The sequence below is a fragment of the Plectropomus leopardus genome, chromosome 6 (assembly GCF_026936395.1).
Source record: "Plectropomus leopardus strain MGB_pleo_1.0 chromosome 6, ASM2693639v1, whole genome shotgun sequence".
In the NCBI taxonomy this organism is placed as follows: Eukaryota; Metazoa; Chordata; class Actinopteri; order Perciformes; family Serranidae; genus Plectropomus; species Plectropomus leopardus.
In genome coordinates, this window is record NC_142181.1 from 32,730,399 (window position 1) to 32,874,577 (window position 144,179).

The window sequence follows — 144,179 nt, forward strand, 5'->3', positions numbered from 1 at the left end:
TTAAATAAAAACAGAATACAATGATTTGCAAATCCTTTTCAACCTATATACAATTAAATACACTACAAAGACAAGATATTTAATGTTCAAACTGATAAACTTTATTGTTTAATTGCAAATATTCGCTCATTTTGAATTTGATGCTTGCAACACATCCCAAAAAAGCTGGGACGGGGGCATGTTTACCACTGTGTTACATCTCCTTGCCTTTTAACAACACTCAATAAGCGTTTGGGAACTGAGGAAACTAATTGTTGAAGCTTTGTAGGTGGAATTCTTTCCCATTCTTACTTGATGTACAACTTCAGTTGCTCAACAGCCCGGGGTCTCCATTGTCATATTTTGGGCTTCATAATGCTCCACACATTTTTAATGGGAGACAGGTCTGGACTGCAGGCAGGCCAGTCTAGTACCCGCACTCTTTTACTACGAAGCCACGCTGTTGTAACACGTGCAGAATGTGGCTTGGCATTGTCTTGCTGAAATAAGCAGGGATGAAAAAGACATTGCATGGATGGCAGCATATGTTGCTCCAAAACCTGTATGTGCCTTTCAGCATTAATGGTGCCTTCACAGATGTGCAAGTTACCCATGCCATGGGCACTAACACACCCCCATACCATCACAGATGCTGGCTTTTGAACTTTGCTCTGATCCCAGTCTGGATGGTTCTTTTCCGCTTTGCCCCATAGGAAACAACGTCCATGATTTCCAAAGACAACTTGAAATTTGGACTGATTAGACCACAGCACACTTTTCCATTTTGGGTCAGTCCATCTCAGATGAGCGCGGGCCAAGAGAAGCCGTCGGCGTTTCTGGGTGTTGCTGATACATGGCTTTCGCTTTGCATGGTAGAGTTTTAACCCGTGACCAACTGTGTTAACTAACAGTGGTTTTCCAAAGTGTTCCTGAGCCCACGTGAGAATATCCTTTACAGAATGATGATGGTTTTTAATGCAGTGCCACCTGAGGGATCGAAGGTCACGGGCATTCAGTTAAGGTTTTTGGCCTTGCTGCTTAAGTGCAGAGATTTCTCCAGATTCTCAGAATCTTTTGATGATATTATCGACTGTAAATGATAAAACCCCTAAATTCTTTGCAATTGTACATTGAGAAAACATTGTTCTTAAACTGTTGGACTATTTGCTCATGCACTTGTTCACAAAGTGGTGATTCTGTTTTTATTTGTGTTTTACACAACATCCCAACTTCACTGGAATTGGGGTTTGTAGAGTATGCTGTCGAAATACATGGAAAAATTGTCATACTATAGTATGTCGTCAAAAATCACAATAAACAAGCCATAGTGTGGTATATCACAAGAAATTATGGAAAAAAAGTCATACTATAGTATGAAGTCAAATGCCATGAAAAAATAGTAATAATAATAATAAGTATGGCATGTCATCAAAAATCATGAAAAAAGTCATAGTATAATAATGTCATCTGAAATCATGAAATAAAGCCATAATATGTTATGTTGTCAAAAACTGTGATAAAGTCATAGTATAGTATGTCGTCAAAAATCATGAAAAAAGTAATGATATAGCATGTCGCCAGAAAACTTGAAAAAAGTCATAGCAAAGTATATCTTCAAAAAACATTTTAAAAAATGTCTCTGTATAGCATGTTGGCAAAAATCATAAAAAAGCCATAGTGTGGTATATCATCAGAAATCAAAAAAAAAAAAAAGCCATAGTGTGGTATATCATCAGAAATCATGAAAAAAAATCATACTATAGTATGTCTTCATATTTAATGAAAAAAGTAATAGTATAGTGTGCCATCAAAAATCATGAATAAAAGTCATAGTATTATATATCACCAGAAAATTGTGATGAAAGTCATTGTATACTATGTTGTCCAAATTGAAAAAAAAATGTCATTATGGTATGTCGTCAGAAATCTTGGGAAAAAAAGTCATAGTAAAGTTCATTGCCAAAAAACGTTTTAAAAAAAATATCATAGTAAAGCGTCTCATCAAAAATCATGAATAAAAGTTAAAAAAAGCCATAGACTGGTATGTTGTCAGATATCATGAAAGAAGTTTTAGTATAGTATGTCTTCAAATGTCATGAAAAAAGTAATAGTATAGTGTGTGGTCAAAAATCATAAAAAAAAACATGTTACAGTATATTGTGTCATCAGAAATCATGAAGAAAAGTCATGGTATATTATGTTGTCAAAAAATCCTGACAAAAGTAATACTGTGTCGTCTAAAATGTCATGTAATAGTATGTCATCAAAAATAATTTTGAAAAAAAGTTGTAGATTGTTGTAAGAAATGAAAAAAAAATTATCGTATAGGTTATCTTCAGAATTCATGAAAAAAGACATATAGTATAGTATTTCTTCAAAAATCATGAAAAAACAGTTTAGTTTGTGGTCCAAAATCATGAAAAGAAGTCATAGTATAATATGTCTTTAGAAATCATGAAAAAACTAATAGTACTGTATTGAATGTGTATGAATAGTATAGCATGTGGTCAAAAATCATAAAAAATGTCAGAAATCATTAAATATGTCATAGTATAATATGTTGTCAAAAATCGAGACAAAAGTCATGGTATAGTATGTCGTTAAAAATGTCATAGTATGTTGTCGGGAATCAAGAATAAACATGGTATAGTATGTCCTCCGAAATCATGAAAAAAAGTCATTGTATATTATATTGTCCAAAATCACGAAAAAAAACATCTTTGTAAAGTATGTTGTCAGAAAACATGAAACAAAAGTCATCATATACTATATCACCTGAAGTAAAAAAAAAAAAAAAGATTTCATAGTAGTGTGTTGTCCAAAATCAAGAAAAAAGAAGTCATAGTATAGTATGTCATCTGAAATCACGATAAAAAGTCATAGTATAGTATTTGATTCAATTCAATTCAATTTTATTTATAAAGAACATTATTTAAAAAAATCACACTTTGCCTTTACAGCATACAGCATGCCTCTGTCATTTGACCCTCTCATTGACTAAGTTAAAACTCCCCCCCAAAAATGGGTAAAAAAAATCAGAAGAGTATAGGGTCTATAAAGGGTCTCAGTATAGTATGTCATCCAAAATCCTGAAAAAAATTCATAGTATTATGTTGAAAATCACGAAAAAAAGTCATAGTGTAGTATGCCCTTCAAAATCATGAAAAAAATGTCATAGTATATCATACAACAGTTAGTTCCGACTGAGCAATTTGATTGGTCGAGAGGCATTTCATGAGTGCTGATATAGGAGTATCACTGGGACTGTTAACTTTTAACTCTGCATGTATCGCTCCGCTTCACAGCCGCTCAAAATCCGTTAATTAGTGTAAGAGTGTAAGTGGGATATGTTTATAGCATGGTGTAAGCTCAGGTTCAAACAGCTAGTTGGCGCTGTTCACGTAGCATTAGAGTTACTAAAAGTTATGAGGAAGCCCAGGAGGGGGCAGCTGTGACGTACAGGTTTTGGTGAAGTGGGAGTAAACCAGCTGTCACAGATGTTACAAGGATGTGCAGAGAGACAGGGACACACTTGTCTCACACAGCCTGAGAGACACAGACACACACACGCTGTCTGATACGAGACTCGATGAGACGGAGATCACAGCAGTGAGTGAAAGTTTACTGAAAACACAGAAATAAATGTTCATGATACTTAACATCTGCTCTGTGCATAACATGAAGACCGAACTAACACTGATTAGCAAGCTGCGCGCAGGAAAATGTTTAGGTGTTGCTAGGCAATAGCTGTCACGTCCAGCGGTTGTAGAACTATTTGTGTCGGCGGAGTAAAAAAAAATCATTAGATGAACAAACAAATCATAATATGTTGTCGCTTGTTACTATTAACAAATAAAAGACGCTGGTAGAACTGTTGTATAATAGCAATATCACACTCAAGGTCGTGTGTTTTGCTGTGTATCATCACGGCTGTGATTATCTTCGACCGAATCACAGCCGTGATGATATATGAGCACATCACTCCCTCTTGTGTGATATTGCTTAAGTATGTTGTCCAAAATCATGAAAAAACCTCATATTAAACTATATCGTCCAAAATCATGAAAAATCTCATAATATAGGATGTCGTCCAAAGTCATGATAAAACGGAATAGTATAGTATTACCAAAAGTCTGAAAAAAAACATACAGTATGTCATCCAAAAGTCTGAAAAAACGTCATACTGTAGTCTATCATCAAAAGTTGTGAAAAACATCATAGTATAGTATGTCGTCCAGAATTGTAAAAAAAACAAAAACAAAAAAACAAACAAGAACGTCATATTATAGTATGTTGTCCAAAACAATGTAAAAAAGGTATAGTATAGTATAGTATGTAATCCAAAATCATGAAAAAAGTCATAGTATAGTATGTCGTCCAAAATTCTGAAAAAGTGTCATATTATAGTGTGCTGTCCAAAATCATGAAAAAACGTCAAAGTATTGTATGTCGTTCAAAAACATGAAACACCATCATAGTAGAGTATGTCGTCCACAATCATGAAAAAACCTCATAGTATAGTATGTTGTTCAAAATCGTGAAAAAACTTTGTATAGTATGATGTCCAAAATCGATATTTATTTCAACATTGTATAATATGATGTGTCTCTACAAGCTATAGTATGTTGTATTCAGCCATTTTTTTGACTTGTCAATATTTTCATGTTTTTTCACGTACTATACTGTGGCATTTCACCCATTTTTTCAACATGCTAAGTTATGACAGTCTTGACCTTTATTTCGGCATTTATACTATGACGTGTCTCTACAAGGTATAATATGTTGTTTTCAGCCATTTTTTGACATGTCAAAATTTGACGTTTTTTGACATGTTTTCGGGCATTTTTTTGACCTGCTAAATTATGATGTTTTTAGCCTTTATTTCGACATTTACGTGTCTGTAATCATGTGTTTTGGACATATTTAATTATGACTTGGCGTCTATTTTGACATTTACACCATGGTTTGTGTCTACAAGCTATAATATGTTGTTTTCAGCCTTTATTTTGACAGTTCAAAATTTTACATTTTTTGACATACTATGCAATGGCGGTTTCTGCCATTTTTCAACATGCTAAATTATGATGTTTTTGGCCTTTTTTCCGACATTGTATAATATGACGTGTTTCTACAAGCTATAATATGTCATTTTCAGCCATTTTTTTGACATGTCAAACTTTGATGTTTTTTGACATACTATACTATGGCATTTTTGGCCACTTTTTCGACATGCTGAATTATGACATTTTTGGGTTTTTTTTCGACATGTATAATATAACGTGTCTCTATAAGCTTTAATATGTCCATTTCAGCCAATTCTTTGACATGTCAAAATTTGACATTTTTCGACATACTATAGTATGACGTTTTCTGCCATTTTTTAATGCTACATTATGATGTTTTTTTCGACATTGTAATATGACGTGTTTCTACAAGATATAATATGTCGTTTTCAGCCATTTTTTTGACATTTTAAAATTTGACTTTTTCGACATACTATACTACAGCATTTTTGTTAATTTTTTTGACATGCTAAGTTATAATGTTTTTGGCCTTTTTTTCGACATTGTATACTATGACGTGTTGCTACAAGCTATAATATGTCATTTTCAGGAATTTTTTGACGTGTTATAATTTGCCGTTTTTTGACATACTATGGCATTTTCTGCCACTTTTCGACATGCTAAATTATGACGTTTTTGGCCTTTTTTTGGGCATTGTATAATATGACGTGTTTCTACAAGCTATAATATGTCATTTTCAGCCATTTTTTTGACATGTCAAAATATGATGTTTTGCGGCACATATAGTATGACGTTTTCGGCCTTTATTTTATGCTAAGTAATGACATTTTGGCCTTTTTTTCGACAATGTATACTAAAACGTGTCTCAGTAAGCTATAATTGTGTCCATTTCATACTATGACTTGTCTGTACAAGCTATAATATGTTGTTTTCAGCAATTTTTCGGTCCATGTTGACTTTTGAGATTTTTCGACATACTATGCAATGGCATTTTCAGCCATCTTTTCAACGTGCAAAATTATGACTTATTTGGCCTTTTTTTTGACATTGTATACTCTGAGGTGTCTCTATGAGCTATACTTTGTCTGTTTGAGCCATTTTTTGACATGTCAAAATTTGACGTTTTTTGATACTATACTATACTATGGCATTTTCAGCCATTTTTTTGACATTGTAAATTATGATGTTTTTGTCCTTTATTTTGACATTGTATACTATGATGTGAATCTACAAGCTATAATATGTCATTTTCAGCCATGTTCTTGATAAGTCAAAATTTGCACTTTTAGACAAACTATACCATGGCGTTTTCGGACATTTTTTTGACAAGCTAAATTATAACTTTTTTGTCCTTTATTTTGACATTTTATACTATGATGTGTCTCTGCAAGCGATAATATGTTGTTTTCAGTCTTTTTTTTGACAATTTAACATCAATTTGACATGTCACTATAGGCTATAATAAGTCATTTTTTGACATGCCAAATTATGTCGGCCTTTTTTTGACTTTGTATACTGTAAAGTTTCACTATAAGCTATAATATGTCAGTTTCAGCCATTTTTTGGACATGTCAAAATTTGACTTTTTTCGTCATATGCTAAATTAAGACGTTTTTGGCCTTTTTTTCGACATTGTATGTTACATGTCTCTATGAGCTATACAATGTTGTTTTCAGCCATTTTTTTACTATTTAAAAATTGTGAAAAAACGTCATATAGAATGACGTCAAAAGTCGTGGAAAAACATCATGTCGTATAGAATGACGTCAAAAGTCGTGGAAAAACATCATGTCGTATGTCGTCAAAAATCGGAAAAAAAAACCCGTCATAGTACAGTATGGTATCCAAAATCATGAAAAAATGTCATATAGTATGATGTCCAAAATTGTGAAAAACATCGTAGTATAGTTTGTTTTCCAAAATTGTGAAACTACGTCAAAGTATAGTATGTCATCCAAAATCATGAAAAAAAGTCATAGTACAGTATGTTGTAAATAATCGGGAAAAAACGTCATAATATAGTATGTCGTCAAAAATCATCAAAAAAATGTCATATCATAGTATGTCATAAAAAAACCCAAAAAACGTAGTGTTGCATGTGAATCAAAACGTGAATCAAAATCGTCCAAAATCGTGGAAAAAGGTTATGGTAAAGAATGTCATCAAAAATCATGAATAAACGTCATAGTGTAGTATGCTATCAAAAATTGTGAAATACATCATGGTATAGTATGTCGTCCAGAATTGAAAAAAAAAGTCATAGTATAGTATATCATCCAAAATTGCAAAAAAACAAAAAAAACAACAACAAAAAAAAACAAAACGTCATAGTATAGTATGTCTTCAAAAGTTTTGAAAAAACGTCATAATCTAGTATGTCGTCCAAAATCCTGATAAAAGGTTATGGTATAATATGTCATCCAAAATTGGAAAAGAAAATGTCATAATAGTATGTCATCCAAAAATCATGAAAAAAGGTCATAGTATAGTATATCGTCCAAAATCGTAAAAAAAAAAAAAAGTCAAAGTATAGTATGTCTTCAAAAGTTGTGAAAAAAACGTTATAGTATAGTATTTCGTCAAAAATCATGAAAAAAGCCATAGTATAGTATGTTGTCAAAAATCATCACAAAAACGTCATTGTATAGTATGTTGTTCAAAATAACCAATAAACGTCATAGTTAAGTATGTTGTCCAAAATCAGGAAACTACATCATAGCATTGTATGTTGTCCAAAATTGTGAAATGTCATAGTAAAGTATGTGGTCCAAAATCGTGAAACTACGTTATAGTATATCGTCCAAAATCATTAAAACAATGTCATAGTATAGTATGTCGTCAAAAATCCGCACGAAAAATGTCATAGCATAGTATGTTATCAAAAATCATCACAAAAACGCTACAATAAAGTATGTCATACAAAATCACCAAAATACGTCATAGTAAAGTATATCGTCCAAAATCCTGATACTTCATAGTATTTCGTCCAAAATAATGAAAAAACGCCTAGTATAGGATGTAGTCCGAAATCATGAAAAAATGCCCTAGTACAGTATGTTGTCCAAAATTGTGAAAAAATGTCATAGTCAAGTATGTCGTCCGAAATTGTGAAACAACGTAATAGTATAGTATGTCGTCGAAAAATTATGAAAAAATGTTATAGTGTAGTATGTCGTCCAAAATCATGGAAAATGTCATAGCATAGTATGTTGGACAAAATCATGAAAAAACGTCATAGTATAGTATTTCTTCAGAAATCTTGAAAGAATGTCATAGTAAAGTATATCGTACAAAATCACAAAAACATCGTAGTATAGTATGTTGTCAAAAGTTGTGAAAAAACGTCATAGTCTAACATGTTGTCTAAAATCATGAAAAACCATTGTAGTATAGTCTGCCATCCAAAACTGTAAAATGTCATAGTATTGTATGTGGTCCAAAATCGTGAAACTTCGTTACAGTAAATTGTCCAAAATCATGAAAAACGTCATAGTATAATATGTCGTCAAAAATCACCACAAAAAACGTCATAGTATAGTATGTCGTCAAAAATCATCACAAAAATGTCATAATAAAGTATGTTGTCCAAAATCACCAAAATACGTCATAGTAAAGTATGTCGTCCAAAATCCTGAAACTACTTCATAATATAGTATGTCGTCCAAAATCATGAAAAAACGTAGTATAGGATTTAGTCCAAAATCATATAAATGTCATTTTATAGTATGTATGGTATACTATGTCATCCACAATTGTGAAAAACGTCATGGTATAGTATGTGGTCAAAAATCATAAAAAAAAACGTCATAGTATGTTGTCCAAAATCCTGAAACTACGTAATAGTATAGTATGTCATCTAAAATCATGAAAAAACATCATAGTATAGTATGCTGTTAAAAATCGTGAAAAAAAAATGTTACATAATGTCGTTGTAAATCATGAGAAAACATCATATAGTATGTCGTCCAAAATCATAAAGAAACTTCAAAGTATGGTATGTGGCCAGAAATCACTTTGAAAACGTCATTGTATAGTATGTTGTCAAAAATCATGAAAATCCCTCATAGTATAAAATATCGTCAAAAATCATCACGAAAAAAAACATCATAGTATAGTATGTCTTCCAAAATCACCAAAAAACATTATAGTAAAGTATGTCGTTTAAAACCGCGAAAAAATGTCATAGTATAATATGTCGTAAAAAATCAGGAAAAAACGTCATAGAACAGTATGTCTTTCAAAACTGTAAAAAAACATCATATGATATCCAAAATTATGAAAAACCTCATGGTGTTGCATGTGATCCAAAACAGTGAAAAAACGTCATAGTATAGTATGTCATCGAAAAATCCTGAATAAACATCATAGTACATTATTTTGTTCAAAATCATGAAAGGATGTAATGTAGTATTGTATGAAGTACAAAATCATGAAAAATCGGCATAATAAAGTATGTCGTCAAAAATCATAAACAAACGTCATAATATAGTATGTCATCCAAAATCGTGAAAAAGCGTTATATGACGTCCAAAATTATGAAAAACGTCATTGTGTTGCATGTGATCCAAAATAGTGAAAAAGTATAGTATAGTATTTCATCCAAAATTGTGAAAGAATGTCATAGTATAGTATGATGTCCAAAGTCATAAAAAAAGTATCACCAAAAAGCGTCATAGTAAAGTATGTCATCCAAAATCGTGAAACCACGTCATAGTTTAGTATGTAGTCTGAAATCATAAAAAAAGTCATTGTATAGTATGTCGTCAAAAATCATGAAAAAACGTCATAGTACAGTTTGTCTTTCAAAATTGTGAAAATACGTCATATATCAAATGTCATCATGTGAAAAAAGTGAAAAAAAGTGAAAAAAGTGGAAAAAAGTGAGAAAAAAGTGATAAAACGTCATAGCATAGTGTTTCGTCCAAAATAGTGAAAAAACGTCATGGTATAGTATGTCAAACAAAATCATGAAAAAACGTCATAGTATAGTATGTCATCAAAATATGTGAAAAAGTGTCATAGTATTGTAGGTTGTCCAAAATCACCAAAAAAATCATAGTATAGTATGTCGTCAAAAATCTTGAAAAAAAAACGCTGTCATACAGTATGTCGTCGAAAATCATGAAAAAAACGTCATATAGTATGTCATCCAAAATTCTGAAAAAATGTCATAAAGTATGTCATCCAAAATCATTAAAAAAATGTCATTGTATTGTATGTGGTCAAAAATCACCACAAAAACGTCATTGTGTAGTATGTCGTCAAAAATTATGAAAAAACGTCATAGTATATTGTGTCCTCCAAAATCACCAAAAAAGGTCATAGTATATTGTGTCCTCCAAAATCACAAAACATCATAGTATAGTATAGTATAGTATAGTTCAAAATAGTGAAAAAACGTCATATGATGTCCAAAATTATGAAAAAATGTCATAGTATAGTATGTCGTCAAAATATGTGAAAAAATGTCATAGTATTGTACGTCGTCCAGAATCACCAAAAAACGTCATAGTATAGTATGTTGTCAAAAATCTTGAAAAAACGTCATAAAGTATATCGTCAAAAATCGTGAAAACATGTCATAGTAAAGTATGTCATCCAAAATCATGAAAAACGTCATAGTATAATATGTCGTCAAAAATCACCACAAAAACGTCATTGTATAGTATGTCGTCAAAAATCACCACAAAAACGTCATAGTATAGTATGTCTTCCAAAATCAGCAAAAAGTGTCATAGTAAAGCATGTCGTCCAAAATCGTGAAACCATGTCATAGTATAGTATGTAGTCCGAAATCATAAAAAAAGTCATTGTAAAGTATGTCGTCAAAAATCATGAAAAAATTTCATAGTATAGTATGTCGTCAAAAATCATCACAAAAACGTCATAGTATAGTATGTCCTCCAAAATCATACAAAAATGTCATAGTATAGTATGTCATCAAAAATCGTCACAAAAATGTCATAGTATAGTATGTCTTTCAAAATCACAAACAAACGTCAAAGTAAAGTATGTCGTCCAAAATCGTGAAACTATGTCATAGCATAGTATGTCATCCAAAATCATGAAAAAACATCGTAGTATAGTATGTCGTCAAAAATAATCACATATACGTCATGTTATAGTATGGCGTCCAAAATCACCAAAAAAAACATCATAGTAAAGTATGTCATCCAAAATCACCAAAAAATGTCATAGTAAAGTATGTCGTCCAAAATCGTGAAACTACATCGTAGCATAGTATGTCGTCCAAAATCATGAAAAACCATCATAATATAGTATGTCGTCAAAAATCATGAAAAAACGTCATAGTACAGTATGTCGTCCAAAATCATGAAAAAAAACTCATTGTATTGTACGTTGTCCAAAATCACAAGTCATGAAAAAAAGTCATAGTATAGTATGTCATACTATAGTATGGCATTTTGTCATGATTTTGTACGTCGTCAAAAATCACCACAAAATCGTCATAGTATAGTATGTTGTCAAAAATCATGAAAAAACTTCACAGTATAGTATGTCTACCAAAACAATGAAAAAACATCATTGTATTGTACGTCGCCCAAAATCATCAAAAAATGTCATAGTATAGTATGTCTTCCAAAATTGTGAAAGAATGTCATAGTATAGTATGACATCCAAAGTCATTAAAAAAAAGTCATAGTGCAATATGTCGTCCAAAATCATGAATAAACGTCATAAGTCATCCAAAATAATGAAAAACATCATAGTGTTGCATGTGATCCAAAACAGTGAAACAACGTCATAGTATAGTATGTCCTCCAAAATCGTGGAAAAAACGTCATACTAAAGTATGTGATCCAAAATCATGAAAAAAACCTCATAGTATAGTATGTGGTCAAAAATCATGAAAAAACATCAAAGTATAGTATGTCATCAAAAATCATGAAATAATGTCGTAGTACAGAATAAAATATGTCATTGTATAGTATGTCGTCAAAAATAATAAAAAACATCATAGTGTAGTATGTTGTCCAAAACCACCAAAAAACGTCATTGTATAGTATGCTGTCAAAAATCATGAAAAAACGTCATAGTATGGTATGTCGTCAAAAGTCACCCAAAAGCATCATAGTAAAGTATGTCGTCCAAAATCGTGAAACTACGTTATAGTATATCGTCCAAAATCATGAAAAAAAGTCATAGTATAGTATGTCGTTAAAAATCACCACAAAAACGTCATAGTATAGTATGTTGTCAAAAGTAATGAAAAAACGTCAAAGTACAGTATGTATACCAAAATAATGAAAAAACATCATAGTATTGTATGTCGTCCAAAATCATGAAAGAATGTCATAGTATAGTATGACGTCCAAAGTTATAAGTTGAAATCATGAATAAACATCACAAGTTGTCCAAAATTATGAAAAAAGCCATAGTGTTGCATGTGATCCAAAACAGTGAAACAGTGTCATAGTACAGTATGTCGTTCATAATCGTGGAAAAATGTCATAGTATACTATGTTGTCCAAAATCATGAAAAACGTCATAGTATAGTATGTCGTCAAAATATGTTAAAAAACGTCATAGTCTAGTTTGTCATTCAAAATCCTGATAAAAGGTCATGGTATAGTATGTCCTCCAAAATTGGAAAAGAAAATTTCATAGTATTGTATGTTGTCCAAAATCATGAAACGTCCTAGTGAAGTATGTCGTCCAAAATTATGAAAAAACATCATAGTATTGTACGTCGTCCAAAATCACCAAAAAACGTCATAGTATAGTATGTTGTCCAAAATCATGAAAAATCGTCATAGTATAGTATGTCGTCAAAAATCATGAATAAACATCATTAGTATGTCGTCATAGTATAGCATGTCATCCATAATCATAAAAAATGTCATTGTATAGTATGCAATCCAAAATCACGAAAAAAAAATCATAGTATAGTTTGTCGTTAAAAATATGAAAATGCCATAGTTGAGTGTGTTGTCATATTATAGGTTGTAGTTAAAAATATCTTGAAAATGTCAAGAGTATTGTACATCAGAAAAAAAAGCATAAAAAGTTGTAATTCAGCATGTGAATAGCATAACCAACACAACATTACAGCACATAAATACACCAGTTAACAAAGATGTTTCAGTATCCTTGTAAACATATCAGTGTCAGCCACAATACTACAAATGCTTTTATATTAGTGTTTCAACTTTGTTAAATACACTGAGTACAAATGAATTATTTTTTCAATTATATTAGTAAAGTCAAAACAAATTAAGTTGTTGTTTTATACAAAAGTAAGATCACACATTTTACAGACAATGAAAACACTACAGGATGTCACAGCATTAGTTACACAGTAAGACAATAGAGCAATCAAAAAGCAACACAACAGGCAAAAACAAGTTTTTGTTAGTCCACAAAGAAAACAAACAAACTGAACAGAAATGTATCAAATGAAATGGTTGGCACTTTTAAAATACCATTGTATTTTTTGTTATACAAACAAAACAAAACCAGTGCAAGTAAATGAAAGAAGCAATTGTTACATTAATAATAACAACAAAAAACCTATTTCACACAAACAAGGCAGATTTTTACCAAAACTATGACAGAATACAACAAGAAAGAATTTCTAAATATTTGTAGTTTAGATACTGATACAAAGCAAAACACCTTATTTGCTCTGGACTTAGTTGATGCAATAGCCATGTATTGATCAGTAAAATGCTTGCTTTTCTGTGCCACAAAGGGTTAAAGCAAAAACACACTTCTTCCACATGTTAAGCCTCTTGCTCACTTGTTCAAAAATCAGATCTCTGCCACAATAGAATAAACAACTAGTCATCTGTTTTGAATGCAATCTTAGTGGAAGGAGTGCCACTGTTTATTTTAAATAATCAAAATACTTTTGTGATTTTACAGCACATATTCTGTCTTCTGAGAGGAGCAACTTGCTTTTTCCATTTAACTTAAGGTTAGTCATTTTGTGTGAAAGCTCAGAACTTTGAGAGACCAGGGCCAGTGTGTATGGAAATCATCTTCAGAATGATCCTGAACTTTGACTTATGACTTGAAACATCCTCAGGATATGCCAAGCGCAGGATCCAGAAAGCATTCAGGATAAGGAATTCAGGAAAGGATTTCATAACATTTCTCATGCACTACTGCACTTCTTAATATGGTCTCACAATTATTCTATCTATTACTATAGGTATTTTTAAGCAGATCCAGATGAATCCAGATTTACAGCTCAGCCTTGGTGTGGAGGTATGCGTTGTCTTTGTATTTCTATTCCTTTAAAATTATTTTACTTTTTTTAATGCGCTAGAATGCCAGCCTTGGGAGATCTGTGAATATTTTTTTATTTGTAATGATTTGCTAACAACTGGGCACGTCGGTCTGATAAATTAGAAAACTTTAGGCAACTGTACTGACAAATAATTGTACTTAGAATCGAAATTCTTAAGTTCTAAATACAGAATTTAGCATTTAAGACAAAATTTGTAGCCACAGGACTGTCTTCACGCACACGCATCTACTTAACCATCTTTTCCTGAGTTTTTTAATTTATCTCATAGTTTTTATTATGAGATAGTATGGAAGTCAGATGTAAATGGCCTCCTAAATGTACATCCACCTATTATCACATGACCAAATTTCCATATTTGTGTCACTGAGTCATTTCCATATCAAACTTCTGTGCTAAAACCCCTGAAAAAAAGGTTAGCAAGACAACCTTTTTTTTGTCAATTTAAGAAATATATATATATATATATATAAGGCATGAAATGTTAAACTAAACCCAAGCAGCTAATGATAATCTACAACATTAAACAAAAGAGGTGAAAAGTATTGAAAAACAAGGCCATAGATAACCACCCTATAGACTGGGACCCAAAACACATCACAGGTCTGTTTCTAGTGTCACACAGTAATAAATAAAGTAAATCCAGCCCCTAATGCCACTTCAGAAAACAGAACAAAAAAGGTATATGTTTCTTGCCTTCTTCTGCTATAAAATAAAGCCAATACTGTAACTCAGAACATAAAGTCAACTTTGTCAGAATTTCAAGGCAAGATAAGAACGAGACTACATGCTGGAACTCAAACTCCTGTTTTGTGTTTTTTTGATTTTGAATGACATACTACACTATGACATTTTTCATGTTTTTGGACATCATACTAAACTATTATATTTTTGGGATGATTTTGAACAACATGCTATACTATGACGCTTTTTCATGATTTTGGACCACATAATATATACTATGAGTTTTTTTTCATGGTTTTGGACATCATATTCATTATGACGTTTTTCTGATGGTTTTGGACTACGTACTATACTATGATGTTTTTGTGATGATTGTCGTCATACTATACTAAGGCGTTTTTTTACTTGGTCGCATACTATGCTATGGTGTTTTGTTAAGATTTCGGACGACATATTATACTATGACGTTTATTCAGGATTTTGGTCCACTTACTATACCTCAACATTTTTTCACGGTTTTGCACAACATACTGTACTATAAAGTTTTTCATGATTTTGGACATCATACTATACTATCATGTTTTTGTGATTTTGGACAACAAACTATGCAATGACATTTTTGTGGTTATTTTTGGATGAGATACTAAACTATGATGATTTTGCATGATTCTGAACAACATACTATACAATGAATTTTTTTTCATGATTTTGCATGACATACTATACTATCATGTTTTTACATGATTTTGGAGGACATACTATACTATGACATTTTTTCAGGATTAAGGACGAAATACTATACTATGACATTTTTTGATTATTCTGGACGACATACTATACTATGATGTTTTTTCATGATTTTGGATGACAAACTATGTTTTTTTTGTAATGATTTTGGAAGACAAACTATACTATGGTATTTATGTAATGATTTTGGACAACATACTATACTATGATGTTTTTGTGATGATTTTGGTCATCCTATTATACTAAGACGTCGTTTTCATGGTTTTCAGCGACATAGTATACTATGCTGTTTTTTCTTGATTTTGCATGATATACTATACTATGGTGTTTTTGTAATGATTTTGGACGACATACTATACTATGACGTCTTTTCATGATTTCGGACGACTTACTTTACCATGATTCGGACTATAGTCTACATACTATACTATGACTTTTTTCCATGATTACTTACTTATATTATGACATTTTATCGGTTTTTCATTACTAGTACTACAGTACTAAAGTCGTGGTACAATACTAATACTATGACTTTTTTTGATGCCGATTAATATTCTATGATGTTTTTGTGATGATTGTGAATAACATACTATACTATGACATTTTTTCATGATTTCGGACTCCATACTATGACTTTTTTGCTTGACTTCAGATGACATTATATACTATACCTTTTTTATGACTTAAGACTAAAATATACATTCATACATACATACATATACATATATACATACATATATACATATTCATACACACACATACACACATATATATATTTTAAGTTCTTTTGTGGTTGTGGACATATTATACTTTGACGTTTTTGTGATGATTTTGTACAATATACTATACTATGCCTTTGTTCATTTCTTCAGATGACATACTATGCCATGACGTTTTTGCATGACTTCGAATGACATGCTTTACTGTGACGTTTTTTCATGATTCTGGGTGACGTACTGTACTATGATTTTTTTTTTTTTTTTACAAGATTTCAGACAACATACTATAGCAGGCATGTCAAACTGGTCCACAGGGGGGCCGGTGTGGCTGCAGGTTTTTGTGCCAACCAACCAAGAGCACACAGTTTGACCAATCAACTGTCTGAAGACGGAGATCAGTTGATTAAATGAGTCAAGTCTGGTGTGCTGCTACTTGGTTGGAAACAAAACCTGCAGCCACACCGGCGCCCCTGTGGACCAGTTTGACATGTCTGTACTATAGTATGGCTTTTTTCATGATTTTGGACGACATACTATTCTATGATGTTTTTCATGATTTTGGACAACATGCTATTCAATGGTGTTTTTTCATGATTACAAACGACATACTATACTATGACGTCTTTTTATGATTTCTGACAACATATTTTGCTATCGCGTTTTTTCTTGATTTCGGACAACATACTTTACTATGGCTTTTTTTATGACTTTGAACAACATTCTATACTATATACTGTGACATTTTTTTGATGATTTCGGATGACATACTACACAATGCCTTTTTTTTCCCATGACATTGAATGACATACTTTACTATCATGTTTTTTCATGATTTTGGACAACACACTATAGTATACCGTTTTTCATGGCTTTGGACAACATACTATACTATGACCTTTTTGTGATGATGTTGGACGTCGTACTATCACGTGACGTTTTTGTGGTAATTTTTGTGATAATTCCAATATGCCTTTTTTTCATGATTTTAGATGATATACTATACTACAACATGTTTTCATGGTTTTGAAGAACATACTATACTATGATGTTTTGGGTTTTTTTGTCATGATATAAAAAATTGCTGGATGGATATGATATTTTTTATATATTTGTTTTTATTTTTATCACTGGTGAGACAATAAAAAGCATTTAGCCTGAGAATGGAGTCACAGGGAAGGCCATGTTGTTACCCTACGAGTTAAGACTCAGCTTGAAATGAACTTGCCCCCACAGGATGTTAGGATTGAAATAATTAATTCAATTTTTAAATCTGTGGGAAACAGTGAATGTTGATAAGAATGGGCTCTGAATCTGAGAGAGCATTGCAGCACTTTTCATTTTTCACTATTTCATTGAAAAAATAAAAGCAAACAAACAAAAAAATGCCCATGAACATATTATCTGCTGTTTTTAAAAAAATCTGCTGTCAAATCAGGAATTTCAGGACATGACAATCCCAAGGGCAGCCCATGAAATCCTGGAGGGACTGCTAGGCTTTGGGCTAAATGCTAATGTTAGTGTAGTAACATTCAAATAACTATTGGAGGTTAACCAGGGTTTCTGAGGTGTTCACCATATTAAATATGACTTTTTAATTACCAAATAGAATTAAATTAATCATACAAGGCGAAGAAAGATGGAAAACCAGTAAGGACATAAGGCCTACGTTTATTGAGGAAATCTATATCACATTTTTGCAGCTTTTTCCATCCGAAAATAACTATTTCTAGAACTGCTATCATTGATAAAAGGCATAAAATGGATAGATTCTTGCTTGTGTTGTACGTCGCTTTGGATAAAAGCGTCTGCTAAATGAAATTGTAGAATTGTAGAATTGTAGATTCATTCATCAATAAAAGATGTTTTTACTGAACTTAATTGTCCATTATGAGTTGATGAGCTTTCTAGCAACTGTAGTCCACCACTCTTACTTGTAGTTTATAGATTTATAAATCCCATACAGCTGACAAAAAAGTTGGTTTACTGATTTGGTTTAAGTTCTTAACATGTTCAATCATTCAGATCTTCCAAGACCCAACTGTCCTCTGGCTGATCTGAATGAGCCAAAGAAGGTTAATATGAGAGCAGCACTAACTGTACACTGTCTTTCTGTAACAGGCAGGTCTGACTTGTTGAATCAGGAACCAGGAAGGCTGACCAGTGCCATGGAGAGTTTGGAGGTTTCAGAGGTAGTCATCCTCACTGGACAGCTCATCCTCATCTTCATTGTAGTTGTAGTGGTGATAACTGCTGGGGCCTTCACCGGGGTCGTCGCTGCTGGCAGCCGAACTCTCCCCGGTGAGCTTTGACCCTTCCGAGCTAGCAGAAGGACTGCGACTCATCCTCCACAGCTGGTGTGCAAAGGTCCGCCCCCAGCTGCAGTGCTGGCCAATAGGGCGCAAGAGCCGGATGAGCTCAGCGGCCTCCTGCCAGTAAGAAGTTCACTTGTTGTGGCCCCGCCCGGAACGCTGCTTGTTCATGGTGGTCAGCATCTGGCTGATGTAAGAGGTCAGCAGGTCATCCATCTTGTAGCCCTGCAGGTAAGGTGGAAACACACACACATATTGAAAAGACAGATTTAGTTTCATGGTGACGTGAATGTGTTTCCAATTACTAAAAAAGACATAGTATCGTATGTCTTGAATAATGCCCAAAAAAGTCCAAGTACAGTATGTCCTGAAAAATTTCATGGAAATGTCATAGTATATTATGTCGTCAAGAATGACATAAAAACAAAATTGAATTGTATATCATGAAAACGTCAATGTGTCATTAAAAATTTAAAAAGTTCACAGAATTGTATGTCGTTAAAAAAGGCCTAGAAACACTGTAGCATAGTATGTTGTTACAAAAGTCATAAAATATCATTGACTTGTTTAAACAAGTCTAAAAAATGTCAGGGTATAGGATGTATGAAAGTCATAAAAACCTTGTATTATAGTGAGTTAAAAAAAAGTCATAAAAACATCATAGTATAGTATTTTGTCAAAAATATGAAAATGTCATCACACAAATGTCATTATATAGTATATTGTGAAAAATATCACGTCATAGAATTGTGTCAGTCATAAAAAACAGGATATAGTATGTCATTAAAAATATGTAAACATCATAGAATCGTATGTCATAGTATATGTCATTAAAAAATTAATAAAACCTGAGAGTATCACGAAAAGGTAATACAAATGTGTCAGTCATAAAAATGTCATAGTATAGTATGTTGAAAAAATATCATGAAAATGTCACAGAATTATACATCATTGAAAAAGTCATAAAAACGTTATTGTATAGTATGTCATCAAAAATATCATGAAAAGGTCAGAGTATATTTTGTTGTTAAAATCATGATAACAATGTTATTGTATAGTATGTTAAAAAAAAACCTTGAAAACATCATAATGTATTAATCCGTCCAAAAGGTCATGAAAATGTTATAATATAATAAAAACATCACAGTATGTCGTTCAAAGTCATTAAAACCTGTGAAGAATGTCATAAAAAGCCTGAGTATAGTGTGACATTTAAAAAGTAATGAAACCGTCAATGCATACTATGTCGTTAAAAATGTCATATAAAACGCCTAAGTACAGTGTGTCATAAAAAATAAAATGTAAAAGTCACAGTATCTCATGTCAAAAATTATGCCCTATAAAGTCATAGTATAGTATGTCATCAAAAATATCATGACAATGTAATTGCAATCAAAATAGTCCTAAAAACATCAGAGTATATAGTATGTGTAAAAAAAATTAGAAAATATCACAAAATTGTATGTTGTTAAAAAAAGTCATGGAATAGTATATTGTTGAAAAAAACCCCATAAAACCATGGTGTAGTGTTTTTAAAAATTTCAATAACGTTACAGTATGGTACATTGTCAAAAATATACTGAAAACATCACAGTGTAGTTTGTTAAAAACATCATGGTTTATTATGTTGTTATAAAAATAAAATAAAATGTAAGTTTAGAGTGTCACTAAAAATATGATCAATGTCATAGTATGGTCTGTTGCTACTAAAAAATCATGAAAACATTATAGCATAGTATGTAGTCAGTAAAGTCATAAAAACATATTAGCATTGTAAGTCATTAAAAAGTCATAGTTTAGATTGTCATTAAAAATGTAATTAAAAAATCATAGTATTGTATGTGGGTTAAAAAGTCATAAAAAGGCTGAGTATAGTGTGTTGTTAAAAAGTCATAAGTGTCAATGTATTCTATATTGTTTATTATTGCCTTTATTTGTTCATGCTTGCTGGGCACCTAACAAACTTTTGGGGCTCAGTGATTATTTGAATACTTGCTTTGAATTTCAACATTTACAGTATCTGTAGCCAGGTTGACTCAGAGTCACAGCTCTATAGAGCCCTGTATTCCTTCAGCCCTAAGCAGTGACGACTTTATGAATTTCTTTAATAATAAAATCATAACTATTCGAGATAAAATCCATCACCTCTTACCCTCAACTGACCTGACCCCGGACTCAGATAGCCTGATTATGGCAGCAAGACCCGAAATTTATCTAGACCATTTCTCCCCCATTGACCTTCATCAACTCTATACTTTGGTTTCTGCATCTAAGCCATCAACATGCCTGCTAGACCCCATCCCAACTAAGCTCCTTAAGGAAGTTTTACCTTTATTAGACAACTTTTTATTAGATATAATCAACTCGTCTTTATTGACAGGTTATGTACCCCAGTCTTTTAAAGTAGCTGTCATTAAACCTCTTCTAAAGAAGCCCACTCTCGATCCTGAGATTTTAGCTAACTATAGACCGATATCTAATCTCCCCTTTATTTCTAAAATCCTTGAGAGAGTGGTTGCTCATCAGCTCTGTGACTTTCTCCGAGACAACAGTTTATTCGAGGACTTTCAGTCAGGCTTTAGAGTTCATCATAGCACAGAGACGGCACTAGTAAAAATTAATAACGACTTATTTATCGCTTCTGACACAGGTCTGGTCTCTGTTTTAATCCTATTAGATCTCAGTGCTGCATTTGACACCATTGACCATCAAATCTTACTGCACAGACTTGAATCCTCAATTGGCCTTAAAGGAACGTCACTAGCCTGGTTTAGGTCATACTTATCAGATCGTTCCCAATTTGTTCACATCAATGATCAACCCTCCGCACATACAAAGGTCTGCTTTGGAGTGCCACAAGGTTCGGTGCTCGGACCAATCCTTTTCACTTTATATATGCTTCCTCTAGGCAACATAATTAGAAAACATTCCTTAAATTTCCATTGTTATGCTGATGATACGCAATTATATCTATCTATGAAACCAGATGAAACTGATCAGCTATCTAGACTTCAAACATGTCTTAAGGATGTAAAAGCCTGGATGAGCCGTAATTTCCTGATGTTGAATTCAGACAAAACTGAAGTTATTGTTCTTGGCCCAAAACACCTCAGAAGCTCCTTTTCCAACAATTTAATTTCTCTAGATGGCATTACCCTGGCCTCTAGCACAACTGTAAGGAACCTCGGAGTTTTATTTGACCAGGATTTATCCTTTGTCTCCCATATAAAACAAACTTCAAGGACGGCTTTCTTTCACTTCATGCGTAACATCGCAAAAATTAGACATATCCTATCACAAACAGATGCTGAAAAATTAGTACATGCATTTGTCACCTCTAGGCTGGATTACTGTAATTCCCTATTATTTGGTTGCCCAAACAAATCTCTTAGGTCTCTCCAACTGGTGCAGAACGCTGCTGCTCGTGTTTTAACGGGAAGCAAGAAAAGGGATCATATTTCTCCTGTTTTAGCTTCTTTGCACTGGCTCCCTGTGAAATCCAGGATTGAATTTAAAATCCTCCTCCTTACTTATAAAGCTCTAAATGGTCAGGCTCCATCCTATCTGTCACAGCTCATAGTTCCTTACCAACCCTCAAGATCACTGCGCTCTGAAAACGCAGGGTTACTTGTGATTCCCAAAATTTCCAAAAGTAGGTTAGGAACCAGAGCCTTCAGCTACCATGCTCCTCTCCTATGGAACCATCTTCCATTTTCGGTCAGGGAGGCAGACACCGTTTCAACTTTTAAGGGTAGACTTAAGACCTTCCTCTTTGATAAAGCTTATAATTAGGGCTGGCTCAGGTTGCCTGGTCCAGCCCATAGTTAAACTGACATAGGTTTAACCTGCCGGGGACTTCCTCTGATATGCTGAGCTCCTTTCCTTCTCTCAATGCTGCCATCAGAAATCATGCATGTCTGTTTACTGCATTGCCATGTGCAAGCTTAACTTAGCTCTGTGATAGCCATGTGGTACTCTCACCACCTGGGGCTCGCGATTACAGAGCCTGGGTCTGTTGAACTGCACTACGCTAATCCCATTGCCTCTCGGGAGCGTTCCTGCTCCCTTGTTTCCTAGTTTCCCTGGATCCTGGCCGTAACCTTGACTGTGCCTGACCGTGGTGATAGCTGTGCTGATGCTGCGACCCTGCCTTTGGTTGTGCTCGTGCTGTGGCTGTACTGATTCTGTGCCCCCCGCTCGCCCTGATCGTGGTCTGGTCCTGGTTGCGCCGATGCTGTGATCTTGCCTTTGGACAACTCCCTTTCACATATGCATGAGACTGTTATCATCTCTATCAACATCATCATAGAGAGCAATTACTAATTTCACACCTACCATTATTGTAATTTGACATGCATCTGTTTCTATTGTTCTGTGCCCCCCCCCCCTCTCCCCCCCTCTCTTTCTCTTTCCTTTTTTGCCATGATTGTATTTCACTTGCTATTTACGGCATCTATTGCTCGTCTGTCCGTCCTGGAAGAGGGATCCCTCACTATCCTCTACCGCTCTTCCTGAGGTTTCTTCCTCTTTTTTTTTTCCCCGTTACAGGGGTTCTTTTTGGGGAGTTTTTCCTTGGGTGATGTGAGGGTCTAAGGGCAGAGGGATGTCGTACACTGTAAAGCCCTCTGAGGCAAACCTTGTTTTGTGATAATGGGCTATATAAATAAAACTGACTTGACTTGACTTGTGTGTGTGTTGCTGCCACCCACCAGTGAGGTCTCACACAGCAGTTTGCTTCCTCTGACCAGGTTGCCGATGGTGATGTGGAAGTAGGTGTTCCCGCTGCTCCAGTTGGAGATCTTGGTGAAGGGGTGAGTGATGAGGATGTCCTGCACAAACACACAGGGAGGACGCAGGTTACCTTCAGGGACTCTGACGATGATACGTAAGTGGTAAATTACAGAAACACAATACAGGTAAATAAAAAGTCTGAACTGAACATAAAAAAATCTGACAGATGGGGAGGGGAGACAAACACAAACCTTTGTCTTTGGGTCGATGAGACTGACTCCATGCTTGTTTATGGCGATCAGCAGGATCTCTGGGTAGTTGGGCTCTGTGGTTTGCTAAAGACAAAAACAAATTTATGTTGTCATAACATTAAACATTTTTACATACAGCAGGAAAGTTTCCCTGCAAAGTTTGTGTTAAATATAGGACATCTTATTTGAATAGTGAGGAGCTTCCAAACATTTTCCCTGGATTTCTCCCTCTTAGGTGGGAACGACTACAGGCTCATTTATACTCCCTTCACTTATGAAAATAGATTTATCTGTTTCAAACTTTGTAAAAGTCACTGCCTACCATGTGTCCCTTATGATGACAATGATATCTCCAAGAGATGGCACTAGAGGGCAGAGTCATAAGTTTCACACAACAAATGAGGCGACGGTGAGTAGTTCATAATAATGTACCTTTGAACAGAGGCAACGTTATAAACAGTGGTGGTCTTTGAGCTCATAAAATACATCGTGACATGCGGACAGAGGTTTCTTTTCACTATGTTACCAATTTGTTCCATGACTTGGTTCCCATAGTCTCCAAAAGTAGGATGGGAGCCAGAGCCTTCCGTTACCACGCTCCTCTTTTATGGAACCATCTTCCATTTTTGTTCAAGGAGGCAGACATCTTTTCCACTATTAAGGGTAGAATTAAGACCTTCCTCTTTGATAAAGCTTATAATTAGGGCTGGCTCAGAAGATCTCCAGTGGTACTGCTTCATTTTATCTATAACCATAAGCTTTCAAAAAAAGTGCACAAATACAATAATGAACACAGAGTACAAACGGAAGGATCCATCCGTGTCCATGTACATATCTAGCTGAGCATATCTGAGCACTTACTGACATGAGTGACGGTGACGAAACGTCCAGTCAGTTCAATTTGGCCTTAAATATGTTAACTGTGTATTTACCTTGACCTCAAAGAAAGCGGACCCAAAGGTTGGCCACTTGTAGATGATCTTGAGGAACATCAGTTTGGCCTCCTCCCTTGATTTACCGGCCTGCTTGTTGAAGTATGCAACCACCGACTGTAACAACACACACACACCTTAATTTTTAAACTCAGCTCAATATGTAAATACTTAAGTATCTCAAAAACAACACATTTTCTAGCATAAACATCCAGTTGGACAAAATGAACATTAACAAATAGCATTACGTTTTAGTTTCCAGACAGTATATGAAGCATATCGAACATCGGACGTTTACCCTCTGAAAAGTCCAGTAGCAGTAATTTATCAAAGTGCTTGTTCAACAAGCATAAAGTTGCAAGAAAGCTTTGTTTTCAGCTGCTTTACCTACAGCCTCTTTTCCACCATCACTGGTGTCTGTAATCAGCCTACAAGATTGTTTATGCTATGAAAGAAGCATCACTCCGTCACATCACTGTACAATTGTGTGTTTTGCAGGTTTACCCTTTTCCAGTCATCTGGTGACATCTGACGAATGAGATCCTGGGGAACCAGCTCCCGAAGCATCTTGGGAATTGTTGGAAAGTGGGACTTGTCATCCTCAAACTTGACGCGGTAGATGAGTGCTGCAAGTTGGAAAACCTCCTCTCGTGAACACTTATGGTATCCACGCAAGTATTTAGGCAGCTCCTGATTAAGAGAAAAGAATCCTTAAATGAAGAAGTGTTGACATTATTTACACAAAGGTTCAGCTCTAGTATGAATTAAATATATTGTTGGAGGCAGTACTGGAAAATGATAGCGTCAAATTTAAATTAAAAAAAAAATACCAACCTGGTAGTAGTGAAAGATGGAGTCGGCAAAGGAGTCCTTCCCTGGAACTGTGTTGGTCCACAACTTCTTCATGAAGAACACCTGATACGTCAGAGAGGGAACGATTCCTGCAAGGTGGGATGGGAGGAGGGTGAAATATAAGTATGATCAACCTGAAAACTGTGGTGTAATATTAGTTTTATTCAAGTTTTTTTTTCAGCACCTATTAAAAAAGTTGTGATGTTTCAGAAATCCTGCAAGTTTGCATTTTTACTTCCTGCATATGAAGCAAATAAGAATAAACAGTAAGAGCCTCTGACTGTAACTAATTGTTGTCCTTGTGCTGCTGCAACACAGGAATTCCCCTCTGGGGATCAATAAAAGCTTATCTTATCATACACCTGTGCTGGTGTGACATGATTTAACATTTCTGATTTGAAATTTGCGACCAAATGTCCTGAGGGAACTTCTGTTCTGTCCCAACGGAGGTACAAACCGTCTTTAGCTGGTCGAGATTTCTTGATCCAGTCTGTCAAATGTCTGACAAAGTCAAAGAAGAAATCTCCCTCTGGCACACTGATCACCTGCAAACACACACACACACACACACACACACACACACACACACACACACACACACACACGGTATGTCATACATATAAGTTTGGTGCAAGCTAACATTAAAGTAAAATCAAACATAGTTCACTTTAGATTCTGTAAAAATGTGTAAATTGTTATTTGACAAAAAGTTCTTGGGCCTCGTGAAATTATGGTAATGCTTAATATTTGCTTAATCCTACAAAATTTGCAGTAAATCTGTCTACTGTCATTAAAGTTTCCAAAGTCTGCAATTTCTAACATAAATGCATGGGTAGAAATTAATACATCAGGAAGATGTAACCCTATACCCTGCATATTTTTTTAAATAGAAATAATATTTGAAAGCTTCATATTGTTCCTTACTGGGTCGAGAAAACATTTTATAAAAAGAAGTTAAAGGACACTAGTGAGCAAAAAATGACACAAAACACCTGCAAAAACATGTAAGGTTAGGAGAGACAATAACAAATAAATAACAAACTAATAATGCCACATTTCTATTAAAGGAGTAAAAAAACTGTACGTTCCAATACCCATACTACAATACTATATAGTATGCCAGAAAAAGATTTAGTATGTCCCAATACATAGTATGTCAAATGCTGTACGCCAAAAATACCAGGATGTTCTAATACATCCAATCAGATTTTGCAGTTTGCAAGTTTTTCTGCCTGTTCTTACCCACAATCCTCTGTGCACAAGAAATACATCGCTTTGACCTAGCTGCAAACAGATGAAGCTTTTTATCAGCCGATTGAAAGTTGTCAGAAGCCGCAGTGATGGATGACGGCGCATTAAAGTGACTGATGACGAGGAGTCGAATAGTAATGTATTTGTATTATATATTAATTGTTTGTGAACAAAATAATAATAGCGATTAGGCTACCAACAAAGAAAAAACAAAACAGTGCTTTAAAAAATGCATATCTAGGTTCATTTTAGTAATATAAAATGTTTGAATCCACATGGTATGCAGTTGTAACTTAAGGGTTAAACTACATATATATAGCCAAGTAACAACAGCAGAGCTCCCTGGGTTCATCTCTGACTGCCAAACTCAAAGTTCAAGGCACTGTGTTATGAAAAAGTAATATGTACCGATTGTGTGCATACTGCCTGCAACAGTATATATTATGTAAGGGCAGCCATAGCACCTACTAAAAGTATAAAGAATTAGTATGTGATTCAGAATGCACCCAAAGTGTCATTTTGTTCTGCTTCCCAAAACCACCTCTTGACCTCTGACCTTGTCTGAGATCTTGACGAAGAGGCTGAAACCTTCAGGAGATTTGAGCAGCAGTCTGGTTGAGATGTTCTGGCAGAAATCCTTCGCTTTGGTGCTGGACTCCACCTCAAATGCCTGCAGGTTTCAGACAAAAAAATCTCAATTATCAAATGAAACTTTATTGGTTTGTTTCTGTACTGTTTGTCCATGTGAGTGTGTCTTACCTCATCTGTATCATCAGGAAAGTAAACTTTGTGGAAGATCTGGGTTGTCTTGTGCTGGATCGCCTCCACTTCCACCAGATGAGGAGGGTATTTCCTGGATCCATTACTATTTCCATGACAATGAAAAAAAAAAGGCAGGGAAACAAAGAGTCAGTCTACTTGCGGTGGTGGAAAGTAACTAATTACATTTACCAAGTACCCTTTTATGTTACTTTATAAACACTGTATTCTTTTTACAACCATACATTTGATAAAGTTTTTTTACAACCATACATTTGATAAAGTTACCTTATAGACTGAGATTATTAATGCTAAATATAATCACCAAATAAATCTATTATTGTATACTGAACAACATTAAGTATATGAAGTAATTAAAATAAGTTATATATTTATCAGCTGCAACATTAAAGTGATAAACACATTAATGCATCAATGATTGTAATCTAGAATGTAATATGTATTGTCCATTGCGCATAATGATACTTTTACTTTTGCTACTTTGGTATATTTTCACGTTAAGACTTTAGTGTTGAGTCTTACCGCAGAGCTTTGTGCAGTCTCTGCATGCAGTCTCCAGAGAGGGGGTGGTGTTTCTTGGACTGGAGGAAGCGCTGGATGTGCGGCAGCAGCACATTACTGGGAGGATACAGACCAGTGCACAACCACAGCAGCTCCCAGCCTTTCTCCTCGCTGTACCTGCAGCAGCACAAAACTCATGTTCAGCTTCTGCATATAAACAGCTGACAGACTCAGTGATGATTGGATGAGTAATGGACACTGAATGCAGTTAAAGTGTTTGATGAACAAAGTATCTTCCCATAATATCAAGTAGATATTTTTCTACAAGCTTCACTGTAAATGAAATATAACCCTAAATGCAAGTGCACTGATTATACTGATTATGGCATCAGTTTACACACTTGACGTGGTTGTCAGTGAGTTGTTTGATAATTTGACAGTAGATCTCGTCTTTCAGAGGTTCGGCCTTCAGCGCTCCTTCAAAGATCTGGTCTGTCAACTCGTTGACGGAGCGCGTTCGTTTGGACGGGTAGTCACCCATGTACTTCATCATAGGTGGAACAAACGTCAAGGAATAAAACAAACTGATGAGCTTGAATATAAATAAATGTCTGGATGTGAGAAGAGAGAGTCTCTTTATAATAATTAGTATTGTTCAAACTTGAGAATCCAAGAATAGAGAGTAAATCAGTGATAAAATACGTAGGTAATTAAGACAGCAATGTGGCCTATTAGCATCTCAGAAATTGATTTTTTGTTTGAAAATCATGGGGTTAATGCCAGGATAAAGGCTTGGATCTGTGATTCTCATAGCACTGCAGTATTGTTGCATTGCAGTATTTGATGTTGCAACATCAAATACTGCAATAAAACAATCAGAGAAGTTACTGTCTCTTGCAATAAAGAATAGTTTTTATAAAGAATAACAGTTACAAACGTGCCTCTTTCATATTTACAAGCTTATATTTTAATTGGTTAATACAGCATTACAGATTAAATTTGATAACCAACTATGTTAGGTTAAGGATTAGATCCAGGACCGACAAGGTTTGATAACTCAAGGACCCTGAGTGAGTTGGACTTTCCTCGTGACACCATGCAAAAAATGTTAGTGTTTATGATAGTGAGTTTGAAAACTGCATCACAACAGTTATTTTAAGGATATCTATAAAGGACATGCAGGCGTCCTGAGCCAGCTCCTCATGGTTGACGACCTTCTTCAGCAGCGGCAGCTTCAGTGGCTCTCTGGTGCAGCTCCACATCTTGTCCTTCCCACGATTCTTAGTAACCATAACCCTGCTCAGGGTGTGTTTGGGAGGAGGCCTGGAAGAAGCAGGTTACATATGTGATATGTGGGCCTGTCAAACTTGTTTGTGTTGATAATAAACGATGCCAAGTGGTAAGATTACTGAGGTCAGATCAGAGAAATGGAAGTATGTAACGTGGCTCGTGTAAACACAGTAAAATTACACACAAATAGGTAAAACAAAAACTGCCCTTGTGCATGTGAGCGCTGGTGTACTATGTTTTGTTTGTGAGCATGCGCACATGCCTGCATATAATGTATGTACTGTTCATTTGTTATTAATCACAGTGTGTGTGTATGTGTGTTTACCTGAAGTAGTCGTAGGAGAACTCCTCCAGTGTGTAAGGTTTCATCCTGCCGTCGCTCTCTGGCATGACGAGCTGCGAAATACGGACCGACTCCTGTCGCTGGTCTGGTGTCATGGTTACCAGCGCCTGATTGGTTGGATTAAATCAGAATACATTCAGCTGATGTATGATTCTGTTTAAATTGATTTACAAGACCTGCATCTTTTCTCTCCTTTTTGTTTGACATCTTCAAACAAAAAGGAGAGCCACATAGGTCGTGTCTAGATGGTAAACCCAGATTCCCGAAAACTCCGGCAACATTTCACGTGCCAAATTTCAAGTGATCATTTAAATCCAAACCATTATCTCTTCCTGACATTAACCACACATCAACCTACATCACTAAACAGCAAGACACGAATACTTTGGAGTGGCTCTTTAGAGTTACAAAAATCTAGGGTTACCGTCTGGCCACGACAAGCCAGGTGTCATCACATTATATCAGATCAGATTAAACTGTAACAGCAACATGTTAACAGGTTTTCAATGTTAATTGGCCAAAAAAAGACTAAAACCTGCAATTGTGTTTGCTACTGGTCAAAGGCTCACAACACTAAAGCTTCCTTTAAAATGCATTTTCTTTTAAAAAGTACAATATTTTGAGTCCCTGTTGGCTCTTTGTCTCTGTTCATTGTCCTGTTCAGAGAAATTCTTGATATCTAACATCACATTTCCACATTGTTCATTGTCATCATTTACTTATTTTGTGTTTCCTTGGGTATCATTACTTTTTTTAATTTGTTATTTCTGATATGCTGAAAATAATGGAAAACAATTCTCACTAATAATCAGATATTTTTGGCTTTTTGCTGAACATCCCCTTAAAGTGTGGCACATTTATTCAAACTAAAAACCCTTTTTGAATGAAAAAAAACTGAAATGAAGTTTCAGCATCCTGCAGACTGAGCTGTGATGCCATTGACATACAACAGCTTCTCTCCATTAAAATGAGGAAATCAGTGCTGTGAAGATGAGTGTCGCTCTAACAACAGAGATCAGCAGAATATTTGTTTAAAAACAGAAGTTTATTTCATAGAACTTCTTAGATGTGTATTTTTCTTCTCACCACTATTTCTTGCTGAGGTCGGGTCATGGTGGGCAAGACATATACGCAGTCAGCTGGGAAATCTCCTCTCTGATTGGTTCGTTCGTTGACCCCGTGTGCCCAACCAGAGTTGAGGACCTGCTCGCCAGTGTCCTGGTCCAACAGGATCAGGTCTCCCTTCAGGAAGCTCAGGAAGGTGGACTCCTCCCCGGCTGTGCAAGGAAAAGTTTTAATGAGATGGAATGATTAACTTGCATTTTTTTTGTAAACCCCTTCTTTTCTGAGTGAATCTAAGGCCAAAACTACCGAAATATTTCTGATATTAAAAAAACAGAAACAAACTCTTCAATTAAAGGTCCAGTATGTAGGATTTAGGGGGATATATTGGCAGAAATGGAACATAATATAATAAGTATGTTTTCTTTATTGTAAAATCACCTGAAAATAAGAATTGTTCTTAAAATGACCTGTTTATATCTACATAGGGAGCAGGTCCTTGTCCATGGAGACCGCCATGTTTCTACAGTAGGCCAGAACAGACAAACCAGACACTAGCTATGGACAGAAGCCTCTCTATTCAGAACTTACTGGGGTTGGGGTTGTCCTGCAGTGCGACAACAAACTTCGACCTCTTCCTAAGGCCTTCCAGGAAGGTCACCACCAGGTCACGGATGTCCTCTGCGTTGTTGGAGGTGAAGGTGTACTCATCTCCTTTGATTGTTGCCAAAGTGAAACTTTGACTCTGCAACTTTCCTCCCCTGAAAGAGTTATGATGAGAAGATAATCCTTTATTCATCCCACAGCGTGGAAATTTAAAACATTACAGCAGTGAAGGGATAGTGCAAACAGGGAGCATCAGTAAAAAACATACACAGCAATATAATAGTAAGTACATATCAGTAAAAAAAGAAAACTACACAGGTCAGTGTAATAAGCAAACTGCAAAACCACAAAGTAAAATAATAAGAAAGCAGTAAAGCCACAGCAATATAATAAGTAAATATCAAAACAATTAAATATAATTAACCAGAAAGGCTGGGTGGATGATTCACATTACTGAACAATTCAACAACAAATAACATCTATAGTCATTCCTCTCCACAGCGACATAAGCATTTTTTGACTTTCTCACCAGCGGGATGACATCATCTGTGCTTTTCATCCAAAACAGTTACAAAAATAATGGCAGTTTCCTGATCTGATGTAGCTACAGTTAATGTTTGATTTGATGTAGTAGTCACAAAGAAGACTTGGGTAAAGTTATGGAAAGATCATGGTTTAAGCTAAAATAACTTCTTGGTTAAGGTTAATCAACCTTCAATGTCATGGTCAAAACAAACAAAATAAATGTTTTTGTGATGTAATGCTGTTGTTTTTCTTGGGAGGAAGAGACACCAAGAAGTGGATGAAGGACAGGCGTTTAACTGTTAAATAACTATAGCTCCCAGCATGCCTCACCTGCTGCTGGATACTGCAGTGATTTCTGGGAAGGACAGCTCTAGGAGGACCTGCTCCTGCTCGTCCACAAAATACACCCCAGTCCAGTTGACTGCGACGATCAGATCATTTTTAGGCAGACTGGGACCTGAGAGGCAGAGAGGTGGAGAGTAAACTTTCACACATGAAGGATTCATTGTCACACACCCAGGAGCGAAAGATTTCTGACAAAATCTTCAGTAATTCAGTATGTAATTGGTTCCACTGTTTCCTAGAGGACAGTTTAATTGGATACCTACAAGGAACATGAGGACAGCGATTCATTTTCCCTTTCAACTAAATCAAACTTATTGCTTATGTAAGTTTCTTCTAACAAAGTGTTGTACCAAAAAAGCTGACCGTCAGCACACCTAAGTGTCCTTTTTAGATTCTTTAATTCTGGGCCTGTGACAGCAACACAATAAACGTGTTTCAACCAACTGTCTTCATCAGCATTGTGAATAGGCAGAAACGACCCCATATATACAGGAAGTGTTGTTTCAAAATAAAACATATTCAACAATCAACACCATTACAAAAACATCTCGCAAGGTGGGGGTCACGACCAGACAGACCATACATTCAATACAAATAAATACTAAAGCAAGGTCATATTTAAAAACCTCTGATGTGTACGTTTTCGGTCACTGCAAACAATCATATACCATTAAAGTACATTTTTACAAGGGGTTCAAGGCTCCTGATAGCCTCTAGTACCGTAAAAAAAAACCCAAAAAAACATATGATGTATACTTTGTTGGTCACTGCAGAGTAAAGTGGGGTGTTGTCTCACCATAATCACAAGGGATATGACAAATTAGTGACTCTATAGGGAGTGAAAAGTTATATGAAGCTACAGTGTACATCCAGATCAAGATATCAAATTACAGCCAAAAAACAACATCTAGTGGCCACTAAATACACACCATTAGACAATATTCAATTATATAGAGCGATCATAACACAATTAGCATCTCACAAAGTTCATCAAAGTAGCCCTTATAAAGAGACTTGGAACCCTAGTTGGCCTATAACAGGTACACAATAGGGGACAAAAAATATATCAGAATAAGCACATCACAGAAAAAAGGTCACTCACAGAAAATACCCCAATAGTAGCTCCTCATTAAGTCCTTTAGGATATTCAGTCTGTAAAGCATGTATTCAAAAAGCTTCTCTGTGGAGGAGGAGTTTATCCCTGCCATACCCTGGAACCTCAAAGAGCAAACATCATGTCCCATAGCATTAAAATGCCTCGCTACCAATGATTTTTCATCCTTATTTCTAATGCTACTTTTGTGCTCAGAAATATACATTTTCAATTCTCTTTTTGTTTTTCCAAGAAAACAAAAGCTACAAGGGCATTTCAGTAGATAAACAGCATATTTTGTTTTGCATGATATCCTGTTTTTATAGACTACTTCTTGCCACAGTGGGGATGTGAAAAAGATCCTCTGATCATAGCGTTACACTGGACACAGTTCGCACATGGGAAATTACCACCAGGCAGGTTAGATAGGAAATGTTAAGATCAGAATCAATAAATTATGCTTTGCTTAACTCGCACATATAACGTAACCCTATAGGGAGGTAAATAGATATAAAGCTACAGAGAACAATCAGTTAAAGATATTATACACAGGCCCAGAATTAAAAGTACAATGCTTTTTGAAAAGTTTTTCAGTTGCGGTTTAGAGTGTGATCCTCTTTTCTGTGTCTTCTAACACTTAAGTAACCATCTTTAAATCAGTACACGCAGCATGTCACCTGCCACCATTGGTAGGTTTGCTAATCTACAGTCTACTTTTCATTTCATCTATTTTCTCTGTCGTCTTGCCTTTACGCCAAGGGCAACTGAGACCACATGTATCCATGCTATAATAATTATGATAATGATTTGGTTGCTGTAATTTGTGGGCTTAATGACCATAAAGCTTTATATTGATGTGCAAGGTTGGTTAACTACAACAATTAAGCCCCATCCCACCCTATCCAATACTTGGAATTTGTTTGTGTGTAATTGCCAGTGGTGGAGGGAGGATTCAGATCCGTTCACTGAAGTAAAAGTACCATTACCAAATTGTGAAAATACTCCACTACAAGTAAAAGTCCTGCATGCAAAACCTTATGCAAGTGAAAGTATGTTATCAGCAAAATGTACTTGCAGTATGAAAAGTACCAGTATTCTTAGTGCAGTACAACGTTCGGAGTCAGTGTTTATTAATGTTAATTATGTTTTTTGGATTAATATTAGTGCTGTATTAATGTGTTATTTTCCTGCTGTAGATGTTTACGGTTGTGCTCATTTTAGCTCCTTTATGTACTGTTGGTACTTGGTTAAATCTACAGTGACGCATCATACTCCTCAGGATCATCAATCTAGTGGAGTAAAAACTACATTTGCCTCTACGTTGTAGTGGAGTAGAAGTACAAAGTACCTCGGCTTTGCACATAAGTACAGTACTTGAGTAAAGTACTGAGTTACATTTCACTACTAGTAGTTGTCTATGTTTTGTCTGTTTTAAATTAAATGTACATGAAACTAATTAACTGAATAAGAGTTTGCGAATTTTAAAATTTTAGCATGTCCAAATGTGCCTCGAATAAGCAGATTTGGATGACTGAATATTTAGTGATTCCTCTCTGCCTCAGGTCACAAGGGAAAAAGGTCAGAGATTCTCACCTGAAAACTTGAAGGCTTCGTAGAAACGAGAGAAGAGCAGAGGCCACTTGTGACGGGAGAAGTCCACCACTTCCTCCTTCACCTTCTGAGGGTCAAACCTCTTCTGGGTGTAGATGCCCTGAGCCCACAGAGAGAAACAACGCTAACATGACATCCACTGTTAAAGCCCATCAAAAACTGCTCACAGATAAATGAAATACCACCAAGGTTCAGGGCAAGATTGATTCATTATTTGAGATTAGATTAGACTGCAATCTGAATTCATTGTATTGGTGTTAATATTGGATTTTATTTAACTGCATCATGCCACATGTTCTGGGCACATCTTTAGTTCTTTTACCAAAACCTCTCCATCTCTTACTCTGAAATTAAAAGGGGGTTTCTCCAAGTCGGCTGCTCATAATTAACTAGATTACTTGGTATTACGGAATTAATCTTCTGCTGGCATGGCATGCTATGCTTCTACCTTTCTTGCCTTTCATTTCACAAGTCTAACGTGTAGTTGAAATTTCATTACATCTTATTGTATAAAACCCAAAATGTCACCTGCTCATAGTGTTAAAGGACAAAATAAGGGATCGAAAAGTCAGTAGGATTTTTTCCTCTGAGGACCATGAATGTCTAAACAACATTCATTCTCATGACTTATTTAAGTCTAAAGTAGTGGACTGACCACCCTCCCTAGAAGCCTGGCTAAAAGCTGCAGGCTCTTCTTTGGATAATTTCACTCAGAGGATGTTGACAGACTTTGTCCCAGTGAGGAGCACCTTTTTGTGTGCAGCCATGATGAAATGAGCCCATTTCTCCACTGTCCTGGCAGTGCTGATCTCTCTGTCGGGGATGTAGGAGGGGATGAGGCTCAGCAGGCGCTCCAGAAGGATCTCTGAACCGTAGTCGACATAATACTGCTGAGAGGCCAGTTCTGCCAGGTCATCCTGGAGACACAGAGACAGAGAGAGAGAGACAGATAACGGAATGTTAGTTTGGACTTTTGTTCTTACAATGAGGGTGTTAAAAGACAGTAGAGGAAAGGGAAATGTTAACAAAGAGAGGCAGCCAAGTAGAGAATGTTTTTTTAAAAACCTTGGGCAATGGAGAATTTTTGGAAAATATAAAAATAAACTTGGGGATGTTGTTGATGTCTATGGGAAATGTTGTTCTCTAATATATATTAAAGGTGCCTGTTTTACATTTCATTATTAAAAATGATCTAAAAAAAGATTATTGTCCAAAGTTTCAAAGTGAACAAAACACTTAAATATATATGGATTCTGACACAATTTAAAAGAATAATTCAACATATGGGAGAGCTGTTCCTCTCATATCTGTAAGTGTATTTCCCAAACTGTCAAACTTTAAAATAATGGAGGAAACAACACACCCTGTCGCAGCGGTACTCTCCAAACTTGACGCCCCTGACGGTTTGTTGGTAGATGAGGTTGGTGGCGACCTGGTCGTCGGCGGGGCAGTGCCAGGGCGTGAAGATCTCCTTCCTGAAGAACAGCCTCCAGGGGGCATTCCTCTCCTGGGCTCCCTGCTCCTTCGCATACTGCTCACACTGCGACACGGCGTCCATCACATGATCATTCCCACTGCCTAAAGAGGAGACCTGCAGGAGGAGATACTTTTACTTCTACTTCTGTTGCTATAAACAATGACTAATTTACCTTCCTTCGCTAGTGCTAAATATATAAACTGCTAATTTTTTAAAATATAATATGGATTTATGAGTAGCTCATCTTTTTTCAAAAGTATTAGATTTATAAATATAATTATTTAGGATCAGTTTTACAAAGACACTTTGAAAAGTGACATTTTGTCTATTCCTCACTTCTTCAGGCTGTTTGAAGACTAAGTCTTAATTTTATGGTTAAGGTTTAAGACCCCCTCCATACATGTTTTAAGACACATAAAAACGCTTTAAATAATAATTTGTATCTGATGTTTTTCTACTAAAGAATCAATTACTTAGCTAAAAATTCTTAATTAGCATCTACTCCTTCTTTCTCAATTAAAAAAAGTCCTAGATCTATGAATATCTAAATGTGTTTTATTTCAAAAGTTTAATTGCTAAATGATGTCTCCTGCCTCTCAGTGTGTGAGCGTGCTGGAGGTTTTAAGTTTTCAGGTGTGTGCCCACCTTGTCAAACAGTGCGATGTAGAGCGAGAAGCCGAAGCGGTCCCGCAGGTTGATTTTGTCGGACAAGGCGCCGCAGAGCTCCTTGGCTGTAGTGGCAGAGTCCGTCAGTAGTGTTTTGGTCGTGCCGTCCATGAACGTCACCGGCAGCATGATGGGCTTCTTTGACTTGGTGGCCTGGATAAAGATTTAAGAATTTCATTTGACACCAACAGATCACGGACTTCTTCACAGTCCGTCACATTAAGCGTTCCTCTGTCCAGGACTAAGTCATGATTTTGAAAATGTATTTGACCTCTCTCACAGTGTTGTCATTCATTTACTGTTAATTGTATTAATTCAAAATCACTTTTAATTACTTGCTTTGTTTTTGATGCTCTATTTCTTGCATCTGCCTTTTAATGTGCATTTTTTATTCATTGTGAAGTACCATGTATTACATCTTTTAGTACGAAATATGCAATATATTAAAGTTTTATTCTTGTTTATTTGTAGTGGTCGGCATATAAGACTATATTGCATTTAATGTGCTCTTCTCTTATACTGTCATGCCCAGTGCCCATTGACTCCACTCAATTTTCCATCAACTTAAAATGAATTCTTGGTCTAATCACCCAAAATGTCTTGTGGTCAAGATGTTTTTATGTGCATGTATGAGAGAGGCACTTAGTTTATCACCAGTGAATTGAGAGTTGCACACTGGTTCACAATAATAATAAACAGGATTTAGTGATGTAATATTGACAGGTGCCTACAAACTATATGTGATTTTATTCCGGGAAAAAGACGATGTTAAGCGCCAACTGCTAACTCTGAACACAGAGAAACCTTAAAAATAAAACTTACCTTGATTATTTTTCTTAAATCAAATCAATCTGTGTGTGTTTGTACCTGCAGCTCCAGCCAGGACGGTGGTTGAGTTCTCGTCCCATTGACAAATGTTCGTCTCAGTCTCTCTTCACAGTACGGAGCGTAACCTGGCGGACCGCTGCTGATGAAGTTCCTCAGGTACTGTAAGTAAAATAAATAAATACAAGTGTCAATGCCTGAACCTGCATCAACAGGGCAACATCTGAAAACAATAATTAACAGTTGATACTGTCTCCCAGAAAAACAAAAACACTCTCTATATTCATCCTCCAGTGTCTATAAATGTATAGAATCAATTGAGGAAATAAGTGGTGGAAATGTATGATTTTTTGGCATCTTCCTTCTGTGTATTAAAGTTGAAAAGATTGTAAAAATAATGCAAGTTGACCTTGACAAACTTGTCTGAAGGAGCGAAGCAGCCGACACACAGAGAGATGAGAATCCAGCCGCGAGCGTGAGAACTCTTAGACGGGTTCTGACTCAGCTGCTTGCAGATCTGACAATAGATCTCATCTCTAACAAACACAAACAAACAGACACACACACACACACACACACACAAACACACACACACACACACACACACACACACACACACACACACACACACACACACACACAGCAGGTTAGAGAGATTAGGTAGCAGTGTTTTTCCTGCCATTAAACTGGGGAATGGCCCAACTGAGGATGTATTGATTTTAATTTAAAATATAAGTCTACATGAAAGGAAAAATACATTTTCCTAGTTTTAACCCTGTTAATTGATCATTTATCTTTTGTTATATGTGCGTTTACCTCAGTGTCGGTCTCAGGATCCCGTTGCCAATGATGAAGTGAAGTTTCTCCAGGTTGGATGTAGGCCGGTCCTCTAGCATGCTGTTGCCGTGAAGACCATACTCACCATCGTTAAGGCGCTTGGTGACCTGAAACGCATCACACTGTAACTTTTCTAGTTCTGTGACGCCACCTAGTGATTACACTACCAGGCTGTTTTTAATAATCCTCTATGTCTGTCTCCGTCTCTCACCTCCTCAGTGATTTTGGATTTCTTCTTCAGGGTGAGGGACACCAGTTTGTGCCGGACGCTGTTCTTCTTGTGGCTGTCGGTGTGAGGCATCTAGAGGCAGAACAAGACAGGAATCAGCTCATAGAGTAATCAGAGATGCTCCTCCTAGCAACACACAGAATACATAACAACTCCCACACTGTTATAAGTCTACTTATTTTAAAAATTAAAAGCATTTATAACATTTTAGAATTGGGACAAGATGTAAATGTATGAGGAATTCCTGTGGATGAAAGTAAATCCATTGATTATAGAAGGGAGGAAACATTGCTGATGAACAAACAAAGCAGCTCATGTTATTAGTTAAAAACTCAAACTTACATCTGATATTCTCCCTCCTCTCCTTTTCCTTACCTCCCCCTCCCCCTGCAGTGCCTGCAGCTCTCTCTTGTACGTCTTCTTTCCTAGAGTCTCGTAGATTTTGGTCATGACGGGGATCTTCTCGCTTCCGTCGCTGATGGCTGTGTGGTACTTGGGCTCTGGCAGATCTCCCATAAACCTTAGCACTGTGATCCACACCGCCAGAGCAGCCTGGGCACAAAAAAAAGATTTATCACTTTTATGAAATGTTATCTATAGAAATGGATGTCTGGGAATGTTTTGTTTGTTGCATCTTTACTATCAGTGGAGAGGATGGACAAAATTAAAAGATCACTGAATTGTTTTGTTACCTCATGTGTGTTTAGCACAACTAAGATCATGTTGAGGCTGTTGCTGTGTTACTAGCATCTGACTAGTGTTGCTGCAGTTTAGAAAAGATTCAGGGAGTTGAAGTGCAGCTGCATGCTGCCTGACTGATGAATCAGTGTCACAGTGAGCACAAATTAACTGGACTGCAGGTACGAATGAGAACAAAATCTGACTTTTGACATTTTACAAGACAGATGATTGATGGATTCTTTAATAAGTGATTTCATTTGAAATAAAAATTATTGTTTGTGGCAATCCTAAAAATGTCCTGATTCTTTTCTTGTTTATTTAAGCGCTTAACATATTAACCAGACCAGATGTTTGTCCTTCAGAGCAACAGCAAAAAACTTCACCGCTTTTTAGAACTGGTAAGACTGTTGTGGGGTCAGGGGTCTTAGTCGACCTACCAGTTGGTCTCCCTCATCGTCATGGAACAGCAGAGGCTGTTTGAGAGGCCGGCGGACGTAGGTGTGTGTGGTGGTGCCCTGGAAGTAGGTGGCGGCAAACTTGGCGAACTTGTATTCAGATAAATCCTCCTCTTCATCGTCCTCAGGCAGAGGAAGAGCCTCATCCAGATCCTCTTCCTCCAGCTCCTGATGGGTCCGCTCCAGGTCCTGCAGAGGAGAACCAGCTTCAGGTGAAATCCTCCAGACTGAAACTGTTTTCTAATCTTTACAGCTGTGACTCTGCTCCATGATCCGACATCTTTCGACCTCTCTAAACCCTTTCGGGTAATATCAAAAATAGTGCAGATTGCACTGTGCTGCAAATGTAATAAAATTATTCAATATATTTCATACTTTTTACTTCTATTTATGTGCCATACAGTCAAACATTTTTCACACTTTCTAATCAAATTCCCCATCATTATCAGACACCAACATCATGCATACACAATTCCTCTGTGCGTCCTCTTTTACTCACTGTTTCAAGTTATTTTGATTTTTTAACACACACACAGATATATACACACACACACATATACATATATATATATATATATATATATGTATATGTATAGTACACATACAAGTGTAAATTATAATTTATTAATGGCTGGACAAAGAAAAACTGAAATTTTAAAATGTGACATTCGATCAAAATTGTACTGCACTGTATGTATGAGATGAAAATAAGTTTTAAAAAAATATTTTTTGTTATACTATGTGGAACTGAGTGCAAAAAATACATAATAAAATATAAACAAATATTTATCTAAAAAATCATTAAAGAAATAAAAAACAATAAAAACAGTACTCATGGCTTCTGAAACTGCCCAAGGACAGAAAAAGAAATCTGTCTGTCATTAAAATTAATTTTCATCACTAAAAGAAAAACTGCCAGGCCTCTTAATGTTTTCATTTTTTAGGTAATTGAATACATTTTAAAATTGGTATCAATAATTGTGAGCTTTTTTTCAACCCACTATGTATTCAAGTGTATTGGCTGTATGATTTGTGGGTTTGGTGGATTTTGTGGCTCTGACATCTAAAGATAAAACAGTTAATTTCAACTCATGCAGTTAAGAGAAAAAAAAACTTCTGTCGACTCACCTCAAAGCCGGCGGGGGCTTGTCCCTCTTGGCCAGGAAAAGAGGCTGTTGTCCCCAGAAAGCCGAACATCTTGTCCACCATGTCAGAGTCGTTGACGGGCTCCAAACGCGCCTTCTCCATCTGCTCCACCATTTCCTTCTTCCTCCGAGCCTCCTCCTTCTCCTTCTTCTCCCGCTCGGCGTCTTCTTTGGCCAGCTGGGCCAGACGTTCCTGGAAAATAAAAATGTCGTATATGATATAACCTAACTTTTGAAGTGCATGTAAATGGAATGAGAGCAGGGCAATATTCTAGACAGGAAACCCAAGATATACTTAACTTGAATAAGTCTGATTTTGAGATGCAAAATTGAGGTTTGGAAAATGTCTTCAAATGTCTGAATTCATTGCTGAGCTCTCACCTGGTGTTTGCGTTCAGCTTCGGCCTTTGCTCTCTTTGCTGACATCTGATTTCTCAGTTTGGTCTCCTCAGCCAGGCGCATCTTCTCCGCCTCCAGCCTCCTGCGGTACTGAGGGAAGAAAGAGAAGAGTCCACTGTTAAAAAAAGAGCAACTAGTTACCAAAACAACACAGGCTCACCCCCAGTTTGTCTTGTTGACATCTTAGTCAAGAATCAGGCTTAAACTGTACTGAATCCAGGTAAACAGCAGCAAGAGTGTGAAAGGGACAGAGACAAGTGGCGTGATGGTGATAACATTCATTTTAGAAAATAAATGTAGTATTTTAAAAATAAAAACATTCAAATAATTGAATGAATTTGGGGTAAAGAAACACAAAAGTGTAGTAAAACAAATGCTTAAAGGGTAACTCCTGTATTTCCCAGCCTGCTCTTATACTTGAACAGTTTTACAACAAACTGAATTAAAATAATCTTGACAAACATCATATGTGTAATGGCACAGTTCAAACAGGATCAAAATGGTATTTGTCTTTCACCGTTCACTACTGTACATATTTTTTTTTAAATAGGGTCCCACAGAGGACACTGGAAAGGGATGGACTTCACCTCTCTACAAGTTAAGTAATGACTGCTGGAAAAAATGAAGCGGAGTAAAAGTACAATATTTCCCTCTTAAGTGTTGTGGAGCAAAAGTAGAAAGTAGCAGAAAACATTCAAACACCTTAAATTGTACATTATTAGAGTACTTGAGTAAATGTACCTGGTTACATTCCACCAGTCTGTGTGTTGTGTGTGTGTGTGTGTGTGTGTGTGTGTGTGTGTGTGTGTGTGTGTGTGTGTGTGTGTGTGTGTGTGTGTGTGTGTGTGTCTACCTCTCCCTTCAGCCTCTTGTACAGCCGGCGAGCGATCATGCCTCTGGTGTAGGCCTGGATGGTGATGACTGCCCACAGCCGGTGTCTGAATGCCCGGCGCACCAAGAAGCCCCGACAGCGAGCCTGGAAGCCTGTGATTCGCTGACGGGCCACGTGATACGAAGCACACAACTTCCTGGAACGAACTAGAGCCTGGAGGCGAGAGAAGCCCGCTCGCATCTGAGGACACGGACAAAAAAAAAAAGAAACAAGATTTATTTTTAATCTTTTCTGATAATAACATATTGCCTAAACTGAGTTGCATCCTGAATCACAATCAAGAGCACATCTTTGATCTGATTTGCACTTTTGTTTACACTTTTCTATAATTTAATTTGTGTAGAAAAACAAGCGATCCTCCTCACAGCTCCATAGTTCTTCCTACACTGATACCCTCTCCACGTCTTCTGGATCAACACAGCAGACTTCCTCATCTTCAGGAAATTTGATCTGATGACAGAAAGTTAAAATGTGAAATTACTTCTGATGGAATCTTTACGTGTCAAAACATTTAATCACCAAGAAAAAAAAAACAACAGAATTGCTCAAAATCTGATCAATGGTTTCAGTGATGAGACTAGGACTAGGTGAACCTCTTTTAGAGCTTCATCAAACAATTTCACATGACATCAGGTTTTTTTCAGGCCTACCTGTCCTTGAAACCTCGAACCACCTTCTGGATGAGGATGACCTTGTCTGTGATGGCTTTGTCTCTCTCGATCTCCAGCAGCATGTCATGGTGATCCTAAGCAGCAGGAGAGACAGGAGCAAACGCAAGTCTTTAGGCTTCACTCCTTGGGAATCATGACTGCCTGCACGAAATGTCACGGTGATACATCCAACAGTTGCTGAGATATTTCTGTCTAGACTCAAGTGTTGGACTGGCTAAACCAAACAAAAACGTGAACATCTGCCCTCTCAAAATGTCCAGTGTGAACTTGGTCTTTTGTCAGGACGCATTAAACACAAAGCTACAGTTCTTGCACTTTTCTCCCTACAAGCTTTAATCTTAAACTTTTTCTGTCTCCTCCTGCTGTGATCTGTCCATCCGTCCTGTCAGGGGAAGTGTGGGTGCTGCCCTGCCTTCACCCCCCTGCACTTTCTTCTTCCTGCTCTGCTTCCTGTCCAGCCGAGCAGTAAGGCCTGATAAAGATAAGGGTACGTTTGGTCATTTTCAACCTGGATCCTATTTTCACGTTTTTGTGTCTGTGTTCACACCATCAATCTACGTCCGATAAAAATGTTTTTGCAACTGACAGGCTCAAGTTGTTATCGTAAGTGTCTGACAACATTGTAGAAAGGATCCCTACTGAGAAAGACCTTCATTTTTTAATTTTATTTATTTATTAACAAGAAATAGCTCCAAAATTACCATTGACAAGATTTAAAGGTTTATTTCAACCAAACCAAAGTTGGTGATTGCTGGAGCAGCGGAAAGATGAAACAAAATGTTTTCTCTCTGTTATATTGTTTCTGTCGACTATAAATGAAGTGTGATTAACTATAAAAATCACTGTTTTATTGGTCCTGTCTCCACTAAATCACGAGAGATAGATGATAGATGTTAGATAGATGTTCACTCTTGACATTTAAGTTCAGGTAAAGCCGGTGGTGCGACAGATTTGCACACAAGAAGTGAAGAAAAACATGAAAAAATGAAATGTTTCTCCCAAAGCTGGAAAGATTATTGGGGGGGCAATGTTGCCTTTAGGCAAAGGCTGGCAGTGCGGAGATATGCAGCAAACGAGGGGAGAGAGAGAGAGCAATATATTGTATCACGACACCCCAAAACCTTAAACTTCATACTAATGACAACCAAAGGGACTGAGATGTTAAACTACATGTTATCAGCCAACTGGAGGCCAAAATAAAAGCAAATTACTAAAGGTAAAGCAGAAGGCCTCAAGGACACATAATCAAACTTTAGGGTAAAAGACTGTCTAAACTACTGTCTCCATGCATCTCACACTCCTGATCATTGCTGTGTAAACACATCATGTCTCCATCAGAGTATAAACAAAACAAGCGGAAAGACAATGTTTCAACAGGGGGCGCTGTACAAGAACCACACACTGTGAAAACAAACAGCTGAGCCTAAATCATCATCAGCTGATATTTTCACATAACCTCTGGGAAAAGAAGTGACAGAGTCACCTTGGCAACCAGCTACCGGATGTGCCTTACAGGTGACTTTTGACCTTTGGACAACATCTGTCCTCATTGGGCGGGAAACCAAAACACACACATATTCACACATATGCAATACAAATCCTACACAGTTTAAAAACACACACACACATACAGCTGGAAACCAAAACATTCCCATCAACAGAGAACTGGAAGCAATCACAGCAGAGTCTCACTGCTGGGATGAACTGGTTTATTCCCAGTCAGCTACAGCAAAGCAGCCTAAACGAGGTCTTTCTTTGTGTTACACACGTATAATTATGCAAAACGCTCAGCAGCAACTTTATTGAGTACACCCACACACCTGCTTATTTATGATCTACTCAGCCAATCATGAGACAACAACTCTGAGTATAAAAACCTGTGGACGCAGTGAAGAGGTTTGGATCATATCAGACACTGCTGATCTCCTGATCTCATTTTAATCATGTCTATCATTTTTCCAACCTAATACATGAAACTGGCTTCACTCCCATCGAGACCGCGCAGCCCACGGTCCAGCTCTGGGTCTAACCTGTGTGATAGCAGCAACAGAACTGCAGCAGCTGCTCCTCTAATCTGTTGATCTGAGCTGATCAGATCAGATCAGTGCCACCAACTGATCTACTGACTACAATTGTCCACCGACTCAAGCTTAACAAACGCAGCTGAAAAAAAAAAAAACTCACAAAGAGTTACACTTGCACTGCAAGACCCACAAAAAACTCAGAATTCAGAGAGCTGGACACAGAATGATCAAAAACGGCAACACACACAAAAAAAGAACTTTTGCTGATCTGGCCAAACTGCAGGAGTACCTTAAGGAAGATCTTGGTCTTTCCCATCTGCCAGTCATCGTCTCTGCCGAGCACCGCCTCAGCAATCCTCTGACAGGTTCCTCTCAGGTCCTCCTGATGGACGAGACACATAACAACATAAGGAGAGTGAAAGAGAGAAGAAGACACGTCGTAACTGTCAGTGGTTTAAAACATGCACTTGTCCAGTCAGCTCGAAGCTCTGTGAAGCTTTCACCTAAATAATGTTAAAGAATACATTTGGTGCTATTCTATAGTTTTCTTATCCTTATCAAATCCCATGAAAAGACCAACAGTTGATGCATCTGATAAGGTTGTGTCTGGTTGTGTATCAAAGCCTGATTTATCTTCTTCCTTTGTGCCATAGATCACCATCGCTGTCCAAAAACTTAAAAACACATCAGTGAGCTACACTGTTGCACTAGGTCACATGTTCCTTCATTTCCATGATCACACACAGTAGTTTATTTTGACTCTCTCACACACACACACACACACACACACACACACACACACACACACACACACACACACACACACACACACACACACACACACACACACCGTCCTGCTCACACAAGTTTTCAATAGAGCACCAAATGAGGATTAATCCACCTCTGAAAATAGTCCCCTAAAATAATGCACTTTTTCCTCTTGTTTAGAAAAAATTGCTTTTATTGCTGAGACTTTAAATAAGTTGAACTATAATTATATTTGTGAGATTTGTGATTTTTATCTTCATTAGGAACCAATGGGATTTTATCTGAGAGCCACTGACAGGAATTCAGAGTTTTAGCAGACGGATTAATGTGTTGGTTTTCATCTTTTCATGGAATTTGTTGACAATGAGAACAACATAGAATAATATTATTCTAATCCTTCAACATGCGGATGTTTAGCAGATTCAATGTTTCACCAAAATGTTTCCACTGAACACAAAGCAAAGCTGATGGAAATGTCATTACTTTTTCAGGAATTTGATAAACCACAAACAAGTTGAAATTGTGATCTGATGATGCAGAAAGGGAGGATTTACCAGCATATTGCAATGTAAACAGAAGGTAAAGTTAATAATTTGGGAAATAATAATCTAGTTTCCATTTAGTTTCTTTATGAATGTAATACTTTGGGTTTTGCCACTTTTTTGAGAGTGAAAAATAATTGTGAACAAAAATAAATACACTTTAACAATGTCCTGAAATTTAACTCAACTTAATCACACACGTACAGACACACAGAACCACACACACAAACAAATACAGACACACATACACTCAGACCCACACCCCCAAATATATATATATATATATATATATATATATATATATATCGACACACACACACACACACACACACACACACACACACACACACACACACACACAGACCCACACACACAGGGAGGAAACGTTTCAACGTCCAAGAAAAATAGTCTGCTGTTGGGACTGTGGGAAAAATCTACATGGTGACCAAACAACGTGCCACATATGTGTTGTCATCTGATTGGTCGCAGCCATCAGAAAACGCTGTATCCTGACAAACACACACACATATGCACACACCTTGTTGATCTAAGTTTGGTGTCCAGTGATTTCAACGCTATTAAATCTTTCTGGATTCTAAATTGCATTCCTGCATAAACTCGAACAGAAGACAACTCTGATTTTAAGACCTTTCCTAACACTGTCTTTCTGAGCTCCTCAACATCTGTGACTGCGCAACTTCTGGGAGATACTTTGGACTAACAAAAAACTTTTAGGTCTAATTAACTTTAAAAGACTCATTTTCAAACTGACTTAACCCTTTGGAACCCGAGAGAATTGGCTTGATTTCTTTTAAAAACATGGAAAGAAGGTAATGAGCAACTTTTGAAGAAATGGCCCAGAAATTTGCAAGGTATGAATAAAAAAATAAAAAATAAAATTACCTGGAAATTAGCAACATAAAAAAGGAAAGTAAAATTTTAAAAAAAACCAAACAAACAATGAAATGACTGGGGAAAAACAGTTTCAAAAGTAATAAGAATTCTGCAGCATCATTTTAAACAAATATTTTTGATCATTTTAAATATAGTTTTAAAGACATTTTCACCTACTGATTTCTTTCAATTTGCTGGACATTTCTGACCAATTTGCTAAGTGGCCTTTTTTTCCATGTCTTTTGAAAATGAAATCAAACCCATTTGCTTTGGGTTCAAAGGTTAAAATACTTGTAAAAAGCGTCTAAACGCAGCACAACAAAAGTGATGTCAATCCAGGTTTCAAAGGGTTAAAGAAACTTGCTAGCCTACTGGCATTAAAGATAGAAATAACCCATAATGCAACACTTTTTGTAGGCGTGAAAGCAGTACTGCCTCTATGTTGTGAACACATAATTGTCAAGTCCTTAAGTATATTATGACACCCACTTTTCCAACGGAATTTACAGGAAAAACAATCATCTTATATTCTAATTCTTATAGTTAGACTCTACCTGTTTGTACGCTGGTTTGACTCCAGGCATGAGCACTCGGTAGCGGTCGACAAACTCCACAAAGGTGTAGCGGATGGGATATCCTGCGCGGCGGATACGAATGGTCTCCATCATGCCCGAGTACCTCAGCTGACGCACACACAGCTCCCTGTCAAACAACTACAGACACAAACACTGAGTGTTTACTGACCTCCAGAATCAGAGGATGCCTCAGGTGTCGTCCCAAAACGCATGCTGACGTGTGTTGAAACTTTTTTTTTTTTTAAAAACAGCTTTGCAAAATGAAGGTTAAAGATCATCATCTCAAACTCCTTAATGTGTTTAAATCAAAAGATAGAACTTTAAATAATTAATTCATCATTTTATTATTTGCTTTAACTATGTTTTATTTCTCTATGAAGTTACTTTTTTTTTTAAGAACCAATCAAACAAGCAAATCTTTTGAATGCGCAAAAACCCTTTTGGATTTGAAAACAAAAAGTTTTTACTTGACATTAATACAATGTTAATCTCAAATTCATTTAATTGCATTATAACATTTTTTGATTGCAGTATCAACAGTTTTTCTCTCAACTGATTTTTAATTTCAGTGTGGAAATTTGTGCTCGCAATCCTTTTCTGTTTGATTGCATAATAAGGAAACAATGTGACTTCATATTTCTCATGGATCTTGGTCAGGATTGTCTTGAAACTTCTTCACGTTACACAACATGATCAACAGACTACGCATGGTGTTTCAATTCTTGTTCATATTGACTTTGTAGCTTATCTATTAGTGATGAATATTATTCAGAGAAGTTACTACTGAGAAAACACTGTTTGTGGCCCATTTGTCTTCATTCATCTGGTTAATCAACTAGAAAAGTCTGAAATGTTAATGCTTAAAACTGTACAGAAACCGGAGAGTATATATTCCAACAGTGCTTTCATTTTTCACACAGAAAAAGATTAATATCAAAAATAAGCAGCATATTAAATGTAATATGCATTTGTTTTATCCTGCAACTTCATATTAGTAATTGGAACAAAATATAATTACCAATGACCTCCACTTACCCTGTTATTTAAACATAAAACATAAAATTAATAATAAGTTCCCTTACCTTATGCAATATTTTGTGACACTGCAGCCTCAGAACAGATTAACTATCTGTCTGCTGAGCTGTGCAAAATAACAGGAAGATGTACAACATGGGGAGGAAATAATATTAACGCCTAATGAACAGCTTTAACACAAACGCTGGTCACTTGAAGTTTAATATTTTTAAAATCGTATGTTGGGGCGACTATGGCTCTCCTCTGCAGTGGAGTGTTCATGAAGTTAATAAGATATAAAACAAATACGAGGACACATAATAAATGAGGACACATTAAGTCTTATTCTAAAGTATAAGACTTAATGTGTTCTTATTTTGTCTGCACCACATAACTCATAATTATCCAAACACAAGTGAACATGCAGAGAAATATTTTGCTCGACAGCAGCTGCTGTGCAGTGTACTACTAACAGAGAAATCTTACTTCTCTTGCCCCAACTGCATGTCAACTACAATCCCTAAAAAGACAACTTATTTTATTCTATTCTGTTTCAGTACAGATTGCTAGTACTCACCATGGGTTTCTTGTATTCGTTTGGTTTGATGCAGCGAACAAAGAAAGGCTGACAGACGCTCAAAGTTCTCATCAGCAGCTCCAGAGATCTTTTAAACTGACTGCTCAGAGTGGGCGATCGCTTCCTGGTCTCTGCCCCCTGAACACACACACACACACACACACACACACACACACACACACACACACACACACAGAGTCACATGTACACAAAGTGAGAGAGTGTAGAAAGTGTCAGGTCAGAAACAATGAGTACTCCTTTTTCTCTTCCTGAGCTCTGACACTAACCTTTTTCCTCTTTCTCTGTCTCTAAATATAAAAAGCCTTTGTCTGGCTGACTTCACACTTTCAGGGGTTAAATGTTAATTAAAATGAAGCCCAGGGAAAAACTATGTCAAGATGTTGGAGCTGCAATTATTAATACACAGAAAATTTAACAGCACTATTTTTACAGCTAAAATGGCAAACTTTGCTGGTTCCAGCTTTTGAATTGTGATGATTAGACGTTTTTCTTTGTCATATTTGATAATAAGATGAATTTATTTGGGATAAAACGAGCAATCTGAATATGTCTCTCAGACTGCGTGACATTCTTAGGGACATCTTCAAATGAGTTTTCGGACATCTTATAGACAAATCAATTGATTAATCCATAAGATAATGTGAAGAATGATCGATAATGAATATAATTGTAGTTGTACTCAGAGATGGAAGAGTAATTGGATCCTTGACTTCAGTAAAGGTATTAACATTACACTTTACAAGTCCTACATTCAAAACTTTAAATAGCTAAAAGAAATTAGGCTTTATCTACAAAATCTAACTAAGTGCTCACTGAGCAGTAAATTGTTTGTTAGTGTTTTACTATTATATATGATGTTTCTGCATTAACATTGATAATACATAAAAGAACGAGTACAAAGTTACATATAACGCAAATACTTAAGAAAAGTACAAGTACCTCACATTTAAGTAAATGCTGCAGTCCAGAACAACTAAGTTAGTTCAGCTAACTTAGTTGCAGTTACATCTATCTGCTAAGTTAACATCATTTACTAAAGGACACATATTTATCTAGAATATCTGCGTTTCTCATCACAGCAGAACCACAAGGAGATTTTAGGATTTATATCAGATTGTAAGTGTGTAAAGTGTTTTAAGAAATACACTGATATTTAGCGAAATCTGTTCATTTTACCAGGAGTGACATGAGAGGATGCCACTTGTTTTCATCAGCACAGGGGGCTAATGTTAGCTTCGCATTTAGCCTAGCTAAAAACACTGTAATCAGCTAGCCTAGCTCCGTCAACAGCTGCATATTTACACCATGTATGTGTATGTTAACACTTCGAGACATAAACAAGAAGAGATTTGGTTTAGCAACCGGTTAACTTGCGTACTGAAGCTACATACTGATGAACAACAGCTGCGCAAGAAACGCCACTGGCTTCATCTTAAACATCCTCTCTTCAAAGTTCAAGGTGTAACACCGGATTCTGTTACCGGCTAATTCTCTGACCGGATTGCTATTTCCACTTACCTCAGCTATAGGGACGTTTGCTAACCAGCTACCTAACTGACATTTTTGTAAACAAACATCAAACCAACACAAAGTTCACAAACATTTGTTATTGTGTTGATGTTTTCGAAAAAAAAAACCGCAGTGTTGTTGTTGTCCGTTGTTTTGGCCGGAACTACTGTGATATTGTTTCTGTCTTCACAATATTGATTCATCTATTGACTGGCCTCTTGTGGTAACACACAGGAACTGTAATCCAACAAATTTGTGGTTTTATCAATAATTGTTATTAATCAGACTGTGCAAAAGTTACTGTTGGAGTATTTATTAAAAATAACACCAGTAATGTACTTATTATTAAAAGATTTTTTTAAAAAGACATTCATTTAATAAAGTTTTACGGTCTGGTAATTATGCCATATGGAGTTGATTATGGACTCATGGGTAACATTGCCCTCTTGTGGGCCCATAACAGAACTGCAAAACAATCAACTCATTGTTTTATCAATAACTATTACTAATAATAGTGTGTACAAGTCACTATTCGTGTAATGATCATAATTCGCATCAGCACCTTACGTATTTTTTTAAGATTGTGTTTTAATACAGTTTTACGGTCAGGTGGTCAGTTATCACTGCCCCCTTGTGGTCACTGTGGGGAACTGCAATGAAAAAAATCATAGTTTTATTAATAATTGTTATTGATATAGATGTGTATAAGTCACTGTTTTTTTGATCATTACAAATATCACCAGGAAAAGTTTGTATAAGTAAAGGATTTCATCATCTAAATAATTTATTTCTATGGTTTTAATCTAGTTTTCCTGTCCTGATGATTATGTTACAGAGACGAGTTTCATTGCCCTTCTGTGGTCACAGTGAGGAAAATTTACCATAAATTTAAAGGTCTTTCAAATATTGTTATTAACAATAATTTGAAGATAACAGAAAGCATAAGTAAAATCAATACGAATAAAAGATTTATTAAAAATATTATGTTTAAATCATATGAATCATTTATTTTATGGTTTTAATAAAGTTTCATGGTCTGGAGAAAATGCTGCCCTCTTGTGGTCATAATGAATAAGTACATGAGGGTGATTCGTCCAAGGATTCATCAAGTTAGACACAAAAATGAGCACAAATTACACTTCCGGTCAAAGTTAATGCTTATGCTTTCAGAATAAAATGGGCAGAAATGATCACGTAATACTTATCTAGTAGCGAAAGACTCATCATTTTCATATCGTTATTTATTTTGTACTAGCAATTTAAAAGAGTACACTTTTAAAATCATAAGACCAGCAATTGAGTCCGGCCAACATATGTGTTTGCATTAATTCATTTTAATAAAGCGTGGCACTTTAATTATAGATTGATTTATTTTGAAATGGTAAGTAGAAAATGCTCTTCTGGTAAAATAGGGATGTAAAGTCGTGATAAAGTTAGATACAATAATTGTATGTAACTTTACATTAGAGACAGATTTATTTACTGCCCTCTTGTGGTCACACAAAGAAACTGCAATGTAGTAACTTATAATGTATTCAAAAGTCACTGTTCGCATAATTAATAAAAATAAAATCAGTAACATATGCATTACTGGAAAAATATGTTTAAAACGATTGTGTTTCAATTGTGTTTTACGGTGTGGAGATTATCCTACACAGACTTGACTGTGCAGTCACGAGTTCTCACGGCCCTCTTGTGGTCACACATAGGAACTGCAATACAATAAATTCATAGTCTCGTCCATAATTGTTGTTAATATGAACATATACGAGTCGCTGTTCGTGTAATTATTACAAATAGCATCAGTTACATATGTTAAAAATACATTAAAAAAAAAAAAGATAAGTGTTTTAAAAGTTTTACAGCTGGAGATTATGCAAGATTGAGTTGACTGTTGAGTCACGAGTTCTCACTGCCCTCTTGTGGTCAAACAGATGAACTGCAGTACAATAAAATCCTAAATTTGATCAGTAATTGTTATTAACATAAATGTGCACGTCACTATTCGCATAATTATAATAGATAGCGTATGTATCAATAACCATATGATTTTTAAAATAATGAGTATTTATCATCTAAATTGCAACACTACAATACAATAATTCATAGTTATATCAATAAATGTTATTAGTAGTAATATCATAAGAGCAGATAGCATAAGTAAAATCTGTATGAGCAAAATGGTTATCAAAATGTCTTTTAATCATATCATAGTGATTGTAACAGTGAAGTACATCAGTGTGATTCGTCAAGTTAGACACAAATAAGCACAGACTGCACTTCCGGTCAAGATTAATGCTTGTGCTTTCAAAATAAAACGGGCAGAAATGTCCAGGTTGTACCTGAAAAGTACTGAAAGATTGATCCATTTAATATCATAGTTTTTTGATGTTCGAAATTTCAAAAGACAGCACTTTTTAACTCACAAGAGCTAAAAGTTTAACTACACCATACATATTTTAACCAGTCTTATTAAAGTTCCCCAGTTTTCCTCAGAAAAACTGGAAACAATTTAGCTAACATTAATAAAGACAGACACACAGAGAGAGAATTTTATTTATGTGAACACTTTATGTCTCAATGTCAAAGTTTTGGGGGACTCAAAGGCTTGAAATATCTTTAGGTCTGGGAACGTATGATCACCTAAGTTGCTTATGCAGAAAAAGACTTGATACTTTGTTGTTTTTCAGTTAACCTTATTTTAAAAAGACAAAGCAAGTGATTTTTTTTGTCGAGCATCAAAAAAATTAGGAGAGTTATGTATCCTCATGCACACAGCCATCTTTGGCCACTGTTGTCACACAGTTGTCATGGTAACCAGGGACCTGAACTACCAACTGCTTGAGCTAGCCTATACTTTAACGTTATAGCTTGACTCTTTTGATAACTTCTATCAGGTTATTTTTCACAGTATATCAAGAGCCCAAGTTTCTTGTGTTTAGTTGAACTTTGGAAGCATTGACCGGACGTATCGTCATTATTATTGTGTTTAACTTGACGTTACAACTTGATGTAGTTCTTCCACAAAATAATACTAATACTAATACTAATACTAATACTAATAATAAACAAAAAATAAAATTATGAGTACTATAATTAATAATAATAACAACAACAGCAATAACAATAATAATAATAGATTTGAAATTTTATGAATAATACAATAATTAAAAGCTTTCTTTGAGCAGAGATTTGAAATGTATTCTCAGACCTTTAAGCATAAACTAAAGAGGAAGGCATGTAAATATTGGGTCTTTTTCAAGCAGCATATTTGCAGTGTTGACTAGTCTGATCCTGGTGTCACATCCCTCATTAAATGGTATAAACCATTCTTGTGGACGTGATGTTCATCCAGTGGTCCCAGACTAATACAGATTTTGGAGAATTTAAACTTGCATTTAGTTTACACAAAATTTAATTTCAATTTAATCTAATTCTCATATAATGGTTGATATGAAAAAGTGTAACAGTAAAAGTAAAACAAGAGATAAAAGAGGAAAAAAAAGGACCACTTCTGAAGTCAAATTTGGAATTTGAGGAGCTTGAATACATGCAATTGTTAAGTTAAAAAAATAAAATCAAGAGGAAAAATATGTAAGCTGGATGGAGGGACGGAGCGTTTGGAGGGACAGGGGCGTATGTTTCATTTTATTTTATTTTATTTTTACCTTGGGAAGGGTTCTGGCATGAACACCTACTTAACTACCAGGAGAGTAACAAAACAGAAACTGGCAAGAAGCAGCATTAATATTGCAGGTATACCATATGTGTGTGTGTGTGTGTGTGTGTGTGTGTGTGTGTGTGTGTGTGTGTGTGTGTGTGTGTGAGAGTGTGTTTGTGTTACCATAGCAACATCAGCCTGGAAGATCTGTTTGATGAACTTGTTCTTGGACGAGTGAACCAGCTGGATGATGTCACCGTACAAAGTGTCTCTGTTTTTCTCCAGGAAACCTGCAGGACACACACACACACACACACACACACACACACACACACACACACACACACACACACACACACACACACACACACAAAACAAACTGTGTTACAGCATGCACATAATAAACAAACACAATAGCATGTAGTTATCAATTATTTTTTTAAAAAGTGCATCATCCACTATTTTTGCAAATATGAAACAAAAATAATCATGTGTGGTCATAAATAACATTAATAAATAGTAATAACAGAAGCAAACTGGCCTCACTAAATATCTGCTGTGTTCATACAGTTTTGGAGGAACATTTGAATTATTGCTCTGTGGTGCGTCTGCAGTGACTCTGACCTCGTGTTTCGTAGTAAACGACTCCAGCAAAGTGTTGGATGCCAAACTGAGTCTCGTGGCTGTTCTTTGGAGGGATGTAGTTTGTGTTGACTTTGTGCTGAAAGTTTAGCTTGTTCAGCATTGTGGTGTCTGTACCCTGAAAAACAAACAAACAAACACACACACACAAACACACACATACACAAACACAAACAGTTTAAAGCCCCTGAAAACTTGGTTTTGAATCTTAAACCTACAGGAACACCTTTAAAAGAAGCAGTGTGTAGAATTTAGTGTTATCCAACAGTGAGGAAGGAAAGTTCTCTCGTGTGCTAGCGTGAACTCTCGGTTAAAATTCCTTCAGTCTCTTCCTCTCCAAATATAGTAAAAACACTGAATAAAGCAATTTCACTGTAAAGCTTTTTTTTTTTTAAATCAGTGTTTCTCTGATGCTGTTCATGGTGCAGACGGGCTGCTAACCTAACAAATGCTTATGTCTTTTTTCCTTTTAAAGCGTTCATCCAGACGTTTCAGGAGGTTTATACAGAGGGCCAAATTATCCACAGAGGTCTCTTCCTCTTCAAAACAGACAGAAGCTGTGATTTAAAGCAGTAAAAACACAGAATAAAGCAGTCTCACACTTAAAATAAGTTTTTTTCCAATGCTATGTGGCTCATCGCTGAGGGGCTGATAACTATGGTGGCCAATGTAAAAACACAAATGCCCCTATCTAGAGCCAGTTTTAGGTATGCCCGTTCTGGGCTACTGTAGAAACATTGTGGTGCAAGGTAGCCAAAACAGAACATTCTGACAGTGTTGTCCTCTGAGTGAGCAGAACTTAAATCATATCAGCTGCGTTCTGCCATCCATCATGTGAGTGTGTGTACCTTGGGGAACTTGCTCTCCTCGTCGATGAGCGAGATGATGTTCATGGGTTTGATGGCGATCATGTCCAGAGCGTCCTGGTTGTCGGTGAACTCGATGTGCTGCCAGTTGATGTGCTCCAGGTTGTACTCCTCCTGCTCCAGCTTGAAGACGTGACGGACGAAGAACTGCTGCAGGTTCTCGTTGGCGAAGTTGATGCACAGCTGCTCAAAGCTGCAGGATGGACGGCGAGAAGTGACAAGAAAGTGATGACAGGAGAACTTCAGCTGATGCTCTTCACGTAAAGAATTTATGAGGTGAGAGGGAGAAGTTTTACATGGTGTATGTTGTAAATGTAAGAGGCCAATATGATGAACACTACTGGCTTCATTTTAATATGCAGAAAACAGAGGGAATCAATGAGATTATAGGATTTCTACTTAGATCAGCTGGTTGTTTTTTTTAGCCCACGTGTGTGTGTGTGTGTGTGTGTTGTACCTGTTGACAGTGAAATTCTCAAAGCCAAAGATGTCCAGCAGTCCGATGGAGCGTCTGACAGCTTTGGGCTGTGAAGACGCAGGTTTGTAAATGGCTGCATTGATCTTCTCCACAATCCATACAAACAAACGGCCGTAAATTCCCTGCAAACACACACACACACACACACACACACACACACACACAGGTGAAGTCACCATACAACACCTTTTATGGCTATGCATACGGTTGAGGTTTCCCACTTGTCTACTGATCCACTGGATGCAGTAATGTGGTAAGAAATACATCGATGCACCAGCAAAGGCACAAAAGAAAAAGACTGCAAGCTAGCAAATAAGGATGTAAACATAGCAGGATTTAAAATACTTAAACTATCAGCTTTGCAAACGTTTTATGAGGAAAGAAATGCATTCAACAGCTTTGTTAGTGCTTAAGGATACACACCATGTAAACACTGAAACATAACTTGAGATCGTTTTCTCCAAAGGACACTTTTAAACTCCTGTAACAGATCTTAGTTTTTGGCTCATATTTAAGGCCATATAGGATAAAACTTGTATGCTGAAAAACAAAGATTAATGTTAGACCGTTTTAACAATTAATGTTGCACCTTAACGAAAGCATCCCGCACATCCAGAGCTTGTTCTATGCTGAGTGGGGTGGAGACGGTCTCTCCTCTGGTGATCAGAGTTCGGCTGGTCAGACAGTTCATCAGATCCTTACTGTCCACCTGCACACACACACACACACACACACACACACACACACACACACAAATTTGTGATACAGCAAATCTGTTTCATTTCTTTCAACCTCAACTCATCTTCTAAAAGTTGCACGGAAATGAAAAATACAATTTCAAGTTCTTGATTACTGACAAGTTACAAAACTGCTTTTATCAAATGTTTTCTACAGTTTTGATTTGCAGGTGTTTAACAGTGATTATAGCAATGTACGGATACAATATATGGATACTGTACAGAAAATTTTGGGCATTAACTTCTGAATATCCTGCATTCAGTTAAATTTGAATGTACCGATTTGTTTATTCTCTGCATCCATTCATGGCGTAAATGTCTTTCATTTTGTCAAAATAAAAGTACCTCCAGCAGTGTTGCAGCAGTGGTGAGGTGAGGGCTGCGGACAACTTCACAGGCATCTAGATTATCATAGGTACGAGCTGCAGGGTCAGAGGTCAACAGAGTTATATATATATATATATATATAAAAAACATTTATAGTAGTGGCAGTATGACAAACACTAGAAATCATTTGTAATCGTTGTAATTTAATCCTATTTAAACAATAAAGAAAACCATTTTATTTTTGACTTTTTAGAACAATATTAACTGTAAATCCAGATGTTGATTAAATCATTTTTAAAAACCTCAAAAAAGCCTCTAAAAGAAAAAGGGTAAGAAAGACCGAAACAGGAAGTTTCTTCACCAAAATTTGTTTTGACTTTACCTTCATATCGGAGGTTTCCCATGTGTAAAATAGCAGCCAGCAGTTTAGAAATCTCCCAGTTCTCTTTGTCTGTGAACATTAGTACCTGCACAACAGAGCAAAGGAAAAAAAAGGAATCAACTTCCAGTTTATTTAAATACATGAGGAACCACTTTTTAACCCTTTGAAACCTAAGAGAGTTGGCTGGATTTCTTTCAAAAAACAAAAATAAAAAAACAAACAAGAAAATGACCTCAAGAAAGTAAATGAGAGTCTCTATTTTGTAACGTAATTTCAAATATACAAATATATTCATATATATATATATATATATATATATATATATATATATATATATATATATATATATATATATATATATATATTTCATTTTTCCCTTTAAAAAAATTATGTCTAATAATTTATTACATCAATTTTTCATTTTTGTTACCTTATACTTTCTTGTGCAGTTTGCAGGACATGCCAGGTTGCCCGTTATGTTTTTCCATTGTTTTTGAAAGAAATCAAAACAAATTCCCCAGTGAGTGGTTTTAATCAGTACCTTCATTGCGGAGCGGATGTTGGAGTACTCTTTCATGTCGTCTCGGCCATCACACACTGTACAGTTACCCTGCAGAGAAACACAGATAGACTCAGTTTGTGGTAACCAAATATTAAACCAGCACTGCTCCCAGAAGACGTCACACACCAAAAACAAAATATGTCAATAATGACATAACTGACACAGCTCACATGAGGATCATGAGGATGGAGGTGACACTGCACTCACTATGGTCAGGTAGGTGTAGTCAGTGGCTTTGCTCAGGCCGAGTTTCTTCTTCTCGTCTGCAGTCATGCCCTTCAGCATGCAGTAGAAGATGTGGTAGTTCCTCTCATCGTGAGCCTGTGGAGAGAGGAAAAAATAAATGTCCCGTTATTACATCAAATAAAGCATTTCATTCACATGTTACAGCAGCACAAAGAAAGGAGATAAACAACAATTTGAATAAATTACATAAGCAAAGAAAGAGAGATTACATTTTAACAAGAAAGCAGTATTCAACACCCTAAACAATATAAGTAAGTTGTGCAGATGTTTCTGTGTGGGTACAAGTATGAATAGGTACACAAGACTAATGAAAGCATAAATTAAACTTGTTCATATTGTCTATTCCTAAAGTTCATACAGAGTTTGGCAAAAGAGCCTTTGAATGTATGCAGCTTTATAAATGTGGAATTTTCGGCAGAAAGACTTGAAGTTACACTTTTTGGTTGCTCAAGGCCATTTTAAGGCACTGCTGCAGGACTTTTGCATGTCATCTCCTACATGCCAGTGTCAGGGTGTATTTTGGCTGGTCTTTGAACTGTCTTGTTTTTATGGTTTACTTAAAGCATATATTAACATACTTTTAGTTTTTCCTTGTGGTAACTTTATTTGTTGTTCTTTTTGTGTTTAAAATTGTTTGCTTTTGAGTTGTATATATTGATTTAGTATTTTTGTACCATGTTGACTGTTTGTAACTTTTGTTTGAGATTTTTAACCTTAAGAGTTTTTTTCTGGTTAAAAAATTATTTTGTGAAATAAAAAATGAAAACAAAATATAGTCCCTACAGTGACAACACAATAGCCTCTACTTCTAAATAGAAAAACAAGCTGCAAAAAGTGTATTTATTTTACTGTTTTGTCAGAATTTTTCGATAGAACTCTGAAGAGTTTAAGGTTTGAGCATTGGACAGGTATTTTCATTTAGTGCCACACCTGTCGACAGACTCTGGATTTCTCCAGCAGGTATTGCTCTATCTTGGCTCCCTCTATGGCTCCTCTCTTGTTGAAGTGGATGTCGATATATTTCCCAAAACGAGACGAGTTGTCATTGCGGATTGTTTTAGCATTGCCAAAAGCTGTAAGAGAAGCAACAGAAACCATTCATAATGATGTCATACAGATGCATGGATAAGTGCACATCACTGCTGATGTACTTTTGTGCATATGTATGTTTTCATGATGCTTCAAATGTAAGAACATTTATTGACAACAAGTATTCAAACCTTTGAACCCTGAGCAAATTGATGCAATTTATTTAAAAAAATTTTTTTTTTAAAAACCTGGGACAAGAAAATGAGCAGCTTGGCAAGACATGTTCCACAAATTGCAACAAATTAGTAGATTTAGAAAACCATTTCTAAAAAGCTAGGGGAAAATGTAAAGGGAAAAAAAATAAGAAAATAAAGACATTTTTGAACATTTTTCTTGTACTTTGTGTACTTTGTCATTTGTTTCTTTTGCTGCTTATTGTCTTCACATGTTTTTGGCCAGTCCTCACCTCTTCAAAGGCTTGTTTAAGGGTTAACACTTTGCTTTAAGGTTCAGTTTAAAATTAGTTTTAGATTAAGGTTAGGGTAAGGGGCTAGGAAATGCATTGTGTGTGTGTCTGTGTGTGTGTGTGTGTGTGTGTGTGTGTGTGTGTGTGTGTGTGTGTGTGTGTGTGTGTGTGTGTGTGTGTGTGTGTGTGTGTGTGTGTTCCTACCCTCCAGTATGGGGTTGGCCTCCAGGACCTGCTGTTCTATCCAGGAGTGTTGACCGCTGATGGCTGCCAGGAACTGAAGGATCAGTTTGGTGCTTTCTGTTTTCCCTGCTCCAGACTCACCACTATTAAGTCACACACATGAATGTGTGGTAAAACAGTAAAACACAGATTTTTCATGAGCTGAGTACCGTGTAAAAGATTTTGATGCCACTGATTTTGGGTACTTTTGTCAGTACTTTACCCCTAATAAATAAATTTTTCCTGACAAAAAACTTTTCCCAAACAAATTACACAAGTGTTTGAAACAAAATGCTGTACTGTCTAAGAACTGTGCCTTTGAATACAATATCAAGTACACAATCTTTATATCAGAAAATATCTGTATGTGGCAAATAAAGATATCTAAAACAGCATGCAGTCTGTCCAAGCACTCTAGACCAACTTTCAGTACACAACAATTTTTGACAATTTGTACTTCAGACACATTTCTGTTGGTAAATAAAGACTATTGGATGCTTAAGCTTAAATTTAATCCCCTCTCCATCCTGATTAGTGTGTAAATGTGTACAGTACATCACCTGTGTGTATGATTATTAAATACCATCTGCATCTTTGTCACATACTAGAAATCTGGTTTTCAGCCACGTTTACCTACAGAACTGTTCCCTACCTGATGATACAGCACTGGTCGCGGTTGTTCCTCTGCATGTTGAAGTAGCAGTTATCAGCAATGGCAAATATGTGGGGCGGCATTTCACCAATCTTCTTGTTGGTGTAGAGACGGATCTGGTCGGCCGTGTAGATCGGCAGCAGCTGGTAAGGGTTGACGGCCACCAGGATGGAGCCGGTGTAGGTCTGCGCACAGAAGAAGAGGAAGGATTAAATTAGAGCTTTTTAAGGCTGATGTGATGCTGATTATTTTGGACTGAAGCTGCTGTTAGCCTTAAATTTTGAACCATTACAAATTATCTGTAAGACATACTGGACAGGAGAGGTAGTAGAACTATTCAGAACCTTTCAGCTTGGGACAAACCTAAAGACTATCTGAAATCTATAAAGACCAGATGTTTTAGTCTTTCAAAGCCAGGATTATATAAATTATGTGAAAAAGAGAGGCAGCAGGGAGCCTCTGGGGTCCCTCAAACCACTGGTGCTTATGGAAGGGAATCAACCAGACATTAAAAATAGGTATTTTTAATGTGACAAGCCTTATGAATTAAAGGTCGTTTATGCTTTTCAAACCATCCTAAGTGCCTGGACCCAAATCTTTTATACCACTGGTTTATGGTTATAAGTTCCTCCTCTTTTTTTTATCATATAAATAAGTTGATAATTGAGTCTTGAAAGCCTGGGTTTGCAGTACAGTGCAGTTAGTTGAAACAACCTGAGTGGCATTAAAAATCGTATGTTTTGTTCGAAAAATATTAATCAGAAAATAACTTGTAACTATAGCTGTCAGATTAAAACATTTATCTCTTAAATGTGGTGTGGACTAGAAGCATAAAATAGCCTAAAATGGAAATACTCAAGTACAATACGTGTCATTAATAAGTTAGTTACTTACACCCCTGCCCAACATTCAGTGGTTTGTAATTGTGAATAATTTGATTCTTGTAGCTGATAAACAGGCCAGTTTTGGTATGATAAAGAGGTCAGACACCAATTTTTAATTAAAAATGCCAGTAACACACAATCTAGCACATACAGTATGGGTCTATGCATACACAGGAATGTAAGTATTCATACATACAGAGACACATGCACACTATCTGTTTAGTTACTTTTAGCCTGAATCTCTTTGATTCTTTAATTGCTTCGGCATGAATTTGAAAGCCCACTGAGGAACAGAGTCTGCAAATAAGCTTCAGCTTAGTATATACTGTATAGCCTAACAGTTTTTAAATGATTCTATTTAATGAAAATTAAGTCAAATATAAAATCAAACACGTGTTGAACAAATTAGATTCTTTCATCAGTGTCAGGGAAGAATGGTGGAGGGTAGATGAGGTGACGCAGGTCTCGTAGCTCAGATGGTGAGGGATGACAATGACAATGACAACGTATCAGTGTTCGCTACGAGAGAACAGACGGCCATGTTGGAAGCAAACAAACATGCACCCAGGCTGCAGAGCTGAGCTTGGTTACAGCTAAGCCTGAGAAACTTAGTCCATGTAGCGTAGTCGTGCACTGTTGAAAATACAGTTTGTCAAGACTTTAAGCCAAAGCTGTTTAATTTTTTTGTGTCATCGTGTAGTTTGGTTGTTTTTTGTTGGTGTTTGGTTGTATATAAATGCTTTGGCATCTTCATTTTGTTTTTGATATTAGCATCCAAATTTGCATCTTCCATTTTCAGTGATGATGATGAGTGTGATACTCTTGTCCCGGTTTGTTGTTTAATCAATAAATAAATAATTGCTCAAAAAAAAAAGTACATACCTTTATGTAAAGTATGTATCATGACAGCGCCCAACCATATTTCCATTCCTAAACCAAGCCACTTTTTTACCTTTCTAAATGCAACCTATGTAACTTTAATTATGTATGTAACCTGGCCATGTCCAACCATGTTTTTTTCTTATACCTTCCTATGTAACTTTACTTGCCTAAACCTAATGACATGATTTCACATAAAGTAGTACTTTACATAAGTTATGTAATGTGATAATACCAACCATTTTTTTTTTTTACCAAAACCTAACAAATGTAACTTTATGTTAAACATATAAGTTTAAGTTAAGTAGGTTCACTTAACTTCACGTTAAGTACGTACGTTTATGTTAAGTACATAACTCTACGTTATGCAAGTAACGTGACAATGCTCAACCATGTTTGTTTTCCTGAACCTAACCTACCAAACTTTGCTTCCCAAACCCCTAACCTGTGCAACTTTACTTGCAACTTAACCTATGTAACTTAATGCTAAGTATGTAACTATGTAAAATATGTATTGTGACAATGCCATTTCTGGGCTAATTTGTTATCATACAAAATGTTGTACGTATACACTGATATAATAATCTATCGGGTTTCTTTACAAAATATTGTAACATTTTGCAACAACATCCATGGTGTCTTTACAATTTCAAGTTTATGAAACAGACCACTACTAACACGAAACAATCAAAACATGCAACATACATGCAGTTACCGATACAGTTCAATAACAAATATACTGCATGTTGATGTTTATGAGGCCGTGCAGGTGTTGTATCAAATACAAGTATTAATTTATAGATCTCTCTCCAGCCATGCTCGATGAGCAGGAGCTCACTTACCCTGCCACCACAGTTTGTCTTCAGAGGAAACAGGAAAAGGGAAGAAGGAAGGAGGATAGCAAGAAGGGCAAATTAAGAATTCAGATGAGAGCAGAAAAACAGCCAACAGCAGACGTCACAGGTTGGTAATGATTGGTTTGTTGTGAGATAGTACTGATGGAGTGTTACTAAAGCTGAGGCTGTAGTTTTACAACTAAGTGTATCAGTATCAGTGTGCAGCAGTAGCATAGGAACAGAACTGCAGCAATACTCACATATATGAGTTTTTCTCTGTATCTGATGAGCAGGTTTCGGAGGATGCCAGCTTCGTTGAGATCTCCCAGGCGGATCATATCCTCCACGCCATGGATGGAGGTGGGATGCATTGGTTTAATGTTGGTGGAATTTTGTGGGGAGATCCAGTGCTCCTGGTGGAAGAGGGGGAGAAGGGATGTGTGTAAATTTGACACTCAGAATTCAGACAATCAACTAAAATAGCTATAGTAGATACTGTAGGATTGTGTTACTGAACTTATGGCCCAAATCTGGCCCTTTAGGATGTCAGGTGGCCCCTAAACTATTTTAGTATTCGAAATAAAAATAAAGTGATTCGCACTGGGAATTGTTTATGCACTTTTAGTATACATAAGGTGCCAGAGTGCATAAAAAGCATCATAATAGAGCTTGTTTATTTAAAAAAATGCCAGTGGAGAATCCCACGCACCTCCCAACAGAGGTCCTATCTCAGCCTTTAATGTCCTAAAGTACTAGAAACATCCTAAAATCCTGAATGTCCTCTACTCCTATAAACATCCTAATATTAGAGAAATGTCCCAAAATCAGAAAAATGTCCTAAAATAAAGAAATGTCCTAAAATGCTAGAAACACCCTAAGTTTCTAGAAATTTCCTACAATCAGTGAAACGTCTTCAAAATCCGAGAAATGTTCTACAATCCTAGAAACGTCATAAAAATCCTAGAAATTTCCTAAAATGCTAGAAACATCCTAAAATCATAAAGAGGTCTTAAAATACAACACATGTCCTAAAATCCCAGAAACATGTAGTATCCCTGTCATGTGGGGTGATTTCAGACACAGTCAAGCATGCTCCCCGTGGCATAAAGAAACCTATTTTCATAATTGAGTGTGTTTCAGCACTTACATTTCCTTCATCATCCACCACCTGGATCTGTCCTGAGTCACAGAGTTTGACCACGGCGCCGATTGGCACCTCAAACTCCCGACCAGACTTCAGGTCCAACCAGACATAGTCGCCCTGGAAAGAAATTGACAATTAAAATCAAAGCCAGCATCAGGACTGGGATCCTAATTTAGTTAAATTACTGTAAGAGAAAGAATTAAATTTAAATCAAGGTCAGATAAAGAGGAATGAGGATGATCACATGAGAAATCAGAACCATGCCTTTATTTACAGCATCTCCATGAATGTGATTGATAAGTTTGGATTTTGTAAGATGATCGGACCCATGATTAGAATCCCTATTTCTTTATTTGAAAAACTGAATCATAACCATTTTCAAACTGCACCGAGACCAGGCTTAGTACAGCCTGGAGACGTGAACCTTTTCTAATCAGTCAGACTGTGGTTAAATAAGGCCTCATATCATCTCACTCTACAGCTATGGGCCACCAATTTTCAACCAGCTTTGTATCATAATATTTTGGGTAATATGTGTAAAATTAACTGTGGTAAACTGAACTGTGGATCTCCATGCTCATTTGCCAATGAAAAATCTTCCGGATGACGCATTTTGAGGTGGATTTTTCATTGACTCTAGGGCTGCTGCTCGAAATACAGATTGTACTTGCTCACTTTTTTATGCTCGCCACTGCAGACACAAAAAAGATTGAAAGAGAGAGATCGGTTTCTCTCTTTCTTTCTCAAACACAAATGAAACTAGGCAGCACAAATCAAATATTAACCAAGATTCTGTTACTGTATTGCCTATTTCTCCCATTTCATTATCATATTTTAGTGCACTATTTAGCTTTATTATGAGAATTTGTGAACAGGAAGTTGACGCTGTACTGTTTCCTGTATTATGAAAACAGAGGCTGAAAATTTAGGAGGTCAAATGGTAAAACTAGGCAGTGCTAATAAAATATGAATCAAAACTCTGTTACTGTGTTACCTATTTCTCTTATTTTAGCTTTCTGTTTGACTACCACCACATCATGTTTTTTTCAGACGAGCTGGCAAACCCCAACTCACATTATGTCACCCACCAGAGGGATCATTCATAGGTCCAGTATCGCATACTACATTCCGGTAGTTGTAGATTTTCTTCCTTTCGTGCAAAAGCAAATGTCACAGCCCTTATTTTCTGTGGGGGGGTTCTAATCAGGGAGCACCAATTTTAAAAGTATATGTGCCTTTCTGCTGCGTAAACAGGTCCATTTTATGAAAAGCCCATTTCTCCAGCAGTGAAATACTTATCAAAAGCTAAGACTTATCAGGTTTAGTATTTTAATTGTAGTATTTAAATAAATGGTGCAGTCTGAAAAGGGTGAAATGAACCCCAGATGATCTCCTGATGCCGACATAAAGTCCTGTCTGGCCTGGAAGCTTCGGGGAAAAAAACACAAAAAAAACACAAAATGTGTACCAGGAATTTGTTGAGGTGGGCAGAGAGGACATCTAACGTGCAGACAGTCGTTATGTAGGAGAGGAAAGAAGGGTTAGTACAGAGAGGTGAATGAACACCATGAGCAGGTGCTTACAAATCAGAGGCAGTTAAATATCTGACTGTCAACAATTTCGGCATCAATCTTTCACACTGTAGACCTGAATAGTAATCTCTGAAAAGTTTCTCCCTCCTGGATTTGGCTCCTTGTAGTCAGTTACAAACAGTCACCATGAGGCCTCTCATATTCTACCATTACACTGAAGTCACACATTGTTAACCTTTGAAAAACCAAAATAGTGGTTTAACAAAAACAGCACTGAAAAAAGACAAATTTTAACCAACTCGTAAAATAAGTACTTCAGTCAGTAACACATAAATTAATTAAGTTTTTCAAATCAATTTATCAAGTTTGATTAACACAACTGTGTGGAACTGCAGATGTGAAAACTTAATTTATTAATGTGTTACCGACTGAAGTAATTATCTTAATTTTGTTAACAATTCTCTTTTTTTCTGTGAGATGTCTTTGCTTAATTTGCACATAACTAGCCAATATACCTTTAACAGCATTACTAAATTCTTGAAATGTAATCATGGCTTTTAGTTTTGCCACCCTAAAATTTTCAGCAGCCCCATTTGGCCATGCCTATTACAAGATTTCTGGGGGCAATACCACTGGTTCACAACCAATACAACAAACAAAAAATGGAAAAAGACAATCCATGAAATCCAGTTTGAATAACAGATCCATGAGTTTGAAGGATTATCAAATGCCAAAACACTCCACATTGGTTTAAAAAAACTATAATACAGGCTTTACGTATATGTCATTTTATCTTTCAGCACAACAATCTCAAGTTAAACTGCTGGAATTTGCTGTCGCTGGACATCAACATGCTGTGGTCTGGTAAAAGTAGAGCCACATTCAAATGAATGAAAAGGCTGTGTTTTTCACACAGAGCTAAAGTTGGTCTGAACACAGTCTTGGAGGTGTTAGTAGCTGGATTTTGTTACCTTTCAATAGTCTTTCTGTTTCCTCCTGTTTGCAGCCTTTGTGCTAAGGTAACTGATTTCTGACAAAAACGTGATTCTGTTAAAGTTAAAGTTCCTTTAAGGTCAACTCAATTCTATGATGTACAAGACTGAAGTTAAAGCACTGCTTTTGTCGCTCAGACCTTGCCACAAATTGCAGCCTCTGTGCAACGGTTTTTAATAACATGCAACAAGGCAGACATATGCGCACACACCGCACTTACACACACACACACAAAGGCACGTCAGATGTTTTCAGATATACAATTATGATTCATGACTCAGATTAAAAATCGAAACAGACAACCACATTCTTGTGATTCATGCATTTAACACACAGTTATGCAATCTCACATAAGATAGATAAACACACACACACACAAATACGCAGACACACACACACAGAGGTATTTCAACAAGGCCACAGAAATATGATCAATATTTGATGCATGAAGCAAGGCAACACACACACACAGGGATCTTACACAACACAAATCCCACCGAGTACAGACTTACAATTATGACATACGAAACTTAAAACACTCATACACACATTTGCGTACCGGCAGCAGTGTGCTGTTTTTCATCACAGTGTTGACGTTGCGTAGTAGCGCCCATTTGGCTAGATCCTTCTCATAAAGCTCCACATATTCCCGACGCTTGTACATCTTCACGTGCACAGGACAAACTCACACTCTGACAATGATATCTGATGGAAGCCTTGTAATCCACACAGATAGGTGGAAAGGTGTCTAAATTGTTCTGTAAGTTTGCGTAATTTCCAAATATCCACGTAAAATATCAAACTAGGAGTCAGGTTAGATCCACAGTCAAAAAAACACTGAAATGTTCAAAATCCTCATGTCTCAGCAGGTTCAATTCATCACAGGTGCAAGCAGGTCACTTTCTCTTGTTCACCTCAAAAAAGCTGAAATTCCCTTGACAAAATTTGATCTTATAGTCTAACAGGGTCAAACATCCTGGTGCATGACCTTCAGTCCCATATCTTTGTATCTTTCTGGTCCACTTTGAGGAAATCAACCCCAAATAGCTAACAAAATTCTGCCTTCTGCTAATTTTCAGATCACTTTTAAGTTCCACTGCAGCAACATTTTGGGACAGTCCACCTGCTCTCTCTCTCTCTATCACATTCACACTTAACCCAGCCCCTCACAACCTCCCGTCGCCAATGGCAACAAGATGTCACTTCCTCCTCAGGTGTGTCCTAAGGTGTTGGATTTCTATAAAGATAAATACACTACAGGCTTGTACTGTGATGTAAATTCTGCAGGTTATACAGGATAAACTGAGTGCTTCCTGGCAGAGAAACATTAAGGACAATATTAGTATACTACTTATACTAATAATAATTCTAACACTTAACAAAATGTTACTCAGAATTGTGAGTGGTTCAGGCTGCTCTTATGCACTGTTTGTGCATGCACCTATTGATGTGGAAAAAAACTGTATTCTAGTCAGTCTTTATTTTGATGAATAATAAAATTAACTCTGTGAGCTACAGTTGATCCTACATGAATTTAATGGGTTTAATGACAAAACAAATCAGATCTGAGAAGCTTGGTAAGGAACAAACATGGAAAAAGACGTAACAAACACTTAAAGAAACAGAGGAATGAGTCATCCTCACAACATGTAATTCACATGTCATACAGGTGTATCTGTTATTGGGGTATAAACATCTACACCCTGGCGCTTTCTCACAAAGAAAAGGGAAAAGTCTGCATAAAAAGGCTGCTTGGGTCAGTGAATGGTTCAAACAACACAGGACTTTCCCCCAGGAGATCAGTCAGTACCTTTACATGCACAGTTTAGTCGAGCTACGATCATAGCTCGATTAGGCCATTTAACTGGACTACTGTCATCGTCCCAATATACAAACAACGGGGGAGAATCCATTTATTGATGGAAGTATGTCCGACTCACCAAGGCAGGTGGAGATATGCCCTATTTCAGCTAGTTGCCATAAACTGAATCACAATCACAACTGTTTATTTACTTCAGGGTAGAAAACCGACGAGTCATGTACATATAATTAATCTGCACTGAGTTAATTCTACCTTTACTGATTAGTTTTAAGCCAGTTTGATTGTAGCCTACACTATATTTAGAATATTTTCACCGTAAAGCCGTAATATCAAAAACACAAGACTCCATTGATGAAAACATCACATCAATGGAGTAAAACGTCATTTTACTCCACTGAACAGCTGAGCTGCTGCTCTTCCACTGCCTTGATCATTTATTGTGGAAAGTTAAGAGAAGATTTTTTTTTTAATTTTTTTTTTAGATGGCTAAAATAGGTTTTGCTGCGGAACAATCCATGGTGGTACATCACTTAGCTTCCATGCTTTTGCTGTGGGACTGTATTTTATTCATCAGAGGAGGAAGGTGGCTGGAGTGTGACTTTTAAAAAAAAAGAAAAAAATATATATATACATGTATAAAATACTATCTTTTTAAGTTGTATTTCCCTCACCTAAGCCAAAATTAAAAACAAAAGTTCCTCCTCAGTGCTTATAACATGTTTACATGTAATTTAAAGTCCAGTTTTAGTCTAACAAAATAATTAGACTTTTTCTAACATCATGTATTGTGTGTTTGGAATCAAGTTAAATCAAGTGAACCATGTTACTTTTCCTAAACCTAACCCATGTAACTTTAGATAGGAAAGCAAAAAGCTAAATATGGTAAAAAAAATTATCTCTGGTCACCATCGACTTGCTATCATTGTCAGCATAACATTGATGGCATGCTGCTGTTATTATTTAGCTTTAGTTATATTTATTTCTATTTTTCTTTCCTTCCTACTCCGTGTGTGAGCGAGAGTAGATGACTGTGTGTTGTGTGAGTAGGATGAATGGTTGTTTGAGTGTGTATTACATACATGTCAGTTTAATTAAGTAAATACTCCGTCTGGCAAACTGAGCCACCTGAACATTACACCACCAAGCACCTGTCTCTCTCTCTCTCTCACACACACACACACACACACACACACACACATACACACACACACAGCCTGTGACAGAGTAAAATGGAGCAAGCAGGGCCAACAGCAAACTATCAGAAACCACATGTTGAATTATTTAACACAGAGGATCTGTTCAGTGTCTGTCTTTTTGTCTTTTATATCTCTGTGCAGTCTTTCTTTTCCTTCACCTCTTTCTACCTCCCATCATCCACACATCTAGTACCTGTGTGCAGATGGATGTAACTCGGAAGACCTTGGGCAACTGATCATGGACATAATAAAGTGCTTTTCAATGATGATTTTGTTTGTTACTTAACCAGCAGTCCACAATCACAAACAGAACTAGAAGGAATAGGCATAGGATGCTATAGGATGAATGAAAGTTAGTGTAAGAATCACATCTTACATGAGAGTTCAGTGTGGGATTTCATGATCTACAGTATATAATACAGAATTTCTTTCCACGATCTAAGCAACCAATGTGACATGCAACTGACCAAAAGATGTAATTCACAGTAAAACAAGCAGAAATGGCATCTTAAGGCTAATGCTGTAAAGTTCTAGTTTGCCCCAGTCCTAAAAGTCCTAAAACCTGGAAATGAGTTAAGAGTCATTTCTGAACTCTTCTGGTTCCCACATCTTGAAATCAATGGGTGAGAAGCCTTAAATAAGTCTGTGGTTAAAATAAGCTGAAGAGACTTTCATGTTTTGCTCTACAACTTAAAATATGTTGGTAAATACCCCACTGTGAACTTTGAAGCATTATGTGTCTTAAAAAAGCGGCAATGCCTAACACAATATATACAGCCATGTCGTGGTAAAGATGTTAAGTCATGCGACTCTAGTGTAGTTCCTTTATGGCCGGCAAATACATCTAGGCTTCAAAAACTGTGAAGATTATTTGTGAAGATTATGTTGCTGAACATAACATGTAAGTATCATAAATGTTTGTTTGCCAAAGAGCTTATTTTCTGCAATTATCCAAAATCCAGTCGAAAGATCCCATAGACTTTTTGACGAAGGAACCAGGGTTACGTTAGCTCCTGCGACGGCCTACAGAAAAACTTGATCCACAGGGCACACAACCACATTTTTAGTTTTGATCTGACACATGACCTTTTATCTATTCCGTCTCTCATCTAAGGGATAAATCACAAACACTGAAAACAATGAGTGAAGAAATTTCAGGGGAAGAGATGAATGGTTAGCCAAGCCGATTTGGTGAAAATCGTTTTTTGAACAATTGTGAATCACTGCAACCACAAGAGGTCCTTTACCATATACACAAAAGATGAGGCTGATTGGTCCAATAATTTGCAATATTACCTTCAGAGAGATGAATACACACACACACAAACACAATCACACATATGATTCTCTCCAGGCTTAACATTTGCAAATGTTAAATATGCCTAGGTACTATTACAAGCTATTAGAAAAAGGCAGATTTTGCAAAACTGCAATGGAAACACTTTTTTGGCTTTTAAGGTCACATGATGCTATGGCTATGTGCTTGTCAGTAGGAATAGGCTCACTTGGCCATGATGCAGCAGGAGCTACAAGAGGTGTTATTGCAACACATAACTCTTCAAAAGCTGAGAGGATCAACTAAAAGTTTTGAATCTACAATTCCTCTGTGAAATCGTGGACTATCACCTCCCAGAAACCCCTCACATGTGGCCGCTCCCACGTATAAGGGGCTTGCCTTTCTATTATTGCACTGCCTTCGATTGGAAATTATGTCTACTGGGTGGCTGCAACAGAAATAAAGCTGATAATGTTTTGAACATCCTTCACCATGCTTCTTGGAATGTTGCGAGAGGAGATGTCGCAAAACATCACGGGAGAAGTCCAATAATATCACTCAATGGAAACGCAGTCAGCTTGAAATTGTGTTTTAGAGATCGAGATTTAGGAAATAGCACTTAAGTATTGTGCAAATCTGTAATGGAAACCTGCCTTATAACTGTTTCATTGCTGACTGTCTGACCCATAGACTGTTAATAATATATACAGTCTATGGTCTGACCTAAATGTGCCTCAGACAAACATTTAGCTTTGAGTGTATTCCATAACAGCAGTCTCTCATCACCGCCATCAGTCTCACATCGACAGTGTTGTTTTACACCGCAGGCCTTTAGAGGCTTTTTATACAAGTCATTTAAAGATCAATGAAGCCCCCAGGTCAACTAACCAGACACCGCAGCAAATGGAGACAATCAAGTAGAGTGGTTCATTTTCAGCTCCCAGGATTACCGCTTGGGGGAAGACATCATGCATTAAACTTTACATGTTTGCATGCATCATTGCAAGTTGCAGAAAAATATGTAAACCACCATCATTTCTCCTTCAAATAAATGTAATTTGAAAACCAAAAACAATGGCTTTCATGATGACTTTAAATGAACAATAAATGAATTACTCTCTTACTCTCTGGATATGGCAGAGTAATAATTTGGGTTCCTCTAGCTCTGCACATTGTCATATATTTATTAAGTGTAGCAAAAATGATATCTAACTCAATCACATCACATAGTTTTTCATGCAGTTTTTCAATAAACTCCCTGACCTTCATTGTACCTCTAAGACCTCTAATTTCACGCAACTAAATGTGAACATAATGGTTTATACACAGGACAGATTCAGAAAAATGGACTAACACCAGGGCTGTAATCTCTCACACACACAGTGCTCTCAACAAACGTGACTGAGACACGCCGCAGTGTTGGTGTGGTGTTGGCAGGACAGCAGTGATGTAATGTCCGTGCAGCCTGCGGTGGATGGGTGTGTGTTCTCATCATCTCTTTCTTCAGGTAAATAATTCAGACCAGACATGAGCCAGGTATTCACTTACGCCTGCTAATGTCACTCCTGCGTGGAAAGGTAACGAACCAACCAGAGGACTGATAGAAAAAGTGCTTTATGACGCCGACTATGAACCACAATGTCTGGCTGGGAACATTTCTTACATGTTTTCCACATCTTTTTTCCCAATTTTCTGTTATATAGCCCATCTATCGCCGCTTTACAATACAGGCATAGAAAAAAGAATCATTAAAGAAAAGAAGGAAAAATGAAATAAAAATGAAAGTTAACACATCCAAAAACTAGGTATTCATATTTGAAATAATCTACGAAATTATCTTTATTTAAAATGTTTTTTATGTTAGTTTTATTTAACCCTTGAAACCTTGAGCAACATGACTTTTCTTGTGCTGCTTCCAGACACCTTTCACAAGTATTTAAAACTTTCCCTTGAGCAAATTAGTGTGATTTTTTAAAATACAAATTGGGAAAATGTCAATGAGCAACTTTGTATGAAATGTCCCACAAATTAAAAGAAATAAGTAGTTTTGAAAATTATTTTCAAAAAGGCTCAGGAAAAAATTCTCCTTACAATAACTTAAATATCTGAGTTCAAGGCATTACACCCATATTGAAAATTGAGCATTTTTTAAGTATCAGATTTTGTTAAAATATCTGATGGTTTTACTGGTCCAGCCCACTTGACATCAAAGTGGGCTGTAAGTGGCCCACTAACTAAAATGACACCCCTGATTTAGACCATCACAGGATGCTTAAATTCAGGTTTATCCAAATACTTTAAAGAGAATTTTAAGGCAGGGGACACAGAGAGCTAGTAAGAGGCCATATCTTAGCATATATCTACCACTGTATGTTTGTGTGCCCTTTGCATATCTAAAGAACCGTTCATGCAGTCACACTGGGCAGGCGTATTGCTGGGAACCCAAGGATGTGCAGTATATGAGGTTGTTCAGATGAGCATTTCTTAAGAAAGCCCCAAGCTGAGGATAGTGACTTAAGGTCCCTTCAGACACAACACAGATGGGGTCAGGACACACAGCGCAGGGCTGTGCCCAATCTCACCCACCAATCTCTCTGCGCCTGCCTGTGGTCAAGCATTCGGCCCACTCCAAACAGACTAGTCTTGAGCGGGCCCTGTAATAGTGATTGATAAAGGCTTCAGCTCACCTCATTTGCATTTAAATAGACAATTTAGAGAAGTCAAAGGTCACAGGGTGAGATATGGTGACAAGCTAATTGTGTTGGTATTTGTCGGTAAATAAATTTGTCCATAAAAACACAGACAGACGTTGCTCTCCTTTCTGCCTCAGTGACAATTAACATTAACATTTTGTCCCTGCTCTTCCTCCATTAAGACAACAAAGGAACAAAAGCATGCAGACCATAGACTGTATGATGTAGACACAGCAAGTATGCTGGGAAAATATTAATACTGAAAAGACAGAAAGTGGTGGAAAAAGTATTCAGATCCCTTACTCCAGTAAGAATAGTGACACTGTAAGATTCTAACACTTAACTGCAAGTCCTAAAACTGAAATCTTACTCTAGGAAATGTACATAAGTATTATCATAAAAATATACTTAAAAGTAAAGGTAAAAGTGCTGTAATGATCTCTTTCAGATTGGTATTTATTTATTTATCTATCATTTATCAACTTTCAATGAAATCATAGGTGACATGACAGATATATGCTGTTATGATTTCAAGAGATTAAGTTGATTATTTAAAGCAAATTTTAATTAGCTCATTAGTTTTTGATATACATATGTTAGGTTTGTCTGTTGTCATGTACAACACAATTTATTCCAGTAAAGATCAATGGGATAATGTACTGTGGGATATTGCATACCTTTACTACATCATTAAAAATATTATTGTTGGATATTGATTTCATATCAACTTGCAGTACTACTACTGATTATTCTTTACACACTGCTGTGTAGTTTTAACAAATTGTACTCTTTTAGACACATTTATGTTTTGTGTGTAAAATGTGAATCTTAAAAGTAACAAACACAAATAAATGTAGTATGAGTTTAAAGTAGAAGAAAATATGAATACAAAGACAAAGTACAAAGGCTCATCTTTCTGTAATTTCATCTCAGTCTAAAGTCTCACTAGCTGCATCTTAATTGTTAATAAGTGTAATGTTACACTTGTTGGGTACTAGGTTTACTACAAGTTACACAAGCTCCCTCCAGGGTCTGAAAGTGTACACTGCAGGCTGAACAGTATCTGTCTGCAGGTGGGAGGCTGTTCTTCAGGTATGCGTCTGCCCTCTGCTGGTGTTAATGACACTTTTTATTACCACTTAGAAGCTTTAGTCCTTTAGCCCTAACCTTTATGCTTGTCTGATTTTTTCTTCTTTTTTATGTATTTATTTATAGAGATATATCACTACTAACTGATATCGAATACTGCTACTTGCATCACATTTTCCAAAGGTAAAATCTTATTTGAATATGTTCTTGGCATGTGAAAACCAATGGACAAACAATGTAATAGTGGTTAAGTTGGGACAGTGGAAATTTAAGATTATGTAATATTATTGTGACACAGTGTATCCTATAAGTATGAATGTGTACTGGGGCCTTTCTCACCCTCTTTTTCTCACTCTTTTATCATTTTGTGCTGTTTTACATACTGTAAATATGTTTGCGTATATGGATGTAGATGTTTGTCAAAGTTTATTGTAATGCATCACTTTATTTGTTAAAAAAATAAAATAAATACAGTTAAAAAAAAGTATTCTGCAATCACTCAAGTATCCAAGTTAAGTTCAAGCACCTCAGAATTTTGCTTAATGAATAATGAGTATTTGAGTAATTCAATCACAAAAGCCAACAGTACAATAAAGTGACAGAGGCAACTGTGTTTGTCCCATGGTCTTATATGGGCTACACACACAACACACACTCTCACACACACACCAGCTCAGTCCTGTCTCCACTGTGGTTGTCCAGTGAATGAAAGAGCGAGAGAACTGCTGAATGAATGAATGAATGAATGAATGAATGAATGAATGAATAAATGAATGACAGCTCTCCGTCGCAGTGACATTTTCACGTGGCAGTGAGCACAGCAGAGACAGAATACAGCCACTAAAAAAAAGCAAATAAACAACAAACAAAGAGGCTTTGTAGGATTATAAAAATATTTTCTAAACTCATTATAATGACAGTCAGTATCGTCACTTGGCACACACAACATCTGCAGTACATATGAATAAAAGAGTGTAGTATCATGCAATGTCCCCTAAAGGGATCACGTTTCAGGTCAAGAATGCTTTGATATTGTTTTTTTTTTTTTTATGTAACCTTGTGTATGTATAGTTGTTGATTTGAGATAAAGCTGACGTTTGTGTTATGTACTGTAAAATTATCAATATACAGATTTATTTTAAAAAGCTATTGTGAGCTGAATGATTACATTTTGCCCTAAAATCCTTCATTACATTAACTAAAAATCAATTCTAAAGCCTTTTTAGAGACAGAATATGGGAATATAATGATTAGGCCTTTCTCAAAATTTAATTATAGTCTTTTATGGAGTTTATTGATGCATCGTTGAACCTCCATTAATTATTCAATAATAATGTACTTCAGTATTAAACAGTGTGAAAGTATATAAATATTCAGTTGGTACTCTACAGAGTATATGAAACAGCATCTTTGGTACGGTAGCACTGTCACTTTCTAAAGCTGAAACAATCCACTGGCTGTTCGTTGCAGCCTTACTTTTAGCTGTATTATTTTCAACTCCACACAAAAAGCAAACCAAAGCTTCATAGTCTGAATCTAACTCCCAAATGTGAGTGCTGTAAACCAATCGTGACCCCTGAGCGCTGTTCTCCTCTGGAATGAAATATTTCATCTTTCTGAGACCAAGACTCTTCAGATTACATTGTTTTCCTTTTCCAACAAACCAAACAAGAGCAACAACAGCACAACGTCTGAGGTTTTTTTTAGTTCACTGAAGCAGAACAAGTGAAAAAAAACAGCACAATAGCCACCAAAGAAATCACCGACAGCTATTAATACAGACAGTTATGTACTTGCCAATACACAAGTCAGGAATTAATAGCTACAAAGTGTTCCTAATGCAACAGAATGCCGAACAGAGCCTTCTGGGTGGAAATTCAAAATATTAAGGAGCAACTGTTCTGTACTGCAGTGGGGAAAGACTCCAGTGCTTTAAGCCTGGTGTCAGAGGTATTCCCAAATACTAACATGTTTGTGTTTTGCACAGTGAGTTTAAGCTTCTCCCTTCTGGGAAGAGGTTTTTAGTCCCAAAGTGTAAAACTAGATGCTATAAAAACAGTTTTGTTCCAGCTGCTATCACACTGGTGAACAAGCAGTAGGAAAATTGCACATTGCCCACGATCATTTGGGAGCCTGTATTTATGATTTATTTATTCACAGTTTTTAGATGTTTTTTATTTAAGGTTTGGTTTTTGTAGCTAGTGTTTTTATTGGTATTTATAACATATTTACCATTTTGATTAGCGCTGGAGCACTTTAATTGTTTTATCTTTTTTTGTATTTTATCTTTTTATCCTTTAACTTCTATCTTTTTATCATTCTGTCATATTTTTATGCTGTATGTTGTCTGTGGTGTCTGAAAACTGTGTTGAATGGATTCTAATGTGTAGGATTTAGGGGCATCATCAGCAAAAATGTAGTTTTCTAGACATTTTCCTAAGCTTTTTTTTTTTTTTTTTTTTACATTTTAAGATTATTTTTTGGGGGGGTTTCCCCTTAATTGATAGGAGAGCTGTAGAATGACAGGAAATGTAGGAGAGAGAGGGGGAATGACACACAGTAAAGGGCCACCAAAGGGCTGGAATCGAACCCGGGCCGCTGCTTTTCCTAAGCTTTTTAAGTCGCCCATTGCCTGCTTCCCATGTTTTTGAAAGAAATAAAGCCAGTTTGCTCAGATGTCAAATGGTTAAGGTTGATAAGGTATAGAAATATTCACTGTGACCTTGAGTGGTGCCTGAAGATCCTGACACAACTTCACAGGGATGTTACAAAGGTTTACACTTCAAATACTAGCCCGGAAGACATAAAAACATCCATTTTGTGCATGTTGATAGGTTAAGTGGTTGTGTTATCAGACTTAAATCACACTCTCCACCCATAAATTATAGAATAAATTTTGAGTTAACTCAATTTGAAGCCCAGAAACTGACTGGATCCCAAACAAATCACAAACACTTAAAACAGCATCTATGGATAAATCTACCTGAGTGTCCTGATACCTTGGGGTTAAAAAATTTAATTAGTTACATTCTACATACAAACTATAAAAGTCATTAGTGTTCAGTGGCATCCTGCGCACTGACTGCAGTTTACCTGGATGAGGGTGTTGTATCTGTAGCTGAGACGCCGAACATTTGGGTCCCAGCCCTCCAGTGGCCAATCAGATTCCCTCCTGGTCATTTTCTTTGTCATGGACATCACATCTAGTTAAAATCTGCACACCACTGTGAGTGTGAACAGTAAAAATCTAAAGCATAAATGCTTTCTTTTTTGTCTAATGAGTCAAATGGTTGAAATTATTTTGTAAACCGGTGAAACTGCACCTCTCGAGCATTGCTGTTATTTATATTTTTTAAAAAAAGATCCACAGAGACATCCAAAACGCAAAATATCCTTGGCTTGGTAGTAAAAAAAAAAAAAGAGCAAAATTGCAACAGAGAAAGAGCAGTGTTGTTAAAAAAAAACTTCCCTTTTTTCAAACAAAATTCCACATGTGCCACAAGCGTTTAGTCATCACTCTTCTTCCACAATCACCAGTTACATAACAAGAATCCTTAAGACTGACAATAAAAACAAAAATGTTCTGCTGTATCAGATTTCATCCACTTCTTCTTCTTCTTCCGAATACACATAATTAAAAGTCAGCACAGTCTGATTACACCTGTACAGTTTGGATGGAGGTCAGTGTGTGTGTGATAAACATCCACAGAGATGGGGGAGGGCTGATCTGTGTGTGTGTGTATTCAGTTGTTTTATTGGCACGTCCCATTTGGGCCTCCACAGCGGGGGGGTGGGGCTGTCAGAGCTGATTAGTCGATCAGAAAGGCTGACAAGTTCAACAACGCATTCACTGAGTATCAAAAACACCGACACTAAGGGCAACGCATGCTTGCACACACAAATAGACACAGCATCTTGTGTGCATGTGTGTGTTCGACTACAAAGAAGAATCAGTGGGAAAATGCAGCGTAATGAGCAGCTGATCGTTAATGAGTGATGTAGCTTCTTTATAAAACTGCAATAGTTCCACTGTTGGTGGTGTGAGTGTGTGTGTGTGTGTGTGTGTGTGTGTGTGTGTGTGCGCGCACGCACGCGTGCACGTGTGCATGTGTGTGTTTACCTGCTGTAGAATGACCATGGTTCAGGTTTCTGTCCTTATGACTGGACATCAGCAGTCACCTGTAGACCCTGAGACAGACAGAGAAAACAATAAGAGCGTCTACTCATCAAGATAGTTATATACTGTCTAGTCCTACAAGGCTAATTAAATCTTACTTTAAATTGCAAACAGTAGGTAACTAAGTAAATAAAGTTTATTTTGTATCGAACATGAGTAAAACTGATTTTTAAAAAAAGATCAGCAAATAAAAACACATAAAAAAAGTAATAGAAAAAGAGTAACAACTACCCTTAAAAACACAAAAAATTACAAACACTAGACCAGTGGTTCTCAACCTCTTTGTGTGAAGGACCCCTAAATTGATAAGACTTTGCTTCAGGGACCTCCATCTAAAGACCAAAGAGGCAAGATTTTGGTTGCTAGATCTGATGAGGACCAGAACTGTATAGTTGTCAACTACAGTTGAGTAGTTAACGGTAGAGAAAGTGAGAATGTGTTTTCGTTGAGCATGTTGACATACAACCATATTCATGAGCAAGTACTGTATATAAATGTACATATACATGATCTGAATCGTAATATGCCCATAAATATATTTAAAAATAATTACTGAGAATACATACACATATATACACACACACACACACACACACACATATGAGCAGCAAAACATTCTAAAGAAAAAGTGTGATGAGTGAGAGATGAACAAAATGTTGTAAAATTACAAAAATCTGTCCATATGAGTGTATCTTAATCTTTCTAAGTGGAGTGTGCATGTAAGATCACTAAGTCACCTTTTTGCAGTGGGCAGACCTATGTTTAGAATAGTCGCTCTACCGAGTCTTAATCATATTGGACTCAATTCTAGAATGAATTAAATAGAGATAATAAACTTGTATCCATTTTTCTGGGGATCCCCTAGAACTCCTTGGGCCACTGGTTGAGAACCACTGCACTCGACAGCACGAGGCGAAACAAAGGCCAGTTTGAATAAGTGAGTCTTCAGCTGCCTTTTAAAGAAGTCATCAGAGACTACAGATCATATGTCTATAGGCGCCCTCACTTCAAAGGCACAACCACCTTTTGTTTTCAACAGCAACAAGTAACATACATAATAGATTACACACAGCGTGGCTCAGTCTCAAATAAGTATGTTTGTCACTAACGTAATGTAAAATCACATATGCCATGTCACATATGTCACATGCAAAGTATGCTACACATACTAGGCCACTACGTTGTTAAAACAATTGGATTGACTTTTGGTTTCACAATGGAAACGAACAGTGGAGTCCATGGTGAAAGTCTGGTGTTGGTTTGACCTATACACCTCCCACTTGCCGATCACATGTGGACTTTCTCACTTTTTATACTAAAGCAGTTGTTCTGAGCATCCAAAAATGTCACCGCCCAGTGCATTTCATACTGCTGCTATAAGGTCCCAAAGTGCATCAGTGTCAGACACAGAGGGCCACTGACCAATTGTCGGTATTTGATGAGTTCAGAGTAGGACCAGATTGCTCAGAGACTGCCATATTGTTTCTACAGTAGCCCAAATGGGGCAAATTTAATACTGGCTGTAGATAGATTTGCATTTTTCACATTGGCCACTGTAGTGGCAAAGGCATAGTTGCTCTGCCATACATGTGTGTACATAGAAATATATACACAACAAAAAGAAAGAAAAAATTGAAAAGTGGGAATGACCAGTCTGCAGTGTACAGGGCAGCTCCAGTGGGAGCTAAAACATATACAACCACACACACACACACACACACACACACACACACAAATTACACAAGTGTTGTTTACCTATAAACACGATCAAAGGAGGAGCAGACACATAAAGACTGTGCTTGTTAAAATTCTGCTGGGTTTTAACTCTGTTGGGGTGAACAAAATAACAGAGGCCAAGTGTGCTAATAGGATCCATATAAAATGCTGAGGGCAACACACACGCACGCACACACGCACGCACGCATGCACGCACGCGCGTGCACACACACACACACACCCTATCAATATTTCAGCATCTAATTACCCCAGCAGAGGTCTCGGACAAAGGTTGTGTGTAGGTGAGTGTGTGTATATTGTCTAAACATATCAGATTTTATACCTGTAGATTAAGGTGTACAACACAGCAAAATTAAAATTTCCTGCAACAGAGACAGAATATTTAGACAGAAAGAAATGAAAAGCAAGGGAAGAAGGAAGGGGTAAAACAGGACTGATGACAGATTGTGAGGGAGGGAAAAAGCAGGACTACAAAGCTTCTGAAAGGGATACGATCACACCAGAGCCCTCACTGAAACAGGACAACAGTGAACGTTAACATCTGGGCAAAAAAAAGAAAAAGTTTGTCACATGTAGGGTTCCATAGACATTAAATATTAGTAACGTTAGGTTGTATATGACGTTGTTGACCTTAGAGTTAGCTTCCGTAGTATATCATATTTTTGTCACTGGTCCTGTTCAACCTTTGGTGATGAGACGGATTTTCAGAAGCTAAGCTGAAAAAGCTGTGAGAGAGCGTCTGAACTGAGACACTTTTGAAGCAACACTATCAGATTTTAAACCACCTGTAAATGTGGTCTGAATCAGATTTGCAAAAATCGCATTTCCTGCTTGTTTGCTGTTTTTGAACAAAGCCTATGTTCACCAGCACAGTGGGTTTTTACAGCTTCTTTGAAAAAACAGCTGCCTCCAGTGAGATAATGCTATGAGAGCGGTGAGAGTGAACCAAAACTAAACTACAGAATGAGGTAGTGTTTTAGTCAACACCATACTAACCAAGACCAAGACTTGACTGACACCAGAGTGTGCCGAGACTCAGACAAGACCAAGACTTCAGGGAGCTGAGACTGATAAATTAAATAAATCAAATAATAAATAAATCTGCTGTGGTCTCAACAAGTCTCAATTAAAAATCCAGAGTCCACTATGTCCAGGACCGAGACAAGAACGTGTCAAAATGCGTCCAATTCTGAGACGAGGCCAGGAACCCTCGAAGACTGATCTTGAGTTCTACAACACCACAATGAACTGAAACTGTTAAGCTATGCAAAGTGAAGCTGCTTATTCAGCTGACAATGCTCTGTAAAGCATCACTACGAGAGACCGCTTTCAAATTGTTTTCAAATTTTATATACAGTTACAGTAAAATATTAATTAAAGCCCCTTTTACTGTGGGCACAACAGCACACATTTTCAGTCTCTCCTGCTAGTGCTGCACTCACTTGCTCACATCTAAAGTGACAGAAAAAGTTGTGTAAAGAATGAAAAAAAATCTTGAGAGAGGAGTTCAAACCCTCCACACACCAGCTGCTTGAATTTTTCGGCTGTCACACTATAAGTTGCGATCTGTGAACCGAAATCTACTCCTGCTCACCCTTCACCCTGCCCTGCTGGGCCTGAGGGAGACATCACCAACCCCGCACTGGGAGAGGCAGACTGGCAGAGCACAACCCTCTAATGACAGCTGTGGACTAATATGAAACAAACCCACCCAAACACAATTGATTTTGGGTGACTTTCTGGGGCAATCAAAATTGGAAGTGATAGGTGACTGCTTCTACAGTTTCCCGTGAAAGATACAGTTTGGCTTTTATTTTCTTTTTTGATTTTGTGGAATGTGTACAAATAAAATAAAGATTATGTTAGAATTTTTTTTAATTACTAGAATAAACAAATAGAGCAACAGCGGCAGTCACTTCATGTTAAAAAAAACCCTACAAAGTTCAGAAGTGTGCCAATTTTACACATCAAAGCGTTGAGAAGTAATACAAATATTAAAAAAAAAAAGTTGTAGGCTATAAAAACGTTTCTTCAGAGGGAGCTGGAAGTGTAATATATTGTCTCAAGCCAGGTCAGTTTTAAAGCTCCCATGTGTAGGATTTAGGGGGATATTATGTAATAAAAATAGTTGTGTTTTTGTTTCTTCAGAATGAGTTGCTTACAAAAATGCAAATATCCCTATCTAGAGCCAGTGTTTAGTTTTTCCGTTTTGGGCTACTTTAGAAGTATGGCATTGCAACATGGTGGACTTCATAAAGGAAGACACACTCATTATGTCGATATAAACAGTTAATTTCAATTCTTATTTTCAGGTGATGACACAGTAAAGAAAACATACTTATTATATTCCACTTCTGCCAGTATATCCCCCAAATCATACTCACTGGACCTTTAAAGTGACAAATCAGATGTTTTCAGCCTGTATTGATTCCCTCAATGCGCTAAACATGTCAATAAATTCAGCTTTTGTAAAGTGATGTTGTCGTGTTCTCAGCCACAATTTGCTCACATCAGCGGATTGTGGTTGAATATGAATGTTGACATTACCTTAGCTACACCCAGTTTAGAAAATGATATCATAATGAACATCAAGATAAGAGTATAAAAGCTCTGTGAGTGCGCAGGGAGGGACCTGGAGTCAAACCCAACCCGCTGCACAGTCAGATATAATGAGGAGGTTGTACATAAAACCTGACTTTCTTCAGTAATTTAACTTTTAAAAGTGCTTCAGTACAAATTTGATACATAATGTGCACGTTTAAAAAACAACGTCAGGGTACAGTATAACAAATACATGTGGAGGATGTGTTAAAAGTTAATGTAATATGGATTAACCAAATTATTTATTTTCCAATAAATTACTACCATGCTTTCCACAATAATGGAAGTATAACAAAAAAAATCAGAAAAGGGATGTAAACTGTTGTATTATTAAGGAATATAAATTCTTTTTTACAACAACCGGTCACTGTAGGATATTTATCTTGTATTTGCATTTATGCCTTGAAACTCCATTCATGTGTGTTCATTATAACATTATACCAAAGATGATCCCTTCACACACTGTTTCATGTCAATTTTTAAAGATTCAAGGAGGTAAAACTCTATAATGGGGTAAATATATAATATATATATATATTTGTAGTGTAACTTATTATTAGTCACAAACTGGTTGCAGTTGATTCATGAATTATTAGCATTGCAGAATATGATACCCATTGAAAAAGCAAGTCACAGACTAATGACGCTGCTCAACAAACAAGCCAAGTATTAATTGGAAAAACAGCTGTTTACATTGTTTGGAAAGACATCTGTCACAATAATGAAAACTTATAGTACTATCAATACAATAAGTGCTGGTATTGCTATTTGATAAAATGCTGAATCGCTAAACTGTTAACAGCTCTGCATCTGTTTTCTGTATCGCTGACACATTTTATACACTTCCAGAAAAACGTTTGATTTTGAACTGCTGATAATTCAGGGAACAATAAAGACATTTCTGCAATAACACACAATGGCCCTTTAAAACACACACACACACACACACACACACACACACACACACACACACACACACACACACACACACTCAGAGTAAGGAGATTATGTATAAACCAACATGCCTCTAGAAGCCCACTGACTGACTGATTGTTCTTACCCTTTTGTGTGATCTGAGCTCTCCTCGTCCTCTTGTTCCTGTCCTTCCTTTGCTTTGGTCTCACCTCAGATGTCCTCCTCAGTGGATGGAGGGATGAAGAACAGGAGTAAAGGATGAGAAAGTGTGATCTTTCTTCAGGAGAAGAAGTGTAAAGAAACCTGTTAATCCCACTGCAGAAGAAACTGGAAGAAAAAGAGTCATGTTTATCCTTTCCTCCTACCTCAGACCTTTTTCTCTTTTTATGTAGTTCTTTTTTTCTCCTCTCTTCTCAGTGCAACTTCTACTCCTTTTCTCCCAGCAGATCTTTCTTCCTTCGTTCCAGATCCTTTCTGCGTCCCTCCCCTCTCTCTTTTATGTGATGGTGTGCAGAGGTATAAGGAGTGAATGACTCCCTCCTCCTCGTCCCTCCCTCCCTCTTTCTTGTTGGTATTAACAGTGACACGGCAAGCTGCTCATTCACTGCCACTGATCCCTGTTACAGAGAGAGAGAGAGAGAGTCAGCAGGGGGTGATGAGGTACAACACAGAGGAGGTTGTAATTAGACACACACACACACACACACACACACACACACACACACACACACACACACAGTTCCATAAGTTAACAGCAAGATACAGTTGTCGTTTTCATCTGGAGAGCAGCAAAACTGAGCCTCTCTGTCCCACTATAGTTAGTTAGTTAGCTTTTATTTCTGTGTCATGCTGTGAAACCATTGTAATCAAGTTTGTGTTATGAACAGAAGGTGTTGCACAATGATCAACAAAAATAATCAGTAGAAGCAAAATCTGGGATTACATGGATTACCTGCAAATTTTTGTTGTTTTTAAAGATATTTGTCTCTACCCTCCAAAAAATTACGAACCAATTATTAATGAGACCACTTCAAGCACTTTTTTTCTGACAATTTCTCACTTGACTTTCTTTCCAAACTGCAGAATATGACACTGATGCCACCAAAATTTCCACTTCAGAAAGAAAGAAAGAAAGACCTGCTATTTTTAGTTCCAGCTCAGCTGATTTCTAAACTAATTTACTCTTGGCAGAAATGCTCTGAAAAGTTCACAACTATGTGAGGAAACCGAAACAGAACCGGTTCTGTTTGTTGAAATGAGGTATCAGTCCCACTATAACCAGTCCACTAAGCCTCTCTGTCCCACTGCAGTCCTCAACTTCACAATCAATTTCAGCTGCAAGAGGATCTGCAAGGGAACAGAGACAGATTAACCATATTTGAATCCTTGATGACATCATGCACTGTTTCCTCAAAGCAAACTGTATACGATAATATGCATGTGTATCATGAAGGCACAATCCTAAATTAGGTATAGAATAAGGACGCAGCGACATCTCCTGGTGAGAGTGAAGAACTCCACAAAGATTCTTCAGTGTCGGCCGAGCTGCCTCACACTGGAACACAAAGTAATGACAAAAAGACTCAGCAATGAACTGATTAGATTTTGATGATCAAAGGCAAAAGGGCAAGGTCACTACGACCTTGTGTTCGTTTCATTTTTGTGAATGCAATATCGCAAGAATGTCTTGAGGGAATTTCCTCAAATTTGGTACCAAGTCCACTTGGATTCAGGGATGCATTGATTACTATCGAAAGGTCAAAGGATACTGTGACCTCACAAAACATCTTTTTTGGCTATAACTCAGAATTCATACACTAATTATGACAACATTTCATACAAATATCTAATAGAATAAAATGATGCAGTGATAATATTTTATATCCAGTGGTTCAAATATCAACTTAATTGTGACATCATAATGTTCTGCAACGCCATAACTCAAGAACATAAGGGGAGACACTGGTCAGATATTTTTAACAAAAACATGCACTTGTCACACACTTGTCGCACATGTCTTCCAAACTTGCAGACTTGCAAGTTTGGAAGACATGTTGCATTTGAACTTGAGCACAAAACACAGGAAACAGAAATTACAAAAACAGACAAAGAGCTGCATACACTTAGTGTCTGTGATATTACTATTATTATCATTATCATTATCATCATCATTATTATTATTATTATTACTGTGAAGTGACCTAATGTAAAAAAGTACAAAAGATGGAGTATGAGATGGGATATACAATATATAAAAACCCAATTATTATAAAAATAGTAGAAAATAAAGAATACTGAGAAAAAACTTTTAAAGGTCAAGTCAAGGTTTGAGCCTGAGGTGATTGTTTCCCCTCACTTTTCTTTGTATAGGCTCTATACACACATATTACATTCTATATATTGTATGCATTTGTTTGCTTTTCTTTTCTTTGTTTTGTGTGGATACATGTGCATCTTGACCCATAGGAAGGGGCTGATCTATTATTAGTATTGCTTTCATATTTTTTAACATCTCAGTAATTAACCTTTTTTAATTGCTTTGGCCCGTTAGCTCACTGGGTAGAACATACATGATCAATGTTGAGTCCTTATCATGGTGGCCAGGCCCTTCGCATTTTGTAATCCTCCTCTCTTGCTGCAGATTTTCCAGTCTCTCTTTTTTACTGTCAAAAAGAGCAGAGATGCCAGAAAGATATTATTTTTAAAAAGTAAGCATTGCTTACTCACAAAGCTGTACAGATTTGTATCAAATGACTGTAATTCTTAAGGATATGTCAAGGAAATTCAGCTTGCATTTATATTTGCTGTATCTTGCAGTGATGTCAGTGTTAAATAATTGTTAATATACCCCACACCTAAATTAATATATGATCAATTGTCTGTATAATAAAGGTTAAAAATAAATGAGAAAACCTGTTACCTATTTTTTACTGCTTTGATTGTGATTTCTGATTTTAAATTTGAAGCATCACATCTCTTGGTATGTAAAATGTATCTTAAAATGTATTTAGATTTAGTTTATTTAAACCATGAATATATACAAGGTACAAGGTACAAGGTAACTTTATTGTCATTTCTTCTTAAACGTAGCTTAAGAAGAAATGATGTTTAAAGGTGATCCTAAATCCTGCTCCATTTTTTGGCGTCAAAGGAGGAGTTGAGGAGTCTCACAGCCTGGGGAAAGAAGCTGCTCAGTAGTCTGGTGGTTCAGCAGCAGATACTTCTGTAAATTTTTCTAGATGGCAGCATATATATATATATATATATATATATATATATATATATATATATATATATATATATATATATATATATATATATATATATATACATACACACACACACACACACACACACACACATAGATATGTGTGTGTATGTATATGTATATATACATGTATATATGTTTTGTGTCTGTGTGTGTAAGAAAACAATACCAGAATATCCAGCAGATATACCCCGTGCTGTCATAGTTAACTGACACAGCACATTTCAAGCGTTAGGATGAGGCGTCTGATTTTCTTAACTCCCTCTCCACCATGTTCTCAGCCAAATGTAGCCTATGTCTGCACATATGACAGCTACACTGCAGGAGGTAGAGTTGGAGGAGGAAAACCACAGATTTCACTCACTCACTTCCGCACCATGTGAGCCTCCGAGACTGAAGCTCATTTGCTCCCGGTTGGACCACCACATCCTCCGGGAGAGAGCAGCAGCAGACCGGCGCATCCGAGGCTTCCATCCGCCGGCGGAAGCAGGACTTAGGGCTAGGGAGACCGGAGTCCGGAGAAGAGTCACAAGCGGCGGGGAACACAGAGCGGAGCCTCCTAGCGGCACAGAGACACAGACCCTCCCCGCCAGAGAGCTCAGACCGGCCGCCAACATGACTGCAGACGTGGCGGTGTCTCTTACGGTGCTCGTGGGGATCGTCGCGCTGAGCGATGCGACCCGCAGGTTGTTGACCAGGGCCCTCGCGGACACCGGGCTTTCCGTGTATGCGGTGGAGCTCGTATCTACCTTCCAGCTGTGCTGCTGCACGCACGAGCTAAAGCTGCTCTCGGAGGTGGGCGGGATCGAGCCTCAACTCGCGCTCACCTTGACGTACCTGGCGTCCGTTGTTCATGGGCTCACCTTCAGCGGGGCCATCGGTAACCCCTCTGGTGCGCTCGAGCACGCTTACCACGCGAGGCTCTCAGGGGGGTGCGCCCTGCGCCGGATCGTGTGCCAGTTCGCCGCGGCTGCCGCAGCGCGATTTGCGGCGCCGGTGATCTGGGGTATCGGGTTGTCTGGACTGCACATGCGGCACAAGCTGCTCGGTTACCGGTGCATCAGCCCCATTCACGCTCCGCTGCTCAAGGCCGCCGCTGTGGAGCTCGCGTGCGCCTTTGCAGTTCAGACTGCTGTAACGCACACGCGAATGGTGGAGGCGAAATACCGCGTGCACGCTGTAGCTGCGGTCATCGCAACAGTAGTTTATGCAGGTGGTGACTTTTCTCTATGTTGTTGTTTATTTTAACGTCATGTGATTGTTTTATACAGTGATTGCATTATTAATTTAGACACAGTCTAACTTCAGTGTTACTTATATGATAATATGAGGTCAGAGGTCAACCCACAAGACATTGTTAGTTGCTCTTTATTTATTTTTGGCCAGGATGATTAATATATGTGCTGTACTAAATGCTGAAGGGTCTCTGTATCCCATCTCTATTCATCATACTGTTTGTGCATTTACTATACAAAGACACCCTATCAGGGGCTAGATTTGGCCCACAGGCCATAAGTTGAGTATTCCTGCTGTATAGATTTAAAAAGCAATCTCATTGCATGTCTTCTATTGAATATTTCACTGATTTTTGAACTTGGTGAATATGAAACATTAATCAGCACCTCTCCACCAAGATTTTGGGAGCACATTTAACTTGTTTGTTTTGGAGTTGTAAATGAACGGACAGTAACTTCAGTTTTGGCCTTAAAAGTTTATAAATGTGTGTGTTTGTGCAGGTGGCAGTGTGACAGGAGCGGTGTTTAACCCTGCGTTGGCCTTCTCCACACAGTTCCCCTGCAGTGGACACTCCTTCCTAGAGTACTGCCTGGTCTACTGGCTGGGCCCACTGCTGGGTAAGACCCACTGATGCATGCTGATGCCAGGGTATCTGCAGACTTTAAAAAGTCTTGAACATTGATTTCATGTTTTCCAAGGGCCGGCTATTAATACTCAGATGTCAAATATGGAAAATCTACAGAGAAGTCTGGAAATTTAAGCCTGGAAAAGTATGGAATTTTGAAACTAAAAATGTGTAGGAACTCTGTAAAATGTTTTTGTTAGTGATTTTTTTGCATACTGGTGCCCTTTTTGACTTTTTTTGCCCTTGCCTTTCAGATAGCCTAAGTCCGCCACTGTTTCAGAGGGAAATAATGCATTTACTAAACACATTTTGTTGAGCAATTTGGTTCACATACAGATAATCAGTGCTGGAAGAAGTACTGACATCTTTTACTTAAATAAATACTCTGTTACAAATAAAAGTCCTGGTTGACTTAAGTGAAAGTACAAAACTATTAGCATCAAAATATAGTTAAAAGTACTAAAAGTAAAAGTTCTGATTATGCAGAATGGCCCATTTCAGAATCTTAAAGTACTACTGAATTATAATTATTGATGTATTTAGGTGTTCATCATTAATATTGCAGCTAGTAAATGCGGAGCTCATTTTAAATACTTTACATGCTGTTGGGAAGTTTGACCCTTTGAAACCTGGATCAACATCAGTTTCTTGTGTTACATTCAGACACCTTTCAAAAGTGTTAAGACCTTTGAAACCCGAGCAAATTGGGTTTTTTTTGTTGTTGTTTTTTTAACATGGCTAAAAAGACAACAAGCAACTTGATATGAGATGCCCTGCAAACTGTAATTTGTAAAAACCAACAAGAAAATGAACATAAAACTAAAAAAAAGGCAGAAAAAAGGGCGAGAGAGAGCCAAAGAGAGAGAAAAATATTAGAAAATACTTATTAGACAAGAATTATTAAATTCTATCAATTATGATTAGATATTTAAAGTTAATGACATTTTTTGCACTTTTTTTTCCAAGACATTTCTGTTTTTTGTGCATTTCTTTGTTTTTATTTTTATTTTATTTTCTGTAGGCTAATTCTGGGCAAGTTCTTGTGAAGGTGCTAATTGCCTTACATGTTTTTGAAAGACATTAAACCAACTTGCTCAGGTTTCAAGGGGTTAACCAATAATAAAAGATCATGATTGATTCAATTTTTTTAAATAATGTGCATCTACAATGTAATTTATCAATTAAATGTAGTACAGTCAAAAGCACAATATTTCTCTCAGAGATGTAGTGTAGCAGAAGTATAAAGACGCATAAAATAGAAATACACAACTTAAGTACAAGTACCTCAAATTGTATTTGAGTAAATGTACTTTCAGGTATATCTTCACTCATTCATTCTTTCACCTGTGATACTGTGAAATATTACAAAGGTGTTGCCAGTTTCAAATTGAGATTTTGTTTCTGAAAGCAAATGCAATCTTCCTAAATATAAAATGTACCTGTGCCTTTTCTTCATCTCCTCTTCTACATTTTGGCTGTTCCAGGTATGATGTTTTCCGTGCTGCTGTTTGATAAGCTCATCCCTCTGCTGACGAGGAAATCAACGTCTCCCCATCTCCCCCTGGAGACCAAGAAGAGGACATGAGCATCGCCAGGCAGCGTTCAAACCCAGAGCACATGTGGGGATGTTGTCACTGACTCAGTGTTGACGCTGCTAAGTTTAAGTAATCACACGTTAGAAAAAGAACAACAGCACTTCTATGCACTTTTTTAAGAGACCTCAAGAGCACATCCTAGAAGCTAAACAGAAAACTTAAGACTCAAATTTCAGTGTTTTGTGAGATAGATCTCAAGGCATGCAGAAATTGACTGTCCGAGTTTTACTTTACGAGGCGGTTTGTCGAACACTAAAAATCATTGCTATGCTTGTTTCTTCAGTTTACATTCATACTATTTAAAAACGTTGACCTTTTTTTTAAATCACAACGCTAGAGCCAAAATCACCTCCACAACTGTTCAAACACATAAGAAACATTAAATATCTCTCACTACAGTACCAACCATTATAACTAACAAAAGGTTTGCCTTTTTGCATGACTTTTAGGCAGATTACAGCATGTTAATGTCAAGTCCTGCAAACAAGTCTCGTAGTAGCAATAATATACATTGATATATGTTTTTTTTTTGTTTAATAAAATAATTTACTTAGCTAATAAATAAACATTTCTAAACCTAATGGGAAGTTGAGAATTGGGTGTTCTCAGTGAAATGACAATAACCTTAATTTGTTGAACACTTTTCTTCACAAAGTTATGAAGTGTAATTGTACATCTATGTATATATTTAACCATGTTTATACTTAATGTGACATTCCAGAGGTAAGCACAGTGTAGGAATGTAATGTACACAGGTTTGTTAGTTTTGCACAGATTTAACTGGTGCCTTTGACTTCTCTGTAAAAACTGGAAAGGCAGATTAAAACTGTGAAATTACTGCTTTGTTGGCCATTATTCTGAAATACAATTAATTGATTGGTTGGTTTATGCAAGGTAGATTAAAACAACAGTTTCTCCACAATTATTCCACAGACTATCATTATATTTTTCACAGACAGTCATGATCCCCAGAGGATAAAGCCTAATGACTTTGTGACTTTCCCTTAAGTTTCCTTTTTTAGCTTATATAAAAACAGAATACAGAAAACCCAGCTCTTTACATGAGACAATACAAAATGTAAAATGCAATGCAGCCAATAATAATAATAATAATAATAATAAACATTATTATTATTATGATTATTATCATTTTAATTATTAAAAAAATATTAATCATCATAAAATTATTATTATTATTATTGTTGTTGTTATTGTTGTTGTTATTATTATTATTATTATTATTGGACATTTTAATTTGTCCAAGCAATGCTTTAGTTTATAACCAAATACCTGCAAGATGACTCATATTCCCATCAGCCTCAGCTGTACTTGGAGTTTAGTGCTCATTAGAAAATGTTAGCATGCTAATATGTTGAACCAGGGATCATCAACTTGTCCGGGGCCTGGCTACTTTTGCATAATACCAGGAGGCCAGGAACCCGTTTATGAACAAACATTAATAATTAAACTGTAAATAATTAGTCCAAGCCTCTGTCAGCAGATCCTGGGGATCCTTCACTAACACTTTTTAAGCACTCTGGCACTTTATTCACATTCAAAGTATGAAGTATGAATTAATAAAAAAATATTGTGAATCAGAAATTAAAAATAACACTATGTGCATGAAGACTTACCTCTCAGGTCACTGTTTAGGTTTGAAATGTGAATGTAATTCAGTTTAAAACAATGTGTTGTAAAACTATGAGTTTTGATAATTGTTTTTGGGTTTGCTACGTATGCTACTAAGTATGTTTTCTTTAGTGTATATTCACATAAAAGTAAGATTCAGTGGGCCTCATGCAAGAAACTATATATATGCAAATTTCCTCTTATTTTTGCTGGTATCAGGGATTTGTTCTTTGTTAGTACCCACTGATTTTTGGGAGTGGTCCAGAGCACTCACACCATTTAACACCATATCATAATTTCAAGATCACTGAATCAAATTTAGATAATGTTTTAGAGTATTTATAATGCCTGGATTATTAAATTTCAGGGCTAAAGAAATACTCCTACACTTGTTCCACTGATCCCAATTACTGTAAATTTAGTTACAGTGTGTTCCTCTGCTGACCAGGGGGGGAATGTAACTAAATACATTTACTCAAGTTTGGTACTTAAGTACCAATCTGAGGAACTTTTATGTTACTTGAGTATTTTAATCTCATGTTACTATCCACTTCTAGTCCACTACGCTTCTGAGGGAAATATTGTAATATTGTACTTTTTTCTACATCCATCCATCCATCCATCCATCCATTTTCTTCCGCTTATCCGGGGTCGGGTCGCGGGACAGTACAGTACAATTATTTGATAACTACTAAACTAACTACTTTACAAATAAAGCTTTTTAAGCACAAAGCAAAAATATGAAAAATAAAGGTGCAGCTAAAACAATTGGTCAATTAATTAGAAAATTAACTGGCAACTATTTTTTCATGCATTGAGCATTTCATGGCTCCATCTTTTCATAGTAACTGTATGTATTCAGACTTTCTGCTTTTCCTTTTTAATCCTTTTGATTTATTAAGTTTATTTGAGCCTTTTTGCATGTGTACTTTTACTTTTAATACTTTGATACAGCTCCCTTTATATCCCATTTACTTTAACTCATATTTTCTCTTACAAGAAAATATAAGAGAAATTTAGGAGAATGTTGCTTCATGAGGCCCATTGTGTCATTGTTACCTTAGAATGAGCCGTTTATATCTACACAGGGACCAGGTCGTCGTCCACATTGTCCACCTCGTTGCACCATCGTGTTTCTACAGTAATTCAGAAAGCACTGGCTCTAAACAGGGACATTCACATTTTTGGACCAGCCAACGTAAATAGCACCCAAAAACACTAATTTGTAAGGTAAAACTGTTATTCAGTGTTTTACCTGTTTAAATCACCTGGTCCATTCGTTCTAGAGAGGAGGAGACAATGAAAACTGAAGGAATCCTATCGAGGAGTTCACACTCTGCACATGGAGGAAGTTTCAGCTGGTTGTAATCTACAATCCTCACTGCTAGATGCCATTACATCCTACACACTGCTCCTTTAATTATAATAAATAAAGGGGAAAATGACTCTTACAAAAACTATGCATTTATTGACAATTTCATACAAAGACATGAACTCTCCTTGACAGGAAAGTCAGATATTAAACAGGTCGTTAAGTACAAACAGAAACTCAGTATTTTTATTTTACAGTTGACAAAAGGATCTGGGCATTTGGGGCAGCATCTCAATAGTCTACATTAGCTGACTTAGCTGTATACAATGTACGTTATTCATATGACAAATTAGTACATATGAAGGTGAGCTGAAAAACAGCAATACAAAGCAACATGTGAGCACCAATGCAGCACATAGAGATATGTAGGAAGCTACAAAAGCCTAGTGAAATGACTTACACGGGAAACAGGTTTGTTTGACAAGCGTGTACAAGTCAGAGCTGAGAGCCTTAAAGAAGTGCTGCTGTTCTCTTCTCCAATCCCATGATGCAACTCTTTATTTGGCCAGTGAGATCCATCTACAGAAAGAGTCAGAGGATACATGAATGAACCAGACTGCTCACAATCTTTTAAAAAAGAAATTATTAACAAAGATGTTTTTGAGGTTTTAGCATTCTGAGTTTATTATTTTGCTGCTTGTCAATCCTGTTATTTCATGTCTCACTGTTGTTGTTACCAGTGCTCGACGTCTGCATCCTCAAACTGACCGGCCTCCATGGCTGCTGCGTCCACCTCCATACCGTCTGTCAACAACAACACACTTATATTGTACCAGCATCTCATAAACAAAAGCTCGTAAAAAAGGACACATCAATACACATCAAATATAGTAAATTTATACAAATCTGTCTTCACTTAGTGAATTCCTACATGCTGAGAGAACTTTAAATGTAATAAAAAGTGAAAGTCCCAAAACAACATTAATCATATGATCCTTTAGATTTAGAACCAAAACAGCCACATCTTATATTCAAGTTAAATCTTTCTTTTTTTCACTGAATAAAAATGTAATATTAAAAGCTAGAAACTGCGAGCAAGGCCTTCCCACTATACTATTTTTATACCCTTGTCTCTTAAGGATGCTGAGTGTGTTTAACTCAAACCTTCAAATTCGGCGTTGGTTTCTTCAGTTCGAACCCCGGCCATGTGGTACTGCTGAGCGACTGACTGGGCCAACATCCCTTCCAGTCTCTCCAGCGTGGCCTGGCCCTCCTGCGTGAGCGCAGACAGACCCTCATCGCAGGTGTAGAAGGTCGGGATGTCAGCATGTCCGTGCTCTAAGTGGTAGAGGAGAGAGATGATAGCTATAAGCAATGTGCTTGATATCAACCCTATTTAATATTTATAAGCAATATATTAAAATGTAAGAAATGTTTATAACACTTTAATGATCCACCAATTAATCGATTATCAAAATAATCACTAGTTGCAGCCCTAGTGCAGTGATGAATGCTGGACGTCTTACCTGCCTCTGCAACCAAAGAGTCCAGACAACAACCAGGGACAGACAAACAGAGACAGAAGGAGAAAATATTTTATACTCTGCAAGTTGACATTTAATTTCTTATGACACTTTTGACAAGTCGCTCACTGACAGATGACCAAGAATATGTGGGTGTTTGTATGCACACTGTTTGTGTGTCCCTTTATGAGTTTTCCCTCACCGGCCTCCTCCACGTCATACTCTTCTCCTTCGAAGTCGTTGTCCGAGTCATCATCCTCTGGGTCAGGGTGCAGCGCCTGGCAGTCACACATTGCGGAGAACATGGACTCCACTGCATGTCAAACAAACAAACAAACAAAAAACAATAACATTCACTCTCACACACACAAACACAAACACAAACACACACACACACACAAAAGATGTTCCATTAGAGGCAGTGTTCAATAAATTTAATTTAAATGAATAGGCTCTTTATATTCAGTATTTTTCTAACCATCATGAAGACTCACGAAAAGACGAAACCAACCATGTTTTCTTCCGTCTCTTAATACTATCTGACCTCTTGTGAGTGGCTCTTACTGAGTTCATACACACTTATACTTTCAATGACTTTTCCATGACTTCAAGGCAAATTTTCAAGACCGTATGTTCTGTGAAAGGACCATCGATAGTCCTTATCGGCTCTTTTTCATTACTATATAACAGCTGTTTTTATATATAGATTTATATTTTTTAAATGATTAAATCAGAACGGGATTAGAACCAAATATTTGAAGATAACTTAGGTGCCATCGGTTATTTGAGAGGGAGGGGTTGATGCAAAAAAAGGGGGCATGTGATATTATTTTTTAAGCATTTGAAGAGGAGCACGTATGTTTTTTATTTTGGCTTCAGGGGAGGGACATACAACTTTAAATAACTGTATTTTGTCACTAACTGCCAATTCTGGAATTTGGAAGGCATGTTTTCTTTATCAAAACTTTGAAAATTTTTGGTGATTTTCAAAGACAAAAAAATTTAATTTCATTTCCTTTAAAACTTCTTAGTGAAAAAAATATGCCTTCCAAAGCCATGGGCTCTCGGCATGTTATCTTTAGAAATCACGAAAGATTACATTATTTATCACAGCCAACAACTATATTATTGAATTTTCAAATGTCCAACGGCCCTTAAACACATCAGGTGTTATTACACAGATTTGTGAAACAAAAGTCCATGACTTTTCGAAAACTTTTAGGGTATATTTAGTTTTCCAAAACGTTTCCAGGCCTGGAAATTGCTATGTGCATATTCCATTACTTTTCCAGGTCTGCATGACTGTACAAACTGTGCTCTTAGCTCCAATCCCATTGGTTCCACTAAAGACAAAAATGTTTAATTCTTAAAACAGCTGGTAACTGTGGCTTTTATCAAACAAACAGAAGGAAACGCTGCACTCGTGGTTTGCTTGTAGAGCTGTTGACTACGTTATTACAATGATTATAAAAGTAATCAAAATGTAAGTGTGACTCCAGCCCAGGCAGTGTAAAAAGCAAATCAAAAATACATATACAGAGAATAGAGTCAGTCTGACCCTCAACCTCAGTGTGGTCACTCACATGCCACCTTGTCGCTGGGCACAAACCGAATCTCTGTGATCGCTCCTTCATCATCATCATCATCATCATCATCACCGCTGCTGTCGCTGCTCTCATCTCCTTCGTCATCAGCTGCTTTCTCTGCCATTTCTGCCTCATTCTCTCCTGCGAGGATGGACGGTGAAAACATATGAGTGACACACAATTGGAAACTTTCCTTTTACATCAATTACTATGCCACACTGTGGTTCATATGACAGTGTCCAATGTCTTTCATGCAAATATAAAACACTTAACATAAGTACGTTTTACATGTTTTACGTCTTATATTTATATAAAGTTTCTGTGTGGTGTCTTCATAGACCAACAAACTACCTAAAAAACATAACTAAATATTTTTCTACACAAGAGTTCAAACAGATACAGATGCAAAAGAATAAAATGAAATTGTGTTTAGATGAAGGAAATTTCAGCATTGGGTTTAAAGAAAACCTGCCCTTGCCCGACATCAAGCCAGAAATCAGGATCTACAGTAAAAGATGACTGATTGATCCTTTAATACTTTTTTTAACTTTGCGTCACTCTCACCTGTGAGTTTGCCGTTGACCATGACGTACAGGTGTTCTTGTGGGTAAGTGCTGACGTCTCTGGAGATGGCGTGCAGGCTGATGTTGGGATACTCCAGAGCGAAACCCATCCCTGAGCCGTCAAACCACGACAGGCGCCTGTAGAGAATAAACACACATGAAGATGACGTGATTAAGAGTTGTTAATTCATAAAGGTTGCAACAAAACATAACATAAGCTACTTTTAACTGTATTTGACAGGAAAAGGAGGGGGATGACAAAGCTGCCAGAATCCCCACAAAAGTTGTCATATTTTTTGAGTACTTTTCCAGGCATGCAAAACTTTTGACATTTAACCCTGACCCTTTCATGTTTCAAAGTTCAAAATTTAAAAGTTGAAGACAAACTCATGTACATGCTGGTTACTTTGTGCAATTAGAAAAAAAATTAAATGTGCATTTGTTGCACATGATGTGTCCCCAGACTGTCGAAACTTTGAAAATCCAATGATAATTTCTGTTTTTACAGTTTCTGGCTATGATAAATGATGTAATTTAAACAAGGCATGTGTTTTTATTTCAACATCAAGAGGCTGTCAGGATGCTGAACTTTCTCCCCTCCACCTTCAATTAACTTAAACTGTTATGCAACCCATCTAACCTTTCTTTTTAATGTAAATAAGCGCTGTCATTTTATTTAACTTTTTTTTTTTTTTTTTTACAACTTTTACTTAATCTGCTAAATACTCATCCTGGGATGAAACATTTTCTTGCACACTTGTACATTTCTCACATATTCATAAGCTGTGTTGCACTATTTATTACAACTGAACTTATATTATATTTGCACTGTTCATTCCACTTGCACAATAAAATTTCACTGCATAACAAGACTAATTCCTCTCTTCCAATTTATACTTGAAGTTAGTTCTTGTGTTTTTCATGTGTGCCTTCCTTAACTGTAATTATGTTACTTTTATTTAGTACTTACTAGGGATGATAACAATTAATCGACAATTGATTAATCGGTCATCGAGGGTTCAATCAAACAGTTGAAATTTAATCGATTAATCGATAGGCTTTGCAATGTTGTATATGAAATATGTTACTGTGAGCTTTTAATGAGGAAAAAAGCATTTGGTATTCTTTAAAATAAGCAAAATGCGACTATGTTTTTATGTTGTTTTCAAATAACGAATAATCGATCATTAAATTGACCATTAATAGATTTAGGGAAGTGCTTGCGATTTGCAGCCCTATACGTACTTAAGATATACACTTCTTCAATTATTTTGTTTGTGTAATTGCATGTTTACACCGCGGGTAAGGGAAGAACGGCATTTCAATCCTGTCTATGTCCTGTACATATGGCAGCATTGAAAAGCTGATTTTGACTTAAAAATCAATGATAAAAAATAGATTAGCCATTTAAATGTGTAAGTCCCTCCCATAAGCCAAAATAAAAAACATAAGTCCTTCCCCAGAGTTTAACAAAATTAATTGGCATGCCTCCCACTTTTTGCACCACCCCTTGCCCATTCATAAATAATGAACTTTTGGGGCTAAAATAACTTTAAATGCAAATAACTCATTTTGGTTTCTGAATTATTTATGGATACATTTTATCTGTGTAAAAACAGCCATTATTGTGGAATAGTGTAGATTTCTAATCGGCATTTCAAATTATTTGCTTTTCTAACCAAACATGTATTTATTATTTTGAAAGCGACTACTCCGGAAGTGGTTAGCACGAGGAGTGGCAGTGTATCTGTTATTACACTTTTATCCTGTATATTGATGTAATTTAACACAATGTCTGCATTAAACACTGGTAACGCAGCAGATTAAACTCTAACCTTAAACTGAAATGGATGGTTTCAAGACAAAAACAAGCGCCACGTGCATCACTTACGTTTCGGCGACGTAGAGCGTGCCGCAGCCCAGCTTCTGGCCGTCCAGCACCGCGGTGGTCTCGGCTTGCTCGTGCCGCACTCCCTCGGTGGGAGGACGAAGATTTTTCTGCAAAACCATCGTTATCGGCTGCTTTAAGAGGAAAGAAACGGGGCTCTGGTGTCAAAAAGAAGCTGTGTGACCTACTTCGTGCTACAAAACCTCGCTAATTTAACCCGGGGTAACTTCTCGGAAATTAACACTCGACAGCTGGAGGCGGATTAAAATCGAGAGCTGAGCTTCGCGCCTCTTCTCCGGGATTAATTCAACCAGGCCGAGCCGCTCAGAGAGTCCACACAGGCGGTGAAAAGTCTGGAAATACACACGTTAGCAAACTGATGTTGGAGCTTCTCAGTGCCGACCATGGATGTATTATAGTGAAGTCGACCTCTCACAGGTGAAATATCGCGGCAACATGTAAATATCACGTGACCACACGAATAATGCGTGCCTACGTCGTTTGTACGTAATGCTGCATTTAAGTGCTCCTCGGAAGATCACAGCTCACGAGCTGGGAGGTTGTTCTTAAGACCAGAATACTCGGGCCAAATCTGTCCCCAAACCATTTTGTAATTCAGAATAAAAGTGATTCACAGTGGGAGTTGTTTTTGTACTTTTAGTATATATAAGATGCTAGAGTGTATAAAACATCATTAAAATAGAGTTGCTGTTGTTGTTGTTGTTGTTGTTTGTTTGGTTTTTTTTTATCCTAAAATCCTAGAAACGTCGTGAAATTATAGAAACGTACTAAAATCCAGAAGCGTTGAAAAATCCTAAAACTTTCCTGAAAAACTAGACATGTCCTAATATCATAGAATCCTAGAAACATCCTAAAATCCCACAAGCATACTTAAATCCCAGAAATGTTCTAAAATCCTAGAAACATGGATGGAGCTGCTGTGACTGGCCCCTGGCCTCCTGTCATCAAATGGCTCCTAAACGGAACAAGTTATCCCTGTCAATTTAAAAGTCCGATTGTGGGAACAACATGGATACTACAAAAAACCTTTTCTTAATTGCTCAGACCATGTAAACATGTTGATAACAGTTTGGAGCTTTATTTAAATTAATGATTTTGTCCTAAAATTGTTGCTGCATTCCCCCAAACTACTAAAATATTACTTTACCCAAACAATGCTAATAAATGAAATTTCTAACAACTCTTGTTTACTATACCGGGACAGTTGTTACAACCTTACACAATATTACAAACTACGTATGAGCCAAAAATTGGCACGCAATATATTGATTTTGTTGCCCTCCAGTGGTTATATCGCGCAACTACACCATTATCTGGCGTTAATGTGCATGCATTAACAGGCTATACATGCATGTTAACTCGCAGCACATTGAAAAAAATATATTAACTTTATTTAGAGAAATATTATAATATCCCAATTTATCATTAGAGACTTGTTGAATATTATACATTTAAGGGCACAATCCAATCTAATATAAAAGAAAAAAAATAAAATAGACAGGGCAGGAACTGTAAGGGAAAAATAATAGGTAACATATTTGAGATAGAATATATTTTGAATCAGTTAATTGGGAGAATTACATCTGACAAAAAAGTAAAGTCAGGGAATTACTGACAATTGGAGAATAAAATACAAATAATAAACAAATGAATTAGTGAACATATATATTCATATATTTGATATAAGTTACTTATCTATTGTGTCTATGTGCTTTTTTAAAAATTCAATAAAGTACATTAGTTTTCATGTCCCAATTTATCAGAAAAAAAGTGTTGGATACTGTGAATTAATGGATTAATCCAATCCAAAGGGAAAAAAAATAAACAGTACATAAAATAGTAGTTAGCCTAATTGAGGAAATTTGAGAAACTGAAAAATATGTGAGGCTACTTTTAAAAATATTAAACAACAAATACTAACAGTTAAACTTAGCGTAATCAATAAAAACATACATTCAAAAAACATACTGAATCATATATATTTATATTGATATATTTGATGTAAATTACTTATTTATAAAGATATATATTTAATTTATTCACAATTATCTTAAAAGAAGAATAAAACATAAAAAATGAATTGGACACAAAATAATAAAGGAAACACAATAGATACATTTTTAAATATATATTTGAAGCAGTTATTTGAGGAAATTTAAATTGACAAAATTGTAGACTTTGGGAATATTTACAAAAATCTAAATCGTGTCAACTAAAATTCAGAAATAAACATATACATACATAATAAACAAATTAAAAATAATATATATGTAAAAATTAAAAAAAAAAGATGAAATTACAAGTTTCTATATGGCATCATCACTAGTTTGTCTTACCCCCTTTAGACCATGGTTCAAATTCATAATACAAAACATAATTATATGATGTCATAGATTTTACATGAAGGCCTTGTTTTCCAGGTTTGGCTATTTTAGCAGAGTTTGTGGTCAGCAGAAAAAACTCTGTAAACCCTCACAGAAAATTGTCAAACCTCTCTTAAACAATAATCCATGTCTCTCCTATCTGTCCTTTTGATTTAAAGAAATATTTTTATCAACAATTGACAAAAATCTAAATAAATAAATAAGGCGCGGACACGGTGTGTTTTTGAGGAGATGCCTGGGATGTTGGTTTTAATAACTTAGAAAACATTTATGTTACAGCAATACTACAGTAACAGTACAACAGAGAAATGGAAGGAGCCACATTCATATCCAGTGGTGCCTGTCTGAACACACATCAGTTGGACACAGTATTTTAAACCCAACAGATTTCTGCCACAGTGCCGAGCACAGATGCACACCAGCTTCAGCAGGATGATTTGAGGCTGAAGGCATAAACACACATCAGTCTCCCTGCACAGCTAAAACAGGTGTGATGCTTCGTCTTAGAGCCTTAAAAGAGTTTGGAGAGGTGGGGTGTTTGAAAGCAAGTAAGAGACATAATTATTTGGATTTTAACACCCACTGGATACTAAATATTGGAATTTAAAGACTACTTAATCCATAGCATTGAAATATTTTACTTTGAAAATATCTAAATGTATTTGTTCTGACTATTTATAGTTTTCAGTGAATATTTCTTCACTGTAAACAACTTTGGATCCAAAAATTTAAGTATCAGAATAAAACTTTTTAAACACACACACACACACACACACACACACACACACACACACACACACACACACATATATATATATATATACATATATATATATATATTCATGTTGCTCAGATTCTGTGGGTTGAAAGTCATACCCAAGATCCAATCCAAAAATTTAAAACAGTAAGATGCGGGCAACCCAGGCTCAGTAGCATGGATGGGTTTTTTTTCGACTTGAATTTCTGGAACGTGGATGTATTCTTTTTTTTTTAATTTCTAAAAGTGGATTTTTTTTTTTGCATCTGAATTTGTGAACACTGAAAACAAACAAACAAAAAAAAATCAAATTCAGCTTCTGACACTGAAAATCAAGACATTTCATATTTTAATTCCAGAGGTGAATTCAGAACAAATATATTGAGATTCAGGTTTCAAAAGTAAAATATTTCAATGCTATGAATTCAGTGGTGTTTATGTGTCAATTTTAAGCATTCAGGAGCTGTTGAAATCCAGACACTTATGTCTGTTATTTGCTTCCATAGATTTCCGTCATGACAACAGAAAACATATCTGCCCTAAAATGTTTGTTCTCAAAATCTCAAGAGGGGCTGCAATCTTATTTTTAAGTGCTGAGAGTCCAGTTGAGCTCATAAATTATATGAAATAATCAAGATGCCGCCCCCTGAGCTGCTGCATAACGGGGATTTCCAAAACAGCCTGTTCAACATAGTTGCAACATGATCTTAAAGGATATCACATGATTCGAAGGTGAAACAGCTAACAAGCCCAAAGAGCATTTTATCTCATTCTCATCTCATTGGTGTTTTTTTTTTTAACCCGCAACACTTGACCTGAACAACCTCAGGGAAGCACCTAAAGGAAATATTGAGCAATTTAACCAGCAGTTAACTCTGCAACTTATCTGAGTGTAAGAGAGCAGGGCCAGTATGTATGCACCAGTAACCCCAGTTATCAGGGGGCAAAAAATATATCAATACAATTAAGTATCATGGTACTTTGTTTTCAGATACTGTATCAATTCCACAATTATTCATTTGAATTGTTTACATTTTTTTTACTTGTTTAAAGACAGAATGCTTTTTATTTTTATTTTTTACTGATACAGGCAAATGTTATATCCTTTGCTCAGATTGCACAGAAAGTAGTAAAAGTAAACTTTTTTTTTGCATATAGTGTGTTCTTTATAGGATGCCAGTTGTTCTAAAAATTAGATTTCTGGAAAAAAATGCAGTATATCACCTTTCTTACAGTATCACAGTAAACTGAATCATAACCCCAGTATCATGATATGTATTGTATCACCAGTTATTCGGATATCAGTTCAACAATTAAATCCTATTTGACAATAAGAAGTTCTTTTGCACAAATTCTGCCGTTGTGAACCAACATTAAAGTTTCTAAAGCAGACATTTATGCAAAATCAACAGATAATTTTCTTTTTGTTTTTCTTTACCAAAGCTAAATATAAACCCCAAATATAATCTGAGGTATAGACTTGATCTGTTTTTTTTAATCATTCCAGTATGTTCTTCAAAAGTTATCATGAACTGCGGAGCAACATTTGACTAAAGTTTTGATCTAATAAATAAGATAACTGGTAAATATGTATATGAGTTGTTGACCTTTTGCATCATTATGATAAGAACGGTACATACAGGCAATATTAATAATGTGCCTGACCCACAAAAAAATCCACGTCAATTTTTAAGTGGAACAAAAGCAGAAAAATAAAGAATATCTTCTTCTCTGACAGTTTCTCTTCGTGCATCTTCAGTTTGCTTTTTCATGTTGAACTTTTTTTTTTCCAATTGTGCACAGATGTTAAAAAAACTCTTTTACCTGATCAGTTTGACCCAGTTTTCTATCTGACATGTGAGCATAGCCTGTGCACAGAAAACACGAGCTTAACTTGAAAGCAGGGCTCATTATAATATACTCTCACGCTGTGTGAGGCTCATCAGAAGAAGGCCAGGCTGTTTTAAAAATGGAGCCACAAAGAAAATGAAGCAATAGCATGTGGGATGTGTTGCAGGAGTCGTTGTTGTTTAAGGGATGGTTCAGATTGTTTTAAGTGAGGCTGTATAAGGTACTTATCCATAGTCAGAGTATTACAAACAGTACATGCTTGTCGGCACGCCGCTAGTCTAGAAAAGTAGCCAGGAGGCTGACACGTGAGCACCTGTTGGAAATCACCGTTTGACCTCAACGTAAAGCAGTAAAAATATTCTCAAGACAGCGTACACTAAAACTGATAATGATTTTTTAAGGTGTTTTTTGTGTGCTTATTTTCAGGTAATTTTGTTGTAAATTTTAACTAATTTCTTGCAAATTTTTCATTCAGTTGCTCATTTCTTCCCACAATGTTTTTGAAAGATATCAAACAGATTTGTTTATGTCTCAAAGGTTTAAACTGATGGTGATTTTTTTTTTTAGATGGGACAAAAGGTTTTTTTTTTGCCGATCCCCCAACAGTAGATTACGTGCTGACTTACATCCTCTGTATGTAATATACTCCCTAAGGATAAGGACCTCATACAACCCCACTTCAAAAATCTGAACTTTCTCTATAAAATCAAGGTCAAGTTCCAAGTTTTTTTTGATTTTGTCCACTTGAGTCTAAAGTCATCAAATCTGTGACTCAAGTCCAAGTCATGTGACTTGAGTCCACACCTCTGGTCAGCAGTAACTTTTGAGTCTGCCTTTAAAAGGGGAAATAATTAGAAATTCAGGGTCAAAATAGGCCATCCTCTTCCCACTAACAGCTCGCAGCAGGATGAAAGTATTTAAAAGCCCGAACAGTGATTTGACTGCATGAAGTTAAAGGAATTCTTCAAATTTGCCAACAAAGAGACCAGCTTTTGTCCCCACAGTCAACCTTAAAATCTACCTGCCACTATTTTACCAGATAAAACTGTGTAAATCCCTCCAGTAATGGATATTAAGAAGTTAAGATGGCAGGTGGAGAAAACAAGAGTGGTGACCATTAAATAAAGATTTTACTCCTTCCTAAAAACTCCAGAAATGTTGAAAACCCTTTAAAGCTGTACGACATGGGGCTGAAAGTGAGCAGTACTTGGACAACACTCAAAATCCTGTGACATTTCCCCTGGTGAACGGGCTCCACGCTGGTCTTATTTCACACAAATCAACGGCCGCAGAATCTCAAACAAAACAAGCAAACCGTTGATGAACTCGCAGTTGAAACCTTATCGATCCACACATCACTCACAGCAGCATCTCTCCTCCTCTCCTTCATATAGAAAATATAACACTATATTTTACAAGAGGACTAAGAGAACAGAACATCTATTATCTTACAAAGAACAGCGTACAGGCAGAGTATGTACAGCAAACGTGGTCCCACCGGGCCAAGGCTCTGTGAACATGTGGAGCGAGCGAGAGGCCAGTCTGAAACCGAACACTTTGGCTGTCAGAACGGACATGTGCCCGTACAGCTCTGAACATCAAATAAATACAGATAATTCAACAGCTACTTTGTTGATTTTATTTACATCTTCAGAAAGTTTAACCTTTATGATCTTATTCTACACTATAAAATCAGAGAAGATGAATTTACTTTTAAAAAATCTATCAAACCGACCGCCTTGAAAAATACAAGTAAGTAGAACTACTCGTCTTAATTTAGGTTAACTTTATATCTAATTGTTAAGTATACTTAACTTTTATTTTCTTAATTTTGTGAAGTTGTTGGACCTTAAATATATGACAAGTTGAATTAAATCAATTCTGTGTTCTGCTGGTTGCAAACTGTTCAATCATATTTGTATTTTCTTAAACATGTTAAGAGAACAGAACACGCAGCTCTCCAAACTTCATGATTGGCAAAATCCTCTTCATGATGATTAAGTCACACAAACTTAGTTTACTGACACTTAGACAGAGCAAGGTAATTCCACTTGTCATTTTTAAGTTCAAACAACTTCACAAAATTAAGTAAATAAATCTAAATTTTGAGTAAACACTTAGATATAAACACAAATTAATAGTTTTATTTGCCTTCCCTTTTCAAGGCAATCGGTTTCAAAGACTATTCTACATGAGATCAACTTGTCAGATTTTACAGCGTAGTTTGAGTAACTGCAAAACAGTTTAAACGACAGTCTGGATGATTCAAAGTCTGTACTTAAAGACACAATATTTCTAAAATTGAGGAGAAAAGTGCTGAATTCTTTGCAGTTAACATGATCATAACCATAAATTGCATATGTTGGTCAGGTTTCCAATATCCATTCGGGTGATCTTTGTCAGCCTGCCTGGGGAGTCAGTACACATTACGACTTGTGTCAAGTTATGATAATATATTTACACGTGCTGCAGCTAAAGATAATATTCATTTTCAATCAATAGGCTGATTATTTTCTTGAATAATCAATTCATTGTTTGATATATAAAATTTTAGAAAATAATGGGAAATGCCTTATTGGCAGAATAACACAGTAATATTCAGTTTATCATCACATCAGACAAAGAACAGCAGCAAATCCTCACAGCTGAGATTAAAAAATGTCCATCATTTAGTTAAATGCCACAACTGATGGAGTAAACTCTGGTGTCATGGAGTTTACAACAGGTATTAAGCACTTTTTCACTGTTTGAGAGCAACACTTTGACTTTACGAGTTGATGAGGAGCACTTGAACGCAACGCTAGCGTTGCTGTACTGGGAGGAGGAAATGGTTTGATCTGACCAACCTCTTGAACCCAGCCCTTCAGAGGATTGTGTCTCTGAACTGGGACCTGACGAATTTTAGTTGTCAGAGTGTCACCTTCATTGGACAAAGCTCTGATTATTACTGTCGTTTCTATGTAAATGAGGCTGTCATTGATCACTTCACGTCATGGGTTTTTGGGGTCATGATCTTGGTCAGGATGACGTTGAATAAGCATCTTGCTTCGAGAGTTGATTCAGCAACATTACAAAAAAAACCCCAACATTTTCTTACTTACTTTTCTTACAGAAATACTGCACAAAATGACTTTCTATATCAATTTATCATGCCATATTACCTTGAACATGCGAAGAAAATAGCGGACATATTCATTTATTGACTGACTGGGGGTCTATTGAATAACAGCAAAACCATATCAAAACAGTTAGCAAACTGTCACACAACTTGTGCAGTATAATCAAAGTCTCATTTTTCCAGTCATATGTTCAGGACCTTCAGAAACTGAAGAGAATCTTACCTGCTATATCCAAAACCAGACTCCACTGACAAAAACAGCAATTTTACCTCACTGGACACAGGAGCTGCTGGTCTACTGCGGCGCCGATCAGTTTGTTTGTTTGTGTTTTTGTATGACATTGATGATTACAAACTAACCCTGTAAAACACCAAACTGTAACAAAAACTAACCAACTGATCAAGACAGCAAATACACCAACAGCCACTGTGTTCAGTGATGTAAAATTATTGTTTTTGTCTATGGAGTCTGGCTTACAAAAGTTTCACTTTCAGTTTAGTCCTAATTCGAAAGATTTAAGTAAAAATGCATGTGTTTGAGAAGTACTGAGCATACCACTGGATAAATAAGACATACTGAAGAAGTTTGTAAACAAATTTTTTGAATACAGTTTTGTTGTTTCTGTTGTTAAACGCGGCTCACAATCAATCAACAAATCAATATGTTGGCAGTTTTCAGTTGAGGCATGACAGAAAATTTCAACGTAATACAACTAACTGATTTAGAAAATGGTCACTTTTTGGGTGGAATATTTCTTCAGTGCAGACAGTTTTCATTTTTGCAGGTTTTGAGGCATCACTCTAAGATTTCTGCCACATCCTTGAACATAATGGAGATGAATACTTTTTTTTGTTTGTGGCGCTCACTGCACTAAAAAATCAGCATTTCAAAACTCAATTCTAACTTACAGTTAACAGTCATGCTGAATTATGACAACTCATTTGGTCAATAACCAATACCAATATCGATACATCCAACTTTTTTCCCACCTAATTTTAGTGATAATGAAGTCTCTTCTGTAGTGAATCTACAGCATACTACGTATTAGGGCTGTCAAAATAAGGCATTAATTCTGCTTAATTAATCACAGAAAAATGTACATGTTAAAAAAATTGACGCTGATTAATCGCGTTCCATGGTGCGCTTTGACCAGGTGCGTCTTTGAAGGCCACAGTGGCTTTGTAACATGAATTTTCGTACCATCGGAGTACTTCAATCGTGAAATATCACCTCGACGCAAAGCATTTAGCAGTGAACAGACGTCCGAGCTAACACAGCCTCTGATGCTAGCACGAGCAGCCAACCTTGACCGAGTGTTCAGGCGCACACTGAGTAAGGTCATCTGTCACCGACTAACTAACTCAATGCAAAATGGATTGCAATCGACTGCAGACCAGTTTGGGTGGGAGAGGACAGTTTGGGTTATCAGAAGCTTTACAGATAGCATCCTCTGACACAGCTTACAAGCTGCCATTGAGAAGCAGAATTGTGTGCAAAATCCAGGAGCTTTATGGCACAGAAAAAAAGATGTAGTGGCAGAGGCCAAATACACTGCCCTGACTGGGGATCACTGGACTTCAGTTAACAATCACAATTACCTCAGTGTTACTGCACGTCATTGACAGTGAGTGGAAACGTCCTTTACATCAGCCATAGTAAAAATTATTCAATTCTTTCTTAATTTTCTCATCTGCCAAGAAAGCAAGAAAAGCATGTTGGACCATACTGAAAAAATTAATTTGAAAGCCAATACGATACTGATGACGTGCCGATATCATCGTGCATCCCTACATTACTTTTTGTTTTATAATTCAGTAGAGAGAGACAGCTCACAAATTGAGAAAAGAGGGTTACAACAGGCAACAAGTGTTCCCTGATATGGTTATCCTTAACCCTTCGACTTCTGTGTAATTTTTCAGGAGAGCATCTATACAATAAAAACACCATTTTGAGGACCAGGTTGAGGCAGAAATCTTTGTGATCTCAAAACCTGAACAATAAAACCATCTGTTTGCGCTGATACCATTACGGGTAGGTGAGAACTGTGCTTTTGTTGTGGGGACCAAATCTCTAACCATCAGGTCACATAATCCAAAGTGTTCGGTTTGACACTGACACTCTCCTTGGCGGTGGGTTATTAAGTGTTATGAGAATGACGAAGTGCTTTAGGTTGAGGTACACTACAAACAGACTCCTGTGACCTATTCAAACCGGCCAAAATGGGGCGAACCCACTATCATCCTGCCACACGGACCCACCACAGAGACGTCTGAGACTCCAGCGTTCAGGGATCACGATGAGCTCCGGCTGTGTGTGAGTGCGCCCACTGAAACATGAGGCGCTGCCAGTCCTGGTGCGAGGATGCTTTTGGTCCGGCCGGCTGACTGTTAATGTTCTGCCAGACGTGACAGTGAGTGTAAATGTCATGTTGTGAAGTACGGTGTGTGACGGTGGAGAGCACTCTAACACAATACAACAGCGAGGGGGAAGAGCAAGACAGCAGAGTAAGAAGGGGGGGTGGAGGGGGAGAGATATCCAGTTCCAAAGGTGGTTTGTGGGTGAAAGGCCTGACAGTTAAAAGAAAAAACAAAGAAGCGAGCGTTATTCACACAAACACAGCCATCATGACTGTGGACTGTTCTGGACAGAGTTTAATGAGTCTGTCTGGCCCTCCTCCTCCTCCTCTTCTTCCTCCTCCTCCTCCTCCTCCTCTTCTTCCTCCTCCTCCTCTGGATGTAAAGGGCCATTGTGCCTGCCCTGCCTGCCTGATCCTGCACTGTCCCTGGGCACAGTGGAACTTCCAGCCCCAGGCTTCGCCGGGCCTCTGGACGTCCGATGTCCGTTTGACGGAGACAGGCTACGGCCTCTCCCCTTTTCCTGAGTGTCACTGTCGCCCCTCCTCTCCCCTGCTGAACACTTCTTCATTGTCATCTTCTGCCTTCCCTCCTCCTCCTCCTCCTCCTCCTCTTCTTCCTCTTCATCTTCATCATCAGAGTCGATGCGGTTTAGTCTTTTGCGGACTGGACGATCCTCTTCTGATGATGACTCTGATTCCTCCGACTCTTCCTCATCCTCATCGTCCGTTGAGGGTCGCCTTTTCTTCAGCATCTGAGCGAGCCGTTTGCGCCGCTGCTGTGACAGTATCTCTCTCCTCTTCCCCCTGCCCATCTTCTCCGGGTCCTCCTCTTCTCTTTCTGTCCTCTTTAACCTCCTCCGTTTGTCTTTGTCCTTTTCCTTCTCTGATAGTTTCCTTCTCAGCCGTCTCCCTCTCTCTCTCTCATCATCCTCGTCATCGTCGTGTTCGAATCTCTTCCGCTTTTCTCTCGTCCTGCGTCCCCGAAGGTCTCCCTCCTCTCTTCTCCTCTTGGTCACTCTTCTTCTCTGGTTGTCTTCTTCTTCATCTTCATAATCATCTTCCTCCTCTGAGTCTCTGGAGGAAGGTGACACTAAAAGAAAAAGAAAAGGTCACCTGCTGAGGGGCACTAAAATGATCCTGCTGACCCGAGATAACACTGATCAACTACACGAGTAGCCTTTCCAGATCCCATTTCCAGGACCATCGTTGCTAGAGCCGGTACACTGGTCAATTATAAGGTTTGTTTTCCTGCAGTGCCGCAGGAATTTCATCCCATTCATCCTTTAAACAAATTAATCTAGTCTCTGTGTTAAACTGAATGCTTGTAAAGAGTTTCTCCAACTATATAATAATAATGATAATAAGAATAAGAATAATAATTGTATTTATATAGCACTTTAAAAAACAGAGTTTACAAAGTGCTTTGACAAACAAAGCAAAGCAGAAATGTAATACATAGCCGGCAGAACGACAACGGAAAGCCAAACAGTCCTATTGAACACAAGTGAGAAGAAACTAAGGTAGGGTTAGGATGAAATTAAAACCAGAGGACAAATCATGCAAGATGCAGTACGCATAATGTCAATATAAAATAATAAACCACAGGAGAAAAGAAAATAAAATAGATCAAACATAAACTAAAGAGGTAAAGTAAAAAAAAAGCTAATAATAAGTTAAAAGAGTCAGTCAGTCATTTTCTGTAACTGCTTGTCCTCACAAGAGTTGCGGGGGTGCTGGAGCCAATCCCAGCTGTCATTGGGCGGAAGGCGGCGTACACCCCGGATAGATCGCCAGACTATTGCAGGGCTGACACACACAGACACGCTCACAGTCACACCTAAGGGCAATTTAGAGTCACCAATCAACCTGAGCTGCATGTCTTTGGACTGTGGGAGGAAGACGGAGGCACGGGGAGAACATGCAAACTCTGCACAGAAGAGCCCCTGCCCATGGACTGAACTGTTCCAACTGGGTTTTGAACCAGGGGCCCTCTTGCTGTGAGGCAACAGTGCTAACCACGATGCCACTGTGCCACCCAAGTTAAAAAGAAATAAATAAAAAACAAAAGGATGACATCACATAAAAGCAAGTCTATAAAATAGGTTTTAAGAAGAGATTTAAAAGAAGTCACTAATTCTGCAAGCCTTATCTCCTCAGGCAGGTCGTTCCAAAGCCGAGGGGCCCTAATGGCAAAGGCACGGTCACCTTTATTTTTAAGCCTTGACTTTGTAACGACCAGAGGGGCCCCAGATGAGCTTCAAAAGTGATCAGTAAAACCTTAAAATCAATTCTAAAACGAACAGGGAGCCATCTAGTGCGCATGCACAAAAAGTGATCTGTGCAAGGCGGTTACTGACCATCGCTGTAGTCGCTCGAGAGATGCTCCTTGCGTGGTCTGCCTCGAGGTTTGACATTGACCTTCTTGGCAGAAGCCCGAGAGTTATCGGACGATTCTGACGTCTCGCGGTAGTTCACCTGCTGGCGCTGGCCACGCCTCAGACCCCGCCTTTTTTTGTCAGCATCGCTGTCAGTCATGTCACTGAACTGATCCGAGCCTGCAGAGGACAGGGACAGTGAGAATTTCACAAATTACAGTTTGATAATCGATTAGTTGGTTCCAAAATTGATACTCTCTGGTTACACAGCGTCCCTGTTTCCCAAATGATTTGCTCTTTTCTCTGTTTTATGTGAACTTGGTCTTTGGGTCTGACAAAACAATGGACAATGGATGGATGCTCCTTTAATGTGAGCTATGTGGGGTAACTCTGAGGAAATATCTCTAACCAATACAGCCAGCTACAGACCATAACAAAGTACAATAAAAATATCAGGGTAACCGTCATGTTGGTTTTTACAGGACATAAGACAGGTTGAATTTTGTATTTTATTTAACTGGAGGCATGACATTTACTGAAAATCTAATAAGCCAGATAGAGGATTGGGTGGATGTAATGCATGACATATATGTGATTTCATAGATTCTGGGAAAACTGGATTGAGTACATATCAGCAAGCAGATCTGATCTTAAATGAAAAGGCTTGCAAATTGAAGAATCCCTTGGCTCATTGCTACAGATTTTTTTTAAATGTTCTATAACTTGTTTCCTTAAGTGCATGAGGGGAAAAAGGACATTGAATAGAGAACATTTGGTGTGTTTTTTTCTTATTGTTTTTTTTTTTACTTATTTCAAATTATTATATGCTTACATTGCAACACTACTACCCTGAACATGTTAAAAAAAACTCCTTAAACACCACTTATTCACCATGGCCTACGACATCACGTAACTCAGTCAGCCAAACAAACATGCAATTTTTAGTTAGCTTTTTCAGCTTGCTTTATATGCTTTCAGCTTTCACTTTTTTATTTGTATATTTATCATATTTATTTCTGCTCATCTCTCTCTCTTTACCATCGCAAACACACAGTATATCTGTCTGTATATCGCACACTTTTCACCGGTGGTTTCTCCACATTTCTTAGTAATCTTTAACACGAAAGCCTCGGCAGTTTTAGATATGTCAAAAGAACATAGATTACTTGATAGAGTGCCGATTGCTTCACAGTTTCCTGTGATGATGAGATAAAAAAGTCTGGTTCTTCTGACCACAAAGAGATGCTGCTGATGAGGGCGGATATAGAAATGATGAGGTGTCAGTGTCTGCATGACACTCACGGGGAGACCTGAGAGCAGAATGGCTGCACTCACAGAGCTCTGCTTCCTGATATTTGCTCTCATCAGCAACATTCACACAGAGGAGCGTATCATCATCAAGGAGGAAGGGGGCTCTTACACCTTCGACCTCCCCAAGGAGGCCAACTCCTGCCTGATCTCTCAGTTTGTTGGCGAGGAGAAGCTCGTCCTGTGGAACACCTCTGACCACCTGAACTCCAGATTACCTGAAGACTTGAGACGACGACTTTTTGTTGACAACAGCACGAGCATTTCTTCTTACACCATCCTCAACCTGAACCAATTAAGACTCTGCCCACTACCAAGTGGAGTGTTGAACCAAGGGGAGAGTGACGTATGAGAAAAACATCACTATCATGATTTGTAGCAAAAAGTTTTTGAGTGGTTTTCTTATTCAGTCAGCTAATGAAACAGTGGACCTGCCATGTTATGGAGCGCTTGACCATCCGGATGTCCAGTGGCTCAAGTGTGACTTCAAATACAAGCAAGAATTATGGACTAGAGTTTTTGGGGACAATACAACATCAGTGATGGACCATGTTGAAGGAAGATACCAAATGCTGAAAAACACATCAGTTCTTCGTTTATCCAACTTAAGAACAGTCAAGATTGACTTTGCCTGTCTGGTGATGAACCAACAGCAGTGTGTTAGCAGTATCCCCGTAGCTTTATTCCTTGCCCAAGAAACAATCTACCGCTCTGTGGGAGAGACAGCTGTGTTGCCGTGCACCATCTCTGATTCCAGCCCCCACGCTGGCTGCGTATGTGGGGCAGCATTGACCGAGGACAACAAAACCAGACCATGACTTCAGACCGAAACAACTCGCTGGTGTTTTCATAACTAAAGGTAAATGACACAGCTATTCACTACTGTGAAAACTCTGAAAAAATTCAATCCTATTCGTTGGTCGTCCCAAATTTGGCCCACCAGCTGTAGAGCTCTTCTCTTTGGGAGAAGACGTATCTCTCAAATGCAGAGATGGAGAAAAGGATATGTGGCACATTTGGTTCATCAAGTCCATCCAAACAGAGGGCAGAATCGTGGGTATAACATCGAACTACAGCATGAGCAGAGGGACTCTTTACAATAATGGGACTATAGTTCTCTCCAACGTCTCACTGAAAGACACAGGAGAGTACTGGTGTGCAGTAATAGCATCACCTAAGATGTGTGTGTTAGCACACAAAATTCATCCAAGTACAGAGAGCCTTTTGGGATTCACTCCACCTTCTACAAAGTGAGATGCTTTGTGCTCAGCACTCTGCTGGTGATGCTCTGTGTTGCTGTGGTCGCTTTGAACCAGAGGATGAGGACAGGACGGCAGCTTACAGCTTAGACAGGCAGTTAATATGGACATGTTGATTACCTCACATTCTGTAATACACTGCTTTATATTCTGGATTTTAAAACATTAGATTTCAGATATGAATGCAAAAAAAAGATAAGATAAGAATGGAAATAAGATCTGTGAATACCTAATAACTACAGCCATATAAAGAAAGACTAAAAGAAAAGATTTTTCAAGTTTAGAAGTCAACCTTTGATCATAACAGTGTGCAGAAATATATGTATATATAACATTAGATATATTGTGTATATATTTTTATTGTTTGTGCTTTACTTTGTGCTGCACCTTGACACACAGCAGGCGGCTGGTCTGGTTTGTGATACTTTTTTAAAAACATTTTTAAACATTTCAGTAATTAACCTTTTAACGTTGCTTTAATTTCAGGTTTTGTTTTTATCATTTGACTGATTTTTATCTTGTCTTATTGCACTGATGTTTTTATTTTGAATCAAGTCAAATGTTTATTTCATTATATGTGAAGGAAATTTGCCTTTCTGTGCATTTATAATTGTCATAATGATTGTTATTATATCCTGGTCTTTATCAATCAATAATCAATTGTCTCTATAATAAAAGTTAAGAATAAACAGTTCACCTTGGTACCCAGTTTTTACTATATTGATTGTGGTTTGATTTTAATTATTAGAAGCAACATATCTCTTGGTGTGCAAATGTATCTTATATTGTAGATAAACAACATCCACAAATATCAGTTTTATCTGCCAGTACTGCTGATTGCAGACAGAGATTGGGAGTTAGACACATCCCCAGTGTCTGTGTAAAAGTATCATATTTGCACATCAACTGCATGACAACTGTTGCCAGGAGGAGAGTGCGTGCATGAGAAGGCAGAGGAAAAGAGATTAGCACTGAAAGAATTTCAATAGCATTTATATGTTTTTTTCATATTTTAAAAGCAAACCCAAAACCTACCCTTTTAGTTTGGCTCTCAAGTGAACTTTATCTACATTTATTAATTGACTATTTATTTATACATTTCAGTCTGTTTCACAGTTCTACTATTTTTTAATTTAATATAATATTTATTATTTCACTTTGTGCTGTTATCCTTTCATTTACCTCTTATTTACAGAATTTTACTTATTTCCTTTTTTATCTTCATTTGTTTATTTATTTACTTGTTTATCTATTTTTATCTTTCTATAAATGGGTTTTATCCTGTCTAGTGTTTCCTCAGCTCCTGATATTAATTACAAACTTGACAGGAGAATGTGCACACCTGTTGGGAAACTCATGCATACGACCATGCATACCTCTCACACAGTCAAGCCAGTTTATTTATGTTTGTGCTAGTGAGCCATAACCTTTTCTTAAGCATTACTATTTTCTCCATATTCCAAAAATGGTAAAAAGGACGTCACCGGGCAGAAAATGGTAAAAATTACAAATTCCAGGGCAAAAGCCCAGAATGACACCCAGAGATAATACAATGCATGTTTTTATGGTTTGATGGCTGTGGGATCAAAAATTGCAGTTTGAATTTCGATTGTGCATTTTTTGCACTTAGCAGTATGAATGTAACTATTTTGTTTTAGAGTTATTGTAGGAACTGGGCAGGAAATTCCAATATTAAACAAAAACACACAGTCTTGCCAAAATATATGCCATATTAACACAGCCAATATAATCAAAAAATGAAGAATGAAAAGCACGTTAAATGTGCCAAACAGTCCCCAAGGGTTAAACACTGATTACATCAGGTGTAACAACAGCAAGTGCCTTTATGAAAGTGATCCGAATGTTTCAGCTCTAGTTCTTACTGATCTCACATTCAGCTACACACAATCAATAAACTCTGCAATTGTAATGTAGGAATTTCTTTTACACCTCGCCATGCACTCACCCATTTCTTCATCACTGTCTTCCTCCTCTTCCTCCGAGGAACGCCTCCTCCGCCGTCTCAGTCGTTTCCTGCCTCTGCGCTGGGTCCTGCTGGGTCGATGCTTAGGTACCCCTCTCACCGCTCGTCTGGGGCGGGTCCCACTGTCCAAGCTACCCATGTCGCTGCCCGCATCTTCATCGTCCTCCTCATCATCGTCAGCCCCTGATGCACCAAAATCTTCATCCTCTGAGCTTTAAGGGGGGGAGAGGAGGAAAACAGTAAGCCAGCTGTAAGTAAATGCTGTTTTAAAGAGAGGATAAGGACAAGGGAGGAGAGTAAACAGCAGGAAACATCAGGAAAAGTTTGTCCGTGTGTGTGTTACCTATTGCTGAGCATGAACTCGTCTTCACTCTCTGCTGCCGTGCTGTCACTTTCCAGGTCGTTTAGTCTCCGCTTCTTCCTGTTCCTGGCAGAGGGAGCCTGGCTTCTGATTGGCCGCTGGCTCTCCTTCCCATCCTCTGTCAGGATAGCAGTGATGTCTCTGCCTCGACCTGCTCCCACATCAGAAAAGTCTGAGTTATACCAGTAATTGAGAAGATTATTTCAAAAAAGAAATTTTTAACAAATAATAGTAAATGTCTATTTCCAATGCTGCAGTTAATCACTTTAGTGACAGCATAAAATCTTTCCAATTTCTATAAGCTTCACATCATTCTCTCACCTCCACAGAGGTCTCTGATGTCCTCCTCTATAGCCTCATCAATGGCATCGTCAAAGTCATCAAACCTGCCACACACACACACACACACACAAAACAAAAATACATAAATCAGATGTTGATAGCTTCTGTCTGAGATTTTGTTTTTATTGTGAAAAATTCTATTCAACTTACTTATATGACATGCCACCATATCATTTTAAAGGGGATATATATTTAGATTTAAATATAGTGTTACAGTATCAATGTAAGAGGTCAAAAAGACAATGGCAGTACTGAAATATAGACTGTTACGTCTATTGATGTCTGTCTTTTTATCAACACTTGCTGGCAGCAATACAGCAGGAAACACAAGAAAGAAGAAGCTTGCTGGATAATGTAAACATGAATGTAAACATTGTTGGACATTGTTAGCCCTCAGAAAATCCCTTAACATCATCATCCATGACCTGTTCCCCTAAATATGCACATTTCAAGGTTGTGCTTTCAATAATTTGCTCATATATAAATAGATATGGACATCAAACTAATTCTCATGTGTCTGTGACATCCTGTCACAACTTTTACAGCTGTTAGTTCTGAATCTCTTAGCAGCATTATCAGCGACCTAATGTCTTAAATACGCACAATTAAAGGTTGTGAATTTGGTTTGGTTCCAAATCATCTTTAAAAAAACAAATTATCTTTGCAAATACGTTATATACTTTTGTTATGACTTAAAGATACACACAATGTGTTTTAGTGAGAAACTCTTAATGTCATGTAACTTTATCGACAAGAAAACCCCACCTGTTCCTTTAACCCACGCCAGGCCACACCCACCTGTAGCTGATGTGCTTCCTGGTTCTGGTTGATCTCCTCCCCAGATTTTTGCTCTTTTTGGAATCTTTCTTCTTTGCTGACCTGGCAGACTCCTCTTCCCCCTCATCCCCCTCCTAAAACATTCAAGACAGATTCTTTTTAATGTCGCAATGCAAAATATGAACTGTTTTACACCAGATGATGATCAGACGCTCCAGGTAAAAAACATTAATACCTGAGAGATTAGCTTTGCTTAGCCTAAACTGCTGCATCCCTACAACAGTACTATAATTGCATATGTGAGCAAGCTTCTTTGTTGAGAATGTTAACAACCACTGTGAAGCTTCACATTTCACTTTCGAAACAGAAATTCCTGTCATTAAAAACAAGTTAAAGCTAATATAACGATGCACCAAAGTAATCACATTATTTCCCATGTGTTTAAACTGACAAGGATTATTATGAAGCTTTGTGTTTAAACTGATGTGGTTAATTTTTTAATTGGACTCACGGGGATGATGTTCTCCACACTGATTCCCACGTACACCAGCCGCTCCCTCCTGGACAGACAAGGAGAGAGAAAGTCAAAATCACATCATTTCAAATATTCACATCATCTTTCATAGTCGGTGTGTGTTAAGATTCCCACACACATTTACCAAGGAATTTTTAAATCATTTCCATAACTTTTACATTCCTGTTTCCATGACTTTATTAGTTTAAAATGGGTGGGCCTACATAGCAATACAGCACATATATTATTAAATACCTCTGCATTTTCAGATAAGCAAATTGTTTGGAATTACTAACCTTACTTTCTTGTTGGATATCCCCGCCACCAATAGGCTGCATATGTCAATAGGGTAGACCGCCACATATGGGTCTTTTAAAAAATGTCAAAATCATATTGTTTTTTGGGGGATAGAAAGCCGAAGATCCTATAGTTGTCAATGTAATTTCAAATGTCAGTCAGTCAGTCATTTTCTGTAACCGCTTGTCCTCGTAAGGGTCGCGGGGGTGCTGGAGCCAATCTCAGCTGTCATTGGGCGGAAGGCGGGGTACACCCCGGATAGATCGCCAGACTATTGCAGGGCCGACACACACAGACAGACAACCATACACGCTCACAGTCACACCTAAGGGCAATTTAGAGTCACCAATCAACCTGAGCTGCATGTCTTTGGACTGTGGGAGGAAGCTGGAGGCACGGGGAGAACCCACGCAGACACGGACTGAACCCCGTTCCAACCGGGTTTCGAACCAGGGACCCTCTTGCTGTGAGGCAAGTATTAAATTTAGCAAGGTTGTATGCATTTATTTCTTGATGAACACACATTTGTCTTATAAACATATTTTGCAACGTTCTCAAAACCTGCACTTATGCAATACATATATAAATTTAAAAATCATTGCTGTCATGTCCCATCATGCTTCCCCCTGTCCAAGTGCTTCACTGACCCAAATATTCTTTCAATTCAGATCACAATCTCTCTTTTCTGTAAATGGTAATATGAAATTGTAGATATTTGATTTTGGGTATGTGGGTGTATGCATATCCAGTATTTTCATTAATTAGAGTATAGGTTTAAATTAATAATGAAGCTGGTTAATTAAAATTCAATGTATAATGATAGAAAAAGGAGAAATGCAAAGTTTTCGAAACCTAGAAGATAGATTTGAATTGGACAGAACCGACTATTTTAGATATCTACAGGTAAGGGATTATCATAGAACGGAAATAAGAATAGATAAGAACACTGAGCAGAATGGGGTAATTAAAGTAATTATTGATGCATATAGAGGGAAAATGGGTGGGGTGATCTCGGCTCTGTACCAAGCTCTGTTGAGGAGTAGGGGAAACTCAACCCTATATATAAAAGAAAAGTGGGAAAGAGAACTTAGAATTGAGATAACTGAGGAAGACTGGCATAATGTGTGTCGGGTGCAACAATCAACCACCAGGTCAAGAGTATGGAGGGAGTTCGGTTGGAAGAATGTTGTACGATTCGTCATAACCCCAAAGACAAAAGGGAGGTACGCCCCAGAACAGAATGTGTGCTGGAGGCTATGTGGACAGGAGGGGGTGGAACACACACACGTATTTTGGAAATGCCAAAAGTTAAGGGAGTACTGGGAAAGAGTATTGGGAGTATAAAAGGGGGTATTAGGCTATGAGGTGTCTCACACTGGCCTGGTGTTATACCTGGGGAATTTGACACAGGAAAACAAGATACTTGATAAAAGTTCTCTTGGTAGCCAGCAAGAAAACCATAACAAGGGCATAGTGCAGAGCTGTCCCACCTAAAAAGGAGCAATGGCGGCGTGTAGTAGAGGAAATATATGAGATGGAAAGACTCACACACATATTGAGGGTCCAGGGGGGGAAATTTGAATCAAGTGGGAAAAATGGGTCAAGTATAAAAGAAAAGTGAATGACACCACAGATTAGGAGATGTAGTTTCAGATCAGGGCGATGCATAACAAATTTGTAAGAGAGGATAACCCCATGTCACTAGTAGATTTCTTTTATAGTTAATGTTGTTGTTGATATTATTATTATTGTGGTGGAAATGATATGTCTATGTTTATGTCTCTATGTAAATGTCTTTTTAAAAAAAAAATTAAGTATTAAAAAAAAATTCAATGACTTATGGAGAAGGGGTGGGATTAAATAAATGTGTCCTTCTCACTCCTTTTCGAATATGTAAACCAAGTCATCATGTGTTTGACCATTTCTTTTGCTTTATGTTTTCCTTTGTCTGTAAATATGACTTTTTTGTCTGTCTGCCTGTTTGTAAAATCATTTCTCATTTTTTTTTACATGCTCAACACAAATCAAATCAAATCAAACATTACTAGTGATTCAATCAAATATTTATCTGAACCACCAGGCGTCATTAGGCTAAGTGTTAAGTGTTGTCATTAAATAATCGATCTGTTGAAAACTCAAACTAATTGACATTGAGAGTAAGAGTCACAGCATCATTTAGCGATCCACCACACTGACAGGTAAGATCCACCTGTTTTATGTGCCTAAAATATCCTATGTGCCTATGTGTATCACATGATAAAGGAACAACAACATTCCTGTGACTTTAGATATTAACATATTTTAAAAAACAGCCAAAAAAATGTCCTAAACATCAGTTTATTTCCTAAACATTCAGCTGATTCCAAACAATTTCCAGGCCTGAAAAAAACTGTATTTCTAATTTCATAACTTTTCCAGGAATTTCATAACTATGTGAATTCTGGTGTGTGTGTGTGTGTGTGTGTGTGTGTTTACCTCCTCTCTGCTCTCTCTCTTTTCTTCAGAGCACTGTCCAGGTTCTGCAGTTGTTCCTCCAGTTTCTCACACAGCAGCTTCTGAAGGAGGAAAACCAAAAAACACAAATGAAATGCCGGCAAACATTTCTTTTAAAATGTATTTTTTATTAACAAACCTCTACACTATATTTGTACCACTAACAAAGTGCATTTAAGTCTTGTGTTAAAACAATATCCAGCCTTACTGTCAATATAAAAGCACAACTCGTAGTGAACACTCCTTCAAACCATCAACCACTTTCAGACATTACTGACCACACAGTGAGGTTTTAGAGGTTTTTAGTTTTAGATTAGTATTGAGCATTATCATGATATTCCTGTAGGTATATATGTAGTATATATGTATAAGCCTTGTCAGTCTTGTCAGTTGAATTAAAAAGGTGTAGAGTTGAATTTCTCTGTTTAATAAAGAAAATAGCTGTGAGAATATTACTTTTCTTAACATTTTGTGAGTTTCTATTTGTCTGGAAAGCTGAAAGTAAGCAGTGCTTCACAATCATTGGGGTGGGTGGGGTGTGTTCGCGCCACACACTTACTGTCATATACTGTATATGCCAGTGAAATTTCAGGAAGGTATGAAAAATTAGATAACGCCTAAGCCTATTTTATATAATGACTATCTGACATCAGATGGAGTTTTATCACCAAAACATTAACAGGTTTACAGTTTGATAAGACATCAGATGTGCTGTATATGTGTCACAAAGCTTACATGTTGGCAGGGTGGACAGAACCATTCTCCATCAGGAATCAACATGAGCGGCGGCCGCAGGCAGGCAGTGTGGTATCCACTATCACAAGAGTCACACAGCAGGATCTGAGGATGTACACACAAAGACATATATATGGTTAAATAACTTACAGTGACAACTCTTTCCATACACATCACAAGCTGTGATATGAACTGAATTACTCACAAACAACCAATGGCTTCAATCTGTTTCACTGTTGCTCCACTTTGGTGATGTGCTATGGGAATTTGTCATTATTGTTGGGTACACAATACGGTATTATAGTTCCCAAAAAATAAAATAAAATAATTTGGGGTCTGGTGTTGGGTAATAAGGTTCAAGTTCACACCAAAGGTTTTGGCTTGGGTTGGGGTCGGAGCTATGTGCAGGCCAGTAAAGCGTGCTCTTATTGCAAACAGCATAAGGACTATTATGTTGGAAGACTCTAGGAAACTTAAGCAGGAGGGAATAATTCAACTGATGTACCAGAATCAATGAAACTCAGGAGACAGAAAATGCAGTTGTTGTTGTTTTTTAGAAAAAAAACCCAAAATAAAACAATGGAAAACAAAAGTAATATAGCCAAAATTAAATAATTACGGCCATGCAAATGTATTAGTATTTTAACCAAGTTCTTCCATACCAAACTGGAAAACTATTTCTTTATGACATGCTGTAACACTGAAGGGTAACTAAATTGGGTAACCCTATTTCCCATGTTTTCTGTCTAAGTGATGAATGGAAACAACTTTCTTTTTTTTAAAAAAAATGGTTCAATACTGAGAGAGACCGCTGCAGCCGGCAGCTCTGAAACAGGCTGAAATGTTATCACGCAGAGTGACTGGCACAACAAATGTTAGTCTCATAAAAGTTGTTCTTTTTGCCACTGACAGGCTCAGATTGTTATTTTGTTATGTTTTGTCTGATCTGGTCTGTTTGTTTCTGCGTGTAACCAAGTCTCGCTCAAGGTGACGTCTCGTTCTGAAATGTTGTGAGAGGTGATTTGTAGAAAGACGAAGGTGGAAACGTTAGTGGGTGTTGGAGAACAGAAAGCATAGTTTAGTGTTATCTTCAATGTCATGGCTGAATATTTAGCTGATTTCAATAATGTGGAAAAGTGCAAGATTTCAAGCAAGACATCTCCTTGAGTGAAACTTGGTTACACACATTAACAAACAAACCAGATCAGCAAAATGTAAAGAAAAATGTTTCTTATATATTAATATTAATATTAATATTTCTTATTATGTTGTCTGACAATTATAGTAACCATCTGAGCCTGTCTGCGGCAAAAAACAAGCACTTTTAGTGAACGTGCACTGATGGTGCATATTGCCCCGAGTGGTGTTCTCGTAATTCACTTATTCACCTAGATACAAAAACACCAGAAAATAGGGTCACGATTGAAAAATTCCCAAGATTGAAAAGTTTCCCTTTATGATTTTCCTTAATTCACACCATGAGACCTTGTGCAAATCGTAACAAACAGCCCCAGATCAAAAGTACCCAAATGTATGCGGACAGGGTGTGTCCAAATACTCTATTATGTGCAAAATATAAAAGTGAAACAGTCTGTGACACAATCATACACTCCTAACTCACCAGTTCTGGGTGGTTGGGCAGGCCACAGTGACTGCAGGCATCCTCACTGGGAATCTCCTCTGATCTACACGATTCCTCTGAGTCGCTCCCTCCTTCGCTCTCCCCCTCTCCTCGTTTCCTCCCTCTGTCCTCCATCTCCTCTTCCTCATTCAATTTGCGTCTCTTAGTACGAATATTGGACCATCGGGGGCGTCGATGCCTCCGTCTACCCTAAAAATGAGATAGAGAGAAATAGTCAAATTGTTAAACATACATTTATGTGATCATTCTCTTAGGAGGGACATTTCAAAACTGATTACCCTCTGTTTCCTAATTTGCCCGACATGTTCTGTTTTTCTGTCTTTCTTTGTAGTGGAGCCCCGCTCCTCTTCATCTTCCTCTTCTTCTCCCTCCTCCTCCTCTTCTTCCCTCGTTCTGGTGGGCAGTGCTTGTTTTTTTTGTGGTTTCTTTCCCTGGCTTTCAGCCGCCTTTGAGCTCGGCCTGCAGGTTGGCAAAGCAGATGATCTTCAAGAAAAAAGGTGTAGATGGAACTGAATTTATTGTCAAAATCAAACCAGCTGTATGTGAGATCACAATTAACAAAAACAAATAAGTTTATTCTCTGATAATAATGCCCCAGTTTAATGGATCCTGTTATACACATACCTGCAAATCCTTGCAGATCTCCTCAGTGGCCTCCCTTCCATGTGCACCTCCTGCTCCCTTTCTTTCTCCTCCTCTGTTCCCCCTTTCCCCTTTAACTTGTTTCTCCGGTGTGGAGGAATCTTGATTTTTAACCTGATTCCTTCTTTCTGGAGCTCAGAGGAAGCTTCCTCCAGGGGACCCTTCCTCTCCCCTGATACGAGCCCAGCGTCCTTCCCCTTAACCTGGGCAGCCAACCCACCGTTGACCCCGTCTCCCTGCTGGTCTTTTTTATCTTGCTGGTCTGCTTTTAGAAGTTGAGCGCTGCTCCCTGATTCTGCCTTCAACTTTCCTAAAGTGCTTTTATTCTTTTCATGGTCATCATTACTTCCCCCTCCTGCCACAGGTTGCTCAGATGCTTCTTTTCTCCTCTCATCCCCCTCGTCCTGGCTGTCTTTCTTCTGTAGATGACTGCTGTGCCCAGTTTTTGTCTCCCTGTCTAACTGTTCCTCTGATATTTTTTTACCCTGGTCTTCTGCTGCCTGTCTTTTGGGGTCCTCTGTGGACTGAGACAGTAAGGACATGCTAAGATAATCCACTTTTGTCTCTGCATCCTCAAGCAGTGGATCAGATTTTAAGGATGACAAACGTAGTTTTCTGGCTGTTTGAGGAGGAGCAATAACTGCTGCTGCTGCTGTCTCCCCATCAACCGCTCCCTTCCTCACCAGCACTGACTGCCGGCTCACCTCCCTCTCTTCCTCCACAGCTCTGGAGCCCTGGTGGTCTAAACTGGGCCCATTTTGTTCCAGGGGCTCAACACCAGGGGCTCTGTGACGCTCAGAAGGGCTGCGGATGACCCCTACATGACCTATAACGCCAACTTGACCTATCACTCCTATGACTCCATTTTGTCCCTCTTTGTGCGGCAATGAGAGAGACGCTCTCCCGTTGCTCAGTTCTTGCCTCGATGCAGAGACCACTATTTGCTGCTGTGTTTGTAAGGCAGCTGGACCACCAGGGGGTGCTAACGAGCTCTGTAATTTTGCCTCTTTTCCATGGCTATCCTTGGTCTGGATCACAGATGGGTTACAAACAATAATACTACTGCTGTTACTGTTGTTGAGGTGGTTGCTGTGGTAGCTTTCAGCAATCTTAAGCTCCCTCTTCTTCAGTGGTATCTTGGCCTGCTGGTTGCTCCTGACAACTGCCCGCTCTGCTTCCTCTTCTTTGTTCATTCCCTGTTTTGTCACAGTTGTACCTGGTGCCATCACGACAGAGACAGCATTTTTGGGAGCGTCAGCATCCCTGGGTTCTGATTTGATGATGGTGGTGATCGTGCTCACGCGGTTATCAAAGACAGGAGAGGATTTGTGGTCTTTCTTCTCTTCTTTCACCTCAGCTTCAGGTTTTTCCTGCTTAGTAGGCTGCATCTCCTCCTGCTTTATCACTGCAAAACAAAACAGACACAACCGTCACATTCCTAAAAACAGCAGACAGGAGGGACACAGCGCAAGAAGCAGATAAAAAAAATTGCACTGAGATGCGAATCAAACTAGAATGACCGCCACACGCTGCGTTCGTGCACCAATCAATATGCACTTAAACTTTACATCCATGTTTGTGGAAACATGGACGCTTCACACACATCTTGCCCCCGCCAACACAGAAGATTTTTACAGTTTAAAGGTGGACACCCAAAATTAGTGTCATCAGTTCAATATCTGATCAAATGTCTTCCCTTCTGTTTCTGAAATATGATGTTGAGTAATCGCCAAAAAAGCATTTTTGCAAAATAGTATGATGTCACAGTGAGGCTGACCTTTGACCTTTTGGGTATAAAATGTCACCACTTTATCATTTTATCCTATTAGACATTTGTGTGAAATTTCATCATAATTAGTGTATGATTTCTTGAGTTACGGCCAAAAAAAGTGGGTGTTTGTGCCAAATTCGAAGAAATTCCCTTGAGGTGTGTGAGATACTGTGACAGACAAGGTCACAGTGAACTTGGCTTTTGATCTTTGACCACCAAATCTAATCACTTCATCGCTGAGTGAAGATTTGTGCCAAATTTGCAGAAACTGTGAAATATCAAGATCACAAGAATGGGACAGACATACGCACAGACAACCCAAAAACATGATGCCTCTATCCACAGCTATCGCCGGCTTGGAGGCATGATAAGATGTCTTGTCTAAGATGAGGGTTGGATGTTTATTAGCCACTTGAGCTGGTAAACAATTATCATTAAAAGCCATTTTCTATTATTCCTGCACCTGGCAGCTGAAATAGTAGATGTAGTGGATACTTTGGATCATTTCCTTTCCTTTTTTTCAGTGATGGAAATAAAATTAAGGGGTGTCCTGAGTACCAAGAGGTTTAAAACGCTGACCACGTTAGCACAACTTCATAGACTGAGTCTGGTTAAGGTCATTTGTCACATGTCATCTCCACTCTCCCTCTCCTGTTGTTTCCTGTCAGCTCTCTACTGTACTCTCTGATAAAACAAAGAATGCCCCAATATTTTTGCCATTCAGCTCAACACATTGAGGACTCAGCCATCAGATTACCCTCTACACATCAATTATCAGATTTTTTTTTTTACTTATTAAAAGGCTTAATTCAGGAGGAAAACTGGCAGTTTCTTTAACTGAGGTACCTTGTGATGCAGGCTCCTCTTCCTTTACAAGGTCAACCTTCTTACTATCACTGTGCTCCTCTGTGGTCTTGGAGGGTTGGGGCTTGGTGCCTCCGATGGCCTCATCCCTTAAGACTTCATAACACAAACACAAACAGAAGACAGCGGTGGAAACATTACTGAGAGTTAGAGAGAGGAGTGCTGGGAAGACTTTGTTGTGTTGTGATACAGAAAGTGTAGCTTAGTGATATCTAAAAGATTATCACACACGAGCTGCATCCTCCTGTTTCTGTCCATCTGTTGTGAACTCTTGAGGTTTAAAAGTTTACATGCCTTCATCCTGTGCTATAAAAGCATGGAAATATAATATGGAACATATATATATATATATATATATATATATATATATATATATATATATATATATATATATATATATATATATATATATATATATATATATATATATATATATATATATATATATATATATATATATATATATATATATATATATATATATATATATATATATATATATATATATATATATATATAAAAAAGGAAACTCAATTTATAATTCATCCTGTCAAAACCTTCTATGCATATCCCTAGGTATTTTTCCTCTGTGTGGATACACACTGGTTTGCTGATTTGCTCAGTATTTGAGTGTTGAGGTGGTTGTCTTTTAATGCAAAGATTAAGACTTAAAAGCAATCCTGCACATGGTCTGCATTTTTTAAGTTTTGAAACTTCTCACTGTAGTATACCATATAATAAACCATTTTGTCGCTCTGCATTTAGGCAATCAGCATATTCTGAGAGCTGGAACGCTCTGCCTGATGATGTGAGAAGCTGCAGCTCTATCAGGACTTCAAAACCACCTTGAAAAGACTGTTAAAAGCTGCTCAACTCTGTACTCACTGACCGTGAAATCCGGATTTTAAATTTGTCTTTAATTTGACAAGCATTCACTACTGTGTGTATTGTGCGTGTATTTTTCGTGTAGTAATATGTTGCGTTGTCTATCTCACATCTTCTTCGTGGCATCACTTTATGTTTTTAACGTGTAGTTGTGGGTATTTTGTCTTGTGTGGGTTTTTTTTTTCTTTTTTTTTCTCTCTTTTTTTTGTAAAACTTTATATCATGTCATTGTGCTGTAAATTGTTCTGACCTGCTGAAGGACTGCAGATGCGAATTAGGTTTAAGCTATAATCTGGTACACTGCATCAAATGGTAAAACGTATGTTTTTTTACTGTACATGGTCCCTTATAAATAAATAAATTACAGCAATATTTGTGTAGAAATTAATTCCTGTCTCCATTCATGCTTTAAACACTGATAGCAGAAGGAGGTAACTGCTCTGGTTGTCCATTAGCTGTGATGATGACGACAATTATGATGATATAGCGACAGTTATGGTACATGTTGTATTGTAGTATGATGATGTTCATAATGATAATGTTGATGTGAGCGTGACACTAACAGTACATATTGTACTGCTATACTACAGCATCGGCCTTCATGATGCCCGTCCTGATGCTGCATTTGTGACTGTCATGACCAGCTGATTGCACTGTTTACTACACTGGAAATGGTTTATGTCATCAGGAGATGTTTTTCATATTTAACGCTCACTGAATTATTATAGGCTCTATAGAGTTCTGGTGGACATTCATTAATCTGCTCCTGTGGAGCTTGAATGTGCACAGGTGCAAGTCACCCGCTGCACAGATCAATGCCAATTAATGAATGTTTCTGTGTCATACTGTTTGTGCTTTATGTGTTTTTATTTATTAATTTTTTTCACAAATTGCCCTCTGTGACAAGCAATAAATCGTCATTTGCCTCATTTGCCTAAAATACCTGAATCTTTCTCTGTAGGGCTGGCACTCCTGGATCCAGTCAAGTTCTGGTTCTGGTCCTGGTCCTGATTCTGTTTTGGTTCAACCTGGGCCTTCAGCAGCTCCAGAGCCTCAGCCAGGTCATTACGAGTCCTGAGGAGATATTTTGGATAGGTGGCTCAAACAAGATACAACATAATAGGAAGGCAGAATTTGATAAGACTTGATGGTGAACTGACACGGCACTGCAGGCTGTTATCCAGCATGGTCAAAAAAATTAATTTATTTACAGAAATAAGTCCAGAGTGTAGTTTGCGATAAGCCAAGGTTGGCACGTTAATTTGCAAGGTGAACCTAACCAATCATGATTAGAAAAAAACAGCTTTAGAAGATCCAAAAAACAATAACAAAAGGCGCAGCATGAGACACTGGTGCCACCAGTTGACACAGAATGAGAGGTGTGTCCACAGTAATACCTGACAATGCACTTCCAGGTGGATCCGTCCAGATCGTCCTGCTCCTCTGTGTACAGCCGGATGTTCTGCTCCTGGTCCAGCTGGAGCCAGTACATCAGGCCCTGCTGGTCCCGACCTACGGGCTGCAGACGCATCTTCTCTGGGTCCTCCTCATTAATTGCCATCTTGAACTTTAGGTTGTCATCGAACTGACACTCGCAGAGATACTGAAGGGTAAACAAAATAAATGTGTTCAGAGAAAGAGGAGGGATTTGAAGGGGGGCAGATGGGGGGGGGGGTGATGCTATAGGGGTGACTAAATCTGCACACAGACAGCCAGTACATTATTGTGGCTGGTAAAAATATGGCAATATTCAGAATTTGATAGGGGTCATGTAAACAGCATTCCGCTTGGATATTCAGAATTAGTCCTTTGTACAAATTTAGCATTTTCTGATTGAGACACATGGAATATACCAATATTATTCTGGATTTAGGAGCAGTCTATGAACATGTAGACAGCACATTCAGAATATGTATCTCAGTGGAGGTTTTTACTGCAGTTTGCGACACACGGCCTGTTGCCTGTTTACTGTCGACCCTACGTGTTGCCATGGATGCTTTGTACATAAACCAACTAGCCAGCAGTTTGAGTGCTGTGGGGTAGAAATGCATGCCTAAAAGAAAAGCCCACATTTCTGGTCTGAAGGAGAAACACACCTACTTTTAAAGATGATGAAGGACTTGGATATCAACAGACCAACCTTTTCAAGGAGGTGGTTGAAAGACTGTAAGAAGGTGGCTTTGATCGCAAGGTCTAACAATTTTGCGACTGGAGAGAAGATCTAAAAAAAATCTTACACAAGTGTGAGTTTTCAAACCAGTTTGGTATTAAGCCAAACAGCGGACCAGTTTACCGAATTTTACCTGAGAGGAACATAATGACACCGTGTCACTACAGAAAACAAACAATTGACTATTACGTATCATCGCATAATACCTGAGCTCTTTGCCCACACTCCATGCACTTTTGTTATTTGATGTAAACAAACCACCTGTTGGAAACTAGTGGCTTTGTTAGTACGTTTATAATCATAATATTCTTTTAATCACAAAGTCATATCACTTGCAATTTGACTTGGATTACACCCTGTGACTTAGGCTTCTTTTAAAATTGTCAGATTGTGTCATATTGACAGATGCCAGTTCAGCAGGTCTGCAAAAAATCTAACCGGTTTAAGCTGGTACATCAGACTGGACTGGCAAAAGTGGGAAATCCAGCCAACTCTTGTTGTCAATTTGACACAAAGATGTAAAACAGCACAAAAAGCTACAGTCGTTACATTTCTTCATATTTTGATGTAATAAACAAAATATTAGGTCAGGTTAATCAGAGGACGTACAGCTACATATAATAGGAATATTTGTGGAATATTCATTTTCACTGGCCATGTAAACAGCTTAGAAGGAATATTGTATTGGAAATCGCTGCAAAAACAAGGCATGTCATACTTTGAGGATACATGACTTGCACTCCATGGACATCTCCTGGTAGCCCTTCTGTTCCAGCTCCCATGCCCAGGTACTGTTCAACTCCTGGCAGACCTGCACGAGACAATGATTAGATACAGTCAATCCATACAAGCCTGTTTGCACAAGTTCACTGCTTCAATGATGATATTGAATTGAATTGAAACTTATTTCAAACATGAAAAAGAGGAAACAAAATAATGAACATACACATACACAGACATATCTGAAAAGGAGTGGGAATACATGAAAACTCATTAAATCCCTCCCGTTCTCAATCAGTTACTGAAAAATAACTGACCCACTTCAATTTTTATATGGACTGAATTTTCTTAAACTATATATAATTATGTATAAATTATATGTAAACATTTTTACAATGTTATTTAGAGAAAAAGAGGAAGAGATAAAAAAGAGGAAATAATACGACAAAAAGTAGAAAATAAATAATCATACAATAATGCCTGTAAACCCCTGGTGACTGTCGAACCCCTTATTTGCCCATATACCTTATGGAATAGTTTAAAAAGTAACTACATATAATTACTGCACCTTTGCACACTGACATTTTATACACTACGTAGTATTTATGTATTTTTTTGTATTTATAATTTAGTATTTATTTCTGAGATTTTTTGTTTTCACTATGGATATTTACAGAAGTGCTTTTATGGTAATCTGTGGTTAGCTGTGAAAGAACTGCCATAATAAATGTACTTTCCTGTGAAGGATTAATACAGTATCAGTCTGTCTGTCTATCCTATCTATCTATCTATCTATCTATCTATCTATGTCTGGTATAATCTTCTTTCAAATATCTCCTCCATCTCTTGACAACAAAATAAGTAAGGCCCCATAGTAAGAGGGAAGTTCACAAACACACACATACATGAAGCCCTCACCTTGGCCAGGTATTTTTCCCAGCGGTCTGCAGTCACAGACCTCCCCAGTTTTCTAAGCAGCTTCACATGGAGCTCCACAAGGGGTTTAGGAACTGGAAAACACACAGGGTGATCAGACACATGACACTTTTCATCCTAACTTTTTACAACAAATGATCGTCCTGCTGGGAGAACAACATTAGGGTTGTTTTTCTATAGCTGACCCTGATCTCTTACCTCCCTGTTAAGGAGGCTAAAGGGGAAAGATCTTTCCCCTTCCGGAGATCAATCATATCACAAAACACAGGAACACAGAGTTTCAATCTAAACAACACTGGTATTTTTATTTCACATTTCTCTCAGCGGCTGTTGGAAAAATGGCCAACCACTGGTGGATGAATAAAAAGGAAAATGACTTTTATGATCCAAGCTGTGAATGTAAAATCAGTTCATACAGACTCAAAACCGCTTAAGTAGTAATGTAATCTTTGGGGGTTTATGAGAGGGTTTATCAGTGCAACCTTAATGCCTTGAGATAAGCAATAAAAAGAGACACACTTCCAGTGCCTTTTTTTTTTTTATTTTATTTTTAATGACACTGCTCAGTGTTTCTGCGTATCATATAAAATGTGTTCTCTGCATTGAGTGTGTCATTTTTAAACTGTTCTCTCCCCTGAAAGTATTATTAAGATAACTGGTGATTTGCAAGCTTATGTTGTTCACTAAGTGCTGGTAAACAAATGTTTACTATGTTAATTGTTCTGAAAACTGAGCGCTGACATCATCCTTGGTGCCAGAAATCTCACAGCTAAATATTTGATTTTCAGGAAAAGGTCACACTACTTTTTACATTTTAAGACCATCCAATCAGATCAGACATTCTTTCTTGTCTCCCCTGTACAGTGTAGATCGTAGTGTAAAAGCAAACACAGTCATTTAGAACAACTTAAAATTAACGACTGTATCAAAGATGCATTTGTCTTTTCTAAATCTAAAACTAAAACTACAGACTCATCTTCACAGTTCATTATACGTTCTTATGTTGTTGCATATTGTATAATTTTTCATAAAACCTGATTGACATTAATCAGCAGGACTGTGTAATCCAAATTGCAGACAGTCAGATTAATGACAATGTTTCATAGTTATTTATTAATTATTTACCAATTATCAATAATCAGTGAATATTTGTGCCGTTTTGGAGGGGTGGTTATAGTTTCTACCTTCACTGTGGTTGATAGTTCACCCTTCTCTAATGACTTCTTAAAATCACCAAAAAAGTTTCGCATGGGATATGAATCTGTTTTGTCTAATGAATTCCAAACTTCATGTCAGTCTAAATCTTTATCACTGTTGAAAAATGCTTTGTTGATAAGATGAGATGCTTAAAGAAAAAGCCTACTTTAAGGAAGTTTTTGCAATTGACACAAACCTCACCTCTGTTAAAATCTCATTATGCAGAAAAACTATTACATGCTTAAAATATATCAGTTTAGTATCATTTAGTAACTGACATTTTCTATCTTTATTTATTTATTTTTATTTTTTTACAACACAGACTCAGAATCCCTAAACAGAAAACACAGTTAATCCTGCCTGAGTCTGAAATGTCAGCAAAATATTATTGTTAACTACATTAGAAACAGTGGCAGAATGTAACAAAGTACATTAACTGAAGCACTGCACTTAAGTACAAATTTAAGGTAACTGTACTTAACTTGGGTGTTTTCTTTTCATGTCACTTTATACTATTACTCCACTAAATTTCAGAGGGAAATATTGTACTTTTTGCTTCATTACATGTATCTGGCAGCTTAAGTTCCTTAACAAATGAGATTTTTGCTTGTAAAACTTAAGAGCTTATAACGTATTATGATTTGTTATAAATTAAATTACAAACAGTGTACCCACGTACAGCTGCAATGATTAATCAATCAGTTGATTCACAGATAATCAGCTGCTAATTATTTATCTTTTTTTAAAAAAAAAAAAAAGATAGTAAGTTTTGGGATGTTTTTTGTAATAACTTTGAGGATTTGTGGATAATTCTTCTTTTTAAAAAACATTTTAATTTTGAGTGTTTTTCTTGGTTTTGGGAATGTTTTTTTTTTTCTTTCTTTTCTTTTTTCTCTGAGTTTTTTGGATGTGTATTTGTCTGCACTGAGTACTTCTAATTTAAATACATTTTCACTATATTTACTATAGTGACTATATTTACTTACTTTTACTTAAATACAATTTCCAATGCAGGACTTTTACTTATCACTGAATATTTTCACAGGGTGGTATTAGTACTTTAGCTTAAGAGAAAGATCTGAATACTTCTTCCACCAATGAGTATAAATATTAGCTGTTATGGCTAACTTCATGGAAGCTAACCAAGAAACCGAACTAACGGTTCTAAATAAACCTAACAAGCTATCAGGCAAGACTCGTTTACACGGTTTACATAGATACTAACACGAAGGCTATAAGTCTCAAAAATCTGTCTGATGAAAGATAACGTGGCAAACCATCTGTAATGAGCATGTTTTTTACTCCGACTAGAAGTTAACGAAATCCTTGATGCTAATTAGTTAGCAAGCAGCCAGAGTCCCCACTGCGCCTGTGCGGATTTGACAGGCACTCTACCAAAAAAATAACATCCCTTGTTTTTAGCTAACATCAGTCGAGCAATTTGACAGCCGAGTTTAAATGCACACCAAAAAATTTCAAGTCATAAACTCAAGGGGACATTTGTGTAATTCCAGTCCGACTGCCTGCGAGGCAAGGCCGGTGAAAAATTACACCTGACAACACTCCGGAGCTAGCTGGTTGGCTGTGTGTGGTCACTAGGCAGTGCTGCATCATGGCTCCCACTCCAAGTTTAGCGTCAACGGATCAATAACAACAATATCGACGATCTGTCACTTCACTCCAACTAAACCCCCTCGTTGTAGCTTTCCAAATTTTCACTCCCGTCTGTATCCGTTTCACCCAACTTTAGTAAAAACACAGTGAAAAGTGTGTGGGGTTTGGCATGGGGCTAGCTTTATGTTAGCAGTCTTCTCCCTGTACAAATATTTCCTCAGAAACTTGGACAAAAAACTGTTTCTCCTTCAAGTGAAAACTGGCTCAGACTCGGGCCAAAATGTGCCACAACCGGTGAGAAAGCGAACAAGCTCGCTGACTAAACTCCCGATCTAATGCTGCTCTCCCCGGGCCACACACTGTACATTTTTCGTCATCCTCCTCATCCTCACGGTGAGGATGATGATGGTGGTGATGGTGGTACTGGTGGACCCCTTCTCCTTCGGTTTCAAGTGTCGCAGCTTTCTACCACTTCTTCTTCCCACCACCACCGTCACTACCACCGGGCTCTCACCTGCCGTTGTGTCCCGCAGATACCTCTCCATCTGCGGGAAAGTCATCTCGGGCAGGTCCAGAGCCGCTCCGTACCGCTCCAGAAACGAGCAGACCTCCGCGAAGCTCGGGCAGAGCGCCGGGCCGGAGCTCCTCACCACCACCGGAGCAGCCATCTTTCCAGGCGGAGAGAAACGGGAGGGGAGGGCTCGCTGCTGGATGCGACTGTGCGCGAGAGAAATGAATGGAGGGAGTGAAGCGGCGGCTACCGGGGTCAAGCTGTACGCGACTAGAGCATGAGGCTTCCGGCTTCGGATTTCAAAATAAAAGCACTTGAGACGTGCAACCAACAGTAAAGAGTGTGGGGAAGGTATACTCAACTGGATTTGCTCAGGGGTCACTTTTGCAAAATGACAGGAGGCCATGGGGCAGTCGCAGTAGCCCCAAACATGTTTCTAGGATTTTAGGGCAATTTTAGGATTTAAAGACATTTTTTGGATTTTTAGGAAGTTTCTAGAATTTTATGACTTTTCTTGGAGTTTAAGACATTTCTTGTATTTTATGACATTTCAAGGATTTTGGGGTATTTTTTTTTAGGAATTCATGATGTTTCTAGGATTAGAGGACATACTTTAGGATTTTTGGACATTTCACAGATTTTAGGACGTTTCTTGGATTTAAGGATGTTTCTTAGGTTTCAGGATTTCTAGGATTTTGGGACATGTCTTGGCTTTTAGGGCATTTCTAGGATTGTCGAACATTTCTAGGATTTTAGGATGTTTCTGGGATTTTAGAACATTTTTTAAATTTGGCAATGTATCTAGGATCTTAGGACATTTCTAGGATTTTAGGGCATTTCTTAGATTATAGAAAAGTTCTAGCATTTGAGGATTCTAGCATTCTTTTTCTTAGATTTTTTTTCATTTCTGGGATTTTAGGTTATTTTAGGACATAAAATCTTTCTTTTATCTAAAGGCTTCATAGCTCAAATAATAGTATTTTGATTTTTTCTGTCCCCTTTAAAATATTAAACTAATATTAATAATCTTTATACATGTATAGCTTTCTAATACATTTCTGTATATACATTCTGGACTGTAGGTCCGAAAACAAGGCTACGTCAAATTAGGGGGTTCCACTTTATATTTTTAAGAGCTCATTGGCTGGAAACCTCTGCTCAAAGACACCCTTTATTTTTGACACATACAATCCTTCCATTTCCGGTGCTATTGTGCGTATATTGCGCGAAATTGACGCAGCTGTGAGAAGTTGGACCAGGGAGGGCAGAGCGAGAAATGCCCAGAATTCAACGCGATAAAGCAACATCAGAAACATTTCTAAATGGTTTTGGTTTGTTATTTCTCAGACGTTTTCAGAATAGATCCAGTGGCCTCGTAAATAATCACCGTTCATCGCAAACATTAGAAACACAAGTAGGTGTTGACAATGAGATTATAACTGACGCTGAAACTGTGTTTATCCTCATTAGTTTTTTATGTGACGCTTATTTATTTTAATATATGAAGGAACAATCTGTCTCTCCTATGTATTACTGTTCACTGCATGCTGCGTAGATCGTCACGCTGCCTAGGAGGATGCTGCCTTCATGGACTGTAGGAAATATCACCAATCAGAGCAAGAAGTCCAAATTTCCTTATTTTTTTCTGTTTGTATAACGGAACTTGGGTTTTACCTTTTCTTTCCTGGAAATTAATCCCATAACTCCAACTTCCGACCCCATGGAGGGCCCTGAAATCCATGTTGGGAACCATTGCTTTGCATGCTGCTCCCAGTAAAAACTCACCAGTGACAGTAAACTTCAGCTTTGGTGACCCAAACATCATTGCCCTAGAAAATTCTTAATGCTGCTCTGGAGGGCAAACAGGGTAGGATCTGTGGGGAGGATGGCACCACTTGAATGCCAAACATGTAACAAGGGGATAAGGTTGTGCAAATACCAGGGGGGAAGTAATGTGGGATTGCAATAATAACAGGAAACCCAAACTATTATCACCGCTAAAAAAGTCAAAAAGTCAAAATGTAAAATGTGAAGGAGCGTGACTGTATTGCCTGTTGTTTGGTTTGAATTTCTATGTTGTTATTTTTCTTCACTTGGCCTTTGCTGTAATTTAGCAGATGTTTCAGAGGACTGCTCGATACAAAACTCCTATGACATGGGCATGCAGTAAGAAAAACCCAGAAACTCAAGCAACACAAACCAGGACAGACAATGCAGCAACACTGGGACTGGATTTTAGATATTGAAAGCTGAGAGCACAATGTGCATGTCAGTAATGTGACTTTAGTCTTAAAAGCTCTGTTAGTATGCAGCAGACAAAGGTGTTTTCTAGTTTTGCTATTTTCTTCATTAGAGCATTTTATGCTTGGTGATGAGAAATGAGTTTAAAAGTGTCATGGGCAATACAGTAGGCCTTTGGTGCAATTTTGAGGTACCTGTACTTCACTTGGGAATTCACATTTTGTTCTACATACTTCTACTTCACACTCAAAGGAGGGATATAGTACTTTTTACTGCATGAAATTTGTTCTATAGTTTTAGTTAATAGTTACTGCTATGGGAGCTCTAAGCAGCCATACTGTCATACATTTTTTCCCCTCCATTTTCCCAAGATAACAGGATCATTTTTTCCAGATCTTGTGATTACAATAAAACAGTGTTTTCCCAAGATAACAACATAATTGATTTGTGATCTCAAGATAACAAATTAAATTTGACAGGCCTGAGATTTCTGTCATACGTGACTCATCATGCCGTGCTGACTAATGGATGCCCTGGACACTAATGTAGATAAGCTGTTTGTTTTGTGATTTTATGCTTTCTTTTCTGTAATACTTTTTAAACTAACAAATGAGTGAATGTTATGTTTTGATTGTTTTGATTACTGCTCTCATTCAGTTTGTGTCGTGAAGGATGTGAACATGGCTATAATGGGCCTTTTTTTTTACTGTTCTGATCTGATATGCAATAAACACCCTGGAGTGAAAAATATAAATAAATAAATTTAAAATAAATAAATAAATAAATAAATAAAATTAAATTAACTAAACACTGTCAGTGGCTTATGGTCAACCCCCTAAAACACTAACTTACGAGCTACATTTAAATGCAGCATTGAGACTGGAAAATCCGAGCAGTGGATCTGCACGTGAAGGTCTCTGTGTTTTAAGAGGGAGGAAGAAGTTTTCAGTCTTACAGGAAGGAGACTCATTTCGAGGATAGTGTTTACTGCATGTCTGATTTGCCTCATCATTTCACTCCACTCCTGGAAAACACCTTTCCGTTGACTCTGCTGCAGCCGAAGTTGTTGAAATTCAGTCATGATACTTTAACAGAGACCTGAAAGTTAACGGGCGCAGGTCGGAAGGTGAGTTCATGTTCATTTTACCGTTTTACAGTAAATTAGAAAGAGCTATCGTCAGTATGAAAGAGTTAGCGGTAGTTTCTTCTAAACCGCGAAAACAACCAATCTGAGTGAAGTTAATGAGAAGCTTTTAAGTGAAGTTAGTGTTACCGAAAATCAGTGGCAAAGTCCATTTATTTATGCATGTGTAAGATCATTCACACTCACTTTTTATTGTCTATTGTTTATTTAAAGATCCCCATAAAACAAGAAAATGTATAAAATAATCTGAACACTAGACTTAATACGTAAATGACAATCTGAAATAAAAGTGTCCAAATACTTAGCCCAAATACTAGGTAATAATGTTATTATTCTTTAATAAGCACAATTAGACAACGCAACAAAAAGAAAAGAACTACAGACATAAAGTGATAATAAGGCAATAATTTGGCAAACAGATGCTAAACGGATAAATTAATCAAGAAAGCAAGTAACTTCATAAAAAAAACAACATACATTTATGCAAGAAAGTGGATAAATTGAAAGAAAGAAAGAAATAGAATTATGAAAGAAAGAAGATAAATCCATGCAAGAATTTAAGGATCTAAAATAATAAAATGCCAAAAAACAACCATAAGTGCATACAATGAGCACATGCAATCAATAATGTTCTTGTCATTTGACAAAATATTTCTTTGTAAGCTTTGTAAAAGTAATATCTTGTACATAATGTCAGATACGTAAATTAGCTTCCAAATTAAGTCATTCCTTTGCAGGAATAAAATAAATAATAATATAAGCTATAAAATACCACTGCACAGATCCTGGTCCAAAGATGCCTGTTGTTGTTTTGGGTAGACAGTCACGAGATGTTTTCATCTTTGGTTTTTATAAATCAGATGTCACACCACATTTAAACCTCGAAAAATTCCTTCAGGAAAAAAACAACCAGAGCTGCATCTAAGTGTTGATGACAAAATGATTATTCATGGTTAAATAAGGTGAACAACCACCAGTCTGTTATGCCCACATAACACTTATTTATGTTTTGAGCTGAGGTTACATTATATTTAAGCGCCATACGGTCCCTGCAGCTTCAAGTTTGAGAGGCATAGGATATAAGTAAACAGCTATTTCAACAAATTAAATGTTATTTTCAATAAATGTGCATCATAATTATTTATATCAATGCAAAAAAGTATGCCATCTGTCAAGTTATTTTATTTTATCAATGCACTGATTGTAAATGGGGAAAAAAATAAAGGTACTATATATGTCTCTTAAAAACATATAACTGTTTTCAAAAACCTTGTTATGACATTATACACTTGACCCTAGAATGACAACACATAGGAAAAATGGTAAGATGGATAGATAGATGCACTTGATCCTAAACTGAAACATTCTTGAATTGGAGCAGTGGAAACACAGTAATACACGTATCACACTAGAAGACAGGTATATGTATCAATAGAAAATGTATAAGATATAGTTCTATATAGCATGAACTGTTTTGAATTATAAATGTAGGAAACAAATATATAGCATATCAATAATATAACATACTACTATTATATACATTAACCCTTTGAAATATCGAGCAAATTGGCTTGCTTAGGCTTAAAATGAGCAATGCATCAAAAAACAACCTCAAATTAGCAAGAAATAGTAAAAAAGTTCCAAGTAAAAGGTTTTTTTTTAATGATCCCACTTTGGAGTGATAATTTTTGAATCATTTTCTCTCTTTTTCTCTCTCACTTTAAAACTCATTCTCTGATTTTTTTTTGTCACCTTTTTGTCACCACTTTTTTTTTTTACAAACCAACTTGCTCACGTTTCAAAGGTCTAAATTCTTGTGCAAGGTGTCTGAATGCACCACAACAAAGCTGGTGTCTATCCAGGTTTCAAAGAGTTAAATAAATTTGTCAATTAGTTTAATAGTTTGAAGAATGCAGTGAAGTAAAGTGGAAAGAGATGTTCAAATTCGCCATGTGCATGGTTATTTAAGAGTAAGATGGAGTGCATTTTGGTTGGGCGAGAACAGTATGAAGCTGGCAGGTCTCTGTTCAGAGGTGAGGTGTTGCACTGAGTTGTTGCTTCGTGTGGGAAAGATTTTGTGTATCTGTTAATGTGACAGTGAAGCTGAAGCAGTCTGTAAGAGAAGAGCTCCGCTGCTTGTCCGGTATGTGGTGGGGAGGGCGGTCAGGATCATCTATAATGCATAACAGTTTCCTCAGAGGTTTCTGTTCTGCAGAAATGTTTTTGCCAGTTATTGAATTTATAAAATCTTAACAATATAAATACAAGATTAAAACATATTTTTAGATATAGATCACTTTTACCTCAAGGTTTATTTCATTGTATTTATTTTCTTAATTTCATTTTATTTATTCCCACCATTAAAAACAGTAACGGAAAACAGGTCAAAAGGAAAACAGAAAAAAACAGGTGCCAAAGCGGTTAGAAACCCAAATGGGCTCATAGAAATATCTCACCGAAGGTAATGCAATTAATTACAACGCTGTGATACAAGCATAAACAGTGGGGTCAGCAATAAACGACAAAACGATCAAGATAAACGAGGTGCGTGTGTGAGTGTGTCTGCGTATAATTAGACTGTAGTGTTACAATATTTAATGAAGGTTATCAGGGGGCTTGATTTATCAGGCTGGCCTGCAGCTCACACTTGAAATGATGAGATGATGATGTTTTGACTAAATGCAGGTAGGCAGTTCACAGCAAGGAACCTCTGTAAGTGAATGAGAATTGGCTCTGTGCGGCACGGTTATTAAAGCATCATTTTCAATAGGGGTCGACTGATTTTTGGTTTTTCAGGGTTGATACAGATTATTAGTATTTAATGAGACTGATAACCGATATTTGGAACCGATAGGCATTTAAAAAAAAGGAAAATATTTCTGTAAGAATTTAGAATTTGGAATAAAACAAACTAGAATGTGTGTATATATATATATATATAGAGAGAGAGAGCATATACAGCAAATTAAAGAATGAGTAAATAAAAATAGCTCACTGAGGTTTTACAAAGTAAAAGTTTGTCCCATGAGGACACTTCCTTTGCACTTGTCAATTAATTAATTTTATCATTTATCAAATTGTCGACCCCTAATTTTTAAAGGAGATATTGGAACATCAACGTAATGCTTTATTAATCAAGATGAACTATGCTAGAGGTGCATTAGGAGGCAGAGCAGGCAAATTAGGGAAGTAGCCAGGCAGCAGACTGATAATCTTGTGATTGTCTCAGGACTTTATCATCCTCTTTGTCAAGTAACCTCACACTGTTCACCTGACAATCTGCATTCTGCTTTTCATCGCCTGACTAAAATAAGACGGTGTGGAAGGAGGAACGTTTCAATCGCCACACAGAAAATTAATCGATAAATCTGATTATGTTCTGCAGATAACAGAAGAGCGGAGAGATGGCCATCGCCCACGTGGCTACAGAGTATGTTTTCAGCGATTTTCTGCTGAAGGACCCGAACCAGGCTCGATACCGCAGCGTCCGAACTGAGCTGGTTGTAGACAAGATGGTGACTTGTGTGGCAGTAGGCCTGCCCCTGCTCCTCATCTCTCTGGCCTTTGCTCAGGAGGTCTCAGTCGGTGAGTGGGGACATGGAGCCAGGGCTGGAGTCAAGACCACAAAATTTGTTCAAAGACCAGATCCGCTGTAGTTCAGGTGGGGAGTAGATGGTTATACTGGGAAGGAGGCTCTGTAAAACTGGAGTTAGTGTGGAAAAACCTGACTGACTCTATGACTTTGACTTTATATTTTTAGTGTTTGTATCTTTCTGTAGCTTTCCAGTAATTTTCCTGATTTAATCAAATCTGAAATTTCATATTTTAATCTAGAGTATGTATAATTTAGCCCCAAAATGCTATTTTTTTCAAGCCCCTCAAAAAAACGTTTTCCCATGTGATGTGACATAGGTTTCTGCAGACTGCACAAGTCAGCGGTAGACCAGCAACTCCAGTGCGCTGTGAGGTAAAATGACTGTGTCTGTCATTCTAGTCTGAAGGCTGTGAAGAGTGCATAGATAACATAATAACAGCCTCAGTTCCCCGTCGGAAAGGGTTATCTGACAGCACGGTAAAGTAGTAAAATAATCTTAACATAAAGAACCTCAGGAGTGGGTCCTAAAACCCAAAAATGAGTTAGTATTTTCACACCGCCTGTTCCCTCACCTCAAAGTCAGAGGGTTTTCTGAGTGTTTTTGGTGAGAAGCCTGAAACAAGGTCTGTGAGGAGACTTTCATTTTTGTTCTACGACATAAAATACATCAATAAATACCCCACTGTGAACTTGAAAGCTGTTAAGTGTCTTAAAAAGGGTGGTAGCTAACAAGTGGCCAAAGGAGTGCAAATGACTGCAGAAGGTCGTCACAGCGAACACGGTTTTACAGCGATGGCGATGCGACGATAGTGTAGTTGTTTCTAGCTTAGCTAAAGCTTTTTACTTCTGGCAACTGCATTTTGGGTTCAAAAATCATAAAAGAGGTGTTCATTTGTGAAGATTGTCTTGCTGAACAAAAGCTGTAAGGATCACAAACA

General features: G+C 37.1%; 5 protein-coding genes across 8 annotated transcripts in view; 2 read left to right on the plus strand and 3 right to left on the minus strand.

The window, feature by feature from the left end:
- Nucleotides 1-15,885: 15,885 nt before the first annotated feature.
- On the minus strand, nt 15,886-86,615 carry myo7aa (myosin VIIAa). 3 transcript variants are annotated; one of them, XM_088079282.1, is made up of 52 exons: nt 85,517-86,615; nt 85,297-85,428; nt 79,842-79,909; nt 65,124-65,237; nt 64,237-64,389; nt 63,983-64,000; nt 61,378-61,562; nt 60,708-60,829; nt 59,939-60,081; nt 58,970-59,083; nt 58,742-58,810; nt 58,201-58,285; nt 57,837-57,913; nt 57,344-57,463; nt 56,734-56,876; nt 56,259-56,469; nt 55,393-55,528; nt 54,952-55,058; nt 49,578-49,715; nt 47,966-48,124; nt 45,497-45,589; nt 43,163-43,257; nt 42,878-42,962; nt 42,474-42,692; nt 41,603-41,710; nt 41,205-41,414; nt 40,059-40,265; nt 39,316-39,492; nt 38,923-39,012; nt 38,691-38,818; nt 38,284-38,410; nt 37,917-38,036; nt 37,029-37,202; nt 36,270-36,497; nt 35,656-35,823; nt 34,889-35,006; nt 32,188-32,314; nt 31,318-31,487; nt 30,751-30,941; nt 29,647-29,771; nt 29,197-29,354; nt 28,433-28,586; nt 28,053-28,208; nt 27,510-27,615; nt 27,307-27,420; nt 25,957-26,044; nt 25,482-25,588; nt 25,152-25,337; nt 24,648-24,764; nt 23,716-23,799; nt 23,443-23,562; nt 15,886-18,958 (listed from the first exon to the last, which is right to left on the minus strand). In XM_088079282.1, exons 3-52 carry the CDS (start codon nt 79,857-79,859, stop codon nt 18,866-18,868), a joined length of 6,555 nt encoding a protein of 2,184 aa, XP_087935408.1. In that variant the 5' UTR covers nt 79,860-79,909; nt 85,297-85,428; nt 85,517-86,615; the 3' UTR covers nt 15,886-18,865. The 3 variants fall into 3 exon arrangements, with proteins under 3 accessions (XP_087935408.1, XP_087935407.1, XP_042342910.2); XM_088079281.1 differs by lacking the exons at nt 79,842-79,909; nt 85,297-85,428; nt 85,517-86,615 and adding an exon at nt 78,815-79,449; XM_042486976.2 differs by lacking the exons at nt 63,983-64,000; nt 79,842-79,909; nt 85,297-85,428; nt 85,517-86,615 and adding an exon at nt 78,815-79,448.
- A 2,086-nt stretch (nt 86,616-88,701) lies between these two features.
- LOC121943741 (aquaporin-11-like) lies at nt 88,702-92,784 on the plus strand. Its single transcript, XM_042487343.2, has 3 exons — nt 88,702-89,632; nt 90,156-90,272; nt 91,765-92,784. Exons 1-3 carry the CDS (start codon nt 88,714-88,716, stop codon nt 91,863-91,865), a joined length of 1,137 nt encoding a protein of 378 aa, XP_042343277.2. The 5' UTR covers nt 88,702-88,713; the 3' UTR covers nt 91,866-92,784.
- Nucleotides 92,785-94,950: 2,166 nt separating this feature from the next.
- Nucleotides 94,951-100,839, minus strand: clns1a (chloride channel, nucleotide-sensitive, 1A). The gene is made up of 8 exons (XM_042487344.2): nt 100,380-100,839; nt 98,490-98,626; nt 97,923-98,066; nt 96,542-96,652; nt 96,343-96,348; nt 95,981-96,154; nt 95,554-95,620; nt 94,951-95,395 (listed from the first exon to the last, which is right to left on the minus strand). Coding segments are annotated over exons 1-8 (759 nt in total). The 5' UTR covers nt 100,499-100,839; the 3' UTR covers nt 94,951-95,394.
- Nucleotides 100,840-103,001: 2,162 nt separating this feature from the next.
- Nucleotides 103,002-136,479, minus strand: rsf1a (remodeling and spacing factor 1a). 2 transcript variants are annotated; one of them, XM_042486522.2, is made up of 18 exons: nt 136,265-136,479; nt 132,922-133,013; nt 132,002-132,094; nt 130,511-130,716; nt 130,057-130,187; nt 128,211-128,324; nt 125,576-126,998; nt 125,230-125,410; nt 124,931-125,140; nt 123,310-123,414; nt 122,557-122,636; nt 119,782-119,830; nt 119,292-119,404; nt 118,473-118,537; nt 118,134-118,302; nt 117,773-118,002; nt 113,222-113,419; nt 103,002-111,954 (listed from the first exon to the last, which is right to left on the minus strand). In XM_042486522.2, the coding sequence occupies exons 1-18, from the start codon at nt 136,416-136,418 to the stop codon at nt 111,131-111,133; spliced, it is 4,437 nt and encodes a 1,478-aa protein (XP_042342456.2). In that variant the 5' UTR covers nt 136,419-136,479; the 3' UTR covers nt 103,002-111,130. The 2 variants fall into 2 exon arrangements, with proteins under 2 accessions (XP_042342456.2, XP_087935409.1); XM_088079283.1 differs by having other exon boundaries at nt 125,230-125,434.
- Nucleotides 136,480-139,428: 2,949 nt separating this feature from the next.
- Nucleotides 139,429-144,179, plus strand: part of LOC121943504 (pannexin-1-like) — a 17,355-nt gene continuing 12,604 nt past the window's right edge. The window contains exons 1-2 of the mRNA XM_088079284.1: nt 139,429-139,628; nt 143,032-143,231. Of these exons, the coding sequence (XP_087935410.1) occupies nt 143,051-143,231 (181 nt within the window). The 5' untranslated portion in view covers nt 139,429-139,628; nt 143,032-143,050. The remainder of the gene's footprint in view (nt 139,629-143,031; nt 143,232-144,179) is intronic.

Bases quoted from the DNA above. Each gene is read 5' to 3' on its own strand.
- myo7aa (XM_088079281.1), bottom strand. From the start codon at position 78,919: ATGTCCATGACAAAGAAAATGACCAGGAGGGAATCTGATTGGCCACTG. The intron at 39,013-39,315 runs GTAAGGAAAAGG...TTCTGCCTCTAG, and splicing joins CACTGCAGGGGGAGGGGGAG to ATGCCTCACACCGACAGCCA. The intron at 38,037-38,283 runs GTCAACTTGCAT...TTTTACTTACAG, and splicing joins CTTCAGACAAGTTTGTCAAG to TACCTGAGGAACTTCATCAG.
- LOC121943741 (XM_042487343.2), top strand. From the start codon at position 88,714: ATGTCTGCACATATGACAGCTACACTGCAGGAGGTAGAGTTGGAGGAG. The intron at 89,633-90,155 runs GTGGTGACTTTT...GTGTTTGTGCAG, and splicing joins CGCAACAGTAGTTTATGCAG to GTGGCAGTGTGACAGGAGCG. The intron at 90,273-91,764 runs GTAAGACCCACT...TGGCTGTTCCAG, and splicing joins CTGGCTGGGCCCACTGCTGG to GTATGATGTTTTCCGTGCTG.
- clns1a (XM_042487344.2), bottom strand. From the start codon at position 100,498: ATGGTTTTGCAGAAAAATCTTCGTCCTCCCACCGAGGGAGTGCGGCAC. The intron at 98,627-100,379 runs GTAAGTGATGCA...TATTCTCTACAG, and splicing joins ACGCTCTACGTCGCCGAAAC to GCGCCTGTCGTGGTTTGACG. The intron at 98,067-98,489 runs GTGAGAGTGACG...CCATCCTCGCAG, and splicing joins GGTCAACGGCAAACTCACAG to GAGAGAATGAGGCAGAAATG.
- rsf1a (XM_088079283.1), bottom strand. From the start codon at position 136,418: ATGGCTGCTCCGGTGGTGGTGAGGAGCTCCGGCCCGGCGCTCTGCCCG. The intron at 125,141-125,229 runs GTAATCAGTTTT...TCTCATTTTTAG, and splicing joins GGCAAATTAGGAAACAGAGG to GGTAGACGGAGGCATCGACG. The intron at 123,415-124,930 runs GTGAGTTAGGAG...GTACATCCTCAG, and splicing joins TGCCCAACCACCCAGAACTG to ATCCTGCTGTGTGACTCTTG.